Source organism: Camelus dromedarius, chromosome 7, assembly GCF_036321535.1.
Source record: "Camelus dromedarius isolate mCamDro1 chromosome 7, mCamDro1.pat, whole genome shotgun sequence".
NCBI classification, from domain to species: Eukaryota; Metazoa; Chordata; class Mammalia; order Artiodactyla; family Camelidae; genus Camelus; species Camelus dromedarius.
Window position 1 is genome coordinate 48230607 of NC_087442.1, and position 144179 is coordinate 48374785.

General features: G+C 34.9%; 1 protein-coding gene, 1 non-coding gene and 1 pseudogene across 2 annotated transcripts; 2 read left to right on the forward strand and 1 right to left on the reverse strand.

The window, feature by feature from the left end:
• Window positions 1–14213: 14213 nt before the first annotated feature.
• Window positions 14214–96055, reverse strand: ITGB8 (integrin subunit beta 8). Its single transcript, XM_010984668.3, has 14 exons — window positions 94652–96055; window positions 63685–63770; window positions 57939–58110; window positions 50182–50428; window positions 48669–48834; window positions 47782–47940; window positions 36098–36193; window positions 32400–32489; window positions 29752–29886; window positions 26716–27121; window positions 24113–24338; window positions 22923–23026; window positions 19789–19952; window positions 14214–19693 (listed from the first exon to the last, which is right to left on the reverse strand). Exons 1-14 carry the CDS (start codon window positions 94776–94778, stop codon window positions 19571–19573), a joined length of 2301 nt encoding a protein of 766 aa, XP_010982970.1. The 5' UTR covers window positions 94779–96055; the 3' UTR covers window positions 14214–19570.
• Window positions 87313–87945, forward strand: LOC135321687 (large ribosomal subunit protein eL31-like; annotated as a pseudogene).
• Window positions 90323–90395, forward strand: TRNAS-GGA (transfer RNA serine (anticodon GGA)). Its single transcript has one exon. It is a non-coding gene; the product is annotated as a tRNA-Ser (tRNA).
• Window positions 96056–144179: the final 48124 nt, after the last annotated feature.

Sequence of the window (144179 nt, forward strand, 5' to 3'; positions counted from 1 at the left end):
TCTGCAGACTGTTATTAAGGCCAAAGCTGCAAATGTCCAAAAGCATTGGTGGCAAAATACTTTCATGAAAATAGGTGCCAGTTTCATCACAGGAAATCATGACAGCGCCAAAAACTGCACTGTTCAGAGCTCCCATATGGTTTTAATTCTAAAAGCTGGCTTTAATCAAGGTGCTTTTCATTTTTAATTTTTATGAAAAAAAGCAGTTTGCCATGTTTTAAATGGGCTTTCTATTAAAAGATTATGACAAAATATTCAACATGATTTTACAAATTAAAGATTATATTTCACAATAGTTTGATAATGAAACTGGTTGTCTAAACCTATGCAAAATATTGCTGAATTGATGTTAATAATGTGCTTGCGTGAACATATATTTTAGTATTTGCCCATTGAGTAGCACTTTTCCATGAGTGGAAGGAAGCTGAGTATGTGTTTCTGGCAAAGGGACTACAAAGTAATAGAGATTTCAACACAAGAAAGAATAGGTAAACATAAGTATACATCTAAAGTCAGAGATGCCAAACAGGTTTTATCTTTGCATCTCCTACAAACATTAACACAGTGTTTCATACAAGGTACTGCTGAGCATTTATTGAATAAATAAATGTAACATTTTATCTTTTTTATACATATTTTTACAAGTGATTTTAAGAGAAACAGATTATCTTTGCAGTTCCACAAAAAAAAAAAAAAAAAGAACACAGTCTTCCAGAATTGTTCCAAGACCAGTAAGAGTAGGAGGATTATCTATGAGCATAACATGACTGGAATCTCCCCAGAACTAGAAATTCCCTGTATTATTAGGAGAAATACTAGGCAAAAAAAAAAATACCAATTGTGATACTCAAATATTGTGCTATCCTACTCTCCTCCACTGACTCTAATCTCCATCCCCTCACCCCTAGCAATTTCTCCCTCTTCTTAATACTACTTCTTGCTAATAAAAAATATATTGAAAGAGGGCTCACATCCAAATGATTGGCCCATGAAGAGAGAACCTAGATAACTGGAGAAAGCCTCCTCATGGAGGAGGTAGAATTAAAATAGATCTTGAAGAGAGACAGGGATCCAGATAGGTGATGGAAAAAGAGAATTGTGGGTCAGAGGATGAATATCAATCACTCAAGAGAGTGAGGTACCACAGTTTAGGGTTTGTGATTGTATCTTGTACAAAATATGGTTGAAAATATAGAGTAAAGTTATATTGTGCAGGGTCTTCACAAGAAGCTTAGTTAGTTTGAAAGAACTCTTAGCAAATAAAGAACAAAAGGGAATTTCCTCAAATTGATAAAGAGCATAAATATAAAAGCCCACAGCTAGTAATGTGCTTAATGGTGAAAGACCAAATGCCTTCACCCAAGAGTTAGAATATAAAATGTCTGCTCTCATTATTCCTATCCAGTATTGTACTGGAGGTCCTAGCCAGTGCTTTAGGGTAAGATAAAGAAATAAAAGCCATACATATTGGAAAGAAAGAAATAATATTATCTTTATTTATAAGTGACATGTTTGTCTAAATAGAAAGTTTAAAAAGACTACAAATTGCTACAAAAACTAATGAGTGTAACAAAGTCATAGGATATAAGGTCAATACACAACAATCAATTACATTTTTCTATATTGACAATGGAAAATTAAAATAGAAATTAATAACAAATATCATTAAAATTGAATTAAAATTGAAAATATATATGGATAAATACAACAAAATGTATCTAAGATTTGTTTGTTGAAAGCTATGAATCATTGAGAAAAATCAAAGAACATCTAAATAAGTGGAGAGCTATATCTTGTTCATAGTCTAGAGGAATCAATATTGTTAAGATTTCAGTTCTCCCCATATTGATCTATATATTTAATAGAGTCCTAATTAAAACCTCTGCAGGCTTTTTAATAGAAACTGAAAAATGTGTATTTTAAAACATGTACAAAAAAGCAAAGTACCTAGAAAAGCCAAATAACTTTTTGACAAGGAAAAAACAAAGTTGGAGAATGCAGAATGTCTGATTTCAAGATTTATACTCTAAAGCTAGAGTAATAAAGCCAATGAAATATTGGTATAAGGATAGACAGATCAATGGAATAGAATAACATGTAGAAATAAATCAATGGAATATAATAGCATCTAGAAACACATATATACAGTTGATTTTGGACTGTGCAAAATATACAGTTGATTATGGACTGTACAAAGGATCAGTCCTTCTATACCCCATGTTGTTTGAATCAACTGTAGTCAATTGATTGTTTTTTAACAAAGGTGCCAAGTTTATTTAATGGGGAAAGAATAGTCTTTCTAATAAATGTTGCTGGAAAAATTAGACTTTGAAAAAAAAAACTCACACTGTATTTTTTATAAACTTAAAAATGAATTTTCTATCTAAAAGTAAACCTAAATTTATAAAACTTCCAGAAAGAAACATAAGAAAAAAGCCTTTTGACCTTTCGTTAGTCTGGGATTTCTTAGATATGACACCAGAAGTATGAACCACAAAAGAAAAAGTAGACTAAGTGGACTTCATCAACATATAAAATTTCTTCTCTTGAAAGATTCTGTTAAGAAAATGAAAAAAGAAAGCCACAAGGTGAGAGAAAACATTTGAAGAACACCTATCTTATAAAGAATTTATACTGAAAGTATATAGAGAAAACTTTTAACTCAATAACAAGAAGACAACCCATTTAAAAAAAATTAGATTGAAGGTTTGAACATACATTTTACCAAAGAAAAGACATAAATGTTGTGCTAGTTATCTATTATGGCATAACAATTTACTAAATAACTTGGTTGCTTAAAATAATGATAAAAATTTATCTCACAGGTTTTGTAGGTCAGCAAATCAGGAGCAGTTTAACTGGGGTTCTGGTTTTATTGAAGTGGTAACCAAGATGTTGACTAAGGTTGCAGTCATCTCAGCCTTACCTGGGGTTTAATGGTCTGCTTTCAAAATGGCTCACTCACTTGGCTGGCAAGTTCATGCTGGCTGTTATCAGGAGGCCTGAGTTTTTCACAGTGTGAATATCTATAGAGGGTTTTGTTTTTTATTTTCATTGAAGTATAGTTGATGATGTGTTCATTTCTGATATACAGCACAGTGATTGAGTCACACACACGTACACACAAATACATACTCTTTTTCATTACAGATTATTATAAGATATTGAATAAAGTTTCCTGTGCTATACCGTAAGATTTAGTTGTTTATTTTATGTATAGTCGTTTGTATCTCCTAATTTATCCCTCCCCACGCCTTTCCCCTTTGGTAACCATAAATTTGTTTTCTATGTCTGTGAGTCTGTTTCTGTTTGTAAATAAGTTCATTTGTCTTATTTTTTTTAGATTCCACATATATGTGGTAGCCTTTCCCTGTCTGACTTACTTCAGTTAGTATGATAATCTGTAGGTCCATCCGTGTTGCTGCAAATGGCATTATTTTATCCTCTTTTGTGGCTGAATATTATTCCATTTTACATGTATAACACAATTTCTTTATCCAGTCATCTGTCGATGGACATTTAGGTTGCTTCCATGTCTTGGCTATTGTAAATAGTGCTATTATAGACATTGGGGTGCATGTATCTTTTCAAATTGGAGTTTTCTCTGGATATATGCCCAGGAGTGGGATTGCTGGATCATATGGTAACTCTGTTTTTAGTTTTTTTTTTTTTTTAAGGAATCTCTATACTGTTCTCCATATGAGTGCACCAAATTAAATTCCCACCAACAGTGTAGGAGGGTTCCCTTTTCTGCATACCCTCTCTAGCATTTATCATTTGTGGACTTTTTAATGATGCCATTCTGACTGGTGTGTGGTGATATCTCATCGCAGTTTTGATTTGCATTTCTCTCATAATTAGTGATATTAAGTATCTTTTCATGTGCCTAATGGCCATCTGTATGTCTTCAATGGAGAAATGTCTGTTTAGGTCTTCTGCCCATTTTTGGATTGGGTTGTTTGTTTTTGTTATTGAGTTGTATGAGCTGTTTGTATATTCTGGAAGTTAAGCTCTTGTTAGTTGCATCATTTGCAAATATTTTCTTCCATTCCATAGATTGTCTTTTCATTTTGTTTATGGTTTCCTTTGCTGTGCAAAAGCTTATAAGTTTAATTAGGTCCCATTTGTTTATTTTTGCTTTTATTTCTATTGCCTTGGTAGAATGACTTAGGAAAATATCGTGATGATTTATATCAGGGAATGTTTTGCCTATGTTCTCTTATAGAAGGTTTATGATGTCTCATCTTATGTTTAACTCTTTAAGCCATTTTGAGTTTAGTTTTGTGTATGGTGTGAGGGAGTGTTCTAACTTCATTGATTTACATGTGGCTGTCTAGCTTTCCCAGCACCACTTGCCAAAGAGACTGTCTTTTCTTTACTGTATATTCTTGCCTTCTTTGTTGAAGATTAATTGACCATATGTGTGTGGGTTTATTTCAGGGCTCACTAGTGTGTTCCACTGATCCACATATCTGTTTTTGTGCAAATACCGTGCTGTTTTGACTACTGTAGCATTGTAGTATTGTCTGAAGTCTGAGAGGGTTATTCCTCCAGCTTCATTCTTTTTCTTCACTGTTGCTTTGGTAATCCTGGATCTTTTGTGATTCCATATTAATTTTAGGATTCTTTGTCCTAGTTCTGTGAAAAATGTCCTAGATAATTTGATAGGAATCCCGTTAAATCTGTAGATTGCTTTGGGTACTGTGGCCATTTTAACAATATTAATTCTTCTGATCCAAGAGCATGGGATATCTTTTCATTTCTTTACATCATCTTTAATTTCATTAATCAATGTTTTATAGTTCTCTGCATATAAATCTTTCACCTCCTTTGTCAGATTCATTCCTAAATATTTTTTTAATGTGATTTTAAAAGGGATTTTAAAAAGCTTTCCTTTTCTGATATTTCTTGTTAATGTAAAGAAACAACATATTTCTGTATATTAATCTTGTCACCTGCTACCTTGCTAAATTTGTTTATCAGCTCTAGTAATTTTTGTGTGCAGTTTTTTGGCTTTCCTACATATAATTTCATGTCATTTCCATATAATAACAATTTAACCTTTTCCCTTCCAATTTGGATCCCTTTTATTTCTTTTTCTTGTCTGATTGCTATGGCTAGGACTTCCAATACTATGTTGAATAAAAGTGGTGAGAGTGAGCATTCTTGTCTTGTTCCAGATACTAGTGGAAAGGCTTTCAGCTTTTCACTATTGAGTATTATGTTGGGTGTGGGTTTGTTATAAATAGCTTCTATTATGTTGAGATGTGTTGCCTCTATACCCACTTTGGTAAGACTTTATCAGGAATGGATGTTGAAATTTATCAGATGCTTTTTCTGCATTTGTTGAGATGTTCATGTGATTTTTGTCCTTTCTTTTGTTGATGTGATGTATCACACTGATTGATTTTTGCATGTTTAACCATCCTTGTGACTCTGGGATGAATCCAACTTGATCATAGCATATGATCTTTTTTTATGTGTTTTTGAATTCAGTTTGCTAGTATTTTGTTGAGAATTTTCCCATCTATATTCATCAAAGATATTGGCCTATAATTTTCTTTTCTAGTAGTGTCTTTGTCTGGTTTTGGTATCAAGGTAATGGTGGCTTTATAGAATGAGTTTGAGAGTGTTCTCTTCTTTTCAGTCTTTTGGAAGAGTTTGAGAAAGATCAGTGTAAGTTCTTCTTTGTATGTTTGGTAGAATTCTCCAGTGAAGCCATCCAGTCTTGGACTTTCATTTGCAGGGAGATTTTTTTTTTTTTTTTTTTGGTTTGTTTGTTGTTTTTGTTTTTACAGATTCTGTTTCACTTCTAGTAATCAATCTGTTCAAATTATCTGTTTTTTTCTTAGTTCAGTTTTGGTGGACTACATGTTTCTAGAACCTTGTCCATTTCTTGTAGGTTGTCCAGTTTGTTGGCATGTAATTGTGTATAGTATTCTCTTACACTTTTTTTGTGTTTCTGTGGTATCAGTTGTAGTTCCTCCTCTTTCATTTCTTATTTTGATTATTTGGATTCTCTCTCTTTTCTTCTTGGTGAGCTTAGCCAGAAGTTTGTTGATTTAGTTTATACTTTCAAAAGACCAGATCTTGGTTTTATTGATTTTTTTCTATTTTTTATCTCTATTTTACTTTTTTCCTCCTTGATCCTTTTTTTTTTTTTTTCTTCCCTTTTCTTCTGCTGACTTCAAGTTTTATTTGCTCCTTTTTTTCTAATTCTTTTAGGTGGTAGGTTAGATTGTTTATTTGAGATTTTTCTTGTTTTTTTGAGGAAGGTCTATATCACTATGAACTTCCCTATTAGGACTACTTTTACTACATCCTGTAGATTTTGTGTGGTTGTGTTTTCATTGTCATTTGTCTCAAGGTACTTTTTAATTTCTTCTCTGATTTCAACATTGACCCATTGGTTTTTTTTAGTAGCATGTTCTTTAGTTTCCATGTGATAATTTTTTTCCCGTTTCTGTTTCTGTGGTTGATTTCTTGTTTCATGCCACTGTGGTCAGAAAAGATGCTTGATTTATAGGATTTTTTGAATGTTGTCATTACATGGCAGCTGGCTTACTTCAAAATGAGTAATCCAAGAGCAGTCAAGGAGGAAGCAACGAAGAACTTTCATGACTTTGCTTCAGAAATCACACAGTATCATTTTCATGATGTCCTATTACAGCCCTATCAAATTTGGAAGGAAAGTACATAGATATGTGAATACCAATATCTTGGGATCATCTAGGGGGGTATCTCAGATGCTGGCTACTACAAATAGTACAGAAATACATGAAAAGAAGTTTCACATCTTTAGTCATTAGGGATGTACAAATTAAAACCAGAAAGATAGAGCAGTATAGACCTACTAAAATGACTTTTAAAAATCTGACACTACAAAGTCCTAACATGGATATACTTCCAGTCCAACTGGAATACTTTTCTGTTGCAGTTAAGAATGTAAAGAATGTAAAATGGTACAGCCACTTTGCAAAACAGATTGTTAGTTTCATACACTAACCATTTGACCTAACAATTTTACTCCCAGGTCTTTAAACAAGAGAAACAAAACATATGACTGCATTAAGAGCTTTATGAGAATGCTTTTAGAAGCTTTACTCAGAATCATTAAAAACTTGAAATAATCCAAATTCTCATTAATCAATGATTGGATCATCAAATTGTGGGACATTCTCATACAGTAGAATCTTACAATTCATCAATATGTATTATTTATACATGCCAGCATGATTGAATCTCAAAAGCACTATGCTAAGTGAAAGAAGCCATACACAAAAAGCTATATATGGTATAATTCCATTCATATGACATCTGGAAAAAGGAGACTATAGGGACAGAAATCAGATTAGTGGTTGCCAGGGGCTTGGGATAGGAAGAGGGAATTGACTGACTATGAAGGGGTGTTGGAAACATCTGGATATGATTCTGTATCTTGTTTGTGATAGTGGTTATACAACAATATACATGCATTTATCAAGATCTGTTTGAAAGGGGGGAATTTTTCTTTATGAAACATTATACTATGATAAATCTGATTTTTAGAAAAGCAAATGTAATTTAGTTAAGTATTATGCTAGCTTCCATACTTGAGTATTGCTATGAGAAAATTGGGTTTTGGTAAATATCAGGTGAATGTCTATTCTGAGGGAAATTACAAGTTAAGAAAGCTGTTTGGTTATGGTAAGTGAAACCAGTGATTGCATGGAAGGGGGAGTGTGTTAGTTTCCCCAGAGGAACAGAACCAATAGGATGGGTGGATGGATGGATGGACGGATGGGTAGGTAGGTAGATAGATAGATAGATAGATAGATAGATAGATAGATAGATATGTAGGTAGATAAATTTAAAGGAATTGGCTTATGTAATTGTGGAGGCATGGTAAATCCAAAATCTGTTGGGAGAAGCTAGCAGACAGGAGACTCAGGTAAGGTTTGCAATTTGCGACCAAATGCAGTCTGCTGGAGAACCAGGAAGAGCTGATGTTGCTCCAAAGGCAGTTTGCTAGAGAATTCCCTTTTGCTTGAAGGAGGTCAGCCTTTTGCTGGATTCAGTGATAGAACAAACTGATTCAGTTTCAATTTCAACTGATTGGATAAGGCCTATCTTCCTTATGGAGAACTCAAAGTCCACTGATTTAAATGTAAATCTCACTCCAAAACCCGTTTACAGAAATATCCAAAATACTGCTTGAACCAGGTATCTAGATACTATGTCCCGGTGAAGTTGACACATAAAATTAACCATCATTGATTCACTGGAAAGGGGCATAAAGAAGCTTCTGAACTGACAGAAATGTTCTGTAGTGGTTACATAGATGTGTACATTTATCAAAACTCATCAAGTTTTAAACTTAAGATTTGTACATTATATTGCATGTAAATTTAATGTAGGGAAAAAAATCCAAAGACACCATGGGCAGCTGTGTCATGACTGATGTGATATCTCAGTCACATAGAGTAAATGTATGTGAGTATGTGTATGAGAATGAGTGCATGTGTGTTTGTATGTGTGTATATGTGTAAGGGCTGGTAGATAAATGATGGAGATTTTTCCTGCTGTGACTTTTTCCTGTATCATTTGTCTCTCATTTATTCTTGAACCACCCACACGCATCATAAAAACCCACCAATGCCTTCACTCACCATTATTTTAAAAAATTCATTTACTTTCTCCCCATATCTTTGGAAGCACATGGGTTTCTTCTTCTATTCTGCTCTCGTCTTCAAATGATTACTGACTAATTAGGCCATTAGCTACGTATTACTAGAAGAGAGAGTTGAAATATATGCTTATTCTTACTAAATGACCAAAGAACTATAACAAAACTTAAATTGCATATTTATATTTTATTAATAAATGAAATTTAAAAGCTGACAAAAATACTTACCATTCTAGTCATACAATTTTGACTCAAAAAATTCTGCATTTTTTTTTTTTTTACCCAAATAGGCTCAATGTCATCAGAGGACAAAGTAATGAAATCTTGAAGCTTAATAGTTGGCCTTTTCACAATTTATCCAAGAGCAAAGGAGAGCACTGTGATCATTTTAAATATTAAAAAACATTCTATATTTCTATTTCTGTGAAAAATAATAACCTTAGTCAAACCAAAGGAAATAAGGAAATTTCCAAGTGAAAAGTAACCAGTATTTGCAAAATCAATCTGTAGATTAAGGTGAATATTATTATGTGCAAAGTAATCTCATACATTTTAAATGCAGTAAAATAAACTCTAATTTTTTAAACATAATAAATAGTATTTTGCAATGTAACATGCGAATGTTTTCAATACATGTATTTTGTTTTTCTCAGATTCTCTGGTCAGGAGAGAAGGAATTGTAAATTACATCTAAAATCATTGTTGAGAAGAGTCTAATAGTATTGTTTTGATTTTGAAAGGAAAGAACATGGCACTTACTTATTCTGTTTCCAATTATACTCTAACCTGTAGAGTGGGAATAGACTCTTAGAATTAGGATAGACATACCTAGTACTAGCCATTTATCCTCTGTAGTTTTCCTGGAAGGAGATAAAACTCAGGCCATAGCTTAAGTGTTATCAGCGCTAATCTATGACAAAGCTACTTAAAAAATTTTTTTATTGAAGTATAGTCAGTTAACAATGTTGTATCAACTTCTGGTGTACAGCACTATATTTCAGTCATATAGGAACATACATATATTCATTTTCATATTCTCTTTCACCATAAATTAATACAAGATATTGAATATAGTTCCCTGTTTTCTATGTCTGTGGATCTGTTTCTGTTTTGTAAATAAGTTCATTTGTCTTTTTTTTTTTAGATTCCACATATGAGTGATATCATATGGTATTTTTCTTTCTCTTTCTGGCTGACTTCATGTAGAATGACATTCTCCAGGTCCATCCACGTTGCTGTAAATGGCATTATTTTATTATTTTTTAAGGCTAAGTAGTATTCCATTGTGTAAATATACCACAACTTCTTTATCCAGTCATCTGCAATGGACGTTTAGGTTGTTTCTATATCTTGGCTATTTTTTTGAATTAAGGTTCCTCTGGATATATGCCCAGGAGTGGGATTGCTGGATCATATGGTAAGTCTGGCATGAACCAGGATCAGACTTCTCTCTCAGGTGTAGGGAATACTTTTCAAAGCTCCTAAGGGTTCCCTTGAAGCCACACTAAGCTGAAAGTTAGAGGGAATATCCCCTTCTTATCCTCATAGAGAGTTGAAGTGGGGACTCAAAGCAGGGATCTCTCAAAAATTATTTATGACAATCTCCTTTCCTTCCTATTTTTGTCCTCTCTTTATATCCTCCATAGCTTGAGGAATCCAGAGTCCCAGAACGGGTATTTATTACCATTTCTTATTCTTTCGGTCTGCCTGACCCTTACATACACATATGTATATATTTACTTTCCTATTTTCTATTCATTGACACTGTATGGCTTATTTTCCCTTTCCCAAGTTCACACTAAAGCAAAAATACTACCAAAATAAGCTTACAATTTAGTGAATTAGAGACAAATTTGAACACATGCCTGTAGAGCTACTTTTTTTTTTTCAAAGTGAGGTAAAACTGGATCTGGGACAAGAGATAAAAGGGTGAGTTAAATCTTTTTCTTAGAGAAAAGAGTAAACAAATGTCATTTCTCAAAGTAAGAGGGTGCAGAAGGATTTTCTACTCTAGTGAGGAGGGAGTAGAATGAAAGGGATGCTGTGCCTGGCTATCTTTGGTGTGCCTGTCCCAGTTGTATTCCCTGAAGACAACCAACACACCTGGATACTTGCAAGTGTTTCTGAACAGAGGGGAGGGGGAAGAGTTTTTTACTGTGGTGGCCATGAGAATATGAGAAGATTTAGTCCTCTGACCAACATGGAACTCCACAGACCATGTTAGGAATTTCTCTATTAATTAGGGCAGTGGTAGAGATCCTCCACTATTTCAAATACACACACAAATTACATGCATTTAGCTTTGAAGATAAGCTCTATTTCTAAGAATAGAGAGTGTTACTGTGACAGAAAGAAGAGAACTGCCTATAGATAATAAAAATATTTACTGTGGGCCTCTACATACACTGGATATGTGAGGCCTGTTATAAAAAGCAACTGAAGTCAATATTACTTTGATTTTAACTATAACGAGTTACAGACAAATTTTGAGCAATCTTTTCACAGGGAGATGTCTGAGAGGCTCAGAGAAAACAGACCACTGACTCACTCAACACTTAATAAATAAATTTTTGCACTGAGTAGTGAGTATCAGGTACTGGCCTACATGCACCAGTAAGCATAATCTATAACTTTTGGTTTCCTGATGTTAATTTTCACTCTTTATGGAAATGGTTCTCAAACTTTGTCAGACATCAGAATTATTTACAGAGCTTGTTAAAACAGATAGCTGGGGCCCATGATCAGAGTTTCTAACTCAGAAGATTTGGGGTAGAGATCAAAAATCTGCTTCTCTAACAAACTTTCGTGTGACACTGAAGCTGCTGGTCTGGGAACTACTTGTTAAAAATCATAGATTTAGATTATCCTTGATTTAATAGGAGAAATTATTAAAAAATGTATTTTTAATGGTAAATTAAGATTTTCTTAAGTAGTAATTATCTCTCATGACTTTAATGATGGTTAGAATATATTTTGTAGTCATAACAATGGAAAAACAGCACAAAGTATGACAAAGCTCAATTAAGGAAGTATTTTCCTCTCACCACTATAGAGAGAGGTTTTTTAGACCTTTTAACAATTCACTGGAAGAAGTCTAAACAGCGCTGGGCCCTAAGTACTAAATAATGCACCAGTGCATATTAAATGCTAAAATATTGCCAAATTGAAAGCCAAGGTGCCAGTTGTTTTTCTTGTGCAGCCCACCACTGCTTCTAATTATGTTCAAAATATTCATATATAAATAACTAGGTTAAAAGGAGATACTGCTTATCTTGCAGTTAGGCTTATTTTGGTAACGTTGGAAGCATGACCATTGACATGGTTTAAAGATTCATAGCTTTAGTTTTGTCTGGCCAAATATTTTGACGAAGTTATAATTTAGTCTAAAAGTCATGGACTGGCAAGAACAATGTGGTTTGTGAGACCAGACTGAGAGTTTTATCCAATTTGGATAGACATCTGTAGTGACTTTCAGAGTTGGCATTAGAATTCTCTTCAACTAAATTCTTTCCTTAGCACCTGTATCTAGCCAGTCCCCAAATTCTCTCAAAATTTCCTTGTAGCAGTAGCTCTCATTCCCTCTCTTTGTACTTTTGTTTAAATCTTTACTTCTTCGTGAAAATTCTCCAAGCTCATATCACTGATTTCTTTGTCTTAATTTGAAATACTCCCATATTGTACCTTAGACCAATCCAAACCTTCCCAACATAAACATTTCTCTCTACATTGGTGCCTTCTCCTCTGCCACTATAAATATGCAAATCTCTCCCATTCAAAAACAGTTTATTTAACCAATGTCCTGTTGAATACTGAAGTTGTTAACCAGTGTTTTGTATTTGGAATAGTATCTTGCTCATTCTTTTTCTCAATGAACACAAGAGCCATGATTGTGGCACATTCTTGGATGGGATAATATCCGCCTATTAAAACAATAGTTTAAATCTTGACATGGAAAAATGTTTGACATGTTTTTGAAGAAAAAAAAAGTCTTTATACCATAATACTTACAGCGTATTTCTTTCTTAGTTACAAATAACACACACACACATACATATATATAAAATTCATGGCAATGGTCAACTCTGGGTGATTAGATTGGAGTAATATTTATTTTAATTTTAATATCTAAGTATTTTGGATATTTTACATCAAATATATGTTATCTGCTTTTATTTATAAAACTTATTTACAGCAAATAAGTTATAAATTTCATAGAAAAATTAAATGAAAATATGCCTACATATGAAAAAATTGCTGTTAGGAAGTTGGATTTTTAATTTTTTTTCTGCTTTTGTACATTTCAATTTTTTATACTAGTACTATATAAAATTTAAATATTTTATTAAATAGTATTTATGAGGATTAAATATTTAATATTATTAAATAGTATTTACATTTAATATTACAGAGTTGGTAAAATGAATGTTTAATTAAAATTATATTTAGTTTATGTTAGTATGTATATGCGAAACCATTTATAATTCTAATAATGCCACTTTTTTGTGTAAAAACTTCAGGGCTTGCTCCTTCCTGGTAACCACAGTTCAAACTTCTTAGCCTAGAAAGCAAGCTTTCCATAGACTAGGACCTGTAGGTTATTGCTTTTCCTTAGCCAATGGTGCATCTCAACAAGATTTCAATGCTCTTGGTTGGAATTCCCATTCTTTCCTATTGTGCCATTTCCCTACCTCTCCTTGACCTTGCTTTTCTACATGTTTATACTCAGCTTTCCTCAAAGTCTTAGGCCAAATGCTATCCTCCATGGACCTGTTCCAGTCTAATTACAGCATCTGAGTGTGCTTAACATTTTGGTTTTAATTTTTAAGTTCCCTTTAAGGTCTGTGGGAACAAACAGTATTTGTAACAAAATCAGTATTCTGAGTCTGAAAGACTGTACCCCAAACCCAACTGGGATGAATTATCAAAAATAAAGGCCTTGTGAGACCTTAGAATAGAATAGCTTCCATCCAATCTTTCCAGTGAAACCCTTCTATGTATAGGTATGCTACGTATACTCTTTCCTTCAAACTATTTAAAATCCTTAAGGACAAAGAATATGTCTACGTGTCTTATTTAACTTTCAGTGTGTCTCCCCATCTGTTTTACTTTCTCCCCTAGATTAAATAAAGGAAAATCACAAAACAAGGGTAGTCCATAAATTTTACTTGTTTAAATATGTCTCTGGAGAATGTACAGTTGAAGATTATGAACATGTTATGTTCATATCAAGGTAAATGTAGAAGTCTTTGGTAGAAAAATCCTGATTTATCTTTTAGCTAATTTTTCAGGTCTTTGTAATTAGGATATTCCTTCCACTTTCATCATTGGGCAGGTATGGAAGGGGAAATAGAGCAATTAGAATGGCCTCAAATCTTTATCATTGGCTCTACAATTTTCCAGAAGTAGTAGCTTTCTGGAATTATGTAATGTCTTCTACCAGTGACAATGTAAAGATTTTATTACACTTCCTAGTGTGACGATGTGCTATTGTCTGGCAGTGCTGAGGATCATGTAGCACACAATGATAAATAAAGAAGCATTCTGTACATTCTGAGATCTTCATATTTTTTATTTTAAACCAAAAATTTCATACTAGTTAAAACCTACTTTTAAACAGAATGATGTATTAATTAAATGTCTTGTCATAACTGTTATAAGCTCTGTTAGAAAAATAAACATCTCACAACAAACTACAGTGTCAGCTGTTTAATAAATACATAAACCAATGTTAGTAGTCAATCAGAATTATATGAACAGTTTCATAGTATATTATGTGAAATTACCATATTCCCCAATCTTCTGTGTCATTTAAGGCAATTTAAATTTATGTATAATTCAAAGTCAGAAATAATAATAAACTTATTTAATGAGAATTTGTTTCTTTCTTAGAAGTATTTTATATTCAAATATTTTAACTTAAAAATACACTCTATATTAAAATTCGTTTTTTACAAAGGCAGGACTTGTTAAACGAAACACACAGGTTGTATTACTGATAATTTAAAAACATTTCTAATTTTCTTGCAGAGGTTTAAAAAACTTTAGTGAAGTAGCTCATAAATGTAGAATAGTTTTAAAGTTAAATATACACAAAATGAATTTCTACATTAATATGTGCAAATTAATTTTCTTATAATTTAGAATTAAAATATTTTATATTCAATATTCTTAATAAAGTCTATGTGCCAGACTTGTCATTATGTGGAATTCTTATTAAAATCACATTTATCTGTGGTAGAGTATAAGTGTTCCTTACACAGATCACACATTTTACATCCTTGATGACTGCAGTCTTTTTTTTTTTTTTTTTTTTTGAATTGTTGGGTTAGATGATTTTAACTGAAGTAGGTTATGGAGATTAGAAACCTGATTAATAGAGTTAGCTTAACAAGATAAATTCTATGCAGGAAAGTAATCCAGGTAGATAAAAGAGTAGTGTTATTACTCTCAGGTATTTCATCAACAGCTGCCCAGATAGTTGAACAATTGTTTCGTATAAGTAAAATAATTTAACTATGCAGTTTTATGACAGTCATTACATAGACTTGAAGGTGATTTTATCTGAGCCAAAGAAAAAAACAAAGGAACAAATGATAAAGAATAATAAAAATGTAGGAGGACGTGAAGGGAAAGTTTTCCTGCAGCACTGATTGGTTGTATCATATTTTTCTCTTGTCATTAATATAAGACATACAAGATGCTGCAAAATCTAAATCTAATTATGATGGTTTTATGTAATATTTTTCCAGTTAATTCTGTTGAAAAGTGAGATGATCATATGAAAGTATGCTTTAGAAAGGAATACAAAGAATAAAAATTTGTTAATAGAACTGGAAGAAATTTACTCATTGTCAATTAAGTTAGGATTTGCTGAAATTGTTCCCACTAGCATAAAGTATAAATAGGAGGCTGGAAGCGCTTTTATAACCTAAAGGTCTGCAAGCTCTGAGCTCTTAATCAGATAGTAAGGCTCCATGTTGAGTTGTGTGTTTTCCAGGTGTACTGAAAACTGACTTCACATGTTATATCATAAGTGGGTTCTCAAATATTTATGAGAAATGAAATGTCCCTATACCCATGAACATTTAGTGCAAGATACATTAGTGTAATATTTATTTAAGCACAACTACGAACATGGCATCTCAGATGCCAACAATTGCAAGATAGATGACAATTTCAGAAATGTTAAATTAAAAAAGTGGATGTCTTAGAATCAATGAATAGGAACATGTATAATTAGCTGCCCATAATAAATTTGTCATTGAGAAATTATAAGAGAAAAGGGAAACAATCTGAAAGAATGCTGGTTTTATATTTCTTTGAAAATATATCTTAGTTTGCATCACATGAAATGGAGTTTTTAAGGTCAATATAAATAAGGACAGTTGTAAGTTAAATGTTAAGAGTAAATGAAACAGAATACAATATGCACATGATTGAACTCCCAAGTGTCTATATTTCACTTGATACATTTATCAAAATATATAGATCTCAAATCCCTTAAAACTGAAAGAGCTAGAACAGTTGTGAAAATTAAAAATTCTTAGTTTTTAATGGGTATGTCTTTGTTCAGTGTATACATTCAAATCAGTTTTAAAATCAGTAAGAGATGTTTGGAAATACAGAACTTCATTATATCATTATAGTCAGTTATTTTTCACAATTAGACTTTTAGGGCATCCTCTTAGGAAAAGTGAGTGGAAAAAACAGGAGTAGGGAAAGGAAAGAAAAGCCCCTGCATCTAACTTACTATACCAGTACCAGAAGGAATAGAATTCTATGGAGAAAAAAATTTTGTAGTCAGTGAAAATCATATTTCAGTGTCTTACGGATGCTTGTTGTCATACATAAGAATATCTTCAGTGGAGATTAAGTACATAAAAATACTTGGAATTTATTCTTTAGTAAAGTGTTGCATCTGATGCATCTACTAATTTTAATTTTTGAGTGTTGAAAAATTTACCTCCAAAGAAATATTTTAACCTTAGATTTTTAAAATCTTTATAAACCAAAGCTAAATTGAACACTAAGACATAAAGTTTTAGTGAATCTTTGAGTGTTGCAGAGAATATTTATGACTTCAGAACTATTAATATAATTTCAGAAAAGATATCAAATGCTTATAAATCCATGTATACTGCAGTGTAAAGATATCTCCAGAGAAGTAAAATGTGTAAAGTTATATTGTAGTGTATGTATGGCACACTTCTAAATCATTACATAATACTCCAGGGCACAGAAATGCTGTTGTACCAAAAGTGTTGTTCAAGTTCTTAACTTTGTTAACCATTTAAAGTTTCATTACTTGCGTTTCATATCAATGAATCTTAAAAGGCTCCTGTGGTCATATTAGTTGAAAATAGGCTCTATTTACATAAATTATTTAATCTAAGAATACCCTGTTTTCCCTTACCTTTTAATTAATTCTAACTAGTCAAAAATTAATTCTCTTCTCACAAGGAAAATATCAATTATTCAAGTAAATATAAGCTCTAATATCTTTAAGAATTAGATCTTTAAGTAAAAAGAGAAAGCACAAGACATCACATGCATGACTACAATCATCATCTAGTATTGAACTGCCTGTCAGGAAGTTTGTCCCTTCCTATAATAAGAGCCCTGGTCCATTATAAATTAGTGCAAACTAGTGAGAGTGTCAAAATATAATCCCTTTATTTTAAGCATTTCATTTTATTGTGCTCTTTTGGATAATTCAGCCCACATGAAAGTTTATAAACATCATAATGTTCATTTTTTAAAATTTCAACATTTTAATGAATAGATGTTTTCCACTTTTTCCTTTTTAGGGTGCTGTCAGTTATCCATTTATTTTCTTTTTTTATAAAAGGATGGTACTTGTGACAGGCAGTCTGCAAAATACAATTTTTACATTATCCTTGGTGATCAAAGGTATTTTATAAAAGTCAGTCACAGTACTGAATTATGTCAATGCCCCCAGTCTCTCATTTGGGGAAGGAAATGTATTTCAGCCTAGCATCATAATTGCTTGGCTGCAGGGGACGGCTCATGGAGCTGCTGTTTGTTGGCTCCATATATTTTTAAAAATCCTTTTTAGGATAGAATATAGAGTGGGTTTAGTCTTTATCAAAATGCAAATATCTGGCACTTCGATTAACTCAAGTGCTGGAAGACAGCAAATCTGGGAAGTTAATTATAAAAAACATTTTAAATAAATTCCTTTGTTGCTATAGGCAAAACTCTGCACTGCACATGGGACTGTTGGACTTATAGCCAACAAAATCAGACTAAATAAGTCTATAAGGATATGGTGATTGTGAAGAAGTTCCCATTGGGGAAGACAAATTCTCATAGCCTCTGTATCAAGCTCTCAGGGTGAGCACCGAGCACTGTACAACTTGAGGGGGCACTGTTCACACAGGTATGGTGTGAATGGCTTTCCCTCTAGTTAGGTCATGCTTCGGTCTCTTAGAAGATCATTAGCAGAAAGACTGAAAGGCAGTCATGGACAATTCTGTTTGAATTACTTTTTTCTGCTTTGCTTCGAAGTTTTCTCATGCCCATGTAGTTAAGACACATTTAAAAATACCTGCCAATTGAATATTTTAAAGATTCAAGAGGTAGTATGACATTGTTCAGTGAACACTGGCCTGGCAATAAGAAAATAGTTCTCTTCGAAGGCTGCCACTTAGTCACTTGGGGGTTTTTGATAAATCATTTAAACTTTCCAAGCCTCAGTTCCAAGATTGACTAAAAAGGTGTATTAGCTTATTTCTAAGATATTGTCTATCCTCCCCAATTGTATACTTTTAGAATTCTGATGAGTGGGGTTGAGATGATTAGGGAAAGGATGTCCTTAGACTTCATCAAAGGGCAAAATAATATATCTTAACATAGCTTTTAATTTGAAAAATGCTGCTATCTACCTTGAGTAAGTATTGGAGAAAACTCATTCAGAAGTGTGGCAGTTTGCTTGAGGAAGAGTTTCTACATACCTTGTGAATGTCAACCTGATAATTAGACTAATGAAATGGTGAAGTAATCCACCCAGTTTATCAGGTAAGAAGACATAAAACTCCACATCTGCAAACAACGAAGCTGTTCCAATTTTGATGTTACTTAACAGTGTTCCTTTTTAATATTCAGCTTCTTAAACCAGTATTCTAATAAAGTGACATTGTATTATTAGTTTTTTTTATGGCAGTAGTAACTTAGCACTTATTAATCCAGTCATCTATGACATATATAAACTTATTCTATAAGAAAGAGAATGGAACTATAGTGACAAAGAGGAAAGAATGTTCGAATTAGTATCGATCTTAGAAAAGAAGAAAACATAATAACACATGCATAAAACTACAGTTTCAAAAGCAGTATCCCTCAAGATTAAGGTTTTATCTGTTCATCTCTTGAATGAGTAAAACACGAACTATTTATTCATCTAACTGTTCTTGTCTATTCACTGCCAATTGTTGAAGTGTTTGACAGCATTAGTATAACTGCCTTATTATTTTTGCTATCTGCATGTTTGGTGCAAGGATTACTATACCCTTGTAGTGACTCAACGTCAAAGCTATCTCACAGAATTGTCTCTCTGGGAAGTGTAGGAATGGTGGGTACCTGTAAAGTGTAATCAGTGCTCTTCAGATGATCTACATTCTATGCTGATCTAAATAAGTTATATATTACAGTAAAGTGCTACAATGACACTAGTATCAAACAGTAGTAAGACATTTTTCTCTGAAAAATTCAGCAGCAATATAAGTCACATGATGATGAGGATGCTTGTCAGTATTCATTCGTGTGACAACCAACAACTGGCATGACCTAGAAAATTTGTCTCCTCCTGTGACTTCTAAAATTACAATTTTTAGGAGCAATTATTAAAAATCCAGTTTTCTATAAAGTACTTTTTAAAAAATCTTTTTAGTAGTTGCACCTGAAAGTTTCATGTGCATTTAATTTGCTGATATCCATTTTTATTTCTTCAGGTTTCTCACGTCGGTAGGTTACTGCTCTTGTGCAAACACTTTGCAGAATCAGCTTGTCCTTGATGGAGAAGAAATATTGCCATTAATTAAGAAGCTAATTATTGAAAGTAAACAATAATAAACTGATAGTAATTCTTTTTAGAATTCACTGACCTTTTTTGAGGCTGATACCCTGTAATCTGCTGAAGACTTAATTTTATTACTATTCCATTGGAGTATCACCTGTCTAATGATAAGGACTTTAAGCAACCCAATCAAGAATGTAATTATGAAGATGATGAAAAATATTCTTAGATAGCTTGGGCTAGAGAAACATTCTGTAATGAAACAAACAAAGAAATGGGTTAAAAAAACAGAATGAGTAATTCAGAAGATTCTAGCAAGTAAACAACGCTCACCATCTAAACAGAATCAGAGATATTTGCAAATCTACACTTTCAAAACAGAGGACTGCCATGATTCAAAAAGTAAACTCTCTAATTTTTATTACATATTTATTATTAAAATATCTTCAACAGAAAATTCTCCTCAGAAGAATAGCCACAGTTAAGGTATTCAAAAAGATTATTTCTTTGCAGCTTGATTCTTTAATTGTTATTTAGTAGAATATGTCCAAATCCCTTAAATAAATATAATTTTATCCATAACAGAGAAAGGGACAGTTTTTTTTCGTGTGTACTCTTAATCACAAAGGGAGAATAGGATTTAAAAATTACTTAACAGCTCCGTTCCTTAGCATATATTTGTCTTATGCTTACTCTTCATTTGTTGCACATCAGTAATGGAAAATAAACATCTGCAGAACCTAAAGCCAGTACTATTGTAATAGATGGATAAATATTTCCTTTGAAACTGCAGTGTAAGTTTTCATTATTATTACACATACCTTCTCTAGGAAATGGGCGTGTCCAATTTGGGACAATACCCAAATCTCTTTTCTCAACTTTTGTTAATTAATTTTTCACTTGTCTGTTAATCAAATCTACCCTCTTTTGCTTCTAAAAATTCCACTGTGTGTTTTTTCAAGAACAAATAAATACTATCTGAAAAAGGGAATGCTGTGTTAAGAGCAGGGGCATGCTAGGTCTCTGTTTTAGCACTAGATCTTTGGCAAACTCTAGTTGGAAAGTCTACAGGCTCTGTGGCTGCCAGAGGTATTACCCTAATCTAAGAGGAACATGGTTGCACAATACACTAGTATTCCACAGAACTCACCCGCTGCCCCAGACTCACAAAATTATCCCTTGGTCTAAAGAAACATGTGTTTTCCACCCACTCTCCAGGCTTTGGGGATTTCACCTAAATGTCTTAAGGTCTCCTTGAGAAGAACCTTTTGGAGGGGCCCTGCCAAGGCTTAGAAGAATGATCACCCAATCATGAGTGGATTTGTGTCTGAATTCCCAGGGATGACCAAATGTACTCCTGAATAAGTCAAGAACTCAGTAACAAGGGTAAGGGCTTTTCTCCATGTGGGAAGACTTAGGGCCCAGTTTTCTCTTGGTCATAATAATAAGTATGGTTCCTTGAAAGAAAGGGTGAAGAGAGACTGGATGACTACTCACTGAACTAGAAGCACCACATGCAAGTACAAGTCTCCCTTTGTTACAGGCCTCACACATGGAGAGAATCCAAGATGCTCTATTCAGAGGTGGTGCCCCAGGTTTGTAACATGCATGCCTTTCATCCTGACGGATTGTCATTTCTCTTGATTAACTTGGAACTACTTAATCAGCAAAGGGGTCGCGTGTCTTGATCTCATACTGGCTTCTCTCCTAGTAGGAGCTTAGCCAGAAAGACCAAAAGGACACCCTTTAAGTGTGATCAAGTAGATAGATAATAGATGTGGCTAACAAATGCCGTTTCCCTCTCCTTGCACAACTGTGAGTGGGAGGGAAGCCCCCTAGCTACTAATACAAATATTTCTAAATGAGTTATGATGGAGGACATTTTCAGGGCTCAAATCTGCTTGCATTTTTAAATGTCATTTTGGAGAGCCAAACATTTAACCCTGGCTATGGCTCTTTTTTTAGTTTAGGTCAAGAAAGGGCTTTTCCTAAGGAGCTTTAAGGGAATACTTTTTGTGACCGCACTTCAGTCCGAGTAGGTTTGTTTACTTAACATAATAAATGACATGTTGACAATAAAGGCTCTATTTATTAGAAAAGGCTCTTGGCTTTCTGGTGTGATTGCTGCAGCCCCAGCTGGCAGCACATGGGCTCTTTTCAAAGCCAAATTCATTATGGGCTAAGATTAGTGTAGATGCAAGCGATGAGGGAAACAAAACTCTAGAGAAAGATTATTTTTCTGTGCAATCTCTCTACAACCTGGAATTATTCTTATTGGTTGGAGGGGAGATTAGAAATAATAGTAGCAGTATGTTCTCAGTCAAGACGCAATTTCAAGCTTTATTTCTAATGCATATGTAATACCTTCTACCTGAACAAAACAGGGTGCTGATTTTGGGGTTCTGAAGAACTTTTGTCTTTGAACACAGCTTTCACATGTTTCTCCCACTCATGTATCATCTTTTAATTTAAAATTATTTTCATGTTCACTGGCTTATTTAATCTCATACAACTCTTGATGCCAGTATTATTATCTTCATTTTACAGATAAGGAAACTGAGGCTCAGGGAAATTTTGTAAGAGGGCTGATATTTCTTAGCTACTAGGGTCAAGTGAATGTTTTAAGCCAAGGTTCTCAAACTGCAAGTTCCATACCCTTTCCATTGTGCCACCTTTATAATCATTCACCCCTAAATTATATTTATTATCAGAATGAAAAGTACCAGGAAGGAATGGCCCTTTTGAACTGAAGTACTTTGCAGAAGCAGATCATTGCTACTTAGAATTTTTTGGCTTGACCTGAAACATGAAAGTAAATATTGGTTTGACATGAGGAAGGTATAACTGGAAGCAAATTTGGGTTATAGAGGATAATTATGGCTTCATAGACTTGTCTCTATGGATCTATGTCTCTAACGGTGAAATGGACTCTACATAGAAAACTATTCTTGACTCACTGAGGCCTCTCTAGAAAATCTGTTAGGATACTTTCATGGAGGTACACAGCTTGGGAATTTAGCTGGGAAGTTGAGATGGGAGAGCTGGCAATTTTGCCAAACGATGGCAAATATACTCAGGTGGTTTTATAGAGTGCCATTTCTGAGAGATTGAAAACATTTAAGCAGTGAGTTTTTCTTTAGGATAGTTGATTATGGGCCCTCTTGAGGAACATGATTCTCTACAGATACTCTTCAGTGCTTTGGTTATTAAACTTTTGTTTACCTGGTGTTTGGTCCACATAATGTTCCTTGAGAGCACATGAGGTTTTACACCGATCAAATATAGCTTGAGACAGATTGTGAGGGTGAAGGCATTGCACACAATTCCTGTAAGGACAAACAGAAGTGAAAACATTTAATTTTTAAAAAGATTGTAGCCTGTAATATTTTTTACAAGAAATAAAATAACAAAATGGGGTATTACTTTAGGAAGGCAGACTTTTAAAACTGGGAAGGAAAGCTATGACATTTATTTGTAATCTTGCTGAATTTAATACCATGGCAAAGTTGCATTCTAACTAAATTATTTTAATAATGTATAAAATCAAAATAATGATTTTTCTGTATTGAGAAGGATATCTGTAGGAAATGAATGATATTCTGACTTCAAAAATAACTAGCACAGATGTTTTAGAAGATAAATATTGTGATACTAGTAGAAAAATTTAGCGATGAATATAAAGTTCAAATTTTGACTGGGTTCATTCAAAATACCTCCATTGTTGTTCCAAGTGAGTTACATAACCAACTATGCATAATTTTTAAAATTTTACTTGAGCTACCAATCTGAGAAAGTGAATGTCTTAAAAATTTGAATAAAATAAATTGGAAGGCAAAGTGATATTTAGAGTAGTGGTCTTTGAGCAGGACTTAAATTATTATTGGAAAATTAATTCTTAGCATAAAACAATAATGCCATCCTCACTTATATCCATCACTTCTTTCTAGAATGGTTCATAGCCACCACTTTTTATCTTTAAAAGAATAAAAAAAAAAAATAACAACAGTTGACGTTTATCCTATGATTACTATACACCAAATATAAAGGTTTAGGGTTTTTTTTTTTTGCATGAACATCTAATTTAATTACTTTACAGAATTATAGCAAGGTATTATTATTATTATTATCCTTATATTCAATATCATGAAACTGAGGCACAGAGAATTTAAAAAATTTGCCCTAGATCAAACAGCTAATAAATAGTAAGCTGAGCAGCAGGCAGCACCTAAACCATCACATTGTATATCATAAACTTACAGGAGGTTATATGTCAAGTATATCTCATTAAAGCTGGGGGAAAAACCCAATAAACTTATTTATAAATGCTGAATGTTACTCTTTAAAAAAAAACCTATTTCAAAAAAGCTAAGGTTATAATGGTTATTATATGTTTGGAATCAGAAAACACATACCAGTTTTCATTGCAGGCTGTGTGACATGTGGGACAGTGTTCACAGAAGCGGCCAATACTTCTGGGATCGGTGCACTCACATCTGCCACATACACATGTGCCTCTTCCACTACACACTTGGCCCTTTGGATTGACACAGTACTGGGCGGATGCTGATGGACACTGGCACCGATCCCCTTCCCAGCCCCTGAAGCACTGGCATTTACCTGCTTCACAATCTCCATGCCCTGCAAACAAAGACACTCCAAGACCTAAGTTATTGAGGTCACTGACTTTGTGAAGCATTTCCAAACATGAATTCCCCTTCCATCTCCATGGAAACATACTGACAGTCAAGTGAATGGAAACAGCATCATTTTCCATTTGTCTGACATAAACAATGCCAGGAGTTAGGAGTGTCTATTTTCAAAGCTGTTCTATTGTAGATAATCTCCTGATATTAATCTGTTGTGCTGACAATTGTGAATTCTGCCCTGCTGCAGCTACTGCCAACTACTTGAAGGTCACTATACAGTCAGTTTTACATTAAAAACAAACAAATATAAAGAAGCTACAGAAGCTGAAGTAATGTTGATTGTCTGATTTGAAATTTGAAAAACAGGAGTGTTTGATGAATAGCTTCCATAATTTACTCTTAGTCGCTCGTTATTGCTGCAGGCCTGGGATAACTTTGAAGGTCCATGGGGCATATCTTTCTAGTGTTTCAGTTCTGCTAGTGCGATGTTTAAAGATAAGGTCTTTGTGGAAGTTGGAGTAATCCTTTCACATTTTTGGGTCATTGTTTAGCAGGTTAGTATTAAAAGCATGTATTCAAGTATGCTGTGAGCTATTATTAGGTGGTAAATGAGAGAAAACAAAAGAGAAAGCAAAGTGGTACGTGTATGCATGTTGGAGTTGAGGAAGAATAGTGGTTATCTGTAGTTAAATGGATTTTATCCTGCAGGAAGTATGGAAAATTTAATATGCTAATGTGAACTAGAAATATTCAACAGAGGATACATTTTACAGGGTTATATAATGTTTTTCAAGTTTATTTGGCCACAGACTTTTCTTCTCTTCCTTCTTCGCTTCCAGGTTTCCTCCCTCTTTCTCTTTATTGTGGCGCACCTCAAAGGGTAACTGTTCCATGGCATCTACTGTTGGATCAGCTCAGTTTGCTAAGTGTAAAACTAATGAACTCCAGATGAAACAAATGCTTGCCAGACTTGGTTCCCCATATATGGGCTGTACACCTAATCCTAGCCAGCAGACCTGTGAACATGTGTTTTGATTCTCAAAGGAGACTAGCAAAGAAAATGGTTGTCAGTCAACAGTTTGCACTTACATCCTATATACAAATAATTCAAATCAGATTCTCAACTCCCTGTGAGTCAGTAGTATCATAGTCACATAGAAAGAGCAGTACATTGATTTTTGATATTTTACTATAAACAGACTGAGAATCTCAATGTATTTGAAACTTCTTTGACAGCTGTAGGAAATGATAATCTCAGAATTCTTTCTCTTCCCTGTCCCAAACAGGATTAATACTAATAATTAGATGACATTTGAAGGTTTGTTCTAAAATCATCTATAATCCATTCTATCCAGGATACCAGGTACAGCTGAATAAACATTTGGAATATAAAATATTATGTCTATTTAATATAATAAAAAGGAAATTTGCCACCACATATTTGTGGTGTAGGCCAAAATTTTAATTTACACAAGTGTAAAAATTTATTTTTTATAGGCTTGTACAAACTTTCCATATACTTATGACAATGAAATACTGCATTTCATCAGTGATTTAATTAATATTTGTTTACCAAAACACAAACATTAAAAAGATGTTTTAACAATAAGTGGATTTAGCGTACTGACAGAAAAATTAATTCATTGAACATTTTTTGTACTAATTTTCAAATGTTGCATCTATTTTCTAGAATATACCCTCTAGGTGGCAGTAAACTGAATTAGCCAACAAGTGCTTTTGATATTTTTATTTTAAATTATTTCATTTTTAAATTTAGTCTGTGTGTAGCCTCGAGGACTAATCTAAATTTCTTATGAAACCAGTATTTTCTTGAAGAATACTGTCCTTTGAAAATGCTGTTGCTGGTGCTGTTTCAAAAATAAACTGCAGGAGTTTAAACTACTACAGATTTACAGTGCTGTCTCTAATAATGCATTAAGAATTTTACAATGAATGAAAAGTAAATTTTTATCACTCACTATCCCCTGAGCAAGATGGAGGGAGTGACCACTTATTAGAATGACTCATCCTTCTAGAAGAATACCCAGATAATAGAAAATCTGTCAGACGTTATCAGTAATTTCCTTTTCTGGTGTATGTCTTTACAAGGTCAAGGCATACTTGAAAAATAACAGTTTTTGGTTTTAATTTTTAAGTATGTCCTGTACAAAATAATTTAAAATGTAAGTATCAGAATCATGTGCTACAAATCTGTGGCTATGCCCTAATTTCACAGACTTTGAAAGTTTAAATATTAAATTCAGATTGAGGGTTGGTAATTATAAAGATGTTATTTAAATATATTTTAACATATATGCTAGTTCAGTATGTAACTATATAAATAACTGTATGTACGTATTTATACTCACCAGCACACAGATTTCCATGGTGATATGGACAAGAAAAGTCATCCTTTTCACAGTATTTTCCATATACTTTTCCAAGCTTAATTTTGTGACATAAACATTTCCCACAAATACAAACTCCTCTTCCACTGCAAACAGGTTGATCCTTGTGTGACTTGCAACTTTCAGAAGGAAATTGATCTTCATCAAAATGACAGTTATTCTCATCACATTGGAAACACTTGCCATCTAGAAAAGTTTCTTCTACACACTTTCTTTTAGGTCCTCTGCTGTCATCACACTGGCAGCTGCAGTTTCTGTGTATATGAAGTTTAGTGGTTTCATTGAAACCAATAGGTTTGATTATTGCATAGCTTTTTCCTCCTGTGACATTGCATTTTTCCATTGTAACTGTTACATTGAAAAGAACCTAAATTTGGGTAGGGGGGAGAAAATATGTTTGTGTCTTGATTATTTTTATTACCAATATTATATCTGTTAATGATACTTTGAATTAATAATATACATATTTTAGAAATTAGTATTTACTGATTCTACATGCACTGTCATACATAGACATAACATCCCTTTTTAATTTCATTTATTTATTAATTAGTAAACTGGAGGCAAGACTGTGACTTGCCTATATTGTACCAATAAATAGACATGGGTTCAAGCCTATTTGAAATGTCTACTCTACTTCTGATCATTAATTTTATGTCCTCAATTGATTTCTTAGCAAATCTGAGAGATAACAGACCATTTTTCTGGACTGAGTCCTTACAATATGGAGCTACTGAAAATATTTGGTACTATAGATAGATCAGATAAAGTCATGGGCTCTACTGCTTTAAAGCCCTGAGATAAAAAGTTGTTCAAATGAACAATTTTTCTTTTATTTCTGTTTTTTAGGGGCTCAGGCAAAGTATCAGAGTTAAATTTTAGTTTTTACATGTTAGTGGAGGAAAACATGGGCTTTCCCTGATGTTACTCAAGGGAAAAAGATTTAGGACTCCTACTTTTAGATCTTAATACAAAGTCATACATTTGTCTCAGTGGAAGGTGTTATCCACAACTGAGGATCTGGCCTAGCAGAAATTGGTTTCCCTCACGAAACTACAGAATTTTTTTCTCCTGCCAAATTTTTCTGTTTTCTCTATTTTTTCTTTCTGTACAACACAATTGGCTTAATGTGCTATTTATATTTGTTAACTACCTTATGATCTTCAGGTACTTTGGCAAATAAGATTATATTTTTTCATGTTAGACTGCAGTGTATTACAATTAAAAATATTTTGTGCTAGACTTTTTGGTTGGTATGGACATAAATTAAATAGGAGGTATGGATATATATATATATATATGAATATATATATTACGTATATATGAACAGATATATAGTGAGACCTCTCTCTGTATATATCTATATATATATCTATATGTACCTATGATAGATATAGATATATAGGAATATATAGATATCCACCCCAACCAAAAAGCCTAGCACAAATACACACACACACACAGACACACACACATAGTGATATGAAAGATCTAAATTTAGGCTTATATATATATCCATTCAGAATTAGAATTAATCTCATAATATTAAAAGCAGTACACTTAGTGTGAGACTTGAAATTTTTTTTTAATGTTAAAGATTAACAAATATGTAGGATAATGTGGTCATTGCCAATATTAATAATAGAGCAAGACTTGGAGTTTATGTAATTAAGAGGTCATATGACTCTTTCTGAAAGTCATACTGTTTATACTACTTGGTTGAAAGTGAGAGGAAAAAGGTATGTAGAAAAAGGAAAGGAAAAAGAAAAGTTAAGAAATAAGGAAAATCATTCTGCCAAAACTGATTTTGAAAGAAAGAATTACTTCCAAGAGGGTAACCCTTTCTCAGAAAGTAACATAGCACTATGTTTTGCTTGCACAAAGTTTTCTCTGTATTCAATGGAAATCAAATATTTATTTTGTAAACTCATATATAACGTCTTTTGAACAAAATTCAAGGAGTGACTATGACTATGCAGGAGCCTACAGAATTAGAAACTAATTAATTTCAAATATACAGCTTGTTAGAGCGACTATACTACCTACAGATTCTGAACTTCCCATGAGAGAAAACTATACTCTAACTAAAGAGAAAGGAAGATTCTCTTTAGTCAGTCTTAGAATCTTAGGATTTCTCACCTCTTTCAATAGTTCTTTCTTGTTTTTCTATAGCATGATAGTAAAATAATTAATAGCATCATAGAACCTTGGAGATGGATGGAAGAGGGATTAGAAATTTTCTAGTTAAAGCTATTCATTTAAAAATGAGGCAACTGATGCCTCAAGAGATAAATGACTCACTGAAAATCATTTCATCTTATAAGAATTTCCTTTAAAAGCATATTTCTGTGTGTTTACTCTCTATTGCGCCAATCTTGGGAGAAACTCTATCTCCCCTGGTCCTATTTCCTGATGCTGCTGTAATCTGGGTCTCCCTTTTCCACATTTCATCCATTTTTATTTAAATGATAACACATCTTTATTGTTCTTAACAGATTTCCCTACTTCCTCCTATATCATTATATTGGGACAATACAAGTATATTGGGACAATCACAAAGTGAAAGATATTGTAATTCTTAGCCTTTTTCAACAATTCCATCACTCCCATTCTTTTCTGTAGCTTATTCCCTTCAACTTAACAGTTACTCTGAGAATTTTCAGATTTAAAACAAAAAATTATTATCATCCTCATACATATAGACACTTATTTGAGGAGATGTGCTTTCCTATACTGGCTGTGACACCCTAAGTGTAAAGTTATCATCATTAAATATTTAATATGATACTTATTTTAACTACAGAATTTGAGAGAACAGTCAATGGAGTTACAAGTAGGAACTTTAGGAATAGACAATAAAAGTTACTTTGAAGTGTAAATCAGATTCTTGAGGTCAGTAGTAAGTAAAGTTTTTCAGAACGGTTTGATTTTTTTCTGTGAGAAAACATGCCAAACAACTTAGTTTACTTTAAATGGGAAAAATGTACACTCACGTACTTCATCATTGCTTGTCACATTTCCACATCCGTCTGTGCCTGGCTTTTTGGTCCCATCTGGACAGATGGCAGTAATGTTAAAATAGACACCTTTTACCTGGTTTTCCACCTGAACTCTCACTTCTGAAATGAGTTTCTGCAGAGACGACATTTTTAATTGTATACTATAGCAGTTTCAAATGTAAGCAACTAAACAGTCAAGTTTATCATATCAGCCTGGATTTTATTTTTAACTAAATCAAGGAGTCTGTCTCTCTAATAAAAGGATGAATAAAAACAATGTTACCACATCATGACCCAATTACATTTGAAATATATAAAAATATTGAAGGATTAGATTATCTGCATTTAAATTGCTCTATTTTCCACATATTTCCTTGGCTGCATTTTGATCACAGTGATATTTCTCACTCAGCTTGTTACAAAACTAATCATTTTTAATCCAATAATATTTATATTTTATGATAAAATTTAACTAAAACATTGAGAATACATATATCATCATGGAGAATAAATATTGATAGTTTAAATCTGGAACTTTCTTCTGACATTTACAGATGTTAAAGTAACATTTCAGTTTCAAACACTTTGGACTATCATGAAAGCTAAAATACCTTATTGATACAGAATTGAAAGGTCAATTTTTGTGTTGCCGTTTCTATACTGCAGGTATAATGAATACCTGTCAGAGATAGCCCTATAAATTCTCCACAAATGGCCTAGTTTTTTTGCCAAGTGCCTGGGTCTTGCTTCTGTCAATTAAATTTGTTCCAAATCCTTAATACTGAAGTAGGGCCCCTTACTGGGCAGAAGATCATTCACTCATTTATACAATCATTGAAAAAACATCGATGTAATGCCTGTTATATATCAAGCATTCACTAATTTCTTCCAATCTCTGAATTTCAGAAGTTCTAGCTACATTAAATATATTCTGTAGATCTGTGTATATTTCATCACATAAAACTAAGAGTCTACCACATGCAGAAATCTTTAACTTATACTTGTAAACAAAAGGAAAGGGGAAAGGTGAAGTATATACCTAAAGAAAGGGAATGAATAGCAGGGTATGAAGAAAAAAATTCCCATGGCTTTTAATTATTTACTTGACTAATTTTTCCTCTTCAACTGTATAATCAGTAAAGAGATGTGTGCTTACTGATAAATAATTGATCATGGAATTATGGTAGTAAATCTTTAGAATGAGATAATTCCTCAAATAATTAAATTTTATTTGAATTAGGTAAGACTATATCAGTTTCATTTTTTATCTACCAAAGAATTCATACATTATAACAACTTTAATAATTTCAACAAAAAAATAGAAACTTCTAATGGCATACAAATGGTGTTGATATGGTGATGGTTTAACCGATCAGAAGGAAATGCCTAATATAATGAGTGTTCTTTTTCTCCTTCTGAAGTTAATGCTTCTCTTAAAACCTTCAGCTAGTTACACCAGTGCTTTTCAAGCAGGATATGAAAACAAATATCTAAAATTTTACCCAATTTTGAGATTTAGAAATTAAGCTCCAGACACAATCTTAAACTTCCCTTTTATTATCCAGCAGTACAGAGGCAGAATTTATTTTTTATGATGTATAATTCTTTTTTTATTCATTATAGTTTATTTTTTATTTCTTCATTTCAGCTAAATTACTGTTACTATAGTCTTGATTTTTATATAGTTTTAATTCTAATGGCAGTGCTAATGTAAAGGATAAAAAATAAAATGCAATGACATTCACCATGTACTAAGTTTGTATATAATTTTATAAAAGTCTTAAAAAGGAAATACAAAAAACTACAGGTTAGAAGAAAATATTTATATTCTATTTTCAATGAATTGTGAATGGTTTCTGTTGGACAAAATGACAAAATGAAATTTCAGAAGAATTTTGAAAGTACAGACATACAAAATAACAGCATCCCAACTTAAGGAGATTAATTAGCCAGAGTTTTTATAGATTTTGCTAGTATTTTAAATTGTTTAAGGTTAATCAGGACTGTAATTTAGATAAGTCATCACATACCTATCTTAGTAAAATAAAGAACATGAAACTAAAAGCTGCTATTACCCTTTCCATGGGTGCAGTTTGATGTACAGGAGTTTGTCGACTTATATTCCTTATTTGGGGTAATAAATGGGTTCATACTATGAAAACTAGGGTGACTTCTAATACTGTAAGCTCCTTTCTTATTTTGATTATCCTTGTGAACAAATTATGGATGGGAATGAACTGTGCACGTTTGATTTTCGTTGATAAGAAGGAATGATAAGTCCTAAGTTGGTTTTTTTTTTGTGACAGTGAGAAATGGTGAAATTTCTTGATAACAAATTATCTCTATAGCTATGATTTGGTGAGTCACTGAACATTCGATGAGGAAGGAAATTTAGATACCCTCTAGCTCAACCTGAGTTAGTAAACTGTGTCAGTGAAACACTATTGAGGCACGCAAAGCTGAAATGACTTCCCCAAGTTTTCATAACGAGTTAGTGGTAGAGCAAGGGCTAAACTTTTGTTCCTAATTCCAAATCTAATGTTCTTTCCATCACTCCTCTCAAGATGATAGGGCACTATTTTGTACCTTACAACAGAAATTGGGGTTAAATTTTATTTCAAAAAAGTGTGTACAATAGATACATACCTGATAGGCTTCTACTACCAAATTATTGAGGTTTGCAGCCTTTGATTCTATTTCACCAGCAATGGTGCCAGGCAAGAGGGGTAGAAGATCCTAGAAAACATATCAGTAACATTCACTGAATGACAGTAGCACATAGTAGTTTAGCAATCAACAAATATTAAGAATTCTTATAGTTATCAATAGAGATGAATCATTACATGAATTAAAAAATATAAGACACTGAAAAATATAAGCAACTAAGTAGGGCAGCCAGAAAATATATACCTGAAATGGTAATGTGTAATTATATGTGCATGAGTGTGTGTACATGCACAAGTTAATACTGACCTAAAAACCCAATCAAAATATAGACCAGCATTTCCCAAAGTATCTTCCATGGAACATAGTCCCAAGAGATTTTAAAATGAAAAGGGTTCTCAGGGAAAATAATTTTGATAAGTTCTGCATGTGGTTTCTTCCACATAGAGACTCAAAATACACATCCCTATGATTCAGAAATAATTTAGAATTATTAAATACAGCATTTCCTAACATTTAATTAATTACAAAACTCTTTTCTCATGATATATATGCATCATATTTCTCATATATATATGTATAAGTATTTTGCAGGACTACTTTTATATGGAATGACTTTTAGGACATGTTTTCCAAGACAGGAGAAAAAAATCATAGTCACAAATAGAAGCTTCATAGAGCTGGTGTTCTTGATGGATGGTACATAATAATAATGGAGTAGACTCTAGGTATTACTAGTGAGAAAATGAGAATCAGCAAATGCTTGAAGATTTGCTTAAGTTGTGGATGAAGTAAGAGCAGAGAAGAAACCAGTCTTACTAGAATGAAGATGCACAGTTATACGGAATCAGATTATGAAAAGTCTTGAAATCGATTTATATACTCATTTTTACCATTCACAAGTGTCATTAAGTTCCAGCTGTATGCCACTAAGCCACTACTTAGATACTAACAGTTTGGTATCTCAGGTAATAGGGAAAATGTATCACTTAAAGATTTTTAAAATCCATTCATATAACCTTTATTGAGTACTTATTATATACCCCTTTGGAAATGCTAAATTACTAGGCCACATAGTTTCCATCCTTAAAGATCTTACAGGCATATAAATGACAATTTCAAAAACCAATGTACATCAGCCATAAAAAAGAATGAAATAATGCCATTTGCAGCAACATGGATATACTTAGAGATTATCATATTAAGTGAAGTAAGCCAGACGGAGAAAGACAAATACTACATGATATCATTTATATGTGAAATCTAAAAAAAAAAATACAAATTTTATTTACAAAACTGAAATAAACTTATGGACATAGAAAACAAACTATGGTTACCAAAGGGGAAAGTGGGTGATGGATAAATTAGGAGTTTAGGATTAACAGATAACAGATATCTACTTTATAAAATATATAACAGATAATAGGTATCTGCTGTCTACGTATAGTAGATAAACTACTATATATAAAATATATAAACAATATGGACCTACTGTATAGCACAGGAAAGTATATTCAATTTCTTATAATAAGCTATAACGGAAAAGAATCTGAAAATATATGTATATATATGTAAAAATAAAGAGAAGCAAAGCAAGAGTGAAAATGTAAAGAAAAAAAAACATCAAGTGATAGACATATGCACAGACCTTAATGAGGGGGATACTGAGCAGGTATTTGAAGGCTGGAGTAAACTGTCACAGACTGCTTCCTGGAGGAGGTGATTCATGAGCTGTGTCTTAAAAGATGAGTAAGAGTTAGCTAAGTAATGAGGGAGATGGGCTTCCAGGTGGGGAATGTAGATAGTAAGAACAAAGGCACAAAGGAAAGAAAGAGCCTAGTGAATGTTTGTACACAGAAGGATTAGAAGTATGACTGGAGAGACAAGTTTAAGGCACAGAATAGTGAGGGGGATGAAACCGAACCAGGACCAGCTAACTTCATATGCCATGTTAAAGACTTGATCCTCTAGATCAGAGGGAAACACTGGAACATTATACTCTAAGGAGTACCATGGTCACACTTGTGATTTAGATAGCTCACTCTGCAGCCAGGTGGAAAATGGATTTGGGAGATGGGTTAGGAGGCTGTTACAACTCAGACCAAGGTGATTGATAAAAGTATCTCTGAGCAGCCAAAGTGGTTGACTGCAAGGGCACACACAGGACTCTTAGCAGAACCTGTCAGGGCTTTAGAGCCTGTTAATTCTTACTTTGCACATAAATCAATTAATAATAAACCTGGTTATATGGTTTAACAGTCACTGGAAATTTTCTTAAGCAAGTAGGGAGAAACTGCTACAGTCAGTATCACAATCAAGAAATAATAAATATCAGAGAAAAAGGAGGCAAGAGCAATGAAAAAACTGCACAATAATTTGAAATTCAGTTTGAAATTTAAGCCTAGAGATTAAGAACACAGGATTTAGGCTGTTAGGAAAGTCTGGGCAAGTATACAACCTCCCTAAATGTATTTCCTTAATCTTTAAAATGGGCATATTAGTGACATTGCCCTCATTATTATGAGTTGTTAAGAGTATTAAATAGTTAATATTAATGAACTCAGTGCCTGACAATGGTCGGTACTCGATAAGTGGAATCTGTTACTGTTGTTAATAAAATGATCTGGGCATTTAATTTGGGTCAGAGCCTTTCTTTTATGGATACTAACAGTTGTGACCTTAAAAAGGGGTTCTAAATTTGGGAAAACAGCAAATTGCATTTTCACTATAGATTTCTAAGGGAAGAAATGGTATGATTAAAGTAGCACTTTCAGGTGATAAATGTGGTAGTCAAGTATTAGAGAAAATGGTGGAAGGAACACCAGCTTTGTGGCAAATGCAAATGGGTTCAAGTATTTGTTGAAGCTGAGAGAAAATGTGGTTTCTCTGAAGTATTAGGTAAAGGACATTGAGAGCAGAAGAAAGAAGCAAAGACAGTAAAGGAGATGAAGAAGATATAGTGAACAGACATGTGCAGTGAAAATCAGGGTATCATAGCATTGTGGAAATGAAGAAAAGAGAATTTTCTGGAAGAAAGAACCTAAAAAACTGTGAAAAGAAAGCTGTAGCAGGGTTACAGAAGTTCTGTGTTGGGAGTGAGAGAAGGAATCCCATGGGGATAGTGACATAGGTGCCAAATGTCTGTTCTGCTTGTGGGACTCATCTACCCTAAAAAATATTGGACAGAACCACGATTATTCTTATGTAGAAATGCTTTGACTTGGTCAGTCAATTTCATGGCTTCTCTTATTCCTATACTAGATGATCTAGACCAAATCTAGGTATGTTGGTGCTATTGAAAATTGGCTGATATTCCCCAACCTAATCTATTATAAAGAAATGCTCATGGACCAGATTAAGCAGGACTCTAGACATGGATGGTATATTTGGAGTGTCAACTACTTTTTACTTGATAAAAGTCTCCTCCATTATTGTCATAGTGAGTACAATACCAAGTATCAGTGCCCACACTTGGTTCTAGGTGTTACAAACATAGGATTTATACTTATTTATACTTAAATGCTAACTTAAGGCACTGTAGTATGTATTCGTTAATACACTATTAAATTTAGATTGTACCAAGTATAACTCCAGAATGCTTACTTGTGGTTCTAAGAAGTATTCTAATTTTAAATAGAAATGCAAACATCTTAATTTTTATATTATGGAAATTAACATACCTTATACCAATGAAACTGTTTTCCTTGAACTGCAAAGATGACATTAATGTTGTTGTCTATTAACTTTTCTGAAAGTTGGCCTAGTGAGGGATGTTCCTGTAACAGATAATGAAATAATGAAGGGAGTGAAATTTAGTAACTCAATCCCACACACATCCAAACATCTATTATGAGGAAAGCTGTATGACCAACATGAAAATGTATTGTGTTGGGAAGGATTATGATTCTACTAGAGGCATTTAAATTCTTTTAAAATATAAGATCAACAGTCCCATTACCATCACATCAAAAGGAATAAAACCCCTGAAATAAACTTATGATATCACTTATATTGGGAATCTAAAAAAAATGAGATGAATTAACTTATTTACAAAACAGAAATAGACTCACAGACATCAAAAACAAATTTATGGCTGCCAAAGGGGAAAGGAAGGGAGATAAATTGGGAATTCAGAATTAATGGATACACACTACTATATATATAAAATAGATAAACAATAAGGACCTATTTATTGTGAAATAATTTTAAACTTACAGAAAAATGATGAAAATAATCTTTTATTTTTATAGTAAGTATACGGTACTGAAAAAGAAAGCAATTTTTAAGAATACCTGTGTTACACCCAAATGTTCATAGCAGAACTATTTACAACAGTCAAGACATGGAAGCAACTTAAATGTCCATCAACAGATGATTGGATAAAGAAGATGTGGTATATACATATACAATTGAATACTCATAAAAAAGAATGAAGTAATGCCATTTACAGCAACATGGATGGACCTAGAGATTCTCATACTAAGTGAAATAAATCAGACAGAGAAAGACAAATATCATGGTATCACTTATATGTAGAATCTAAAAGAAATGATACAAATGAACTTACATACAAAACAGGAGACTCACAAACACAGAAAAGAAATTTATTGTTACAAAGGGGAAAGTAGGGAGGAGGGATAAATTAGGAGTTTGGGGCTACCAGATACAAACTACTATGTATAAAACAGATAAACAATAAGGTCCTAATGTATAGCATAGGGAAGTATGTTCAATATCTTGTAATAATCTATAATGGAAAAGAATCTGAAAAAGAATATACATATATATAGGTGAATCACTTTACACCTGAAACTTTGTAAATCAACTATACTTCAATAAAGAAATAAGATCAACATCAACATATAAGGATATTTTAAAGACAAAATCTCCATAAAAACATAGAACACAGAAAAATGATGAGTGTTGAATTCAACATAGTACAGAGTGTTCAGCACCTCTTTAGATTAAAATTGGACTCTAAGTGATGCAATTGAAAGATAATTTAATATTCAAAACTGGACACATTAATGACAATCACATTCTGAGGTGAAAGTCAGTAACAAGTATTTAAATGCAAATATGTGCATATATATACACATATATATATTTATATACACATACATGTATTTGATATATAACATGGTATAGTACAAACTCTTTAAAAGCAGAAACACCTGTATTCAAATCCCTGGTTGTCAGTTTATGATAAAAATTGTATCTTAGGTCTATCCTCTATAACATGTGAATAGTGTCTACTTTGCATGATTGCTGGCAAGAAAAAAAGATAACCATAGTACATGAAATATTTAGTGCAATTTCTTGTATGTACTCAAAACTAATAGCAGTTATTATAATTTTTATTTTCAACAGCTTATACAAGGTGCAGGTTACTGATCTCTTAACCTGTTATTATTGTATTTAACTTTTTGTCATTCACATATATATTGACATTATAAATATGTCTCACATTGATAAATAAAACATGTAGAGCTAACTGTGACATTCTTTGTGGTCGTGAGAAAGCAAGAGATGAGCAGGAGAAGGGGAGTGAAATTTAGTAAATATGAGAATTCTTACAAATATGGAAATTTCTATATAAAGTTATATTGTTAGACATAGTGCTTGATATTTTTTCTTTCTATAAATAGTCTTCTAGAAATTAAAGTGAATTCAAATAGCAACTTCATAACTAGGTATTCTAGACAGACAATGTCAAACTTTACCTGCAGTAGTCCCCAGTTTTTGTTGGTGCCTAGTTGCATCAGCCAGGGATCATGTGACTGAACCTATTAGTATCATTTGATTCAAATTCAAGTTAATCTGTAGCTTTTATTCTCCCTCTCACTCTCCAGTTCCAGTTGTGTTTTATTTAAAGGAAAATTTTGCTTAAGCCATCTTGGTCAACATTTCTGTATTTTGGCATCTATGTGAACTCAGTGAAAAAGCTAATTTTACTACTTTCACTTATAGTGTAAATTCTGTGATCCACACATTAAACTTACATACATAAAGTTTAATATGATACAAGATACAGCCTTGTGCTTAAAACTACTGTCACTAACGTGAGTAACTGCTGTAATCCGAATATCTGTGTCCCCCTTCCCAAATTCATATATTGAAATGTTAATCCCAAGGTGATGGTATTAGGAGGTGGGCCTTTGGGAGATGATTAGGTCATGAAGGTGGAGCCCTCATGAATGGGATTAGTGCCATTGTAAAAGAGAGACAGTGGTGAAAGCACCCTTGCTCCTTCTGCCATGTGAGGTTATAACTAGAAGGTGTTTTCTATGAACTGTAAGGTAGGCTCTCACAAGGTCCCGAATCTGCCAGTGCCTTGATATTGAATTTCCCAACATCCAGAATTGTGAGGAATAAATTTCTGTTATTTATAAGCCGTACAGTTTACAGTGTTTTGGTATAGTAGCCCAAAAGGACTAAGATAATAATCATAACAAACATCCTTTTATTTCTATATAATCTATAATTGCTTTGTTGGAAATAAGTCAACTTTTCATGAACTACATTTAAATGTGACATGATACCAATTTATGAAGAGGTTTAAAAAGTATTACCACGTGGATTTGTATAAGAAAAATTCTGCACAGAGCAATTCTTAAGAATATAATTTTAAAGTAATAGAAAAACAGTCCCCAAATTATAAGTTCTGTCAGATAAATTCTTGTTCCTCATTCCTAATAATATGTATACTCTTAAAAAAGATTTATGACAGTTTGCATAATGCTAGTAAATTAAAGAGAACAAGTAAAGGAAGGTATATCTAGCTGCATTGGGAATATTTTTTTAATGGCAACAACTACTTTTCAAATATTTTTACTTAGACAAAAAAAATCAGTTTGCCAAGCATTCCCCTTTCTTAATTTTTTAAAATATTTTTTATTGATTTATAATCATTTTACAATGTTTTGTCAAATTCCAGTGTAGAGCACAATTTTTCAGTTATACATGACCCCCTTATTAATTTTTAAAACCATTCATATATTAAGGAAAATTTAATCCATATGTTTTTAACCAGCTTATACTTAACTCATAAAATCAGTATTAAAGAACACTGCAAAATGTAAGCAGCTTTTGGAGCCTTCTTAATCTCTTTCCCCCTTTCAAGGACAGGGAGCCACGTTGACCAAAAGCACACAAAATTTAAGCCTAGAAAGTTTTAGTTTGCCCAGAACATCATTAGAAAGGTCAGTTGGATTTTTAAGCTTAAAAGAACACATTTTTTTTAACCCTAGAAAGAAATGTTTTTAAAGAGAATTCCAAGTACCTTGAGGCAGATTTGTTAAAATTACAAATGTTTAACAGATGTTTAAATAAACCACTGTTGACAGGAGTGCTATGGATTAATGACCATTGTTGCAACCCCTTCCCCTTTCCTCCATGGAGCATAGTATCTTTTTAAGTATTTTATCTTTTATGTCTTGTATTTCACTAGCAGGAACACCCCCTGTCAGCCAGCTGTCCTGTTCTGGTGATGTCACTGCTCCTCATCTCTAACTCCCTCTCTGTCTAACCCATCACATGTTGTTGCTCTAAACTCTGAAAATAATTAATAGAGATAACAAGCGTTTCAGGGGCAAAAGCAAGAAGGGAGAGCAATGTGCCAAGACAGCTGCTAAGTAATTAAGAGCAAAAGGATTCCTTTCACATTTTCCTTCTTCACTAACACCATCACTGTGATTTGTGGGAAATAACTTATAAATGTCACAATAGAAGAGGGAGTAAGAAAGATTCAATGGGAATAGTTTCAGTTAAAGAGATAAGTGTGTAGAAATATATGAATTTTAATAATGTGCATATTTAGTGACAAAAATAAATGTTTAAGATTCGCCATAAAAGTGAGATTCATAATAAAAGTTCTTAGAAGATAATATAGAATTTGTAGTATTGCATATCATAAAAATATACAAAAAAACTCCAAGTTTCTTGGTTAAATAAAGTACTCAATTATCTGGATTACTTTTTAGAGGACAGAGACAACATGAAAGCATTATGATAGCACAGATTTATTTAGATATTAAGACTTTATGTGTTGTCAGTCCCCATGTATTCCATAGCCTATTTTCTATCTAGATGGCTGCATAGTAATAATCACATAGACTCAAATTTCTCATCAGTGGCACTATTAACATTTTGAGCCATGTATTGCATATTGCGGGTGTAGGGGTGTCCTATGCATTGTAGGATACTTAGCAACATCTCCCTGGCCTCTGCCTTTCAGATGCCAGTATCTCCCTCCTCCCTTAGTATTAATAACCAAAATGTCTCTGGACATTTTGTAATGTCCCAGATCTGAGGGGCAAAATTGCTCCAGTTGAGAACTATACCAAGAGCAGAGGATCTGGAAACAGACCACCTGGGGCTTCAACTCCTGGTTCTGCAGTTACCAGCTGTGTAATACTGGGCTGCGGTCTTAATCTTTCTGTGACCAAGTTTCTTTATGTGTAAAATAGGTATAAATACGAGTTATCTACCTCTCAGAGTTATGGTTAATAGTGTAAAGACTTTCACTTAACATTTTGTAATTATTAAGCCCAGATTAATGGTAAGTTGGGGCTCATGTGCTGATGTCACATTGCTTGTCATATACCTAGGCACTACTACATAGGCCTGTTTCCTAATCTCCATTTTCTCATTTATAAAATGGAGGTAATAGCAATATCTACACTTCACTAAGACATTGGGAGGTGCTCACTAAATATAAAGGGACAAATACCATGGGGCTGCTTAATAAAGCACAACTTTCAATAAAAGACTGCTATTAATAAAACATATTTGGAGGCCATTTCTAAAGGCAAGATGTTGGGCTCTTGGATATGCTTTGTTTGACTTGCCTCATATATTTACTTTTTGCACCTGCTCCTGAAGTGTCTGAATCTGTGACTCCTGCCAAACATGGTTATCCATTGATATCTTGATATCCTCATTACTGAATGAGGGGCATGGACTAATAATTTCTGTAAGCTTTTCAATAAGAGTGGTTATAAAAAGTTTTTGGCTTAAATATGATTTAACCAAAACATATAGTTTAATTGGAACATTCTATTTCATAAGTATTTTCATCAAATTTTGGTTTTCTTGTATCACTTTGGAAAACCATTATTTTTTTCTCATTTTTAGGGACTTTATAAAAGCAGAGTGGGGCTACTCTGAGTCTGGCCCAGGTAATTCTGTGGGGAACTTTTGCTTTCAATTTTGATGGAAAAAATAAATTAAATATTGTTTGCAGAAATAATTTCCTGGTTATTTTTTGGCAAGCATTCAAATTACGTTTACTCTAAGGTTATTATTAAGGTCATTATTCTTCTCATGGCATTTACAATTTAGGACAGATAGATCATAGAGCAGTAAGCTCTTGGAAAATTGTGTATTTCTAGGAATTTATCTATTTCTTCTAGGTTGTCCAATTTGTTGCCATTAGCTGTTTGTAGTATTCTCTCATGATTACTTTTCTGTGATAATTGTAGTAACTTCTCTTTCATTTCTTATTTTGTATATTTGGGCACTTTTTTTTTTTTTCTCTTAATGAGTCTTGGTAAAAGCTTGTCAATTTTGTTTAGCTTTTCAAAAAAACAGCTCTTGGTTTTATTCATCTTTTCTTTTTTTTTTTTTTTTTTGAATCTATTTTGTTTCCAATCTGATCTTTATTTTTTCCTTCCTTCTGCTGACTTTGGGGTTTTTTTTTTTTCCCTTCTTTTTCTAATTCCTTTAGATGGTAGGTTAGGCTGTTTATTTGAGGTTTTTCTTGTTTCTTGAGGTAGGCCTGTATTGCTATAAACTTCCCTCTTAGGATTGCTTTTGGTGAATCTCATAGATTTTGGAGTGTTGTATTTCTGTTTTCATTTATCACAAAATATTTTCTGATTTCCTCTTTGATTTCTTCATTGATCATTCAGTTTTTAGTAGAATATTGTTTAGTCTCCATATGTTTGTTCTTTTCCCATTTTTCTTTCTGTAATTGATTTTTAGTTTCATGCAGATGGGGTCAGAAAAGATGCCTGATAAAATTTCTGTCTTCTTAAAGTTGTTAAGACTTGTTTTGTTTACTAGCATGTGATCCACCTTGGAGAGCATTCCATGTGCATTTGAAAAGAATGGACATTCTGCTGTCTTTGGATGGAATGTCCTGTAGATATCTACTAAGTCCAAGTGGTCTAATTATTCATTTAAGGCTACTGTTTATTGATTTTCTGCATGGATGATCTCTCTGTTGAGGTAACTGGGGTGTTAAAGTGCCCTACTATTATTGTTTTACTGTCAATTTCTCCCTTTATTTCTGTTAATATTTGCTTTACATTTATAAAGCTCCTATATTGGGCTGTATTGGGTGTGTATATGTTAACGAGTATAACATCATCCTTTAGTATTGATTCTTTTATCATTATATAATGCCTTTTTTGTCTTTTGCTACAGACTTTATTTTAAAGTATACTTTGATATGAGTACTGCTGCCTCAGCTTTCTTTTTGTTTCCATTTGCATGGAATATTTTTTTCCATCCCCTTATTTTCAGTCTGTGTATCTTTAGCTGTCGAGTAAGTGTCTTCTAAGAAGCTTGTACATGGGTCTTGTTTTTCATACAATTAGCCACCCAATGTCATTTGATTGGAGCATTTAGTCCTTTGACATTTAAAGTGATTATTGGTGGGTATATGCTTACTGCCATTTTGCTACTTGTTTTCTGGTTGTTTTTGTAGTTCTTCTCTGTTTTGTCTTATACTTTTAGTCTATTCCCTTGTAGTTTCATGATTTTCTTTTGTGTTATGTTTGTGTTCCTTTCTCTCTAATTTTTGTGTTTGTAGTTTTTTGATTTGTAGTTACCATGGAGTTCATATATGTTGACTTATAACTATAGTCATTTAAGTTCAAATACATTTAAGAGATCTACATTTTTTACTTTCCCCTCCACATTTTGTGTTTTTGAAGTCATATTTTATATCTTCACATCTATCCCTTAAATATTTGTTGTAGTGTTAGTCGATTTTATGATTTTTGTCTTTTAACGTTTGTACTTGCTTGTTTAAGTGGTTGATCCACTGTCTTTACTATGTATCTTCCTTTACCAGTGAGTGGCATTTTCCCCTTCCTATAATTCATTTTTTGTCAGAGCCATTTTTTTTTCACTTAAAAAACACCCTTTAATATTTCTTGTAAGTTCAGTTTAGTATTGATTAACTCTTAGTTTTTGCTTGTCTGAGAAGCTCTCTATCCTTCAATTCCAAATGATCAACTTACTGTATAGAGTATACTAAGTTGTAGGGTTTTTTTTTTTCTTTCAACACTTTTAAGTATATTATGCCACTCCCTTCTGGCCTACAAAGTCAGCTGTAAAATCAGCTGATAGTCTTATGGGCAATCCTTTGTATTTGAATCTTTGTTTTTCTGTTGCTGCCTTTCAAATTCTCTTTACCTTTAAAAGTTGTAATAATATTTTTAAAAAAGAAAAAATAACTGGCCATGGACTTAAAGCTTTTGGGGTACATTTTGTCTAGGTCACATTTCCTTTACTTTCCTGATTGTGTAAGTTCATTAAACCCAAAGGTGCTAACACTCTAAATTGATCTTGTTTCTTTAATTAATTTTGAAAAGTTGAATTTTTATGCAATGTTAAGCAGAGAAAAACAAAGTAAGAATCAGGAAATAAGGTGAAAATTTTTATTATATGCTTTAGTTTAGCCATATTAGAATTACTGTTACTATTCTTATAATTTCAACTGAGTAATTTCCAGGAGACTAAATAAGTAAAGGAATTCTGAGTAGTTAAATGATAGGAAAGGTGAAGAATCACTGACCATAATATGATGAGGCACACACACACAAAAAGGCTCAGTAGAGAAAGAAACACCAAACCTAAATTACTAAATACAGTTAGAAGTATGTTTGCATCTCTCTATCAGGCCTAAGAATCATGGTAACATTAAAAAATCCCATTAATAAGTGTTCATTCCTGTGTGCCTCTTCCAAATACTTGCTCCTTGACTCCCTTTCATTGTTATTGGAGACGTTGGTGTTATTCTTGGCCTCTGCCAAGGGTGGGGTGAATGGACGACTCTAAATAAGGTTGGGAATCACCCTGGAGGAGGTGGGTAGGGAGACAAGATGAAATTCTAGATCTTCAGTATTAATAACCTGTCTGCTACACCATTAACAATTTTTATACTAATATCTACCATTTTAGAAAGAATTCCTTATTTTAAACTGTCATTTATTACTGGTAAATTATAAAACTACATTTCTACTTGAGTTTTTCATTCTGGCATTTGGAAAAAAAGCAGTAGAAAATGTAATTTATTTAATATGATTACATTATTTGCCAATGGCCATATATAAAATATAACAATGTTTAAGTAGAAACTGTTTAAAATTGTATCTTGTTTTATAATTTATGTAAGCCAAATTATCTGCTTTATTTCTTTTATAAGTAAGACTGTAACCAGGTTAGAGCACGTTACACCAAGAACTTCATTGCTCTAATTCTTCTAGTTTTCCCTTGAGACACTGGAGCAAAGTGGCTAAGAATACAGATTTTAATATAAGGTTGAACTAGATTGAGCCATTTATTAACTTTTTAGCTGTCTGTCCTCAGTCACCTTTCTTCATTTCTTCTTACCCCAGTTTTTCTGTTTATGAAAGAAACATAATTATGACTACCTTACCTAGTTGTAAAGATAAATTTCATACTGTATACAGTGTAATGTTTGCAGTATACTGATAGTGTATGTAGCAAAAGTGGTTTCAGTTAATAAAAACTCAAAACATTGGTAGTTATTATTCTGGAGTTCACATTGACCCTCATTAAATAGCTATGTGAACAATCAGTAGAACTCTGGTCCATGTAAATTAGACATGTGATAGATCTTTTATCAGTTTTTTTCTTTTATAAATGAAAGCTCTAGAATCTTGGACTAAGAAGCTCACATACCATTCAGCACTACTGGTATTGGCTGCTGGAGATAAAGCCAGGAAGCTAAGTGTTTGCTTATGTAACTTATACCTTTAAAATTCTTCTCCAGTGGCTGAATAGCAAAGAATGGAAGTCGTTTAAAATGAGCAGGTAAATATGCTAAGAGTCAAGCTCAGGGTACTTTGGATGTAGGAGGTTTCGGAGCAGTAGCACATCTTGTATATATAAATGCATAGTTAAGGGATCAATCAGAATGTTTCAGCTTTTTTTGTTTTTAGGGTAGTGTCCCTAGAAATGTGGGGAACAAGACTTCTCAGGAAAAGGATCCTTTAAAACACAGATCTAGCATGAATGAGATAAAAGTATTCTTCTAAGGTATTAACAACACACTGCTCCTTGGTTTACTCAGTACATATCAGTGACATGTGGGAAGTTCATTCTTTTAAGTAGGTAAAACAGTGTTCAAAAAGGCAAATAAAGTTCTTGATGGTTTGTCTAAATTCCTGATGTCATAAGAGCCCAAACACTGGGTAAAATTCCACCAGAATTATAATTTATATTTCTATAAGGCTATATATATGGCATGGCATATGTCTAAAAATATGAAAACATTTCTTTTCCTTAAGGAATCCTTCCTAGGTGAGCAACAGCACTCTAAAATACAGTTATGGAGAGAGGACTTCAGTGGCTTGGCAAAACTTCAGAAGAAGAATGCAATGCAATTTGAGAATAATGTGATTATTATTTTTCCCTTAAAAAAATAAGCTTCTCCTTGTCTCACAATAGAATAGTTCCTCATGTCTTCTCCACTCCCAGTAAATGAATTAGAATTCTATCCCGGATTAAAAGAGATTAAATGGAAAGAAGGAAAGATAAGAAATGACTAAATTAAAGTGGATGGGTCTACCAGAGGGAAATGTGGCTGAGTAGAAGAGAATTAGCAAAGGGAAAGACACTAATAGAGTAACTCCAAATCCTAAATTTTACATTCAAACTCTAGTTACCTTTTACGATCTTTAAATTTTGATTCTGCTTTCAAGAATCTAAACCAACCGAGGATTGAATTTGTTTTATGTGGTAATACAGTTGCTTCTCTAGACTTTCAAAAAGTCTGGTAGGGTGTTCCAGATTAACTAAATTAAACTATTTAAATTTCACTTATGGACTCACACACAATTTAGCATAATTTATATGCTTCTAATACTGCATTTCCCAAACTGTGCATGAGGTGCCTTAGAGCACCACAGTATACTCACCAGGATGCCTTGAAATATCTTGAATTTTTAAGGGAAACACAGTGATACTCAGCATTTGTCAGGTACCCATGAACTACTAGCTGAAGACAGTTCATAGCTTTAAGATTACATTTGGCTCTGTTCCTTTAGACAACATCTTATCTTTTCAAAGTGGGGCACTAAGAAAATCATGTGGAACAGGAAATGAGGGTGGATATGTCCAACCTGATTCCAAGGCTTGGGAAATTCCCATTAGTAAATTATTTACTAAGAATAACACAAATATGCATACATATTTTTGATGATTCGTGTATATTTCTTTTAACTGGTTACTAAGTTCTTAGTACAGAAATAGTTATGTTATTTGGACCTAACTACTTAATAAACAGAACTGTCAGGTTTTTTATTTGTTTTGTATACATGCACCAGGGGAAAATATTACTGAGACACTAGCTACCAAGATCTAAGAAAGTTTGGAAGTTTTTGTTCTAACATTTGCATGCATGTATAACTAGGTGTCAATGCCACAAATAATTGATGTTTTATGCAGTTGATTTTCTACATGTAGAATAGCTAATGCTGGGTAGGATATGGTTCTAGGAGACTGTATTTAAATATATGATTCAGAGCTGACACTAACCCTCAGGAAGCTATCCAGATATGCACTGATTTAAAAAAAAAATAGGCCCTAAATATAAAGCTCAGAGGGAAGGGGCGAGGTATAAAATTCTAAAAGCTGGTCTTGTTTCAATCCATTTTTTTTCCTAGTCTCTATCTAGATACTACCTATTATACTGTGAGGATTCCTCAGGCCTAATACACTCTTTTTAACAATCCTTAATATGTTTTTCAATACTAACTGTGTAGAACTAGTTTAATTATATAAAGCAAATCTATATGTATGTGTTTTTTCCTTCTAAGTTCCTTTATTTGCATTGAAAGTAAGCTTTTCTATCATTAATTATACACTGCTTTACAGAATGTCAGAGAGTTAGCTAGCTACTAGATATCATCAAAGTATTTTAGTCTTATGTTTTATTGATCAGAATTTATAGATTCCATTGTTTTGTAACTTCTCTGTCATGGCTTATCCTGACTCCACATCATGCTCCTTTGGAGAATTTCTTGGTACAAGAATAGGTTAATTTCCAACTTAAATTTATACTATAACCAAAAGATTCATAACTACTAAGAGGCTATTGCTATGTTACCATGCTTGTTGATCTGACGTAGACGTTGTTTTTCAGATGACAGTTTCCATCATTTGGCACCACTATGCCTGCCAATTTGCTATCAAGAGCAAGATGAGATGTCTGATCTGTCATCACCAGCAGCAATCTTTTAGCTTCTTTTCGCCATCCAATATGACTCTTAAAATAAATACATAATTAGGTCTTTTACTATAACATAGATCTTTACTTTGGTCTTTATCTTAAGTAAACATTAAATTTGAGTTAACAAACATTGTCAGGCTAGAATGATATACATAAATTAATCTCTCTTTGATAAATAGCATTGAATTTTTTTTAACACCCTTATTGTGGGATGGTTCCTGTACACTAAACTACACATATTTCATATGTACAATTTGATGAATTTTGATAGATGTGTACACCAATGAAACCACCACCACAATCAAGATAGCTAACAAATATTAACTTTCATTTTTGTATACTTTTTTACCGTAGCCTTTTGACCACACTAACTCCTGCCTAGAGATGTCTGCTATTCTCCCAGAGGAAGAATAAGCCAGGTTTCCAAAGTGCAGAGTGCCCAACATGATGTGAGCAGGACAACAAGCTATTTCTGGTTCTTCCTTGGAGAGTGGTGAGTAAAAAGAGCAGTCCTTTTGGAAAGGATTTTCCAAGGGCTTAGATTATTCTTTCCCTTTTATCTTTTCCTATTTATAACCTTCGTCCAATTTAGCCCCTCTGTCCTGAACACATACCAAAATGAGTAACACTGGTGACGAATAAGAGATAGGAGAAGAATGTATTCTTCTATGCTCTGTTTTCACTCCATAAATCAAGGAGAAAAATGCTAAATTCTTGGGGAATTTTGCATCTGAGCAGACACTCAATCATGTGAAACTTCTTACCTCACAGACAGCTGCCTGAAGCATGGCATCAAAACCTCCTTCAGGTGTATCTATATTTCCAGAGATCTTCTGTCTGTGAACTGCTTTTTCAAACTCAGTGATGTTCTCCGTCAAAGACAGCACATGGATATATCCATGAGGAGGCATACAGTCTAAGTTGTAGTCACTATATGGATAAAGAAGAAATGCAAATTTCCTTCAAAGATCCAAAACAGTACCAACAGTAAAATTGTGTGATTGATCTGAGAAAGGAATACATTTTTTTGCCAAGGAAATTTTATTAGAGAAAATCTGTATTTTATAAAATCAGAGAAAAGCTCAATATTGGTGAATATTTCTTTGCAGTTAGGATTATAACAGCTTGTTGTTCAAAACATAAAGGAGATTAAACATGTTTCTTTAGTATGGGACACTTAGAGCTTTTATTCTGTTGATATGCACTATTAGTTTTTAAGAGGAGGTAAGAATTTGCAATGATTTCCTATTACATTTGTCCATGGAGCAGCTGAAAAAGTTTTTGGGAAATGTTTTTAGGAATTTTGTTAAAATATTATACTATTGTTAGATATTTTAAGATATTGTGCTCATATTTAAAGCGATGCTTGGTGTGGAATTATTGATGAAAAATCAAAATTCATTAAAATTATTTTGAGAGTTCCAAAAGTGAGGATCATTCCTCAGGTTAATCTGCATTCAGGGAGCAGATGCATGAAGCTCCACGTGGAGATATATCAGTCTTATTCCACTATAGCAGGTTACAGAGTTGTTTCAGTAAATTAGAGTGTATACTGTAGAGTAATCTGGGTAATTTATGCCAGTAGGAAAGAAGATGTTAAAATGAAATGTTTTATTAAGAAAGAACTGAACACATATTTCTCTCCAAAAATTCAACTGCTAATTAGAGTATTGTGTGAGAAATTTGTATTTTAAAGTCAGTTTTCCTTTCATAGTAGGGCATATGCTATTTAGAATCAGCCTTCCAAGATGATAAGAAAAAGGACTCTTTCTAGCAGACATTTCTAATCTTTTGATCTACCTATCTTCTATGTGCTAGCTGAGCTTTCTTTGAAATTGCATCATAAGCAACATAATTATAAACACATTCACAAAACAGTAATGGAAAGATAGATGCAATACCAGCAGAATAAGTGCTTTAAATTTGATAAACCTTAATTCAACAAATTTGGAGCAATCAAAAAGAGAAGTACAGAATTTTCAAAGAGGTATTTATATACAGGGTAGCTTGATTATTGGAGGTTTATCTAAAATTACCAATATGATTTGTGCTTTTTGTAATAAAAATTAAGTGAATGATATTTGAAAAAAATATAAAGTAAAAAGCCCCCTTTTAATCTTAAAAGTTTTCAGATACTACCTCTCTAAATATTTTCATTTCTCATTTAATTAAAACAAAAATATGAAATTTAGTAAGTCCTTGATAAAAAAAAGAAAATGTGATTTTATAAGAAAAAGCTTGTTTAGCATTATGAAATCCACATCAAACATTAGATACCTGCATTGATTATGAATTCTTTCTGGATGAATACTAATGTATGGTGAAACAGTTTTATCAACATATGAGCCAAATCCAAGGCGGAAGTCACGGGAGAAAAATGCCATTTTTCTAGATAAATCATTTCCAACCGAATTTAATTTCTCAATATTATTGTGCATCGATGCTGAGACATCAACCAGATAATAAAGATCCACAGGATATTTCTTCAGAGGATGGATTTTCAACATAAAATTAGCTGCAGCTCCTAGTTCAAAGAAAAGCAAATATCATTTAGCATTTATTTTAAACATCTCAGGAAAGCTATCAATAAATCAGTCACATTTTAGATATAGAACAATTATTACAACTTTGTGCATAATGAATGAAATTAGGAATATTCTGGAATAATTTGAAGGCAATTTGAAAACCATACCAATTTATTAGTCTCCCCCTTTTACAATGTATTTCTCATAATTCTATAGGACAGACAGAGATAATAGCAAATAGACCAGCTCAATATAAAGGTAATAGGGAATATATTTATCACCAAATGAAGCTGTATTTCTAGTGCCTAGAAAAGCATAGTACAAAACAGCAAGCAGCATTCTATTGTAAGAGAGAGTAGGTGGCTGTGTTTGTTTGAAGGTGACATTTAGATTTGAAGACAACTAGAAAGATTCCTTAAGAAAAATTAACTCATTGGATGCAGGTGTAAACTCTTTCTTTTGAGTGAAATATATTTACATATGAGATGTGAAAACTCTGGTACTGAGAAGTGCACGAAGTTACTCAAAATTATTACTACCTCATCGTGAATCATTTGATAAGATTCTTCCCAACAGTTAGTTGTGCGAAGGAATGAGACAGTGGTCTAAAGAATGGTAACTAGCGGTGCCACATTGAGGACCCAGGCAATGTAGGGGTCGACATCTGTCCAATGTATGATGGGTGCTTGATAAACATGTTGAAGAGGGTTCACAAAGGCAAAGAAACTGGGTAAGAAGAGAGGGTCACCATAAGGAGAATTGTTGGAGCCTCCAAAAGACAACTGTCTTTGCAATATAGTTTTATTTAGTTCTCTGTCCATTATCATTTTATACAAGGATTTGTTTGTATCCCTGTATACAGGATATGGCACCCTACAGAGTTAGTAGTTCTCAATTTAAATTTTAAAATATATGGTGAAAAGTTATCAATTTAAATACAGGCAATTTGAGAATTTTACTTTTTTAAACAATAAAGCAAATGCTTTGTAAGTCATTAATTATTTCTTCATGGGGAATATTTTGAGTGGAAAAAATTTTAATAAATACCAATTCGTACTCATAATTGGTAGCCTAATCTACTTATTAAAGGAATCCTATAACTTATCAAATCATATTTTTAGTCTTAATGTGCTTTAAAATATCAATATTTTCTTTTAAATTATTTCACAAGTCAGATGTTTTTCAGCCAGATTATGGAATATATTCAAAATGGTATTTTTTTGGTTTATGATAATAATTATGGGGAAAATGGGCTATTTACTTATTCCTAATTTGCCTTTACACGCAAGAAACTTCTTTTCTATAACACTCTTAGTTTTTCAACCCAGGAGTTTGGGAGGAGAAATTGGGCATGTATAGTCCAGCCCGGTCAACTCTTTCACTCCTTTTTTAAGGAGCTGGGCTGCCTCTAGAGAGCATATATTCAGCTCTGCTTTCTAGATATCTGCCCATGTGGAAGTATCCTGCAGTTTGGGTAGAGAAATTTAATTCAGGAGAGTGATAGAATCTGATAGACAAGGCTGAATCAATGAGAAATAGAAATGGAGCATATTGGGGGATGTGGTTTATGTGGAAGAGCTTGAATTTTAATGCATGGGTCAGCATTTATTTATTTATTCATTTACTTATTTATTTACAAATTGTATAGTTGTTTTTAACTGTTGACTTGGACGTATAGCTGAGGGCCTTAGACACTGGCCACCTGATATTTTCATCTTGATGGATCATTGCAGTTTATGATGGCTCTGTCTAAAGATGAATGGCTGTCTGTTTTTTTGTAGAGTTATTGAAAAATGTACAAGATATTCAGCATATTATGTGAGTTGTTATATTGTTGGCTGGTTGTTGCAGGCAACAGGTAGAGTCTATATAACAACAAAAGCACAGTCCTTGGAGGCCTAAGCTATTCAACGAGTTCCAACCAAATGCTTGCCATACTGGGGCCTTCAGCACATATCAGCTGCTTATAGCCTAGTAAGCAAATCCTAGTCTCACTGGCCTCAGCAAAGAAGAGGGCTGTTAGGAAGCCTTGCCAAATAGTCAGTGTTAGAGTGTGCAGGCTGCTGTAGCTTGATTTTGGATTACATTGTTGCTGGCGCTAGCCCACGTACCCAACATTAGCACAAGTACCTGGGTCAGTAGAAGACCTCAGCATGGGCTGATGATGCCTCAGTAAAACTAGTTTTCACTGAAGGAGAAAAGAGAATCTTTCTATACACAGGCCTTTTGGTCATTGCTGGAGAGAACAATAATCATTACTTTTAAACTACAAGGCACTTGATTTTCCTGTAAGATTCTAGCTTTAGGTAGTCAGTTCAAGGCGGGCAATCCTACATACTGACCCCAATCCCCACTCTGCTTTGCTTGTTAGGGAGGAAACTGAAGAGGCCAAGTGTGAATTACCACATTTTGCCTATGAGCTTGGAACAATTCCCACAATAAGCTCTCAAGTTGGCTTTGTATTGGATATATATGTGTGTGTGTATGTGTGTGTGTATATATATATATATATATATATATATATATATATATATATATATGAGAAACTCTGTTTTGGAAAACAGTAGAAATACCTTTACCTTTTCATGGGAACATGGATACTGTTTACCAAGGTCAAACCCCATTCAGTTCATACTGAGGAGCCACCAACACTGGGCTCAAAGGGAAAATGACATTAAAAAAGGTTTTGAATATATTGAATGAGAAAGAAACACATCTAAAAATAAGACATTGTGGCTGTCACCATTGTGATATTATTAATGTCAGTAGCAATATCTTAAATGCTACTCTGAGAGAGGAGCTATGTGAGGGTGTATTCTTTTCCTGGGTAAAAGCTACTAAGTGAAGTGATCTATATAAAATATTTACCATAGTATTTGGTGTAAATATATAGACATTAGTAACTATTACCATTACTATCACTAGATTCTAAGCAACATTATGGTAAGAACGCTTTTTTCATCTCTGATGCCTCTGGGTTTGGTACATGCATAGCCACTTGTAAATGCTCTTTTAACTATATTTGAAGCATATTTTGATATAGCATTTCAAAAGGGCCACATAGTTATCACAGTAAGAAGCTGGTATCTATAACTTCTTTCCCATAGTATAGGGAGAGCTTAAATAGTTTCTCTCCTTAAGATGAAAAGAGTATCATCTGATCCCAAAATATTTATGCCACTGCTTATGTTACCTGTAGGGAAGCTTCATCCTCATATTTTGAGATTCTAATGACTCAAATCCTATTTCCCCTTAATTAACTTCAAAGGCAAGAAAAGAGTTTGTGACATAGAATAAGAAAGAGGACTTGGAAGAAAGTTGAGACCTACTTAGCTCTATTGCCAATATTGGTTTGAATAGACCAAAGAACTAAAGTTGTTAGAATGAGTTTTAAATCACTCAAATAACTGTGTGAGCATCTCTGAAGAACTGGCTGAAACAAGCATGACTGGATATTAAGGAAAAATAACTAAAAATATTCTGCATAGGATGAAACTGAAAAACCGTAAGAAAATATGGAGAACTGTAGCAGGAAGAAACAGCTGCCAATTTCTGTTCATTATACTTTGGCAGGGAAAGGAGAAGGCCCAAGAATGAGACTGGTTTGATACAGTAAAGTACAGACTCCAGCACATTTCTGAATTTCTGTGAGGGTGAAATGGAGGATATGTTCTGGGTGTTGAGGGGGAAAATGCATGATTCTATACTTTTACTTTTTTTAAAGTTTTGAATTTCAGAAGAATACCTGAAAAATCTTAGATTTTAAATTAAGCTATACTGAATTAAAGAACTTATTACAGTATTAAAATGAACCAAGTTGAAACATTTTCTTGAATTAGTGATGTATAGATTATACTAATCCTTGCCATATGCACTGTATTACTTCTGAAGTAGAAATCAAGAATTCTCTTCTTTCCCCTACCTTCCCAAAGATTTCATTTCAGTGTTTTTAGGTAACATCAACTAGGATCATTAGACTATTTCTGTTATTAATTTTCCGTAAGATTGATAGGTAAAAATAAGGAAAAAAGACATAGTTTAAGAAGTAAAAAGTGAAGGAAAATGTCATTTGAAATTCTCATTTGAAATGTTCAATTTATATATTATATATACGTTTTTATATAGTCCTACTAACATTCTTTTAATAATTTAGTCAGTATATGATGTAATAGAAATGTCCATAAAATTAAAAAAAAATTCTTAATAGATACGACATGGAAGGTCATGAATTTTTATCAGATAAGAAAAAAGTATATCTATAAATAAATCTAATAAATCAAAATCGGAGGAAGGGTAGTAGCTCAGTGGTAGAGCACATGCTTAGCATACATGAGGTCCTGGGTTCAATCCCCAGTACCTCCATTAAAACATAAAAAATAAAAACAAAAAAATAAAAAGACCTAGTTAAAAAAAAAAAGCATACAAACACTAGAGAGCCTCTTAGACAGAATACAGCATTCAGAACTGAATTGAAGCCCAAGTTCAAATCAAGTCTTACCTTTAGCTACTAGATCACTTTACTTTCAAATTCTATCACCTTCCTATTTCTCTTTAAATTAAAAAAAAGGAAACAAATCAGTATTAGGGAATAAACGTATCTTACACTTAGATATTATGTCAAACCCTCAACTCTTACAGGTGTCAGGGTGGAAAGGACTTTTATATCATAAGGAATTTCTCATAATTCTACAGGGCAGACAGAGGTAATAGCAAATAGACCATAGGATCCTACATATTTTTTAGAAAGTTTGTCTCTAGACAGTTTACATTTTGGGCTGCTGCTTTGAAATGATTGCTTTTTAAGTTAATTTTATTACTACACAGGAAATTAATTGATTTTTCAATATTTTAAAAACATCCTGCTTTGGCTTTTTATTTTTAATTTTAATAGTTTTACTTGATTTGCTTGTATTTTCCAGGTAGACATATAATGATAATTATGCTTTATCTTTTCAAACTGTTTACAACTCATATTTGGTTTCCTTGCCTAATTGTCTTAATGTAAAACTTTTCAGAAGGATTTTAATATATAAGGAAGTATTCCTCAATTTTGGTTTGGGCAGGAACGGACACTAAATTTTATTGTATGATTTCAGGATCTATTGAAATAACAATATATATTTTTCTTCTTTTGGCAAATTGAGATGATAAAAATACATTAATTTTAAAATAATCAGCTACCCTTGATTTTCTAGGTTAAATCCAGTTGTATGGTGACATTGTTCTTATTATCATATGCAGTTTAATTTGACTTCTTAAAATGTTATTAGGGATTTGATACTAGAGTTATGAAAACTGTATAAAAATTAGTAGCTTTTAGGCTTTCTCTAAACCATGGAAGAGTTTATGTCACATAGGGATAATGTGTTCCTTGAATGTTTGGGTGAATATGAAATCATTTCTTCCCATGACAACATTTAGACCTATTGTTTTTAGGGCTAAAACAATAGGTTTTTCTTAACTTTTTATATCTTTATTAGGTTAGGGTCTCCCTCTTCTTGATACAATTTTAGTCATGTATATTTTCCTAGGAAATTAGGAAAATTTTTACATTTTACCATAGATTTTTGTGTGTAATATTTTCTTAAAGTCTTTTTTTCCCAATATTTGTTTCTCTGGTTATAGTCTATACAATTAGGTCATTTGCTTTTTGTCCTCTTAAATAGCTTTGCCTACAATTTATCTATTTTATTGGGCTTTACAAAGAATTAGCTCTTAGATTTATGTGTTCATTTTACTTTTACATTTCTATTCTGAATTTCACTAATTTTGTTTTTTCTGAACTTATGAATTCCTTCCTCTTGTTTTCCTTACATTTATCTTGTTTGTTGTGGATGCTTAATTAATTTTTGTTCATTCTTCTGTAATAATAAAAGCATTTAAAGTTTCCTGAGAGTAACTTCAGACACATCCCATATATTTTTATGTGTGTTGTTATTATTATTGTTATTATTAAATAGTCTATGACTAGAGTTTTGATTTGTCCTTGGAGATATAACTTATTTAGGAGAAGCTTTTCTTAGTTTCTCTATTAATATTTGTTTATCCTCTTGTATTCATTTCAAATTTTATTGGAGTATTCATAGATCTTGTCCTGTAAAAATTTCACTTTTTGGAATTCAGTTTTCCTGTCTAAAATATGATTAATTTCTAAACTTTGAAAATATTTTATATATTAAGTGCTGTGGACTGAATTTTGTCCCCAGCCAAATTTACATGTTAAAGCTCTAAGTCACAATGTGATGGTGTTTGGAGATGGGGTCTTTGGGAAATAATGAGGTCATTAGGATAGGGTTTTCATGATGGGATCAGTGCCCTTTTAAGTAGAGACAACAGAGAGCTCCTTGTCTGTCTGTCTCTCTGTCACTCTCTCTCTGTCCTCAGAAACCGAATCTGCCAGTACCTTGATCTCAGACTCCCTATCCTCTAGAACTGTGAGAAAATAAATTTCTGTTGTTTAAGCAACCTAGTATATGATATTTTGTTATGGCAGCAATAGAAGGTAGAAAGCATCATAATCTTACCAACTTAATTACTTTCATTTTTGTATAGCCAACTGTTTCTGATATATGTCCATACTGGGCTTTATAATTGTTTGATATGATGAAGAGTAGTTTTAATTGGAAGCTGGGAGTATGCCTAGGGCCAAGAAAGAAATAGACTTTTTTTTTTTTTTTTGATAATTCAAGAGACAGCTCAGCTTTGGAATAGGGAGGTCAATATGTTGATAATGGTTATTCAGATATTTAATAACAAGACCACCCAAATGAAATAATGAAGGCTTGAAAGCAATTGCATACTGCTTAAAACTGAATGCTTCTGAGTGATGCATGTCTTTGTACCTGAGCTTATTTTGCCATATGTAATTTGTACACTGGGATTCTCTGGTACTGCGGAAAATGAATAATTTCCAGTGGCCTACTACATGTGCCAAACTGTGGAATACAATATGTGGAAGGACAAATACAAGAGAAGTGTAGGAGGAAAAGAATGTGTTAATCTCAAGGGCCATCACAATACAGCTCAAGTTAATTATGATAGTTAGGAATTGTAGTTTTGTGTTTAAAAGTTTGTCATAAAGGCTCTAAGACTTAGCTATATTCACATCTCTTACTAATTAATTAGTCAACTAATAAATTCAGCAAACATTTATGGAGTGCTTACTACATGCCAGCCTTCTGCTAGACGTTGGAGAAACAAAATGGAATAAAACATGTTCTCTCTTCCAGAGCTGGCAGTGGCATAGGAACACAATTATAGTACAATGTGATCAACTCTAGAAACACATAATTATAATATCATGTGGTCAGATTTGCAAAGTGTCTGAGGCCACACAGCTAACTAGCTATAAGCACAAGAAAGACTACAATTCTCATTTCTTGATCCTGAGTCCACTGTTATATCTACTATAAAAATATACCCTGGCACAAAATGTTAAATATGAGCAAATAAAACTAAATATAATTTCAAATTAAGAATCATCATAAATCTATTTGAAAATAACCATACCTGGACGCAGCTGGATCAGCACTTCTCCTGGTGTCACCTGGGTATTAATTTCATTTTCACTTGGTATTACATGCACAGATGGATATTCTATCAAATCAATCGAGCAGCCTTTGTTTATTAAATTGGAAAGAATATCACAGCGTTCATTCCTTGATCCACCTGAAATGAAATCCTATTTAAAAGAAGAAAAATCACTGATGTTTTAGTGTATATCATCTCAATTATAACCAAAGAAAACCACTTAACAAATATTGCAAAGAAGCCATCTTCTAATATTGCACAAATTATACAACTATTCAAAATAGCTTCATGTTTCCAATAAGAGTACTGGCAAATTTGTCTTAAATAAAGCTTTACTTTCTGAATCTTATTTTAAAATAATAAAATTAATATTAAAAAGGAAATTTGAACCAAGTGCTTTAAATATTATTAACTATTCACTGTTACATTATACCAACTTAATTCTTTCTAAATATTTTACTTTGGAAAGATTGCTCCAAAAGAAAATTTAGCCAAAATAGACCATTCAGTGGTTCCAAATGTAAGCTTCAGTTCTCAAACAACCCCACTGGTATGTTTACTATATACTGTTATGTTTGGAATATGAGAGCAAGTTCTCAAAAGTCATATGCCTAATTAGGTAATGAAAGTTTAAAAAAGAATGAATTAAAAATCTGTTTTTCTTAGACTATAACATCTCCCAGCTTCTTATACACACAACAGCCTGTAAGTAATTCAGAAAACCAAGGAAGATACTCATAGAGAGACTGGAAGATATAAAATTGCAGCTCAAATTCTCCTGATTTCACAACTGAATATGAAACTTTCATTACCATTCAGCATTGGTTAGTTGATGGTTATCAGTAGTCATCCAATAAACTTAGAATCAATGGAGCAAGCTTAAAATTTAATTTATCCTGACTGAGAAAAATTTGATATTTTTATTTTTCATGTAAACATTCAAGTTTTTTTCCCCCTAAGAACAGGAAATACATTGAAAAGTATAGATATATAGTTTATTATCTGTAATGTTGGCCTGAATTGTTTGGGATATTTGCTTACACATTAGCCAGATATTTGCTCAGTGATCTTTCTGGCAGTGGCTATTTTGATCTGGCATTCAACCATTCCCCTTTTAGTTCAGCTGATTCAAAGAATTGCATTTCCAATCAATTAATCATTCAATCAAGGAATATTGATTGAATACTTACTCAGGGACAGCAGTTTGTTGGGTGCTGAGGAGGATACAGAATGGAATAAGACAGGGTCCCTATCATCTAAGGGTCAACAGACCATCAGTAAATTCAGTCATTAAATGAGTAAACTAATTATCATAGGTATTAAATTTAGGGAAAGCACAGAATGTCATAGGGTTATGGAGAAAGATTATCAAATTTAATATTAGTTGAATATGAGATCACTAATTAAGAACAGTGAGATCCCTGGCACTGGTGAGTAATTAGATGGGATGCTGGTAGGCAATGTAAAAACATTCATACAAGAATTCTAATTTAATTCTTCTCTCAATTTAGAACAAGGATTGGAAAACTGGGGACAGTGGAACAGATATGACCCATGACTTGTTTTTGTGTGGCTTGGGTGCTAAAAAATACTTCTTACATTTTTAAATGCTGTAAAACAAAAAGGAAAAGAAGAATGTACAACAGACAGTATGTGACACAAAAATTTTTACTATGTAACCCTCTACAGTACTAATCCTGAATTAGTGTGCTTCAAACTTGTAATATAAATATAATTAAAAGACAAAAGAGAGTATGTTCTTTTTAATCAAGCTCTCCAGATGTCATTTAGTGAATGACTTCATGGGAACAGAAAAATTTAGTTTGCTTTGTTGATGACCATACACCTAGATTTTAGCCTGATATTTAAAATGTTCCAAGCCTTAATTTCTTGTATCTGAATTCATGCTATCTATTGATTAAACTTAGAGGTGCTGAATGTGAGATTTAGGTTTTAAACAACTTGGAAGCCCTCAGAGAAAGGTGGCATACACTGCTATCACACATGTCATTCTTCTTCAGAAAGCTTCAGGCTAAATGAGGGGATCCCATCTGTCCCAGAACCTGGGGAATACTGAGGGCACATAAGGCTTAGTATATGTATGCTCATTCATGCCTCCCATGACAGGCCACAATCCAAGGACCACATGAGTTTTACAGTAGTAAAAACCCCAGGATTTCAAATCAGGAAATAAAATACAAATAATTCTGATTTTTCTTTTCAGGCAGGAATTTTGTGATTTGTATATACAGAATGGAAAAGAAGGGAGTGTGGTTAATTCACTGCAGCCATACATTCAGCTATGCCATTTGACCTTTAAATGTCAAATTGTTTTGCTGAAATAGGCAAGAAAATTCTCAATTGTTTTTGCAATGTCTGAATCAGCATGGCTGTTTTTATTCCACTGTAAAAACTAAGTTAGAAAAACACTTCCAACTTGATAATTAGGTTTAAAATGGGAAGAAAAGACTGTGGCATCAAAATAAAGAATGGAATGTTGCCCCTACCCACTGTGGCCTACTTCCCACTTTGTGTAAAAGAAAATAATTTGAAACCACACCCTTTTAATTTTGGTGTTTTGTGTAATTTTAATTTTTTTGAATTCTCATATTTTACTCTTTCTACAAGAAATACTCAAGCAAAGTCATACTCCAACTGTCTGCATCCAAAACCATTTTGAAAATAAAAAGCCCAGGTTGAAGTTACCCTGTTTGGCTTTTCATCAGTTGTTACTTTTATCCATTTCATGTAATAATCTGGATGTAATTAGGAAAAGGTTTTTCTCCTGTCTGAGTCTTTCTGACTTCGAAGCATGGCAATCTGCACAGAAATGAAAGAATTCTATCATCTTCCTTTTGACAATGTATGCCCTTCGTATTGTATTTTAGTTTAATTATGCTTCAAGGCTTCCCTCCAAACTTTTGCCTATGCAGTCACAACCTGTATCTGACATATCAGACAGGAGAGAATGAGAAGTCTTCAAAACATGTCAAGTCTTTCACATATATTAAAAGGAACATGAGGCATTAAACTAGGTAATATTGATACAATTCTGTCTATCCTAAATATTTTCCATTAAACTAGGTAATATTGATACAATTCTGTCTATCCTAAGTATTTTCCAGTTACTTTTATGTAGCTTGGAGAGAAAAGAGAATGGCAGATTAACATGATACACAAAAATGCAGACAAATTGATGATGCCTTGTGTAAATTTTCTAGTGATCTGTTACTTTTGACCAGCCTTGAAAATTATACAAACCAGGCTTAATTTGTTAATGTTTAGTCTTCTAATCATGAATAGAAAAAAACTGCAGCTTCCTTTCTTGTCACTTTGCCCTTGCTGGCTGAGAAATAAAACTATCATTTGTATATGTGCCTAAATGGTGAACAGTCTTTCAAAATTAACCATTGCATTCTTCCCTTGGATGATGTCAGGTCAGCATGTAGGGAGTGGACAGCTCCTTCTGTTAATGATATGGCCAGTGACTGAGTATCAACACTAGTTGTTTTTCCTGATGCTGTGTTCTTAACACAGGCAATTTTCTTCATTTCCTAAGCCTGAATGAATTGCTCCAGAGTCTCACTGAATTTCTTACAATAACTACTCCCATTTCTTAAGCAAATGCTTCCCACATACAGTTTTATTTAATTTTTACAGTAGTGTGTCATAGCTACAGTTACTATTTCCATTTTAGAGTTAGGGAAAAGTGAGGTTCAGTTTAACATTTCCAAGTTTATGTAGTTAGAAACCAATGGAACTGGAATTTGAATCCAAGATGCTTTCATTTCACAGCCTGCTTTTTCAACACACAAAGCAGACCACCCTGCACTACATAGAAAAATTTTGGGGGGACCTGAACAGCCAAATCATTTCTTGATGTTTTCTGAGATCCCCTTCTGAGGACTGGACCAATGGACACCTCTGGCAACCACTCCACCTTCCCTGTTGGCTTACATCCTTCTGTTTGACCACCCATTCTTCTGAATACTCAGAATCCCTCCTCTGTGGCAGGACTGACATTGCTACCCGCCATAACTGTGACTTCACACTTTTCATGCCAGCAGACTTGTAAGATAGAGATGGGTGCTCTCTGGAATCTGACGTTGTATATGGCTGGCATGTTACATTTAGCTGACAACCGGGTTTCTGAACTACCTTTTGAAAATTCTTCTGAACTATACTCACTAAACTACTCAGCAACTGAGATCAAGTCGGCACAAAATTTCACAACTCTAACAGTCTTCCTCAGTGATGTTAAAAATCTAAAATGGAGTACTGGGTGAGGGTCAGGAAATATCAAGCCATGAAACATTCCTGACAGAGGAAAAACCTGGATGTAAACTCAAAACTCAAGGTTAAATAGATGAAGAAAAGGAAGTTCAGAGAATAGAGTGAGTTCTGCCTGGTCATTTGGCCAAGAAGTGATGAAGAAGCGATGAAATTCATCCCAGAAACTCTGGAATTGTCCTCTCTATGACATTGCCTGGATCCATGGGTTTTTGTGAAGCCCTGCCTACCTCTGAGTGGCATCTGATTTTCTGACTGGTAAAGCCCAGAGTATATCCAGGAAGCCTTCAGGCTGTCAATAGGAGAGACACTAACTTTCAGATATGGCTACTCTCCCTGAACCTCTCCCCTGACTCTTTACTGACTTGCTGCATAGAAGAAAGTAATGTCCACCATCCTTTATTGTTTTTCAGATTTCTTTTTCCTCCTAGGGGAAGCCTAAGGGCAAGAAGTAACAGGAGAGGTTGGAAAGATGATGGTAGGTGCAGCTTTTCAGCTAAATCAGAAGATACAAAAGCTAAAGATTTCTTTCCATGTCAAGCAAAAGGCCATTAAACATCTATTTGTTCCAATTCCAAGGAACTACATAAATAATTGTAAAATTACTTAGGAAATCTCATGAAAGAAACCCCAAATTAGCAGATGGCTTCCTCATTGAAACTTATTATATAAGGTAGTTCTGGTTGAAGACTATGAACAAAAGAAAAAGCTCAAAACAACTTTAGAGCCAAAAAAGAAGGAATGTATTGTTTTACTAAAAAGTTTTGTTATTGAGATATGTTACTCTTATTAGAATATTAAAACACTAGTTTTGAAGAATAAACATTTTCTGAATTTTTCTCCATTCCAAAGAATTTAAATGTGCATCATATTGCAGGGTCACATGTCAGAAGAAAAGCCTCCCATTTTCCATAAGTAACCAGTGAATTGATGTACAGTGTTATGAAATGGAGTAAATCACTTATCTCCAAGTATTTCAAATAAAAACAAATGAAATGGACCAATAAATTAGCTTGCTTTTCTTTAATAAACAAGTACAAAATGATGATCCAACTTCGATATATAACTTAATGCCCCAAGCTGCAGCAAGAATTTCACACAAAGCCTACTGACCTATCAAAAATTACTATCCGTGTTTGCCAGTTCTCTCTATAGAACAGATGGAAAACATAAAATGGTTTGCACTTCATTTCAAAATTACCATAATTTTCCTAATAAAAAGGTTATACTTTATTTTATATTCAGCCAGATACTCTGCTTCCAAGCATAAAACCAAATAAAATTTTCCTGATGCTCAGCAGTATCTTTCTTTTTCCTGATGCATCTTCAAGGCACAGAATATTAGGGTAGTGAAATCATGCTAGAAAGAATTCTGGTCAACTGTGAGGGGAAAAGAAAAGAACAAGAAAGGAAAGAGAGAAAGAAAAAGGCACACCTCTTGAGCACACCATCCACATTCCGGACCCAGCGCAAGGCACTTGGTGCAGGACACTGCATTCGAAGATGCACATCTATTGTCTTCTGTAATGGAGGATAAAATGAGGCATTACGGTATACTCTCATATTGGGATGTATGTACAATTCTAGACCAAAATGTATTTTGAAAACTAAAATAAGCTGCCCAGTAGTTTCAAGTACATGATATCAAAAATATATAATTTCTTTGAGAAGAATTAACCTGATCACTGCAATTAATAGATACCATATCTCCTGGGTAGTTACTATTTGATGTTACAAGATTAGGGAAAAGGAGGGTGATAAAAATGTGATGTTAGTTAGGTTTGGGTGTTTGGTTTGAATTTTCCTAAAATGGTAGAGGACCCTCCAAATTTTCTAGTGTGCTGAAGTTTCACTGTATTTCATATTATCTGAACCAATGAGGTGTTTTTAGATCTAGAGTTTTTCCTGTAAAAATAATCATACAGAGATGTCAACTCCAACATGTGGCATCAGTGAATGCACTTTCTGAGAAACAATCTTGATGGACATATGGAATAATTAATTAATACAGAGTAATTAACCTTGTAATTCTGACTGCATTATATTGATTATTTTGGTCTGAAGCATATCAGAAACAAATAAAATGACGTGATTTGGTATTTTAGAAGTAAAGTGGTTAAAATGAATGAGTTGTTTTAGTTAATTTGATTTCTCTGAGTGGATCACTTTAAGGTCATGACCAATTCACTTTTCCAAAGATACCCCTACTTGGCTTGACATTTCAATAACGTAGTTGTACCTCAAAACTATTTACCTTTATCCTTCTAGCCACCGACTACTTACATCATGAAAAAGAGGCTTATCATTATAGATTTAAACACATAAAATAAATAAAGAGACATAAATTATTTTATTATGAGGTTTTAGTGAAACAATTACATGTTTCCCATATTCCATACTTTCCTATGAAATGTCCCAAGGACACTGGAAAACACAGCATTCTATCCAGCTCATTCACAGGCATGCAGCAAATAATGTAGACATCCTGGCTGTAAGTAGTTCACAGTCCAGGTGAGGTGAAAACTATATAAACAGACAATAAAATACAGTGTGATAAGCACAACAAGAGAGATACCACCAGTGCACTATGGGAAGAGCTTTTCACTCTGTTTAGAGGGAAGGGCAGAGGTCGTTTGGGGAAGAGGGCATGCTTAAGAGTGGCTTCCAGGAGGCAGTGATATCTAGTGTGTCTCTTTGCCATCTCATTTTGTTTCTTCCTATTTGTCTTTATCTCTTAAAAAATGTAATAGTCCTGAAAGAATACTGTGTATGTGCCCAGTCACACATGGACATGGTAGTCTGAAAGGAGATAAAGCCCACAAAATCTCTCACTGTCTCTATCTAATTGGTTTCTCTTTTTCTTCTCTTTCAGTTTGCCTCAATATTCTAGAAGACAGGGTTAAAACAGTTCTGACCTGGAAGTGACATGGGATAGGTGCTGGCAGTGAAGACAGAGAGGAACTATCGGGGAGTGGACATAGCAGAGAGATGCTAACCCTGGGTAGTAGTGAGCACTCTTCCTTGTATTTCCCCAGACACCAAAGAGTTAAGCTAAAAGCATTCTTCCCTAATACCTTGTTGTTTTATTATCTCCTCTCTGTATCCCCTTGTGCCTTTTGTCCTTGGCTTTATATCAACTTTTAAAATACATTATCCAGAACTTCTCCCCTGATCTAGATATACTGGCCTAGAATTTTCTTTACTGGCCTAGAATTCTAAGGACTAAAAATAACTAATGTTTGGGCTCCCTTTACTATTAGTGTGGTCACCAACTATGAAGATTCTGTAACCTAAAAACCTTCCATCTGGTTTAGCCTGCAAAACTGTAAAAACCTACTTATTCCTAAAGTATTCAGAAGAGGGAGTGACCTTTTTAGTTTTATTCCCATAAAGAAAACCAATTTAGGTCTAGAAATCAAGCACATTTGCAGACATAACTTGACCTTTATCAACTCTTAAGCTAGATCCAACTGGAACATGGAATTAAGTTTATTTCAGATCAGACTTGACCAAGCCTTTCATTGAATGGGTAGGACTTTTGCTTTGGCAGTTTATGATTGCAGTCTCCTGGAAGAAAAGCTGCAGATTCTATGACTCTGGTCTTTATTTTTAATGAGTCTGACTGTGTCTTAAGTTAACCCAGATTCAAGTTCAAATCAGGCTCTGACTTCTATCATGTAGTGAATAATGAATTTACAAGCAAAATACTGTTTTCTTTGAATTTTCTTTCCGATTGTTTTCTTTAGAAACTTCTAGTGCCAACCTCTGTTCTCAAACTTGAGACACAGAAGGATGATGACCAAGAGAGATAGAGACTTTGGTTCTATCAATATTTCCCAGGTTCCAAGGCTGACATTTCTGAGTCTACTTAACTACAGGAAAAATGATCCCGTAAATGGATATAGAGGAGGTGGGCTTTATGGTTCTGCAGAACTGGAGGAAGGCTATAAACTGAACTCTGTGGGAATAGGGTCAAATGTTACTGCTGGAGAGTGTCATGGTTAGATCTTACAGAAGACAAGCTAGATACACTTTGGTTAGCAGAATTTTGAGGATTTTCTTTTCAATTTATAAATATGCAAGTAAGTAAATACCCAACATGAAAATATCATACCATTTATAGGAATTCTTTATACTGAATGGTTGTTACTATGTGGCTTATTAGATTCTAAGGGTTAGGAATCTGTGTGTGTGCATATGTATCTCACTGGCCTCCAGGTCTACTCAGTCCATACCCATCCCTAATGCAGCAGCACAGGAAGGTGGTTTCCTCGTAGCCTTGAGTACTGACACCCCATTAGAGAGTATGTCTGAGTGGTTCTTCTTCCCTCTCTGTGTTAGCAGTAGCTAATTGTCCAGCTATTTGTCTAGTAATGTGGCATTAACTACCTTGTTCTTTATGTTCTAGCACTGTTTTTATTATGGATAGTTTTTTATGGATCCTAATTAAATTCTTAAACCAATGGAAGCAGAATGATAATATTTTAAACCACATATCCTCAGAACTCTCTTTTGTGCCCATTTGTTTTAGTCCTAAGTACATCACAAACCCCATGTCATTAAAAAGTGTGCCGCCATGACAGAAATCAGTAAATGATTTAATATCCTATTCTTAGTAAGTGTGTACATGCTGAATAATTCTATTCCTTGATCTGTGAGCATGAGTTTAAAAGTATTAACTTTTTCTCACTATGTTACACCTGGAGGTTACAGACATGATGAGGTAGCAAGTAGTTACTGGGAACAAAATTCCAAATTTCCACAGCACTGCTACTTAGCAGCTATGTGCCCTTAGGCTAGTTACCTAAATTCCCTGAGGCTCCGTTTCTTCGACTGTAACACAGGACTAACTATACCTATATCAAAATACTGATGTGAGATAAAATGAGCAAGTATTAGCATGCTAAAAATAGTGCTTAAGGGAATATTTGGCACTCAGTAATGGGACTATTGTAATGTTATTATAATTAATATTATAATAAGTTACATGTCTGTATATACAAAGATGTATATATGTATACATACATATGTGTATATATTTAGTTCCACCTTAAAAAAAGGAAGGCATTAGATGTAAATGTAATTGATTGTCTTTAAAACATTAAAGTCCCTTGTTTCATAAAGTTTTAAAAATATAGCTAATGCATGAAAATAACCATTAAGTTAAAAGATACTGCATTTATTTTATTTAATTAAAAATGATTCTCAAAGCCAAATTAGTCAAATATACACACATCAGTCCAATCTATTACAAATACAATTTGGCATCGCTACAATTGAATTTATGAAAATCTCTTAGAACACCTTCATTTTGTTCACATTTTACAAAGTAAACATTGACTTAATCTGAATAATTTTTGAATTATTTTCCAGAATTAAATGTTTATGATACATGTGAAATGACCTCTACAGCTGTCTGTTATGAAGTATATCAACCATCAACAGGAGAGAGCACACAAAAGTCAGAAAACTACATACTCATGATACATATTCTTTGTTTTAAGTGATGTGTTTATTAATATCATTTTTAGAATGTTTAATCTATAGAAGTGAAAGGAGGGAAAAAATGAACCAAAAAACCCCTAAAGAAGACAGTAGAAGTTTCAATGTTTAGATTGGGATCTTTAAGTCGAGTGATCAGATCAAGTGAAAGTTTTAGGAAACATTTCTAGTGTTTTTCTGATCTAAAGTCTGCACCACAAAATTTCAACAAAATTTAAAGGCTGTCTATAGTTATCTGGAAGAATGAACAATGAGAACTGCTAAAGATTATAGCCTTTGGTATTTGGAATCAATCATTTTAGATTCTCCTGTTACTCCTAGACAGAATGATTTGTGAAAAATGCAGAAATGCATTTTTTCCCAGACAGTATCCTCTTCCTAATTGCATTTACTATACAAATTAAATCAAACTTATATAATTATATAAAACTGCTTCCTTTTAAAAAAGCAACAAAGTAAACACTTTTATAATGGGTACATATTCTACTTTGATAACAGTCAAAACCAGGCAAGTTGAGCTAAGTTTGGAGTATAACCTCAGGATTTTCTTATTCTAGATGTATATCATAGTCATATAAATGTTACAGATATCTTCAAAATACATTACTTGATTATTGAAAGCTCTCTTGTACACAGAAATGTATGCTATCATTTGATATAAAAATTAAAACAAAGAAATAGATTAGTGCTCTAATCACTGGCAGTTATCTAGTTATTCCAAATTTTGATTGAGAAACTTTTTCCTAAAGGCCCCTAAAAATATAGGGAAGGAGGAGGAGGTGTTTTAGGGCTACTTCTTTGAAAATCAGGCACAGGAAACAGAACCAAAGTTACAGTTAAATTTTATTAAGGATTAAGTAAAGGAGCAAGGGAGAAAGGGTGAAAGCTCTTTACAAAAGATGGATTTGAGCTGGAAAGAGCTTAGAAATGTATTCCAAGGAAGTTAGTGTTTGAGGCAGTATCTCAAAATAGGGAGAGCAAGGAAATAACACAACTGTTGGTATTCTTCTTTTTCACCTAGTTTTTTCCTTGGAGTTCATATGTATAATACAAAACTGAATTCTTCATTTATTAGTGTTTTTCATTTGCTCTTTTAATTAGTATGCAGAATACATGAAACATAATTTTACTTTTGAAATAGAAAAAGAAGCAAACATAAAGTAATTATAATAACACATCTGTGGCAAAACTTCATCTAATAAAATAATTTTTATGCAACAAATACATATTTCAACTGTGCTTACCTAGAATTAGTTGAAAAATTCACTTTAATGTTTGTAGTTTGTTACTAAACTATAATTCAGAAAATACTACTCTCCAGCAGCAACACTCAGCCTAGGCTGGCAAATTTCTCTGCTCTACCTCTAACATACTGCTTAATTTCTTTCAGACTTGTGGCAAATAAGCATTCAGCCCATGTAAATGAAAATAAGTATCTTTATGGAGAAAACCATTTTGTCTAAATAATTTTGCCTCTACTTACACCTGAAGAAACATATACCTGTATTTATGTTTAGTGAAAAACAGCTTGGCTTCCTTTCTTTCTTGTCTCCCCTGTTAGCGGTTCCAGTGATTAGATCTGATAGTCTAAAGGTGTATTTGGAGGAAAGAGTGACAGTATAATAATGTTCAATTCTTAAATAGTTGGTCAGGAAAAAGAGTGGGGGAATTCTAAGAAAAAATAATTGTCTTAGGCCTCCAGAGGAAGAACCAGACATATAAATTCTTGACAAATTATTTATGAGAAGGGAAGTAAGGTAAGAAAGTCAGGACAGGGCAAGGCACTAAGCAAAAATGTTGGTGCAGTCCAAGTCAGGTCTCAGCCTGATCCCACCTAGAAATCAGAGCAAATTGACACCACAAAGTTATCCCACCTTGAGGCCAGGGTGTTCTGGCTTTTATACCCTTATAGCTGTCAGTCATCTGCAGCCTGGAGCGGGTAGGGTAGGGGCAGGATGGGTTAAAGTCCTAGGTATCTCTGAGCCATATGGCTCACTTTGGTGAAAGTCAGTTCTTCTGAGAAGGTGGCTGCTTCAGCCATTAACATGAGCCATTAACAGCCAGAATTCAGAGCATCTGGGGATGGTGTGCCAGCCCATAAAAGGATTCTGGGTGTGGCACCAGCAATATCTACTACATGATGTACCCCAGAGAGTGATAAATAATTAGAGTAGCAGGCAGAGATTACTATTTGCCTGCCTTTACTTTACTAACAGTATCCTAGGTTTGCTAAAGATAGCATTGAGAAGGACTGGAACACCACATAGTCCAGCTTCTCTTGTGTGGTCATATGACTAGTTCTGATGACTAGGCTGGGGAGGCAGAAGTTGATAAACATGGCTGCTGTCAGAGTTTCTGAAAAAGAGGGCTGATTCAGCTGCTAGGCCCCTTTTTGCCTTATGCTTGTCCTGCTTCTTTCTGCCTGGAAGATGAACATAATTTCTTGAATAGCAGCAATGATCTTCAGACTTGAGGTAACCTTTATCACGGAAACCTATAGTAAGGATGGCAAAAGTGAAGAGGCCTAGGCCGCTCTTTACTGTGGAGTTGCTGCCCTCTTTCTGGGTTGTTTTTCTGAACTGTTTCTGACTTAAGAGGAAAATTCAACCCAATCTTACTTACGCCACTGTTAAGGGCCTTCTTACTAGCAGATGAACACAATGCCTCAGATCATTTTTCACCTGAGTTTTGAAAGATAAATTAATAAGAGATGTTCATTGCAGCATTATTTACAATTGCCAAGATATGGAAGCAACCGGAGTGCCCATCAACAGATGAATGGATAAAGACATGGTGTTGTGGGGGTGGGGTGGGAGGGGTGTATGGAATTGGACTGTTACTCAGCCATAAAAAAGGATGAAATTTTGCCATTTGCAACAACGTGGATGGATTTGGGGGGTATTATGCTAAGTAAAATAAGTCAGATAGAGAAAGACATATACTGTATGATGTAACTTATATGTAGAATCTAAAAAATAAAACAAACTAGTGAATATAATAAGGAAACAGACTCACAGATATAAAGAAAAAACTAGTGGTTACCAGTAGGGAGAGGGAAGTAGGGGAAGGTTACGGGTAGGGGATTAAGAGGTACAAACTATTATGTATAAAATCAATGAGCTATGAAGACATATTGTACAACACAGGGAAAATAGCCAATATTTTACAATAACTATAAATAGAGTATAACCTTTAAAACTTGTGAATCACTATGTTGTACACCTGCAACTTATAATATTGTATATTAACTATATATATGAAAAAATTAAAAAAATCAATGAGTAAAACTTGAGCATGATTAATTTAAATGCTTTTTTATAAATGATAAGCATAACATTTCCTTATATGAAACAGACCATCCACCCTAAAGAGACTGTTTTTTTCATGTTTTGCTTTTCCTTGGAAAAATAAGACTACTAGACTATTAGTTCCTAGAAAACAGGTGCTTACACATACTGTCTTTCTGTCTTCAGTATCTGAGCCTAGCACCTGGTACACACTCAGTAACTGTGTGATGAATAATTGATATTCTAAGTTGAGTTTGATTTGTCAGTTTAATTTCTGAGGTCTTTATAGCTCCTGATTATTTGTATGTTTAAATAACCTTCATTTTCAAAACCTATTTATTTCAAAAGACAATATAATATGTTTACTTAATTATTCGTATCTAGATAAATTCATCTTGATATTTCCAAATGAAAAAACCAAACCTACTTATATTGACGGATTTCTTTTCCTTACATTTGGTCTTCTGATATTGTACAATTCTGCTGATTTATTTTAAAGGAAGGTTAATTCTTTCTAAAGAGCTCTGAATATATTATGGAATGTTACTGAATTGAAATAGCGCTTTTGAATGCTACTGTTAGCAGATGCAAAAACACCAAATTCACTTTTTTTTTTATTGCTCAGATCTAAATTAAATTCCAATTCAACAAACAGATTCTTTTCCTTGTTTAGGCTGAATAACTTCTTACTGAGCGGAACTTTCTTATAATGCGAGTATTATGAAATAGCACTAATATATTTTCTTCTCATTAACCAGGTTTATTAGGCTTTTATTATATATAATCCTTGTTTCAAGGACAAGTTTCAACCTCCCTTGTTACATAGCAAACAATTCATGTGAGTACTACAGGGTTTTATGCTAGCATAAAGATTTCTGGAGCACAAAAGGGGAAAATAAAATCACTTTCCATGCTGGGCAGGTTACGAAATGTTAGGGCAATGCTGCACATTCCATTAGTCTGCCCTGCCCTGTTTTGGGCAATCCCAACATGAGTCAGTATTGAAAGTGGGCTGTGATGGCATAAATCAAAACTCTAGTACATGGTGGAATTTATAAGAAGAACCGTTGAAAAGCCACTGATAATACCCATTTGTGTTGAAATGGGTCACCTCAAGAAGGCTGGTCTGAAGGGGTCATATCAGAAATGTTTGTTGTGACTCATTTATATACATTTTAATCAACTTTGCTTTGAAAGAGTTCTGATTGCAGGCTACTTTGGGTGGTTGTAAAATTTATGCTCTATACCAGACCACTTTTTAACTTGAAAGGGGGCACTATTAATTATACTGGTGAAACAGGTATAAACTGGATAAATCCTGAGGCCTAAATGCACAGTAGCTTGGTATGTAGAACACAAAATAAAACAAAACAATAAAAGGCAATCCATGCTGAGGTAACAGGAAATGTGAAAGGAGAAATAAAATGCCATGAGTTATTATTGATGAAGGAATTTCTTCACATTAAGGAAGACCTGTAGGTAAAATGCAGAAATCTGGTTGAAACTTGATTGTTTTTAAATTATATCTTCTTTGAAATGGGAAGGGGATGAGAGTATAATGATTATTTGTCATTTGCATTTAAAAATAACTTTGTAGTTCATATTATTTCCTAAACAGTGAAGTTGCTTTTGGTGGGCCAAGCAGGCTATTCAACATAAAACAAGAAAAATTCCTGATGAGGCTCAAATTCAGTTTTGCATTTGCTCCTTTACCTGAGCATATCAGTTTGTCTCTGACATTCAGTCACCTGGTGGGAATTTGTGACAATGTGTGGGAAACTTAGAAAGAAAGGTGAGTGGCAAACAAACAGCATCTCTTAGTATATAGCCTTCCTACTTCAGACTTGGAACTTGAAAAAGGATCAAAATCTCAAGATTCGGGGAGGGCTCCAGAGGCCCCTCTGAGGCAAATTCTGGTTAAAGCTGCATTTGTCTAACTTGGAAAAGCAATATTAGTCATGTGCTTTCTGTCTTGTTTTAACTGGAACTTTTCCATACATTCCAACTGTCCTGTTTATGAGGCACACTCCCTTTTTATAAAAGCCAAAATATTCACCGGTTTCCCCCTGTTACTCTAAATAATATTTTTAATCTAACACACTAGAGTTCCAGGGGCTCTTCCTATTTTCCTCTCCAACTCTTGGCAGGTATGGCTTTCCTTTCTTCCACCTAAAAAAAAAATCACAGTGCTATTCATGTCAAAACCTCAAATGCCATAGATAAGAAGGTAAAAAAATGCCCCAGGATAGTAGGAATACATTTTTTTTTCATTTTATCTTTTAAAACTGAAGTCACGTTGCAGGTGTGCTCTTGATTAGAGCAGCAAAGAAACACCCTATATTGTAAAGAATTTTATTCTAAGTAAGAAAATAAAACTCAAAGTGAATTTTAGTTCATTCAGTATTTGGTTTTCCTGTAATTACATTTCAAAGACCACTTATAGCTGACTCTGCCACTTCAAAATTTATATATACAATACGATAAAATTAGGGAAAAAATCAAATATTTATCAAGTGATTTTTCTGTTTTGGACACTGTACCAAGCACTGTGCATGTGTTATCTCACTGAAACTTTGTGAAAGTCCTGTGAGGAAAGCACTACTATGCCCATTTTAAAGATGAGGAACCAACTAAAACTTAGGCAAAGTTTCATCTCAAAGTCACGTAAGCTAGTAAGTACGGAGACCAAGTCTGAAACCAGTTCTAAGCTTTTTTTTTTTTTTTACAGAGCCTTTTCTCTTAAACATTGTCCTTTATGGAATAGAGAATAACATAAGGATAGTTATTCCAAAGTATGGTTTAAAACCTTTGCTAATTAATACTATTATTAGTTCTTAGGTGATGACTCAATAATAATTTCCATGAAGCTGAAAATAATTCTTTCATATTAGTAGTATGCCATTACTTTTCCTATCATCAGTCCCACCCCAGAGATGATCAGGATGCTAGATTCTCCCCAATAGGATTATTTTCTATCCTCAGTGCCAAAGACTTTCCTAAGGACTTCAGTGCCCTTTGCAAACTTCATTTATTTCTATATATAAGGAAGATTTTAATTTTAACACCAAAGCTCCAGGCTGAATGTCTTACCAAATGTCTGAATCAGATTAGTTGGCATTTTTTCATCATGGGGGAGAGCTTCTCCTTTTACAACTGTGTTTTCCCAACCTCTTGCCAAGGGACAGTTCTGGGCTGTATGCTAATTAGGCAAGAGCACTTGAAATGGTGTTTGCAGTTGTAGTTTCCATTTGTGAATTTCCAGTTCTACCCTGGAAGCCAAAACTGGAACAGGGTAGCAGGCAACTTGTTCTTCTCCTAACTGCCTATTCTCTGACCTTGGCTTCATAATTTAACTTTGCTGAGGTTTTGCCTTCTTGCTGATGAGGTAGGGAAAATGCCTCTCTCTGTGTGCTGTATTTTATCCACTGAGCTATAAAAACACTTTAAAAAGTAGAGCATGATTTAAAATGACATGATTGGTAGGGAACTTTTGCTTTATAGCATGTATGATTCTGTCAGTTTATTGGGACATTCTAGATACAGTTTAAAATGTGAAAGATATATTTTAAAAGATCATCCAAAACCCTGTATGTTAGATATATCAGTTACCCATCACTTGCCTGTAATGCAGAATTATGCATTGTTTATGTTTTAACATTATTTTATGTTTTAACAAGCAAACTTTTGCTGGGATGGAAGTGTTTATATGTTGTCTGTAGTGTTAATATCACAGGTCTATACATTTGTCAAAAATCCATCAATTGATACTTTAAATGATGTAAATTTTTAACAGTAAGGTCAATTTATTGATATAAATTTTATCAATAAAGTTTATTTCAAATTAGCATTGTAAATTAACTTAGATGCTGAGTATTATTTGTTAGATAAAGGACAGTCAGAGCATAGTGGAGAAATACAGTCCTTTCTTGAGAGCATATACAAAAACATTAAATTGCTTCATGTGTTTTTTAAAAAGTATACCAGTGGCACATTATATAAATCTTTTGACTTACAGATCAATTTGTGGTCAACTGAAGTCATTTATCCCTATACTATATTTACCTGGTTTATATAACTTCTATTCAGATCAAGGGGTAAGATATTTTAACACCCCTTCAAATGGATTCAGCTGTGGGAAGCTAAATTTTTTTTCTAATTCAAATATTATTTTTTATATTCTGCTTGGAAGTTTTTGCAAGACTTCAGCAGCATGAAAAATTGAAAGGAGTAGGTAATAATACCAAATGTAAGATTAAGTATCTTAGTAATTAGTACTATTATTAGCACTAATACTGATATAGTTCGAAGTACACTTTAATAATATCCCATTCTCCATAGTAAGATCTCTTCTATCTTCAAGCCAAAGATGATTCTAAATACTTCAACGTCTCTTACAAAGCTCATTTTACTTTTGGGCTCAGACAAAGGAATAGAGTGAGCCCCTTCATACCAGAACTAAGTCAGGCTTTCTCAGACCTATTCTCTTCCTTCCATAGAATCAAGAGCATGCCCCAGAACCTGCACCTTCCCCTTGCCACGCACAGCCTTGTCACCACTAGCTACCTTGAGTTCACAAAGACCTCACTTACCCCTGTTTACATCAGTACCTTCAAGTAGTCTTAAAACTCTCAAGTGCTCTTCATTTTCTCTAAGGATTCTAAACTCTGTACCTTGATGGCTTCATGAACTAACATGACTTTGTCTCACCTGCTTGCACATGACCACAGATTAGTACCTGCAGTTCCAAACTCTCACCCAAATTTCTGTCTTGAATTTTCAACAATCTTCTGGACATCCCACATAGATTCCTACTGGAACTTCAAAAGCTGCAAATATCAAATAAAAATCATCTTCCCATCAACCAGGTGCTCTTCCTGACTTGGCTGACCTATTTCTGTTAATTACATTATTTTCCTAGTTATTCTGCTTCAAATCTTTGTGGTCAACCTTGTCTCCTCCCTCTACCATCATCTCAACAATCTGTGAGTGACCAGGACTTTCTGCTTTTACCTCAGGATCTTTAGCATTCATTTCTCCCTTAGTGGATTTCACCCTAGTTTAGACCCTCATTATTTATCATTTGCTTTATTGTAACAACTTTTTCACAGTCTTTTTCTTTGGGCATCTCCCACTGAAATTCATTGTACATTTGTTCCTCAGTACTGTAGAGGATTGGTACCAGGACCCCCACATACCAAAATCCAAGGATGCTCAAGTCCCTTATATAAAATGGCACAGTATTTCCATATGGCCTACACCCATCCTCCCACATACTTTAAATCATCTGTAAATTACTTATGACACTTAATACAATGTTAAGGCCATGCAAATATTTGTAAATACAATGGAAATATTATGGAAATGATTGCCAGTGTGTGGCAAATAAAAGTTTTGTTTTTGGAGCTTAATGGAATTATTTTCCCCAAATATTTTCAGTGTGCGGTTGGTTGAATCCAGGGATGTGAAACCCCTGGTTACTGAGGGTTGACTGTATATATTATTGCCTACTGTATTAAACAGTCAAATAAAAAGCCCTCGATGATTTCCCACCACCTGGATAGTAAAGTTCAAACAAACCCACCTTTATCTAGCTCACTCTCTCACTTTTCCCCTAATATCCTATGTCATGGTCAATATGTATGCCTCCTCTCTCTGCCTGCAGCATCATCCTGGGCATTGCCCTATTTCAGTCCTTCCAGTCCTTCAGCATGCAGTTTTGACACATCTCACTTTCACATCTCTGCCATCAGTTCTTTCCTGCTCTTTTCAGGTGTAGCTGATCTCTCTTCAAATTCTTATAGAATTTGCATTGCTATCCTTACATTCTGCATTGAATTATTGTTATTTGTATGTATGCTATTTAGTTATTTGTGTTTTATTTGTTTATTTAGTTAGTTGTACATTATGCAACAGTGTGTATAATTTACATATTACACATATGTAAATATATTTAGCAAGAAACAAATTCCTCCAGGGAGGAGATGATGTTAGGTAGTTTAGAAAATCTTTACTAAACTCTTTTACTTCCAAAGCACTGTTGGTTTGTACCACCTTCAGGTATAATCTTCAGGTAATGTGTTTCTCAAGATAGTCAGCTACATCTGGGGTCAAGGGTACCCCAAGGCATCCCAAAAAAGTGCATCTTCTACTTGGAAGGAGATTGAATAGAGTGAGCCCCTTCACACCAGAACTAAGTCAGGCTTTCTCAGACCTTTTTCTCTTCCTTCCATAGAATCAAGAGCATGCCCCAGAAGCTGCACCTTTCCCTTTCCACTCACAGCCTCGTCACCACTAGCTACCTTGAGTTCACAAAGACTAACCTGACTTATCCCTGTTTACATCAGTACCTTCAAGTAGTCTTAAAACTCTCAAGTGCCCTTCATTTTCTCTAAGGATTCTAATTCCTATCAGGTTCTACACAGTTTATCTTGTATACCATCTGCACTCTTTTATAACTCCAGAAACCCCCTTTTTGTGCTCTCCAAAATTCATAGTCCATTTTTAGAAGAATTCCCTGTATATCAGTTTCTCCTATTTCTTCTTGCCCTTACAAAACCTTGATCTGCCCTTGAGGATGCAGCTTCCCTTGCTGACCTCACAAGTAATGGCTGTGTCTCCCATAACCCTCATGACACTGGACCTGGAGGCAGATAGCTGCCCTCCTTAGTTCTCATTGCCATTTCCAGGGCATTCTCCCTTTCTCATCCCTAACCTCTCCCAGCTTTGAAACTCTTAAGTTAGGTTATATCATTCAGAACCCTGAATTACTACAGGCATTTACTGACCCCATGGTGATGCCTTCTCATTTCTAGACAGTTTTGACTCATTCCTTCTTATCATGTCTCCAACACTACTCCTATTTCAATACTTGGCAATTTCAGTATGTATGCAGAATATCTTTGCAAAACCTAGATGTCCCACTTCCTTGTTTTCTTCTCCAGTTATTTGTCCTCCATTCTGATTTAGCTACTTTCCATGGTCACAGCTTTAGACCTTGTAATTACTAGTAACTGCAACCCCTCTACAATCCCAATATTTCCCATATCACCCTTTCTGACCACCACCTACTGTCTTTCAGTCTCACTCACTCCTTCTAGGATCCAGACACCAGCAATCTGCCACCTTCAGTCCTTTCCTCTATTTCACATCTCTTATATCCCTTAATATTCTTCCTTTCTTCGATCCCCTCCTCCAATTATCCACAAGGCTAACTTTCCCACTGCCTTCAAGACTTTGCTCAAACATCACTTTTCTTAATGAGGTTTAGCCTATCTAATCCATTTAAAATGGCAACTCCCACCCACCCCCCTAATCTGCTCTACTATATTTCATAGCACTTATCACTTTCTAACATACTATATAGTTACTTATAACCATGCTTACTATTTATTTTGTTTCCTTTTCTCCCAAAATATAAGACTTATGAGGATAAGGATTTTTGTCCTTTTGTTTCCTAATGTTTTTTACACACCTCCAACTATGCTTTCCACACAGTCATTGTTGAAAAAACATCTAAGTGATAGCACTTATTGGATCTCAGTTTAAATTATAGAGTATATTAAATTATAATGTATGTTTAAGTGTCTATTCCTTTAAAATGATACATAATTGAGGCAGATGCTATCTTGTTCATATTTCCCTCCAGGTTTAGGGACCTGACCAATTTCTAATGGGAGGAGGCAGACCATAGACAAAATAAATAGAATGTCTGGCATGCTAGAAAGTGCTGTATGTCTAGCACTTTCTGTAGAGAAAAATAAACTCAGATGGGAGTAAGGAGTGTTAGAGGGGAAGGTGTGAGCACTGCTTATGCCCCAGCTAGACGTATACTCCTTTCAGGTTCAATCTCTACACTTCAGCTAAAGACCCCCAAGCTGCCTTTTTAAATATAAAATCAAGTATGATTATTTTTGAATGGTAAATAGGAGCTGCTTCCTCGCCATGACTGAGGCTCTTGAGTGCCTCTCTACCGTGTCAGACTCATTTTGTAGATCTACTTAGTGTGCAGAGATAGGTCAGTTTATGTACCCCTTCTGGCCTGGAAGGCTCTGCTGTATTCCCAGGTAAATGACAACCAGACTCCAAACTCTGTTCCACAATTTCTGCGCCCTCACATACATGTGTAATTGTAGTCATTGATTCCTGACCTCCTCAACAACCCTAAACACCCGGATTTCCACCACACTTCACCTTTGCACACCAACAGTTGAGAAAGGGGATGAATGAAAGGCCTTTCCCCAAGTATGGCATGGGTATACAAGTTATTGGTAATGTCCTCTCAGATTCTAGAATTTCCTGTCAGTCTCCCAGTTTCATGTGGTATCTACTGTGATCTTTTAGATGGGGAGGGGGTCACTATATATCTGGGTAACATCCAACAGCTTGCCTTGTATAACCAACTAATTTGGACTATCCTAGGCCACTTATCATACACTGTCCTCAAGGCCTTAGAAAGGTGAGTTTGTGCTATTAAGGGTAAAGTTCTTGGGAACTCACATCCTCTATCCTCGTAGGAAATTCATAGATAGTAGTCCCCTGTGCTGGAGAGATGGGCTTCCAAAGTTTAGGAAATTTTATGTTTCATGAGATTGTCTGGGTGTTTTAGTTCCCTGCTTGTCAATAAGTGCCCCCTAGCAAATGTCCTAAGGTGGATTAACCAGTTAGTAGGTCCTTTGCCATTATGGTAGCTCCACAGAACTCCAGGGCCAATTCTGGAGTACTCTGGCACTTGAATTCTTTAACATAGAGCCAGGAGCATCTACAGCATGACTTCATTGTATTGTGCTTTGCTTTACTGCACTTTGTAGATACTGTGTTTTTTATAAACAGAAGGTTTGTGATAACCCTGCTTTAAGCAAGTCTACTGGTGCCATTTTTCCATCAGCATTTGCTCCACTTCATATCTCTGTGCAACATTTTGGTAATTCTCACAATATTTCACACTTTTTAATTATTATTATATTTGTTATGGTGATCTGTGATAAGTGATCTTTGATATTATTGTAATTGTTTTGAGGCACATGAACCATGCCCATACAAGATGGCAAACTTAATTGGTAAATACTATGTTCCAGCTGCTCTACCGACCTGCTGTTCCCTTGTCTCTCTCCCTCTCCTCAGGGTCCCTATTCCTCAAGACACAACAATATTGGAATTAGGCCAATTAATAACTGTACAGTTACCTCTAAACATTCAAGTGAAAGGAGGAGTCCCATGTCTCTCACTTTAAATCAAAAACTAAATCTGATTAAACTTAGTGAGAAAGGCATGTTGAAAGCCAAGACAGGCTGAAAGCTAGGCCTCTTGCATTAAACAGTTAGTCAAGTTGTGAATGCAAAGGAAATATTCTTGAAGGAAATTAGAAATACTACTCCAGTGAACACACAAATGACAGGAAAGTGAAACAGCCTTACTGCTGATACAAAGAAAGTTTTAGTGGTATAAAGTTTTGGTGGTTTAGAAGACTGAATCAGCCACAACATTCTCTTAAGCCAAAGCCCAATCCAGAATAAGGTCCTAACTCTCTTCAGTTCTATATGAAGGCTGCAAGAGGTGAGGACGCTGTGGAAGAAAGGTGGGAAGCTAGCAGAGGTTGGTTCATGAGGTTTAAGGAAAGAAACTGTCTCTGTAAAATAAAAGTGCAAGGTGAAGCAGCAAGAACTGATATAGAAGTTACAAGTTATCCAGAAGATCTAGCTAAGATAACTAATATAGGTGTCTACACCAAGCAGCAGATTTTTATTGTAGACAAAGCAGCCTTAAATTGGAAGAAGATGTCATCTAGGACTTTCATAATTAGAGAGGAAAAGTCAATGCCTGGCTCCAGAGCTTCACAGGAGAGGCTGCCTCTCTTTGGGGGCTAATGCAGCTAGTAACTTTAAATTGAAGCCAGTGCTCATTTGCCATTCTGAAAATCCGAGGACCCTTAAGAATTACACTAAATCAACTCTGCTTGTGTTCTATAAGTGGAGTAATAAAGCCTGGATGAAAGCATATCTGTTTATGACACATTTTACTGACTACTTTAAGACCACTGTTGAGAATTACTGCTTAGAAAAAAAGATTTCTTTCAAAATATTACTTCTCCTTGACAATGCACTTGGTCATCCAAGGACTCTGATGGAAATGGACAATAAGATTAATTTGTCATGCTTGTTAACACAGCAGCCCAGAGATGGAGTAATTTCAACTTTCAAGTTTCATTATTTAAGAAATACTTTGCATAAGGCTATTGCTGCTGTAGTTGGTAATTCCTCTGAAGAGTTTGGGTAAATTCAAAACCTAATATTGATATTTTGACCTGTTCCCATGAATCACAAATGTTCCTAATGTCATTGAAAGGATTCGCCATCCTAAATGACATTAAGAACATTTGTGATTCATGGGAAGAAGTCAAAATATCAATGTTAACAGGAGTTTGGAAGAAGTTGATTCCAACTCTCATGAATCACTTTGAGGGGTTCAAGACTTTAGTGGAGGAAGTAACTGCAGATGTGGTAGAAATAGGAAGGAACTAAAATTAGATGTGGAGCCTGAAGATATGACTGAATTGCAACAATCTCATAAGAAAACTTTAACAGATGAAGAGTTGCTTCTTATGGATCAGCAAAGGAAGGGGCTTCTTGAGATAGATTCTACTCCTGGTGAAGATGTTGTGAAGATTGTTGAAATAGCAACAAAGGAATCAGAATATTACATAAACTTAGGTGATTAAAGCAGTGGCCGGTTTTAAGAAGATTGATTTCAATTTTGAAAGTAGTTCTACTATGGGTAGATGCTGTCAAGCAGCATTGCATACTACAGAGAAACTGTGAAAGGAAGAGTCAGTTGATGCAGCAAATTTCATTGTTGTCTTATTTTAAGAGATTGCCAGAGCCACCCTTACCTTCAGCAACAACCACCCTGATTGGTCAGCAGACATCAACATTGAGGCAAGAACCTCCACCAGGAAAAAGATTATGACTTACTGAAGGCTCAGCTGATGGTTAACATTTTTCAGCAATAAAGTATTTCAAGTTAAGGCATATACATTTTTTTAGATATGATGCTTTTGCACACATAATAATCTACAGTATGGTGTAAACATAACTTTTATATGCACTCAGAAACCAAAAAATTCATGTGACTCTCTTTATTGCAGTATTTGCTTTATTGCAATGGTCTAGAATCCAACCCAAAATACCTCCAACGTATACCTGTATGTAATTTAGTGAAAGGGCCAAGAAAAACCCAGTTCTATATATGGGCTTTCTTGTTTTTAAAAAAAATTAAACCCAAAAGAATTAATAAGTGCTCAATGTAGGAGGAAAAAAAAATGCCATCTGGGCAGTAGTTGAGAAGTCTATCCTGTGGGGAAGTAGGGTGTAACATCCAGTTATAGGTCTGACCGATCAAACATTTCTGCACTACCAAGTAATTCAGTCAGAAGCAGTACTTATCTTTTTTAGACTTCAAAGTCAAACACAAATTTGTCCAAAAATCCCTGATATCTGACTTTTGATGATGTCCATTAATCAATTTCTACCCCAACAAATCTATATCACCAGATAATCTAGCCTGCAACTCTGTTCTCAGAGAGCAGTGGTCTCTGGCATCAATGCTATGCTGACCTCCAAGTAGTGAAGGGTCTGCCCTGAACATGTGTATTAACACCATGTGCACCCTAACAGGGGGCTCTAGGACTTATTCTTCAGCTGTGCCATGCTGCCTTCATTGGGGTACAGCTACATGTTCAGGATGCCCCTCCCCTTCTAACACCCTGTCTTAGTCTCATCAGATATTACCGAGCATCGTGTGGCCTTGGAGTCTTTTAGAAGCATCAAACATGCTGTATCCTCTGAACTAAAGACTGGTACTAACAACATTTAGTCCTTGTGTTTCCATTACCAACCTCAGGGGTTAGGCACTGTGATTATATACACTAGCTCTCATCAGGAGTTCTGGTTCTAGATGGTTGTGGATGAAAACATTCATCAAAAGGGACATTTTAAAACAAAATTCAGAATACCTGAAACTAACTCACTTCTTGAGTGTCTTTTAAAGTGTTAATCATCTTCCAGATAAATTCTCTTGGAACATGAGCCTTATGTATCGTTTTTAGAGGTTTTCTTTTGAAATTATGGTTCACTTGTGTTCAATTCACCATAAAAATCCAAACCAAATGTACAAGAAAACAATAAAGCAATACATACCTCAGGAGGCGTGCCTAAGAAAGAGACCAGCTAGGTCATTCTTTTGCCAATAATACAGTTCTACAGTGAGTTCTTTGTTTCCAACTAGAACAACCAGTTCTACAGCAATTACTGTACACCCCAGAACTTTCCTGCATTCTTTATTCTACTGTGGTCAATGAACACCTTACATCATTAGGTACAGCAAGCCTGGCCTCGTAGCCCAACTTGAGCAGGCAGCTAGAAAAAACATTCTGTAGTCTGGCACTCCTTAAGGTACTTCCTTACCATCCTGAAGAATTTGGAATTTTCCTTTTAATTACTGTCTTTGTTCAAATTCATAATTTTCTAAAGTGCCTTTGGAGTGGTCATCCCTCATTCCATAAAGATGAAGTTTTCCATCCAGCTCTTCTCTCTACCCAGTACCTGTAACAGTTACTAGGGAATTATGCTGAATGTATGGCCCCTACTGAAATTAGAAAAAATGCTTGTGCCTTGGAAAATGTTTGTGGTTCAATTCCAAGGATAGGACCCTAGTACCATATATATATTTGGAAAAACAGTACCTTGACTGTGGCTGTATTTTACTATAGGCATATCTTGAAATATCAACTCTATCTATCCTAAAAGGAAGCTGGGTCCAAAACATCAAAACATTCCCGACCAAAAGCCACTGCACACCTCACATACCTAATGAGAAATATTTGGCACATTTCTTCAGAGCTGACATATTTCTAGTCTTCCATTCTCCTGTCTTCATTACCAGACTTTCTCTCCACTTCCTAACTCAGTCTCTCCCACGGACTTTAGCTTGAACTAGTCTTTGGCTGCTCACTCTGTACTACCTGGGGACTGTGATTTTTCGGGCAATTCTCTAGAATAATCAAACTGTACCAATACTGATCTAGAAAGGAAACAGACTCTATTTTTGACAAATGTAACAGTATTTGTTGATTAGAACAAAACAATAACAAAAACACCTGGAAAAGAGAGTAAAACATCTTCAACATAACTATGGTAAAGAGAGTTGGTTCCTTGAGAAGGTCAGCATGAAAGGCCACTTTTTAAGACTTTATATGTGACTTTAAAATAAGAACATCTAGTACTTTGAATAACAGCACTCAAAAGAATCTTTTAGAATCATCTTGAGTATATATCTAATAAGACTACTATAATTTAACACTGCAGTTTTAATTTAATGAGCTTTTTCTTATTTCCTAAACTAATTTTATTTGGGAATTTTAAAAAATAAGTCAGATAAGAAATTTTAATATATCTATTTAATATTAGTAGTTTCCTAGCAAGAATCAATGCCAGTACTTTTGTTGGAAGATAGGACTGCTTTAATTAAATTATAAAATCCCAATGGAATTTGACTTCATTATATTTTTCTTTGATACATAAACTATACTAATTTACTTACTGTAAAAACATAAATGGGGTCACATTAAGACTTATTTTTAAATTGAAATTAGTCCTTTTATTCCATGAAGGCAGTATGGCACTGTTTTCCTACACATTCATTCACTTATAGATATTAAATATATGCCAGCTGAATAATTCAACCAGATTTGGCTAATTCATGTCAGGAAAATGTCCTTTTCTGTGACGTGTTTTAAATTAACAGAGGGCAAAACTAAATTTAAAATATGCATACACTAGATTCTTACTGTGACACTATTTGCAAGAAAATAGAATTCAGTGTATTTCACTGAAATAGAATTCAGTGTCTTTACCAAAAGACGTTTAATTACTGACAAAAGCACCTTGAAACAAAGTAGTTCTTTTTAGGCAATGATCTATGGTGCTTATAGTGTCTGTCACCCTCCTCCCAGTAATATTTAATGTAGTAGACAAGTCTTCCCCTAACTTTTTTAGGGCCAAAAGCAAGAGTACAAATGGAGGGAGGCATAACAGGGTTAAATATTTAACAATTACAACCCAGGATAAGAAACTATTAAGTAAAATAAGTTCTGTTTTTCTACCTTGATAAATACAGATTGAAAATGCCCTAGAAGGCTAGGTCTGAATTGAGAATATCAGACTCTTGAGATTTCTGGTTGGGAACTTGGCAGTGTGTTTTGTTCCTCCAGCTCTTGCTTGATCTGCTCCTCTTCTCTCTCACTTCTAGCTTTATTCTGCACTACAAATAGCCCATCACTTATCTGCATACACACTCCAGCCTACATGTCCAAGCTCTGTTTACTTCCCCTCTCCTAGGGTTTGGCATATGGGAAGCTCAGTCTAAAAAATGTAGTTTGGGTCTGTTTGGGCAGAGAATTCTAGACATGCTCTAGAAAGGAATTGAAGACTCTGGATAGGTATGCCCCATGGATTTCCTTGCCTGTGGAGAAGGCCAGAGAAGGGCCCTCCAAGGCTCAGGATAGGGACTCCTCTGACACCTGAAAGATAGTCTATAATGACGGCTAAAAGTGCAGGGTCAAACCCATGCAGGTCTGAATTCTGGTTCTAAAACTTATTAGCTAAGAGATCTTGAAGAAGTTATTCAATGTCTCTCTAACTAGTTTGCTTACCTGTAAAATGGGAATTATCAGAATGCATACTTCAAAGGGTTGTGGGCATTAAAAGATATATTTTCATACCATATGTATAGGAGCATGTCTGGCATACCGAAAATACTTAACAAATGTTAACTATTGTTACTCTTCTAACTCCAGAACAGTGCTTGACACAAAGCTATATATAGGTGCTTTAAGAAAATCTGAATGACTAATGATTAAATAAATTAGAATCATTTGTCTTTTCATTACCTTTGTTAGTATTTGGTTAAAATGACTACAAATTTTAGTTTGTATAATCTAAATAGAAATCAGTTTTAAAATACACATTGAAAATAAAGGATCAGGATTACTTTTCATACTTAATTAGAATAATGAAAATAATTATTAACACAGAAATTTGAAAGCAAAACAAATTTGTAAAAAGTAGGTTAAAAATACTAAGTCTCTATTTTGATCTTTGCTAAAGATTCACCTATCAAGTCAAGAAACTGCTTTTTTGGAGTGGACTGGGACTGCAGAAACAAACATTTTTATGGTGTTAAAATTTTTATAGTAGAACTCACTTTTAGAAGAAAACTGTATTTCTTAAAATTCAAATTCTTGTGAAGATTAGAGCTGAGTAGGGCTTATTTGCTTAGTAGCCTAGTTTAAAGCTGATCACTATTGTCCTCATTTCATTCACTAAGTCATTTACTCCAGATAATTTATTAGTACCTACTGCATGCCAGGCATTGAAAATGCAGAATCAACAGGCACAATTTCTCCTCTCAAGGAGGTCACAGATTGATGTGGAGACAAGACATGAACAAGGAGCCATAGTGTTGGGCATGGGATGCTGTAGAAGGGAGTCACATACCATGGACAGGAGCTTGAAGACAGTGGGAGCCATGGAAGATTCTGAGTAGGGAAGTAAAATATGGACAAACATTTGAAATAATGGAGACTAGTTAGGAAGCTTATAGAACTTGCCAAAAGATTTGGCTCATGGAATGAATACTTCAGGCTTTCTCTACTCTAATAGCATTGTATTAATAGGAGGGGATTAAGCTTGAGAAAACATTATAGACAAAGAGTTCATGCTAAAAAAACAAAAATCTCCATTTTTTTCTTTAGTCATTTCACCTATAATCACTCATTTATCATCTTGTCACCCTTTATTATCTTTCAACTCTTTTATTCCTAGGCATAAGTGATATAGCCTTTTATAGCAAAGGGGAAAATTCCTATTACTGTTAACAGCTTAGAAATCCTAACATATGTTTTTTCCTCTCTTTTTCCAGAAGGAGCTAAACTGTAGGAAAGATTGTGAAATGTCTTAAAAGTGTGCCATTGAAAGAAAAAATTTAAGAAATTTAATGTCATCTTATTAGAATGGCCTGCTCTGACTATCCTGTATATAATGGTAGTCTGTCCAGTCCTTCTCAGGTCAATTCCCTCACTCTGCTTTATATTTTCTTCTTTTTATCATATATAACAGAGATATACACACACATATGTATGATATATATTATATATGATAAATTGTATATCATGTATAACACATCATGCACATATACACATGTACATACATGTATTTGTCCTCTTCAATTAGAACGTAAGCATTATGAAAGCAGGGACTCTGTTTTGATCTCTGCTGTAATCTTAGTGCTTAACAGAGCTTTTGATGTCTCTGTATTGAACTCTGCCTGAAGAGTCACAATTCCTTGCATTCTTTGGATGGCTCCCACAGAGAAAAGTGATGAGAAGAGGAGCCATTCAGCCATCAGTGAGTTGGATACCAGTATTTACCTGTGTATACATGCAGTATTCTTTAAAAGAAGCAGGACCCTCAGGCACTCAATGAGATCTGGAAATCTGCCATGAAGGAGATGGGAACTGCAGATGTGTATGTTGACACCAAGCTTAACAAAACTGTCTGGGCCAAAGGAATAAGGAATCTCCTATACTGTATCCATATGTGGTTGTCTAGAAAACCAGGGTGAAGATTCACTAAATAAGCTCTATATGTTTGTTACCTATGTATCTGTCATCACTTTCAAAAATCTATAGACAGTATAGATGTGAATTAATTGCTAATTGTCAGATATTTATAAAACTGAACACATACACACACAAACACTAAAAACTTCTGCCTGAAGAAAGCATAACAGTAGATGCCTTGAGCCTGGCATTTACTGGAAATGCCATGCTCTAAATGACCAATACTGGTAGACTATTGACTATAGCTAATCACTGCAAATATTTAACAGCTGAAGGGATATCAACTTTATAAAAATGTATGGAGAAAAAAATAATATGAACATACTAAACTATATAGAGTGTCAAGCTATATAATAGAGTGGCTCCAAGGAAACAGGAATGTGATGAGCCCTATGTTGATCAATAATGTGACACCTAGTACCATGGTTTTTTCCCTTGGAACACTTTTGACTGAACTGGTTACCAGCTACTTATTAGGTCAGTCTCTTTCTCTTTTCCTTTCTCTTTCACAACCACAAGTCATACACATATATAACACATTGGAAATCCTGTGGGAAGTAGAGGTTCATTACAGGTTACTCCCATAAAGACACGTGTCTTCTCTGCCTTTCTTACTCCCATGTAGAAAACAACCATAGTAAGGTGTATTTAAGGTTGAGCTGAGAGTATATGGGGGCTTCCACGAGGTATGCTTTGACCATGCCCCAATTCACGAATCTTTATCCTTCTCTCTGCAGTTACTTTGTGAGGGCAACAGTGTTACAGGGCAGAGCCCGGGAATCTCCAGGGAAGGAGGCCCAAACTCTGTTCTTAGTTTCTGTGTTCTCACATGCATGTGTACCTATGGCCATTGGTTCCTTGCCTCCTGGACAATCCTGAAACACTCAGATTTCTACCATGCTTCACCTTTGCACACCAACAATTGAGAAAGGGGATGAATGAAAGGCCTTTTTCCAAATATACTGTGGCCCTCCTTATGAAGGCCTTCTTTCATCTGACGGTCACACTTAATGTATAACTTAGAGCAACATCCAGAAACTTTTTGAATCAAATATGAGGCAACATAACAGAGTTCAAATCCCATCTCTTACATTTACTAGCTAGATGACCTTGAGTGAGTTAGTATGAGTTAGTATGAAGATTAAATTAATGTAGTATATTAGTGCGTGGCACCGAGTGAGAGCTACCCAGGTGTTTGTGAAATTACATTAGCATTACACTTTTCTTTCCACTACATATAAAAGTCACACTTACATGGCATCTTTAGGATACAATTAGAAAAGTTACTTCTTTAGAGATTAACAATTAGGCCACCTACTTAAGAAGTTCAGTATTTAATTGTTCAATTTAATAAAATACAATATGCAATAGGATGAGATTTTATTTTTTCTTATGGCTTCTTTTATAATAAATAGCTTACAGAAAATATTTCATGCATAACTGGAGAAGATAACATAGGGCCTCACAGTCCTTAATGCTGGCAACTAAACGTGTAAACTTGGGCTGCCACAGGGACTAGAGTTTTAAGGACCAAGAAGGGCTGAACATAAACAATACAGGGTTGGTTATGAATGTTGTCAGGTCATTCAGTGAACATATAAAAAGACTATTTCCTTATGTCAGTTTGGTAAGGTAAGATTCAATAATATTCACAGGTAACATAATTTTTATATTATTTACTCACTGAGACCTATCAAACCAGCAAAAAGACATTATTTAATTGACTGAGAATGCTATATAACAGGCATGCTTTGAGCATCTTTGTTTAATAAGTACAAACAAGAGAAGGACTGCATCACAAGGCAAACAGTTTATTACTTTTTAAGAAAACTGGATAGTTTCTACACATCAGGCCCTATTTATTAAAAGACAAAAGAACTTTAGATCAAAACTGTATCCTCTCACATCCATCAAGTGGTCATTAGAATGGCTTTGGGGGAGAAGAGTGGTGAACAAAGTGTAAAATTTAACATAAACTGTATCTGGATAAATCAAATTTAACGGGTGGGGCAGAAAAGGCCCTAAACTAAGCAACACAGGCCAGAATACCTCAAAAATTTTGTTTGTCCCAAGGAAGTTTCATTCAAAATTGAGTACAGAAAAACTGAAAAGACAATGTAGTGTTGCTATGTCATGATATTTCTCATGTCTCATAAAAATATCAAATTGGAATGAAAAGTGATAATTTATTTTGTAATTGTCTATATTAAATTCTATTCAAAAAATGTCTCTTTCTCTTCTAAACTATATCCTATGACTTCCCTGGTTTATTAAAATTATTAGCTAATTTTATTTTCAGTCCAATCAAGCCAGTGTGTATATTCAAGAATAAATAATATATCTTCAGACTTAAACATACATTTAAAAAATTATCAGCTGGTAAAATTATTCTGAGAATTTTTTCCACTTGGACAGTTTTCTTATTCTTTAGAGTCCTATAAATGTTTCTACCACTTGAAGATATCCTACATTTAAAAAGTTACAAGATTAATTCAACCTTTATCAAATCTGAATTAACAAAAAAATCACAGGAAAATCAGCTTATTAGGCAGTGGAGGTGGTGAACTGACTGTGGAATGTGAGACAAACAGAAATCAAGAGTGCTGTCGAGGGGAGGGTATAGCTCAGTGGTAGAGCGTGTGCTTGGAATGCACGAGGTCCTAGGTTCAATCCCCAGTACCTCTGTTAAAATGAATAATAAATAAACTTAATTACCACCCCCACCCCAAAAAAAAGAGTGCTGCTGAATTATTACCCTGAACTAATGGAAGACTGACATCCCTTTACTGAGATGAGGAAGACTGTGAAAGGGGCAAGCTTGAGGGAGAAAATTAGAAGTTTGGTTTTTAATGTGTTAGGGTTAACTTTGCCTTTAGACATGTAGCGGAGATGTTGACTAGGCAGTTTGCTAGACCCTCTGGAGATCAGATAAGAGGTCAGGACTGGAGGTGTCAGCATACAAATAATATTTAAGACCCAAGACCGGATCAGTTCACCTGAGACCCAGTATGTATCCGGAAGAGAAAGTCTGAGGGCTGAATTCTGGGCCACTCCTCTATTCGGAATTTGAGACATGGGGAAGAACCAACATCAGGAATGGAAAAGGAGCTTAAACCAAGAGAATGTGGGTCCTGGAAGCCAAGGATCACTCCCACTCTCAAAGGTGGGAGTGATCAACAGTGTCAACTCACTGACAGATGGTAGGTCAAGCAGAATGAAGACTATGAATTCACCATCAGATTTGACAATAGGAAGGTCACTGTGACCTTAACAGAGTGTTTAACTTCAAAGGTGATAAAGAAAGCCTGACTGCATTGGATTAAAAGAGAAGGTGAGGAGAATTGAAGACAGTAATATGGACAACTCTTTCAAGAATTTTTGCTATAAAAGAGAATAAGAAATAGAAGATGAGAGATATTACAGCATGTATGGATATGCATATGCTATAAATGATCTAGTAGAGAGGAGAAAATAATGATTCAAGAGACAGGGAGAACAACCCTTAAAACTGAAACTCAAACGAGGTATACCTGCTGTGATTCCACTGAAATAAAGTAACATTTGTCTGTATTTTTTCTTTCTCACATACATGCATACTTAAAAAAAATACTTTAATGGAACCATAATAGAACGACTGAAAAGTAAATGCTTGAAACCATCTTTGTCTTTACTTGCCTCCTTCACTTCCGCATTCCTCCCTTTAAAGATAGTGAACATTCTTGTGGCCCTAAATTTCAGCTTAAAAAGTTCATGCTGTGGGGATTAATGACAATGTGTTTCTCCTTCAGTAGTATTTTGATTTACTGAAATATTTTAAGATGAAATGATACAAGATATTTGCTTTGTAATAGTCTCAGTGAGGGAAGGAGAAGAAATAGCTGGGAGAAGACATGAAAGAAGTTGGTCTTGAGTTGAGGGTTGATGAAGCTGGATGATGGGTGTATGGTAATTCCTTATACCGTTCTTTCTTCTTCTGTATGTGTTTGAAAATGTCCATAATATCAAGTTAAAAATTAGAAGAAACAGTGTGAACACCATGCTTAATCCAAAGAAATCCTTAAATGATAAAATTTCTGATAATTTCGTAACAGGTGAAGGAATTACTTGGGGGCAAAGGAATTTTTCTGGCATTTTTCAAATCATATCAACTACTTTGCTTTCATATACAGCACATACATAGCCTTTTCACGTACAGCACAAGCCTTTTTTTTTTATCAGAAAGTACATCAGTTGCTTTATGATATAATTAATTTGGATGCTTATTGTGCAAAAATAATTTGGAAAACTAGATTTTTAAAAATGAAGCATTGGTTCTCTTAAATATCCTTTCACTTTAAAGGTGAGCATAAAGAATTCTGAAAACACTTATGCTATGAAATATGTTCTGAGGTAAAGTAATACTACACTTACAAAACAATGCTAATCTGGTTATGTAAAAGAATAAATAGTTGATTATGCAGAGGAGGTGAAATTTCATTGCAACAGTTATCAGTTTTTAAAAAGAAACGGTAATTTCTGAAATTTGTCACTCTGATATTGCTATATAAAATTTTAGGTTAAAAAGATTTTTAATGTTTTAAAACTAGCAAATGTAGAAACAGCAGTGTTGCTACATTAACTCTTCAAATATTAACCACTAGGTGTTCTTTAGTGTTTTCCAGTTACTCATTAACCATTTTATAGTGTTGTTGTTTCTCTGATTGTCGGTAATTTCCAGCAAGGAAAGTTGAAAAACAAACTCCAATAATTTTTTTCTAGGTAAGAATAATGTTCAGATCTTTAAAATAATATCCCCCTTGTTCACTATATATTTGTTATTAAAAGTCCACTATGAATCTGGGACCTGTAAATTCTACTTCAGAAATTAAAACCAAAATTACGTTGTTGTACAGTTTATGGTTTCTTTTGTATGGCTTTATTGCCCTCAGCATTTCCTTGGTGTAAACTACTGAGCAAGGGAACAAGATTTCCTTTGTAACTGATATCTAAATTTCTTTTCTGCTGCAAGTATCTAATTTGTACTATGAAGACATATAATTTGAGACTTGTAGCTATATCACAAAAGTGCAGCAGTTTACTCTGATCTCTAATTTTCTGAGTTGTACTGGCTATAATTTAAATGTTTTGCATGTTTTTTAACTGCAGTGCAAACCAGTATACATCAGAAATCTTTGTATATTGACAGAGACTGGGAAAAGGATGCCTTGTTCTGATTTCAGATGAGCATTCCCTTTTCACAACTGCAGGTGCAAGGGAGCCCATTCATAATATTTGCTTCAAATCAGTTACAGTCACTGGATGGAAATACAATGCTATTACATGAGAACTTGACTAATCTTTACAAACACAATGAATATTATTTAAAAAACATATCAGTATTGTTAGCAAATTCTATAGGCAGGACTTTTTCCTTTGCCTATGTACTGGGGACAGAATATACTCTGTGGACACAAATTTTGGTCATTTTACTAGTGTATATGTTTGTGTATTTACTAAATCTAGAAAAAATACTTTGTCATTTTATTAACGCAGGATGGAATTATGCTCCGTGGAAAATTTGCAACAAATATATGTTTCACTTAAGAGGTCATTGATAATGCTACTATTTCCTTTGCTTTTAGTTTCGCTTATTTTAAAATCAATTTATTTAAAAGTCAAAAAGTAACCACAAGATAAAAATTAACTCTAATTGCTCTCATTTCATGTGGCTCAGAAAATCTCCTTTGTAACAAATATTAGACAAATATATATGTGATCAATAAGTGAAGCTAGCGTGTTTCCATTACAAACCCTTATTCATAAGGTTATAACTTGGTTTTAATTAGCTTCAGGCAGAAACTTGTCTCATCAATTCAAAGCACAGGAGAACATTTTAGTCTACAAAACAGTTAACTCTCATTCAACAGGAGAGGTCAGAGAAAGGCTCTAATAGAATTTAAGGGCTCAATGACCAAACACAGATAAAGTAAAATTTTTCTCAAAAAGTATGGCAATAATTATTGCATTGGTAAAAATAAACATTTGGCCTATGTTTAATACCAGTAAGAACTCTTCCTAAATTCATGATCATTACTTTTACTTACTGTATGTCTTACCATTTGTTAACAATCCAGTACTGCCACCTTAACATTTGCATATAATTCAGAAGTGCCAGAACATCTTTTCATACACTATTTAACTTGAGCTTTTCTTTGTGATTTATAAAATTAAGACAATATATTTTCTAAAGAAGTATCATCTCCAAATCAGGTAGTTCTGACAAAAGTGGCTTGCCTGGAATAAAAGCTATGAATCCTGGTCTAGGGTTCGTCTCAAGGTCTCTGTCTCAAGGATTGATCTGACTGAGGGATCGATTAGCTAGAAATTGGTTTTTTTGAGCTGAAAAAACAGTGACTTAAAAGCAAGACTATTCTTCATGTGTTTAATTCATTCAGGCTGAGCACTGTGATAGAAGAAATTTGCAAGCTGGCATCCTCTTCTTTTATGGACTCAAAAACAGAAGACTCACTCTCATACCAATTTATCCTCAGCCTTAAATCAAATGCAAGCTAGTGGTTAGTGGGCCCTCATACTAGAAATATGAGGAGCATCTTCAAGGATACCTTCAAGGAGGATGCCCTCAAGGATGGAGTAGAACCCCTAAATAGACTTCTGTAAATATGACCCACCACCCTTCCAAACTTCCATTCTATTACTGCCTCCCTCAGAAACACACAGTGTCTCCTCATATAGTTATTGCTGTCACTCTAGGGCGGAAATGCTTGACACCTGGCCTCCTTCAGGCCGCCTGCGATGGAGGACACTGCCACACACCCGCCCTTCTGAAGTTCTTAGGGCAGATGAAGGCTGTCATCGAGCCACTTACCTGGCTAGGATGCTCTTCGTGACAGCACAAGACCTTTGAGGAAGAGAAGAAAACAAAAGAAAACAAAACAACTTACCACTTTGGCCCAGTCCAAGAACAACTGAAAACATCCAGGCCGCCCGGAGGAATGGGGCAGGACCTGGCCTGCAGTTTTGCAGGCAGACAAATGTGGCAGTAAAAAAAGCCAGGGCCGAGCGGCGCATAATGCAAAGCAGCCCGCACTGCACCGCGCCCGCCGCCTAGCTGCTAACCGTATGCGCGATCGCGCCTCCCGGGCGCTTAGTGCCAAGTGTCGCTAGGACGTTTCCAGCAGGCCCGACAGGCGGACCCTGCGGCTCAAAGCAAACGGTGCAGGTATGCCGGCCAGGGCACCTCTCGGCATCTCAGGGCCCCCGCGGCCCTCCCAGCTCGGCACCGCGGGTCCCGCGATCTCCGTGAAAAACACCTCCTCTAAAGGCAAATGACCCGGGGCGGCGACGCGAGCAAAGGCTCCGCAGCCGGCTCTGGGACAAAAAAAAGAGCTTTTGTCTCTCTTCAGCCGATGGGGCTTCTGCTGCATAAATCAGCTTAGCGAAGAGCCAAACACAATCAAACCCAAACAAAGCCTGAAGCTGGGGGGAAAAACCAGCCTAATGTACATTCACTGGGTGATGCTGCATCTGTGGGAGGGGACGCCAGCGAGGCCGAAGGGGAAAAAAATCGATGGCGCATCAGTCAGCTCGAGCTTCTTCCACAGGTGGGCAGGGAGGCCAACTTCACTTAGTTGCAGTCTTGCAGCCTCCTCAGCTGAGCGGCGGGCAAAGTCGAAGCGGCAGAGTCCTGGCTGGCGAGGGAGGAAGTTTGAGGTGCCATCCGCCGGGGGAGGTGGCCCCGGAGCGCCCTAGAAGCCTCCGCCGGGGCCCGCAGACACAGAGCGGGGCATCGCAGCTCGTTTGCCCTGGAGTGGATTGCAGGGCAGCGAGCTCAGGAGAGGAGGTTCCGCGGGGGTGCAGGAGCCTGGCTTCACCGGGCGGGAGCTTCGTGCTCTCCCCTTTTTGGCCCCAGTGTGCGGCTCAGGCGTCCCACCATCCAGAGCCCGGACAGCTGGCGCGCTATAGGGTGCACCCCGGAGACGATGCAAAAGAGGAGAGGCTGGTGAGGGGCGGGGGAGAAGTGGTTCTGCCCCAGCCCCCTGCTTGTAGAGGGGTGGGGGGTACTCCCAAAGTGCGGGTAGCTAGGCGCGTTCGGGCTGCGAGTTGCTAGGAAACCGCCCCACGCTACAGAGCTGCTTGCCCTGGCCGCCCGCAGGCGCGGCGGCGGCTCCGGCGCAGCAACAAGCTTGGAGCAGCGTGGGCGGGACATTTGTGAGGCATGAAGTCACCGCGGCCCACACTCGCTCTTTGTTTTGCTCACTCCAGCTCTTTTTCTCTCCTTTGGTTCTGATAGTTAACATTCCCATGAACTCCTGATGCGTAGCGGCGCATCAGGAATCGCACACCCTGTTCTCCTTCCTCCTCCTCCCCGAACCCTGTACCCCCGCAACGCTCTCCTGGCGGGCAGAGACTCGCTCAGCACGGGTGGCAGCTGCGCGCAAACCCCAGGCTCAGACCCTGACGCTGTGCGCTGCTTTGTTAGGAGGTACTCACTGCCCTGCAGCTTCCACAAAGTGGAATCCCTGGGCCTCTCCCCGCCCCCAACACCCTCTATTCCGCTGGCGCGCCCTGCCCACTTCACTTACAGAGTCAGGAGTGAGGAGCTCACCCTCACCCTGTGCCCCTCCCCAATACCATCCGGCATCTCCCCAACCCTTGGAGAGTTGGGCCGGTCCGCAGGGGCAATTGCAGCGAAATTTCTCGAGGCTCCTTCTCCACTCGGAGCCTCAGCTCTGAGCTGGACAGCCCAGCTCTTCCCAGCGTCTGGTGGTGCCTCTAGGCTTTGCTAGTCACAGTGGGTTTTTTGACCTTAAGCGTCACCTTCCAAATAAACGAAACAAAGAAGTTACAGAAGGCGGCGAAGCAGGAGAGAGAGGCTGAGGAGAGGAGGTGGGAGGACATTTCTGCCTGCTTGCAGCTCAGAAATTTAGGTACAAGCCGGGAGCGTGTGTTATGTCGGGAGAACCGCGCGTCTCCTAGGGTCGCGTTACTACTACGCTAGGCCAAGGGAGGGAACCCAGTCCCCCAGAATGAAAACAAGGCGCTGTTTCCAACCGAAACACAGAATGATGGTTCTCTTTTTCCTCTAGGGGCAGGAGGGGTTCCCCTTCGTAAAGTCTGACCTCTCATTTTTCCACTAGAAGCCTGCCTGATCTCTTCACTGCCTCTTAGAGGCATCAGAGCATTCCAGCCAGGTCAAGGTGAAATATGCGGGAGTTTCCTTCCTTCCTTCTTATTTGTTTAATAGTTTCCATCTCCATATTTGGAGTAAAAAAACAAGTAGGAGGCTTTCTCGCTCTTTTTTTTCTTTCTTTCTTTCTTTTTATTTTCTAATTGTTAACTGAGTGAATGGAAAGTACCTGGTTAATAAACCACGGCATTAGAAACTCCCCTTTTTCAGGTGTGGACTGCACATTGAGGCCCACAGAATTAGCTAAGCAAACCAGGAACCCAGCTGGAAAATTACAAGTGCCCTGGATTTACAAAGCAGGTCCTTTTGAGAAACCAGATGAATGATCCAAACCTGAAAAACTGGTATTTGTAAATGTAATTCCACTACTGGCAATGTACTCTAAGTAGTTAGAATAAAGTCCAGCTCAGCTTTGTTTTTTAATTTTCTTTCCTTAGTTTCAAGTTTGAACAGCTGTAGTTTTGCTTTTGATGGTCTTAAAGGTAGGGCCTGAAAACTAGCTGGAATGGGGATGAGGGTTTGAAAATTTGAACACAAAAGGAACATAGTCAAGCTCTGATTAGTGGCTCTTCAGTGGGGCAGCATGTGTATTTTCCAGAGATTATTTCACAGTCCTAAGGAATGCAGCCACCCTTGAGACAGTGCAGTGATACAATAAAGAAAAAAGATCAATCCATAATCCCTAAAAGGATGTGTGTGTAAGTGCACTCTACATTGTTAAGTAACTATCACATCAAGTTTTGACATATTTTCAACTCTAACATGATGTTGGAAATGTAAAATAAAAATACAATATTAGATAAATATAAATTATACAAATAATAATGGATGTAACTTTTTGACATTGATATTTCACAAACTGATGCACATATTTTTAAACTCTATATTGTTAGATGTTAATATAGTCTGTATACTAAGCCAAAACAACTATGTAGCATGAGGAATAAAATAAGGCTTGTAAATCTGTAAGCTTATAAATTTTGAAGCCCTTTGGAAAGAAAGGATTCTGTGTTGTGTTATATGAAGCCTATGCAAATAGATGTCAGGATGCCAATTTTACAAAGATACTGAAGAATAAACATAGCTCCATTTATCATCACTTCCTAGTTGTAAAGAGGTTGTAATTCTGGTTCTCAAATAAAATAAGACAGCTTATCCCACTATGAGAGTGTGATCCTTTCAAGTTGTTTACTAACATTTGGGGCTATAAAGATAAAAGTGAATTCTCCTGAATCTTTCAAATGATCTGTAAAGTTTTCTTACAGTAAATATAACTAGTGGCCCAGGAACAAAAAGTTTTCTTGTTTCCAATAAATATCATTGGTCACCACAACTCATCCTTTTGCCTCTGAGAAAATGTACAGGATATTGTGAAGAAGTATAGTATTGTTCTCTTCTTATATTAACTGAAGAATTCTAACAGAAAAAAAAAGTCCCAGAAGTTGGTGACTTGATTAATTTTTGTTTCTATCCTGTTCTGTTGACTTGCTTTGAAATTTCTGACAGCTAATTTTTAATCATTTTTGGTAATGAGAGAAAGTGAAATTCACAGGTAGTCTAAAAATAACATTTTAGCTGTTCATTTCTGGCTTCCTATCAGATCTTTTAGTTGGTAATAAGTCATAAATTATGTGACTTAAGTGTCTTCCCTATTCCTTTAACCTTGATTTCTCACTAACTCAGTTTATGGTGAGAAATGAATAAGCTATAGACATAGATAGCAGGAGTGAGCAAGACGTCTGAGAGACTGCTCCTTTTAGTGTGTGTTCAGTCTTTAACTAGATTTTGTCCAAATTATTGACCTCATGGTTACAGCTAAAACTATATTCACATTTTAATATTATATATTTCTGAAGTCAGAATCAGAGATATTCAAGCTTTTATTCAGAGGTTTTAAGCAGATGTTCACAAGATGTCTATGAACTTGCTTCATCTGTAACTCTTAGGAGATGATGAATGGTTGAGCCAGTGGGATGTATTATTGTGACTGACTTCTAGCTCCTTCTAATGATAAAGAGCGTAAGCCATGAGAAGGGTTTTTTCACTGAAATATTGCAGAAATCACTGTTGCTCATACTGTGTACTGAAGACTGCCTACAACATAATCACCCATGAGTGATTCCTTATCTTTCTTCCAGGAGATTCTGAATTCATAGATCTGGTGTGATGCCCAGCAATATATATTATTACACATTTCTCAAATAGTTCTTTATGCACTGAAATTTAAGAACCCCTACCATAATGGATTAATAGGCCTTATGCATGCTTATTGACAAACTCCATTCTCAGGTGCAAAGTCAGAGAAGAATGAACTGCTGGAGCCAATGTCTCTTTCCAGGGTATTCTACAGATGGTTAACTCTGAGATGTTAATGTTTTTGGAAATAAGACTTCCATTATTAAGTTTGGGAAATGCTGGGTTAAAGTTAAGTTAAATCCTTTGCTGGAAAATTTTTCAGGAACTTAAATAGGCCAACATGCAATTGTAGTCTTCAAAGGAAGAATATTTATTCAGGGAACATCTCACAGACTAATTTTGCATAATAACTGCTGAACTAATACTATGTTACAAATGTGGAAACTAAAAACCAACTTGGTGAAGAAACTGACCTAATTTCTTCAAGAGAATTATTGAGCAGCTATGAATCAGAGCTCTGATTCTTCACCACCTCATATCAGTGATGACTTTTGGATTCAAATAACAGAGTCGTTCTGTAAGTGCCATAAGTAAAAAAGGAAATTATTGGAGAAACTTGGGAGTTCACAGAATCAGCAGGAGGCTGAGAGACCAGGATTAAACAAGGCCAGAAACCAAGGAAGGCATAAGCAGTAGCAGTAAGTGTCCAAAAAACAAGAATGCTTTCATCTTTGGACTACTTGCTCAGGTTTCAGCATTCTAGTTGAGGGTATCTAATTTTCAGAACTTTAGTCACATGCCAGTCCCCTGGCCTTCTGGGAATGGAGAGGGAGAAGGAAGAACTCTTGCTTTTGACATCCTTAGTGAAAAATATAGTACTATTTCCCAAAAAGATGACACAAAACTATCTTGAGTTGATGAAGGGAGCCCTATAAAGTGACAAATGCTCAATACTCAAGTATCCTGAATTCCACAGGGTACTGCTTTGCATTATAGTTGTATATTGAGTAATGATGCAGCTTTAATTTAGCTACCCTGCCCACTAACCACTGCTTTGTTTGGCAGTATTAGTTATTTGCATGGGTGCTTTTGAATGAAACATTGTATCTGTGCACAGTCAAATCCTAGCTTTTTGTTATCCTTCTATAGCATGCAACAAATTTATGCTTATTTAACCTTTAACTCATTATCAGGATGATTAGGAGATGTGATGATATATGAATTAATTTCTTAGCTTTGTGAAATTCTTTATTGACAAAGTTTGTAGGAGACACTATTGTTGACATTCTCGCCTCCCTCCAAGTACACCACTTCATTCCACCCAGCCAGAAGTGCTGGGAGATGAACACTTCTGGACACCATCTCAACTAGGGACTGACCTGATGAAAAGTGAGGTATAAACACCCCAGCTCCTTTGCTCCTTGTATGGAATAACTTTAGGGCTTGTATTCCACACTAGTGCTTCTCAAACTATTTTTGGACCACTTTTTCGTTCTCAATACATCGTGGATTGGTACTTTTAGAAAATGAATTATTAGAAAAAAAGATGTCACAAAAATGTCAAGTTGTTATAAAAGTTTCTAAGTACTTGCTTTTACTTTTTATATGCTCTTTATCCTGGATGGGTCTCAAACAGTTTAAGGACTGTTACTATCGCACAATATATTTTAAGTAATACTGAGCACCATTTCCCTAGGTTCTCTGTAGGAGTAAGCTGCAGTTGCCCACAGGAATAACTGTATTCAAACATCCTTTGTTTGCTACCTTTCCCTCCTTCTTTTTCCCACTGCTCCATGGTATTTCCTTGTTTCAGAGTCCTCTTCTGGAGGAACCTAAATTAAAACAAGTAATAAATGAGCCTGGAAACTACTCTCTGGTGTTCTCCATGTGTGAATTTGAATTTTATTCTTGTCTAGCTATAAGGCAACCCACAGAATAAAAAGCACAAGTTCTTTGGAATCTGAAAAAAAGAAAAAACTAAGTTTGAATCTGCTACTCAGTAGTTGTAGAATCACTGGCAAGTTATTTAACTTCCCTGAAACTGAGTTTATTCATTTATGCAGTGATGAAGTTAAAATAACTACCAAAATTGCAAATTAAAGCAAGAAGATACTATTACATTTCTATTAGAATGGCCAAAATCTAAAACACTGACAACACCAGTGAGGATGTGGAGCAACAGAAACCCTCATTCACTTCTGGTGAGAAGACAAAATGGTACAGCCACTTTGGAAGATTTTGGTGATTTCTTACAAAATTAAACACACTCTTACCATATAACCCATCACTTGCACTCTTTTGTATTTACCAAAAGAAGTTGAAAACTTATGTCCACACAAAAACCTGCACATAGGATGTTTATTGCAACTTTACTTATAATTGCCAAAACTTGGAAGCAACCAAGGTATTTTTCAGGAGGTGAATGGGTAAATACATGGTTGTACATCCAGACAATGAAATATTCTTCAGCACTAAAAAGAAATGAGCTATTAAGCCATGAAAAGACTGGGAGACAACTTAAATGCATGTTGCTAAGTAAACAAAGCCAGTGTGAAAAGGCTACATACTGTATGATTCCAACCGTACAACATTCTGGAAAAGGCAAAAGTAAGGAGACAGGACAAAGATGGTTACCAGGGGAAGAGGAGAGGGAAGGATAAATCAGTGGAGCACAGGAGATTTTAGAGCCGTGAAACTACTCTGTATTATACTGCAATGGTGGATACATGTCATTGTCCATTTGTCAAAATCCATAGAATGTACACCACTAAGCGTGAACTCTAATCTAAACTAAGGACTTTGGGTGATGATACGTCTGTGTAGATTCATCCATTGTTACAAGTGTACTGCTGTAATATGGGATGTTGATAGTGGGGGAAGTGATGTATGGGAGGGTAAGGAGTAAAAGGGAGCTCTTTGTACTTTCCATTCAGTTTTGCTGGGAACCTAAAACTACTCTAACAAGAAAAGTCTATAAAGCACACACATGCGCCAAAAACAAAAACAAAAATAAAACAAAACAAAAGCCAAACAAACTACCAAATAGGGTTATTGTGAGAATTAAAGGAAAATGAAACATGTCAGAATTCACCATATATTATCCTAAGGGTTTTGCCATGGTAAATTTAGGTTACTTTAATTTCAAAAATGTGAAAAAAAATTGAAAATACATAAATACTTATTTCAAGCCTTGCATATTGTCATAAAAATAACATCAAATATCTTTGGTTTTGCTGAATACATAACTTTCCTTTTCTGGTAACTATACAATTCTTTACCCAAATTAATAGATGTAGTGAGCATGTCTTTATTTAGAAGCCTGTAATCCTAGCATTCTTTATGACAGTCTAGTTTTATGTCTCCTTAATCAAACAAAATTGTTCCACAATCTTTTCAGCCTGAAGTCATCGTGTGCAGTTTGGCATGTAACTATATGAAAGCTTTCCGTATTTGTAAATGACAGGGACAACATCCTTAAGACTGCCTTTTATTTAAAATTTAACGTGTTAAAACTTAGATGTAGTCAGGAGGGGAAATGAGTATGTAGTATGTTTTAAATGTTGTTGCTTTATTGCTCAGTACTCCAAATGTATAGCAGTGTTAAGGGCCCACAGCTGGTTCTCCCAAATAAAGGTATCAACAGACATTATAAAGACAACATTTCACCATTGACATAGTTCATCTGTTGAGCCACAGTGGTATGTGGACTGATTTGCACATCATTACACAGCTAAAGGCCTTTCTGAACTTCAGTAATTCAGAGTGAACCCAAGACTAAAATTTTCTCTCTCAGCATTTTCTCATGATCACATTGCCTCTGGAGAATGAAGTCACTACAAAATTTAAATTATTCTAATCAAATTCACATGGCATTTTTATACTTGGAATGTTTCCACTCTCAGCCCCCTTCTCCAGTTTCAAAATTACTTCATGTTTCACCTTGAAGAATGTGACCTTTTAACACAGTGAGGAAATTCTTTGTAAATTAGGCACAGGATATTCAATTTAAACATTCATTTAATAAATATGTAAATATTTATTGAACATTTACTACATGTAAAGTGATAGGTCCTATGGAAAATACAGGGATCAATAAAACCCAGTCCCTTTTCTCAAAGATACTATAATCTGATTTGGAAATAATATGTAATAATTTTTAAAAAGATGATTGGGTTAGTAAATAGAATAGCTCAGTAATAAACTCTCAGATCAATGATAACTTAATATAGCACAAGATATGCTTTGAATATCAATGGAGAGGGAATGCAAAATTTGATAAATAGTGTTGGGACAATTGTGAGCTATTTGGAAAAAAACTAACATTAATTTAGAGACTTATTTTTTTAGTTTTTTTAACTTCTGTGACTAAGTCTTTTTCTCTTTTTTTTTTCAATTGAGTATAGTGATTTACAATATTACATTAGTTTCAGGTGTACAACATAGTGATTCAGTATTATTATAGATTATACTTCATTTAAAGTTACTATAAAATAATGGCCATATTTCTATGTACTGTATAATATATACTGCTACTTATCTATTTTATACTAGAAACTTACTTTATACCGAAATATATTCAAGATGGACTGAAGAGCTTAGGGTATATATATATATATTTTTTTTTTCTGATACTAGTAATAAAAGTTCTTTCTAAATGTAAAAATAATGTATCCAATCTGAAAAAAACAAATCAACAAATTTGATGATGATTTCTTTAAAACTTAAGTGTTTAAAAATATTTCAAAAAGGGTAAAAATTCATACCAGAGAATATGTTCATACAAATGTATAAGAAAATATTTAGTCTACAATAGATATATATGCAAAAAGCACCAGCATATGATTCAAGGATGGGAAATACAAATGGTTAAAAACATGTGGGAAAAGTTCAGCATCATCAATTATCCAAAAAAATACTAATTAAAAAATTGAGATGCCATTTTTACCCATTAAACAATCAAGGAATTTTTAGATAAAAATACTTAATGTCAACAATAGAGGGTTGAAATCAGAACTCATTAATGGTGAATTGGCTCAAACTTTCTTGCAATCAGTTGACAACATGTAATAAAATCTTTAAAATATCTAAAATACTAATCTTATATCAGGAAAATTAATCCTCTAAAGATTCAGAAATATAAAACAGCTGTTTATGAAGATGCACATTTCAGTATAATATACCATCACAACAACAACAAAAAATGCAAATAATATTTTCAGTCACTAGAACCCTTTTCAAAGCTAACATAGCAGAGATTTTCATGTTTTCAGGTGTGCCCTAGGTATCTCTGTTCTCTCTTAGAGATGTATGCTGCCCATCTTTCATTAACAAATTGTATTACTCCCACCTTAGTGAAGTGTCTGCAGTCTTTTCCTTCCTGCTATGTGCCTTTATTGCTGCCTTAGTTCAGACTTTTCTCATCCTTCACTTGAACTCCTAGCCATCTCATCCCCAGAGTGCTATGAGACTTTTCCTTCTGAAATACAAATCTAAATCCTTTTCTTAAACCCATCTATGGTTCATCTTATGCCATTCCCAACCTCTTTCTAGGCCATGAAAGAGACCCTTAGCATCAGCTATGAAATCTTGAATATTCTGGTCCCAAATCATATTCTAGGTACCACTTGCAGTGACATCTCCCCTCTTTCTAACTCTACCTACATGTTCTACAGAACAGAATACTAATTTTTCTACAAGCACTTTTACTTATTTTTCTTATTTATCCTCAGCTGGACATGTTTCTCCCCTTTTCCTTCTTTGTTCTACTTTGTTGTCAAAAATCATTTCTAATGTCACATCTACGTCTTTCTGGATTCCTCTACAATGTCTTTCACTTTCAAGTAATCTTTAAAGGAAGTTTTTTATTAAAAGAGTAATGTGTTTTTATTATAGAAAATGTGAAGAATATATTGCATTTTCATGGTAAATTTCATTTGCCTTTTTTTATGTAGCTTTGTTCATACTGGATTTACCATTTTTGTTGTTACTATATACTCTTAATCAATATCTTTCTATGTTTTATATTATTCCCAAGTGAGTTTGTTGTTCAGTTTACTTCAATATGCTCCTTGATTCCACTGGATTCTTGGCAGTGAAACAGATGGTGTACTCAAAATGGGTAATTTGAGGAGAATTTGCTAATAATGGGACTATTTACAAATATGTGATAGTGCTGTATACTTGTGTTGGAAACAGTGGGGAGATAAAATCGCTATCTTTAGGCTTCAGAGGGCAAAAGAAGGGTGCATTACTGAACCCCAGAGATACTGTGTCTAGATATTACCTGACATGTTCTGTCACATTTGTTCAAGAGTCACAGCCAGCCTGAGGTCATCTGCAGGGAAGGGACAGGAAGAATAAGCTGCCTACCCCTACTTCATTCTACCCCTACGTTATTCTTTTCCCTTTCTCTCATTTCTGATCAAGATACGGTATTGGCAAAGCCCATCCTGAAGCTGGAGGGTAATAGAGCCATAGGAGAGTCCATAAAGGCTAGCCCCGTAGGGCAGAGAGCAAAGTGGAGCAGAAAGCTGGTGGGGCCAACAAAAGACACCTGGCTTAGTCCTGAAAGATATAATGTGAGTTGTTTATAGTTTTTGGCCACTTCACTAATAAACACATTTGTATAAATTTTCTTTCAAATTCTTAAGTATTTAAGATTCCTTCCTTAGTTAATTTCCAAGGTGAGGTAACTGGGTCAAAGGTTAGATACATTCTCAAGGCTTCTGATACTTCCAGACAAATAGCTTTCCTTTTTCAAAAAAACCCAGAAAAATAAGAATTAAATGATGAGAAGCTTTGTCCAGTTAAGATCCGAGTCCTAGGAAAAGATTGTGTCTTCGGAAATGGCATCTTAAGGCAGGCTCCCAGCAGGAAATAGAAAGCAGAGTTACACTGGGTAATTGAAACCTGCAGAGCAGGTTTTAAGGAAGGGAACAAGTGGTAGTCCCCTGGGACTTGTAACAGTGGGAAGCCTTTAGCACCCTTGTCTTAAAGGGTCAAGAAGAGGCAATATTTCAAGGAACACACACACACAAAGGGCATGACTGAGCTGTATAAAGAGGGTCTCCAGATGGAGAGGAGGGAGCTAATCAGTGAAACTAGCAGGGAAAAAGTAGGGCAAATAAATGCCCTGATGTCAGTTTCTTCCTATCCTCCAAACTCCCTCCAGTGCCCTAGATGTGCCAAACATAGTGGAAGCCAGAGATGAAGTAACTCTTTCATGCAACCTACACTGACCAGCTTCCTGGGACACGAAGAGGGTAGAGAAGGAAACTGGATGGGTGAATAGAAAATAACCAACATACTTGGCTATAAAGGAGGTCAAATAGCCAAGGGAAAGGAGATTGGCTTTATTAAGATAGCCATAATCTCTCTTGGCAAGATTAGAAAAAGAAACATGAAAATTGCTCCTCAGTCTAAATTTTACATCTTTGCCTAATCATTAAGCTTTTGTATTGCTGCTAGCTGAGGTCCTTTTCCTCTCAAATATACCTGTAATTATTTGCTTGAATTTCCTGGATCTTCCTCACTGTGAAACACAACTTTCAGAATCAAATACGAACACCTGTTTTGTTTGGCCCTCTAACTATCTACCTGTAGAGTGGTTTTAAAAATTATTAATTTTTTGCCAAATATTTGAAAAACAAGAAATTTTATGAAATCCTATTTTCAACTTCTCTTAAACAATCAGAATATTGGGCACAGGTAGGCCTACAGTTCTGCAAGGCAACGAGCTGGAACTGCATTTTTGCTGCCACCTAAGGAGCTCAAGCTCTCCAGTTTGCCACAGTCCTCACCACTCCCTGTTGTATTTTGAGTGTCAGTTACCATTTTTCACTGCAATCATGTTGCCGCTTTTTATATACCCAGGCTGGGTTTGCTCATATATGTTACATACCCAAGTCCTGTAGACATTTAAGCTTGTGATTCCTGCGGTAGCGGCTCATGGACAAAGGGGCCAGTGCCCAACCTCCAATTCTTTGTTTCCTTAGGATCAACTGATCATTTAACATAAATGTAGTGGGAACTACGTTATGGTCAATGGAATGTAGCATAAGTAAAAATACTCAATCTTTTCATAATTCCTTTTACCAGATAGTGATTACCTGTTACCTATTCTGAATCCTGGCCCTCACCACTTTCCGTTGTGCCTCTTCTATCTGTGTTTTTTTGTTGTTGTTGTTTGTTTTTGTTTTTCTTTTGGCCTGCAGGAAGTAATTTAGAATTATAACAACTTCTCTCCTGTTGAAACAGATTTACTTTTATAAAAATAGGTCCTATCCAATTGGTTTTAGGTCCTAAAACTAAATAATAATATGGCCTCCATCATGGACACTAAAGACAGTATTACAGACATGCTCAAGTGAAGATGTACATATATCTGGGCAACATCAGGTTTTGTTATTTACATAAAGTTTCAGCAAGACATTAGGCCTCAGACCTTTAAGAAACTATTTATAAATACTCTTCTGAATATTAGAAAGTTTAAAAGATAACAAGAGTTTGAAGAACGTAAAGGTTCATTTTACCCAGATAACTGACAACATATCTCTAGAGAAGGGAGAGATGTAACAACTGGAGGCATGATTGTCATTTGACTTTCTTTTAGAAGGATGTCAGAGCTTGAAAAATCATTCCAAAAACCTTACTGTGTCTTGGTTTTCTCTTATCTATTTTTGGCCCTAGGACAGAAGATTCGAGGACATACTGGAATACACAGGCATTTATGTTTTGAAGAAGGTGAAAAATAATTTTTGCTAACCAGGAACCAGATTCTTAAGACTAAGCAAGATTCCAAGAGATAAAGTTCTTGGTAGGGCATATTAGATTAAGTGAGTGGTTAAAGCCTTTGAGCATAACACAAGAAGTTCTCTCAAGGCTTAGTCATCCTGGGATGACCTGGAACAACTCAGTAAATGGATAAGGAAGATTAGAGGTGGTACCAGGGTTGGGATGAGGTCAGTGTGGGACCCAAGTCTAGGTGTGAGTGAAAAGTTTACAGATGGAAATTAAAAATAGGAGTTTTAATAAAATTAATAAGATCTGAGGATCTAATGTAAAACATGGTGACTATAGTTGCTAATACTGCGTTGTATAATTGAAATTGGCTTAAAGAGTAGAACTTAAATTTCCTCATCAAAAACAGAGATAAATATGTGAAGTTATTGATGTATTAATTAACTAGGTGGGGGGAATCTTTTCACAATGTATACCTATATCAAATCACTACCATGTATACTTTAAATATCTTATTATTTTGTATGTCAGTTATACCTCAATAAAGCTGAAATTTTTAAAAGAGTTTTATCTATATACATTTGTCTTAGGACTTTATCCCTAGCGTTTTATACTGAGCTAAGTCATTAGTAAACTAATTTATATCCTTATTCTAGTAGTAATTCAAGAAACTTACAGAACTCTGTTATATACCCATCTTTCTCCTAGGTGCTAGGATACAATAGTGAAAAGGCATAATTTTTATGTTCAAGGACTTCATGTTATACTGAGAAAGGCAGTAATTTAAAAAATAACCATAATACAGGATTATATGAGCATAATAGCCATATGTTTGGAACATGGTGGGTAGTATAGGGATGTGCAGAATTTACTCCATCTGGGAATCAAGAAGGACTTCATGGGGAGAGACTTGGGCAGGGTTTTGAAGAATGAATAAGGAATATATACTGGGGTAATGAAAAGAGAGGAACAGAATGTGCAAGGGTCCAAAGATAGTAGGTTTTATAGTGGATTCCAGTTTGACTATGGAAGGACATAGCCAATGATGAGACTAGAGAGTGTAGAAATAGATCATGGAGGACCCTGTTGGTTGGCCAAGGAGCTTAGACTTTCTCCAGCAGATAAGATGGCACCATTGAGAAGTTCTGAGCAGGCAGATGATTTGGTTAGAAAGGTGTTTTGGATACATCACTCTTGTGTTAGTGTGGAGAGTAAATTTGAGAGGATGAGTTTGGAGCAGGCTTAGGTGAGAGGTAAAAATGACCTGGGGCAAGAAATATTTGATGATAAAAGATTCAAGAGATAATTAGGAAGGATATATTTAGTGATTACTTAAGGCATATAAGAGGAAAAATAATATATATGGAGGAAGAGAATTTAGAAATGACCTGCAGGAATTTCAGATGGAAATATTCAGAAGGCAGTTGCAAATATAGGTTTGAAGATTAAAAGAGAAGTATGAATGGTTATTTCAGATTTGGGATTAAAAATACATAAAGACATGGCATTCCATGGAGGAATATATTGAATTATAAAATATGACCAAGAAGAAGGATCTGGGAAACATATCAATTGATGACTGAGGCAAGATTGTCAGAGAGGCAAGCAAACAAGAATAGTAGAGACTCATTGATGGAAACCAAGAGAGCTGAAACATTTCTAAAAGGAATGAATGATTAGAAGGTCAAATACTGCAGGAGAGTCAATTATCATAAGGGCTTCAAATTCCATACTGGATCTTTCCCCAGGATGTTACTGTTGTTATTAGGGACAGCATCCCCATTAGAAGCCAAACTACAGTACATGAGAAAGTTAAGAGACCTCTTCTGAGATGCTCAGATGAGAAGAGGATGGAAGAGTTCAGAGGGTAACCTGACTAAGTGAGAACTCTACACTTCTCAGAGAATCTTTCTATATGATACTGTATTTAATATTTGTATGTCATAGAAACTTTTGTTTGGTATCACAACTTAAGTCATATCTATAGGACAGTTTACCTGTCATCAGCTTACCTGGAGGAGGAATTGACCTTTCTGATTTCAATCTAAGAGGAAATAAGTCATATGTATAACACTTAATGGGGAAATTCAAACACCCCAGTGTTTCAGAACATACTCAACTTGATGCTGTTAAGAAATGAATCTATGGAGACCGACTTTGCACTACATTAGTTAAAATAACAGACAAAATTAAAAAAAAAAAGTATTCACATAGATTGGACACTGTAATATGGGAAAATAGGTCCATACCTACTTTCTTGGAAACTCAGAGGTAGAAGAACCTGGCACTATAGATAATTGTTGAATTGAACCTTAGAATTCAATTTCAGAATTTAACTAAGGCTTTTTTTTTATAATACAAAGAAAAAATGAATACTAAAGAGATAAAGTATCTTAATCTAAGTTGCTCAACTAATTAGTGATGGAGTCAGTGTTAGTTAGATTTGACAGTTATATTTGATTCTTATTCATGAAGTGCATCTATGTGCCAGGGACTACGCTGAGCACTTTCTATTCACTTTAACTTTTAATCTTCGAAAGCAATTATGACCTCAGTACTGTTGTTATTACCATTTTGCTGAAGAGGAAACTAAGTCACACAAGATAAAATAACATGCCCAAGATCACTGGGCACAATAAATGGTGGAGTTAGGATTCAAACCTAAGCAATATGCCTTAAAATTAATGCTTTTAATCATTACCATCTTCCAACAGATTTAGGCACACACACTGTACAATTAGCACGAGATAGGTACACACAGGAAACTATTAGAGACATTCAGGCTTCTCCTTTATAGATAGGGATCCTACATAGGACATTAAAGATTCTTTCTGGCTTTGGCTTTAATGGGAAAGAATCAAAAGACAGAAAAGTTTCAACGTGATAATTATTGAGAAATTTAATTTATCAAATTGGTGTTTTCCTTTAACAAATACATTTTGAAAAGGAAAACATAGTCTTGAATTTTTTTCTTTTTACTGCAAATGTAATGTAATAATAACATGTTCAGAATAGCTTATTGTCATGATGAAATAACACATTTTTGCCAAGGTAATTATTATAATAATAGCTTATTTCACATTTTTTCCTTCTCCACCCAACTCATTTTTTTAAATGAGCAAACTTTCATCTGCTTAGCATCTGAGGCAGATGGCAATTCATTTGCATTACTAGTTGTTTTTTTTGGTGGGGTGGAGAAAGGTAAGTCCTATTTAGGAGATGAATCTAAGCATAATATCCTATCAACAACTTAGTTGTCATCTTAAACTATATGAATTGTATAAATTATTTGATTTAGCTTGACATTCTAATGGTAAAATTCTAAGAATATTGACTGATGTTTTTATACCTACTTTAGGCTACTAATGGAAAATCTAGTAAATAGAGCTGGTTTTATTGGTGGAGTGGTACATAGCAGAGTGATCCTATTATAACTGAATTGATTGTTTGGTGTTTACTGAATGGTGCTTCTTTTTGACTTAACATGCATTTACTAAGCCTTAGGGTTTGCTTCAGTCCCAAAGAAGTGCAGAAGAATGAAGTAAGAGGCTGGCACAGGTCCTTTTCTTGCCAGAACATGGCAGGCTAAGTGCAGGAGAGCACGTAGGTTAAAGGTTCTCAGTAGGGATGCCAAAAGAATCACCTATAGGAATTTTCCAATTTTACTCTTTAGGCTTCACCAATACTTCCCAAGTTAGGACTCACAATCTCCAGTGCAGGGATTCTCATGTTTAGCTACATCTTAGAATCAGCTCAAGTGCTTTAAAAAAAAAAAAACTACTGGCATCAAGTATTTTCTTAATCAAAATCTCTAGAGTTGGGAATTGCAGTGGTATTTTAATACAGTTGGTATTACAAAAGAAAAAATAAAAATTTCACAAATTATTCTAATTTGTAGCCAGTAACCACCACAGCTCACTTGTGTAAGTTGAAAATCCTCACAAATAATCCTGATATTCCAACTTTAGTGCCCCATCCCCCTTTTCCTCAACTCCTGGTTGAGAACTCCAGACCTGTATGATGAGGAGAATCATGGGTGAGAGTGGAGTACCTCACTGTTGGATCAGATCTAGGTTCAAGGTTCTCAATCTCTGCACTATTTAGGGTCGATAATTCTTTGTTTTGTTGGGGGGAGGGGCTTGCTGTCCATTGTAGGCTGTTTACCAGCATCCTTAGCTTTTACTCACTAGATGACAATTGCATTTCCTCTCCAGTTGTGACAACAATTAAGTGTGTCTGGACATTGCAAAACCTCTCCTGGTTGAGAACCACAGATCTAGGCAATAAACTAAAAGCAAAGCCTAGCAAGTGGGTCTGGGGGGGGAGGTGGGAATCTGGCTGGATAGACTTAGAAATCCTTAAATGAAGATTTATTTGGAACTTTTCATTTCATCTGAAAAAGCCATAGAAGTATTTCAAATTTGTTCTGGTTAACTATTGCTATATAAAAAAAACTACTGTAAAACTTAATGGCTTAGAATAGTGACAACATTAATTTTATTCACAAATCTGAAATTTGGCCATGGCTAGGTGAGAGACTACTGGGGTGGCCAGAAAGCTGGGGGCTAGGATTATCTAAAATCTCACTCAGGTGTCTGGTGGTTGATGGCTGGCTGTCAATGGAGACTTCGGTGGGAAGGCCATCTACATGTGGCCTTTCCATGTGGCTGCTTGGCTTTCTCACCACAGGGTGACTGGATTCCAAGTGAAAGTATCCCAAGAGAATTAAGCAGAAGCTCTATTGCATTTTATGAATTAGTCTTGGGAGTCATGTAGTATCATTTCCACTGTAGCCAAATGTCTGCCCAGATTCAAGGAGAGGGAACATAAACCTATATTTTTGTGGAGAGATGTCAATGTCATCCTATAGGAAGGGCATATAGGATGGTATGCATTGGTGTAGTCATCTTTGGAAAATGCAAACTGCTACAAAGTTGAAAAGGCAGATTGTTTAGGATTGCTTACCTGGAGTCTATGACAATGCTATGTAAAGATTGTTCTGTGAACCACTTATATCAATAAGCTGGGGAATTCTTGTTTCAAATGCCAGTGTTTTGGACCTCTCTCTCAAGGACACTCATTTGTCAGATCAGCTCTAGGCATTTGGTATCCAGTTGTTCAAGAAGTCCTCAAAATAATTCTTATGCATGTTAAGAATGCTCTTTGTTTATACAGAGACTTTAATCATTTATACATTTCCATTACACATTTACACATTTTCTTCCCTCATACAAGGTAGTGATACAGAGAGAGCTTTGGAAAATGTAGTTATTCAGAAGAGCTGCTTCAAACGTGTCTTTGGGTTTGTAGTATGCACAGGTTACTTGTCAAAAGACACTTTGAAAGTAGTATTGCTGATTTGATTTTGTGAACATTTGATTTGTTTTAGTTTCCATGCATGTCAAAGTGAAAAGAAGAAAGAGATAACATTATAGTCCAAGACAAGAACTTTGGGATTTTGGGGGATCTAGTTTTATGGTCAAATTTTATATGCTTTTATATTACATTTAAAATTATATTTTAGGTATCAAATGAAAAACCAACATTTATAATGATGTAATTGATGTGTCATAAGAAAGGATCCTTTGCAGAAACTTAAAATGATAACGTATATGGTAATGTGAATTCCATTTTCAAGGAGCATCGTGAAAACTCTGGGAAATAAAATAGTAGTCTAGGAACATTTCCTTGATTTGAATTTTGCTAATTAAGCAACATCAGTGACCTAAAATGTACTTAAAAAAAAGTACATGTGTGTTAAAAAAGCCTGTATGCAATCAAAATAGAATATAAAAATTCATACTTTACCTGAAGTCTACATACTGCTAACTTGCATGAAAATCTGATAGCCCAGCTTACAGCAAAAGAGAAATATGTTAGAGTGGGTCAGAAGTGGATGGCTACAGTTTGGTATAATGAGGACTAGGAGCAAGTGAGGCAACAATAACACAAAATTTAATCATTTCAAAGCAGAGTAGTTTTCAGTTTCTCAGAGTAGGGGAAACCCACTTTTATATCTCATTATTTTTAGAACTGCCACCATAATACAGAGGTATAGCAACTATTTTTCATCCTGGTGAGCCTGAGTTTTTCAAAGGCTTAACTTATTTTAAATATATTCTGTTTAAGAAATCAGGGAAATATTTAACAACTTTCAAAAATATTCTAAGTAGTTAAAATTAAATAAGCTTTACTGCTTTCAGGAGACAAACTTCCATTATACATAAAATTATTTTCTGTAGATTGCTTCATTTGCAGAAAAGGCTAGATAATAAGTGTATATTGACATGCAAATAAGTTATCCTATTAAGGTTTTGTAAAATTTTATTTAATCTTCTTTTTTACTTCTTATTATGGAATACTTTTTAAAAGTTATTTATTTATTTTTATTTTTGAGGGGGGGTAATTAGGCTTATTTATTTATTTTTAGAGGAGGTTCTGGGGATTAAACGCAGGACCTTGTGTCTGCTAACCATGAACCACTTGAGCTAAAGCCTCCCCTAAGATATTTTATTTATTTATTTATTTATTTATTTATTTATTTATTTATTTATTTATTTATTTACTAAATTAAAAGCTTACATATGGCACAAAATCTAACTTAAAAGTCTAAATCTAACATGGAGAACTATCAACATTTGAATTATATTCATATTAGCAAATGCTAACAAGCTGGGAAGGATCGGCAGAACCAAGGGGTCCTCTGACCTACCACCAAGTCCTATTGAATCTAGCTCCAAAACTTATCTCAAATATGTTTATTTCTCTTGCCTCCACTTCCACCACCCTTGTTCATGTCACCATCATCTCTACCACCTGTACTTCTGTAATAACCTTTTAACTGTTTCCCTTTTCTCTTGGCTGCCTGCAATCCCTTTTCCATGTAGCCATCTGATCACGCTATGTCCTTCTCTAATCTGTTACTGTGGCTTTCCATTCTATTTCAAATAAAGCTCAGTGTCCTTACCCTGGCTGTCAAGCTCCAGTATGATTGGGTTTCTTCTTAGTTCTCCAATCTCATCTCCCAAAACTCCCCTTTGCTCCTGCTCTATATCCCTTGGCCCTCTCTTAGGATTTTGGTCTTTGCATAATCAGTTTCCTCAGCCTCTTTCTCTAAGTTCTTGGCAGAGCTGGATCCTTATTCTTCAGGTTTCAGTTGAAACATTGCCTCCTTCATGAGGCTTTTCCTGATTAACCTAATATAGGTCTGTCTCCTCTCAACATTATCCTCTATCACAGTACAGTGTGTTAAGTTCCTTTGTAGTTTGTATCATAACATTTTTTCTTTCTTTCTTTATTTTCCATTTCCCTCACAAGCCCCTGAGGGCAAAGACCAATCTGTTTTACTGAATACTGACAATGGTGAATGCCTGACACATAGCAGATGCCTAATAAGTATCTTTTCAATTAATGAATAGTGGTTTATAAATGTGTCAAGGGCTAAATAGATAGATTCCATTAATGATAAGTGCACATGCCAGTAAAACATGTCTACAAGTTTAAGAATAATTTGGGTAATTCATATATGCTCTATCCGTATGGATTTTGAAATGAGAAGTTTGTGAAGTTCATAACTAACTTTTCACGATGATATCATATTGCACTGATTTTAATCTCCAAACATGACTTTTTCAGAATCCAAGTAGAAAGTTGGAGATATTTGACTTGACTCAGTCAGATGTAATTTCAGAGGAGAATCAACGGAGTGAAAATAGGATATGGAGCAGGGACTTATTAATTCTGATACTCACTTACCCTCAAGCATAATCAAGAGATTACACCTGTTATTTATGTTCTGTGTGGACTTTGAAGAGTTTTATGATATACATTACATTCAGCAAAGGTTCAATAAGCATGAGTTTAATTGTATTTACCTTGGAAAGCTGGAAATGAGAAACATTTTTCTTTGTTCAGGCTTCTCCTAGATTTACTCTCTGGCATCCAATTAATGATAATTCTAATGCAGATTATGACAAAAGAGAAGCCAGTTCCTTATAACATCAGTAATTTATGCATGCTTCTTGAAGCCAGAAACCATGACTTAAATATATATATTTTTATTTTTAAGATAGGCCTAGGGGTGGGAGTGATACATAATAAGGATACACTATTTCTTGAATGAGTGGAAAATTTCAAACCACTCAGAGAAACTAGTTTGAATTGACTCTGTGTACCAAATAGATTGAGGAGTGGGCATAACCATACAGGATGCTGATGCAAGTATATATAAGTGAAAAAAAACCTGGAATGTCTCTTTATCCTATACTTATGTAAAAACAAGTAATGATACAAGCAACAATTTTATTATAACAGGAATGCACAGTAGGTCTTATGTAAAATAAAACAAGAAAGAAACCTTTAGGTGGCGGCCAAGAGCTATGATTATGAATTCCATAGTCTGGTTTTATGAGAATTTATTATCTTGTTTGAAAGTGGTCATGTTAAACAGGCTATTTAAACCACAAAAATTCAGTACAAAGCAAATACAAGAAACAACATTAAGCCTGGAAGGAAATGAATTTGAACATTAATATCATCAATCAATCAAATCTTAATTTTGATTAAACAATGGGTACTTAGATTATGAATATTAGTTTGGAAACCATATCTGGGAAGATAATTATATTGGTATTGAGTCATGGAATTAATTACTCCTCTTGGCAGTTAAATAATTGTTTTAATCTGGAAAGAAATAATTTTTAAACAAAATAGTAGCATTTTAAAAACTCAGAGAGTATAATAAAGATATCAGAACTGTCCAGATGCTAATTGTGCAACTGGAAACTCCACTCGAAGTTGACACAAGCCTCCAGAAAAGAAAGGTCAATGATCTAATTCATTCTTGCAACATCTGCCAGAAGCTATGGCTTATTGGAGCACTAATACGTTCTTTTTCTCTTCTTTTGTTGCTCTTTCTAATGAAGAGCTGACCAAATCTATCATATACCTCTTTCAGTTCTAGAAAAAAAGGGAAGTAATTAAATTTTTTAAAAAGGCATCATGATTTTGTGGTTGTATAACTAGTTTGTCCTCTCTGCTTGTTCTTTTCATCAGTATGCAATAATCTACTAGAAGAAACAGTTTTAAGCATCACTGTTAGAGATTGCTTTATAGTAATTTTTATTTAAAAGTATTTCCATTAATGATTAGTTCTGTTAGCATTTAGATTCATTACATACAATTTTGACAATGTTTTTGGCACTATGGACTAAATTTGGATATTTGCTTCCATTTGATCAGGACCTCACTGATGCAGTGTCTCTAGTTCAATTCTTGTCAACCTCAGTAGCATACATTTAACATCTAACACCCAGGATTATGGAGGAGAGAAAACAAATAAAAGACAAACTCAGTACACATGGAGTTGACAAGCTTTCTAGATGCAGTAAGAGGACAGAAACAAATTACAAGCAAAATCCACATATTATTTTTGAGTAATAAAAAAGAAGAGAAGGATAAATATGCAGTGATACTAATCAAGATAAAGATAACAAAAGATGAAAGTAAACTGATGGTTTCCCAGTACATTATTGGGAAAGTAAACATTTTAATTCTTAAGAAACCCTGTTTCAATTACTTATTGTTAATATTCCAAAATTATACTATAGTAATAAAGGTACAACAATAGCATTGAACAGTTTCTTTTCTAGTTATTCTACACTATGTTAGTCACTGGAGATGGGTGATATCCCCTCTCAAAAAAACCATTTAGTATGTTGCTGGATTACATAGCAAGCTGCACAAGGAGAATTACTCAGAAATTATTTCAGTCGTCTAGCAGTTTGCAATGTAAAATTGTCTAGTAGTAAAATTGGGCTTTACATAGCAAGCTGCACAAGGAGAATTACTCAGAAATTATTTCAGTCGTCTAGCAGTTTGCAATGTAAAATTGTCTAGTAGTAAAATTGGGCTAAAAATCTAGAAAGTTGAACCTATGAGATTTATGTGGTAGAAATATTTCTATGTCACCATGAATGTCTTTAAAATGATATTCCTGAAGCTAGGAATCAGAGAGTTGGCTCTAACCCTGACTCGGATGGTGGAAATGGTGATAAAATTGCTGTCAGGATACTTCATTTCTCTGGAACTATCTTTCTTCTATGTAACATGAAAGAGCAGAACTAGCTGATCTCTAAGTTTCCTGTTAACTCTAAAATGTTATATTTCAGAATTTTTAGAGAATAAAAACCAGACATAATTCAACATCATCAAAGGAGAGAATTTTGTTCATCTGATGAGTAAAAGCATGGCATAGTTCAATGAGAACTGCAAAAGGAATCCAACTGCATATAGGGCCCCATACATAGGTCAAGAATGACCATTGTGCAGTACTCAACTTGCAAGACTGTATATGTTGGCTCTATAATTGTATCGATAATAAGGGAAAGAAGGTGTGGAAAATTCCTTTGTACTAAAATTTTTGTTAGAATAGAAAAACATTTGTTTTAGTTTCCAAGTCATGGTCTCTTTTCAGAACCTGGGGTCTTTAAGCAAGATAAAAAATTTAAATGAAAAAGCAGTACACTGAAGGAAACAGAAAGGGCAGATATCCTAACAACTGTGAATGAAAATGATTAAGCAAGGTGTTGAGTGCTGTAAAACCAGTAGATATCATGCAGCTTGAATATTTTCTCATGGATTTAAAAGACTGAAAATTTGTCAGTGAATGAATGTGACTTTTAGGTGCTTAAAATGTAATCTACATTAAAATTTAATTTCAAATATGACAAAACATAAAGAATCTGCCACTATGCTAACGGAATTTTATATATACACACCCACACACAATTTATACATATGTGTGGCCATAAATAATTTAGCTATTGGGATATATATCTCATTAGTTCAAAGCAATGCATTTAAACCTGAATAACCATTTATCTTTGCATGCAATTCACTATTGAATACTTCTGGAAATTAGGTGAAAGTCTATAAAAGAAAGATGAACACTCAACTCCCAAAATTATAAAAAAAACACACACAACTCAAAGTATATGCCAATTTGATGATAGGGAATCAGCAAAAAGCTCTGTAGTCAATAAATTTTTATTATTCTATCTGCCATATGGAATAAACTATATAACACCATACAAAAATAAGTAAGAGTAAAACCTTTGTGCTTTAGTTCCTTCTAACTATTGCTTCAAAAGCTACAATTAATCCTGGGCCACATCTTTGTGCTGCTGTTTGTCAGTTGACCACATAATTTACAAAAGTTATTTTGTCTTGAGTGGCAGCAACTCAGCACACTGGACTTGCTGATTCCAGAGTCTTGCTTTTCTCTACTTGTTTAGCGTGAATAATGGCTACTTTAGACAAATATCGAAGATGATAAATCTCAATGATTCTTTTTACTGTGAACCTACAGGGAGGACAAAGAGACTGTTTAACAAAAAGGGCAGTCTACTCTTTAAGATGCTATTTGCTAAAGCTAATTTTTCTTCTCCCTTTTATTATAATAAAGACAAACTTTAAATTGCTCCAATCGTAATCTTTTGCACAAAGTCAGTGGGACTGGAATTCAAACAATCAGGAAAAAATAATACATGAAAGGAGAAAGAAAAAGCATTCATCCAGAAACAATACATGTTAATAAAAAAAGAATAAAATTCACAAATTTCTAGGAGAAGAGGGGGAGAGAGCAAAGAGAGGAAGAAAAGATGGTAAGAACAAAAATAAAGGAAGGGAAGGAGACTAAATATAAAGATAATACAAAAAAAGCTAAAGGTTGAAGAGGGAAGAAAGTAAGAAACAAGAGTGAAGCCAGGAAAAAAGGGACAAAAATGTCAAGTAGGAACAGCAGAACAGAATGGGGAAAAATGAGGTCAAGGCTTAAGAGTATAAAAAGAACAAAAAAGGTTGGAGGATGGCAAACAAAGAAGTGAGATACAAATGGAGAGAGTGCAGTGTCTGGATCATAAAGTTGGGTCGGGGGAAGTAAGCAGACAAGAGAGTGGGAGATCACAGAGCAAAGAGCCACCAGAGCCAGTGATTTTGCTTTGTCTTTAATAAGTGAAGTTTATACCACTTGGATGGAGCTTGCAAGTGAGTGTGAATTATTTTACTGGTATCATTTATCATTCAAAGCCCTGCTATAATAATGTTAGGAATTTGGCATAGTACTGTGAGCCTTAACTAAGGCCAGCACCTTCCCTTCATATTTAACCAGAGCAGCCAAATTTCCATCCACTTGCAGTTTGCATGCTCTGGTCAAATGGCATAAACTGGCATTAGGTTGGCTGGGAGAATTCTGGACATTAAAATAAGGAAGAGTGAAAAAATATCTGTGTTTATTAAAAGATAATCTTATGTTCATTCGCTCACAGTCTGATTAATAGTGTATGGGTTGGGTTGTTTTTCTGTTGTTTCCCAAATCAAGTTGACTTAAATTTAGGCAGTTTCATGAAAATTCCAAAAATCCTTGAAACATGTTAATACAAATTGCCGCTATGAGGACCAAACAGCTAAAATAAAACAAACCATTCAATCACTATTTTAAAAGACTGCTTTTGGGGTAAAAAAGTCTATTTAAAGTTGGTAATAAAGACACCAAGAATTATCTGTTCAGCAGGTCAAAAGAGATCAAAAGTAGTTTCCTAACTTTGAGCTAGAACTTGAAACTTAGCTGTATTTTCTGCTTTTGTGTCTTTTCGTTTTGCTCCTTAATAGCCTCTGAGCAAACTGTCTATCCTGTGAAGGTTTATATTTTCAAGTTCAACTCTGTTTAGGTGTTCATTTTTGTTTCTCTATGGGAACAAACATGTTACCATGGAAACTGGGTAGCACAAAATATAGATATTACAGAAAGCTTTGTAGGAAAAATCAAGCTCCTAACACAGAGTTAACTACTTAATACAAGTACTCCTAACACAAAGTTAACTACTTAATGCAATTACTTCTAATACCTTACATATCATGGCATCTCAAAAAGAGTAACTTCATCCTATGGCTTATCAAATTTTGGAACAATGAAACAAAAGGAAATTATACTGTTTTCTCATCAGAAAAGATATAAAGATTTATTTTTCATTAAAAAAAATAGAAACCACCAAACAAGATTAATTGTAATGATTATTTGCATTGAATAAAAAAGATGTCTTCAAAGATTTCCTTTATATGATAAGTGGTCTTTGCACTCTGACATTGTCTTATCCCAGACCACACCCACTGTGAAGTGTACTAGACCTCAGATCATGGAAAGAGCAGTAAGCAGGAAAAAGGGGTCTGGGATCAAGGGTCTAAAGTGAGTGAGTGACCAGCATTCCCTATCAAAATATCTGAGATTAGGAAAATTGGGTTTGTGGGCCAGAATTGATTTATAAGGAGTTGGAATATGGTGGGAGAAGATACAGCAACAGAAATTTCTGGCAGTGCTGGTGTTGTAGCTCTAGGCAAAGGAAGGAAAGAGCTTATTCACTTGGAATCAGAGCTCCAGTCATTGTCTGTGGAAGGGATGCGAAGTATAAGGCCAGATTCTAGTCAGGGGCAGAGCCCTTGTTAAACCAGCAGTGGTTTCGCTTAGGACGTGGGTTACAGTCGCAGGAGCGGATGATGTCTGCAAGGAAAGGCATTCGATAATGAGGGTTGGGCATGAATGCATAGGACATTCCACATACACTCTGGATTCTGGGCCCAGGGATGCATGTTTAATTTCAGGCTTCATTTAATGATTGTGGATAGAACTCTTAATATAGGCTGGTTGCATTAGGATTGACTCAGAGAATGGGAGGGGTAGAGACTGAAACAACGAAGTTTTAGGCAACTAGGTGTTGCCGATACAGTGGTTGAAAACAAGAAGACACTTGATGTGTTCAGAATCAACCCACAATAAGAATTCTGCATTTATGGTTTAATGCTAGTACAATTATATATAGGAAGAAGTATTTGCAATTCATTGGCAAAAGAAGGTCACTCACACAGGCCCTACATTTAGTTTCATGTTTTCAGCGGTATGCTATCCCAGCAATTATTTCATATTACTTTTAAATAAGCAAAATGTCTGATGTGACACCAACCTGTTTAATAAAAGTAGCAAAATAAACTTCAGTAAAAGAGGTAACTTTCTAAAAATGTGTCTGGGTGCCATCTCCTTACCTTGTATTTTTTTCAGAATCCTACAGTGGCTATTTGGCAGAGAGCTACTGCAGGGAACCAATTTCAGCTGCACTTTGGTTCATGAAGTCTGAGATCAATAGACTGGCAACTCTTCAGCTTTCTGAAATAATGTGGTCATGCTGTGTGTGCCTCATTGTACTTCTGGGTTATGGTTCACTTAATTTCATGGAATAAAATAGGCTTATGTAAAGTAGCATTTTAACCTATAAGTTAGTAGCAAATAAAACAAAAAATGAATTTTGAAGTAAAAACCCAATGTCTCCCATTACTTATGTGTAAATTCCCCATACCACAGTTTTAGACATCCTCTTACTAATATAAAACAAAAGATATAAAAAGTAGTAGGCAATTGTTATTTTAATAGGAAGTGGACACCCAAAAGAGGAAGATGTGAGGTTAAAGGAAACATTGGAATTAAAAATGATACTGACAAAGCTAAGAAAGGAGGAAAATGAGCTGATAAAAATTTTTAAATTATTTTTAAACTGTGAAACATAATACAATGTGTGATGTCCCTCTTATGATTTGTAAGTTGAGACAAAAAACAAAACAGTATGTTAGATCCTTTCCACATGGCCCTGTTCATAGTAGTCAGATAACAACCCCCCCCCTTTCTGTGTATGCAGTTATTTAAAGTTAAATATTTCTCTCAAGAAAATACCACCTCAGTGGTGGATGGGTATCTATGTGACAAAATATTGTATAGTTATTTCAATACATGATACATATATAGTACAAAATCTATCTGAAAAAATAGTATTTAATCATTTCCCTTTATTAACCTGTGAGCAAAAAAAAGTTTGCAAGCTTGACACAACATTGTAAAATGATTATAAATCAATAAAAAATGTTAAAAAACTTTGCAAGCAAAGTCTCAATGGAACTTTTCAGGGAATTAAAAAAAAAAAAGTGGGAAGGGAGAATTTGGTTCGTGTGAAATACATCTGAGTTTGCTAACTGGCATTTATCAAAATTAGGCTCCTGCTCCCTCACAGAGGCTGGGAGACAGAAACCCTATCCTCAGTTGTTGGCTAGAACAAATATTGAGTTCTCTTGGCAGTCCTGAGCTTTCCCAGGCAGGTATTTTAAGGGGACTAGGGTCATCCTAGGGATACAACCTAGAGCTGCTAGAAACTATACCAGCATTTATTCACATCTTCATAAGACAAGGTTGAAACTTAGTTGAGAAGAGGACTCAGAAGAACCTGGCTAGAGTTTGGCCAAGGAAGAATGTTTGTCAGTGCTAAGGGGAAAAGTCCCTCAAGACTTCACATCTGAAACCTCTTGAGTAAGGCATTAGTTTTCCCAGCAGAAAAAATGGGGAAATTAATGGGGACAAACATAGTCAGGGTATGTGGCTTGCGGGGTGGCAGGAAATTAGTTTGAAAGGTATTCAGGAGTGAGATCATACCAAGCTATTGAGTTTGGATTTTATCCCATAGTCTAGTGCTTCCCAAAGTGCAGGACTTGCCTACAGATGGCATTTTAATAGTACAAGGATGCTACATTAAGTCATAATTAAGTCATACAATGAAACAATAATTTCCTAATAATTTCCTTTTCAGTTGTCTTTTAATCCCACTAATTATTTTAAGAAGAAAATTTTAGATTGATACTAATCTGTGTCTTAAGTAGTATTTTCCAATCAGTCTTTTTGACAATGAGGGAGTGCATTTCTGCTAAAACTTATTGACATTGCTTTATTTTCATTGAATTTTTAAAAATAATTTCTTTTATAATAACTGATGGAAGTTTTCTGTTTTAATTAATACTATGAAGATTTCGTTTTAAACACATTTAAGTTAAAAAAAATGCTGAGTCCATTAGAAGGCAAATATTAGGTACAGCAGCAGAAGGAAGAATGAAGATGACTCCCTTGCTTTTCAGTTGCTCAAATTAGGGATGGTGGTGTTGTGAACTGAGATAGAAGGTAAAGAAAAATAGCCAGAGCCAAAGAAAGGAAAATAAAACAAAGAATAAGAAATGCCTTGCCAGTGTTTATTGGATGTCCAACAAAGTTTATTTAGACCTATTATCTTCTAAGATCCCATTGCTTTAAGATCAGACTCAACAGACCTTTACATTCTCTACTATACAGAATAAAAGCAAGCCATGAAAACAGCCTTATTTGCAAAACCTGCCTTCTCACTGCTTTGTTTCACCTACAGTCATGCTCAGGTTACTTTTCATTTTGCCAAGCATTAACTCTAGATTATGTCCTTGGTTTCTAGTATACTTTGGTCTTGGCCTTAAATGTCAGGATTTTCTTTCGTCTTTATTTTACTGCTTTCACTTTTGGGTGTTTCTGAATACTATATCCAGCCAAATTTTGGAACATTGTGTATCAGATCCTGGCACCAATGCCCCACCAGTGAAAGATTATCTTGTATACATACCCTCTGTCTCACAGGATGATCCCTCTCTCTTGTATAATACAGGCTTAGTAATACGACTTTGTAACATATGGCTTTTTGTGTATCATTCATTAAGGTATCTGAGGTCAAGAATGCCAAATCTTTCTTTATCTTTGGACATCAGCCAGTCATTTTCCTTTTTTGCAGTAGTTTAAAGCAAAATCTCCCTTTTGGACCAAGACCTCAAACATTTGTTTCTTCCTTTTGAAATAGATTTCTCTTCCTTTTGAATTTCTCTTTGAGGCATGCATCTGAAACTATTCTGTCTTGAGATGCTATGTTTTGTCATATCAAAAAATACATATTGTATATGGCTACCATCTCTTTAAGGATGGCTTTTCACTGCTGAATGGCTCTGGTGAAGTGTCTGCCTTTTAATTTCAATGGACACCTGCAAACTGAGTCTTAGAATAGCTGAGTCTTTAAATAAAAAATTAGCACAGTCATATTTTCAATTCATCACGTATTATTTGTAATCAGATGAATTACTTAATGGTTTCTCATTTTAAACATTTTTGGAAATTTTATTACATTTGGAGGTATAGTAATAGATGCACATTTTTAAAATAAGTAATGTTTTAAAATTTCATATGAAACTTACAGGTATAATTAAAACAAAGAATAGATGCTCCTTTCTGCTGATAATCTATTTATCTTTCAATTAAGGGCTTATTCTTACTGAAATTTTGACATAGGTACCCAAGAATTAAAGGCCTACAAACACAAGTACATACTTCCTATAACATATATAGACTTGTAAAAACACAAGTACATACTTCCTGTAATATATATAAAGAGATATTTTTGTCTTGACATTTTATGTTAACTTTAACACTTCCAGTTTTTAAAATAGGTGAGTCATTTCCTCTGTCTGGGGGATGACTGTGAGTGGTAAAAGTCTGGATAACTATGTTAAGGTCACAGACATTTGTTAGAGTGCAGGATCTAAGTTCAGTTTCAAATTTCATCTTGGCCTAAAATAAGGTCATGGTGTAATTAGGATAAATCAATGAAGGAATGACTGATTTAGCAGGTAAAATTTTAACTCCCTTATTACTGTCTCTGGTAGAAACATGTGATATCCCAAACCTTGGGTTTCTGAAATTCTCTCCCATGAGCCTGTAATAATCTTAAATTCCTACTAAGGCACATCCTATGCACTTAATTTTCAGTCAGTTTGCACACACAGGAACAAGAATTTAGGTTGAAGAGTGATGTCATACCTATTACAAAACAGATGTTAAAGAAAACTTACACATCTATTCCAATCTTTAGTTCGGCATTGTAGCAGAATAAATGTGAACTTCACCTGTCCTACTTAATAGCTGTTGTGACCTGGAGAAAGTTACTCAGTCTTTTTCAGCCTCAGAATTCTCATCTCATTTATTTGTTGTGAAGATGCAATTAAAAAGGATATTGAATGTGGTAATACTTGTAAAATGCCTCAGATGTCACCTAGCATAAAGTTTTGTTTTGTTTTTTTCCCCCAATTCCCTGTCTCATTCCCCATTCCTTCCTTGGAAGAGAGAGAAAATATTTTTCTTCTCAGTGTCATTCATTTCTTGATGGAAGATGATATGTTAAAAATCTATAAAGATGAATGATAGGTAATGATAGATAATGACAGATAATGGCAAAAACCAAACAGATTATTATCTGGGTAAAATATCAGGCCCCATTAGGCAAGATTGTCTTCTGCATTCGTGTGTATTACACACAAAATGAAATAGAGCAATTTTTATTTGCTTAGTAGATGGAGAACACAGTTTATTCGGAAAGTTCTTGATAAGGTAAATTTTTGATAAGATGAGGTTAGTTTTCCAGGTATGGTGTTGCCCTCACTAGGGGTTTAGGAATAATGTGTGTGATGTAGAGATAAGGTTGTTTGCATACAAGGGAGCAGTGGAAGACAAGGAATGAGAGGGATGAGAGTGGAAACAAAGCAGAGGCAACAGGAAAGAAAGCTGCTCTATGAATAATGTTGCTTTCCTCATGACCATGGAAGTTACTAGACTCACAGAATGCTTGTTGTGAGTGGATTTTTGTGGATTATCAGAAAGGTGATATGTCTAGATCCATGCCAGGGCAATAGGCTGCATGGATTTAGGAATGGAAGCAACAGGGAACTAAAAGTGTAAACTAAGAAGTTTACAGGTAGAGTAATAATCTTCATAGTGAGGATTTGGAGCATCAGACTCAAACTGATGGTTTGAATGAGACTCGTTTGGAGCTTTCTGTGTGAGGGTCTTAGATGACATTTGCTTTATACATGGCCACATGGCATTTCAGCCATCAATATAGAGAGAGTTATGGTTTACATTACTGCATATATGACACTCTGTGATGTAATGTTTGCACTAGAATTATTTTGAAATAGAAATGTTAAGTTTTTAAGTTTTTTTGTGGTAAATATTTTCTCCATATATAAAGCCAAATCTTTTAATAGAGGTCTAATTCTGAGGTATTCAATGGGTCAAACTGTATTCTTCTCTCATGACAATAGAGCTAGCAATGGAGATCCCACCTTGGTTGCTAGTTACCAACAGTTTAACAATATTTAGTCTTTGCTGTGTTCATTCATTCTATACACTGACAAAAATTTTTAAGACTTAACATGTACCTGTTAAGACAAGATAGTCAATGACCAACAAGGCTGTCAAATGGAAAGAAAAATATTGTAGTAGAATGAGAAAAAACTGTTGCAAAGGGTGACTTTTGGAAGAAGACATAGAAATGGTTGATTTTCAATGCCCTGGCTGCTGGTAAATGATTTGTTTATATATATATGTCTTTAAACATATTTGATTTTTAAAGGAATGTGAATTTTCATATAATATTTAAACCTATCAAAAGAATCTGTGAGAAGTGTTGGATTCTTCCTGGGAATCTTAACATATTTGCATGGCAAAGGTATAATTTTTATACTTAAGAATAATATAGAAAATGGCACATAACCTTCCTTTTCACTGCCACTGACCTAGCTCAGATGAGGAACTTCTGGGTTCCTGTGACAGTCTCATCTTTCTCTAATCTCTCTCTCCTTCAGTTTATTCTCTATGACTCTGTAAGTGATGCTTGTAAAGTCGTACAATCCATTGCTATTAGGATTAAAACAAAACTCTTAACAAGGCTCATTATTCATCAGTCTTCTTTGTTTATCCATACAAACATAATTGCAGTTCATCACATGTGTGCTATAGATACTGTTTCATCTTTGGACTTTTATTGAAGCCTTCTGAACTTTCTTCTCCATCTCTCCAACACTTGCTCCCTCACTCTTTATTTTCAGTCCCAGATCACAAGTCTCTTGCTTCAGAACATTTCCTCAAGCCCTCAAGCGAGTTAATAATAGTTACCCTTTATTGAGCACTGTAGAGAGACTGGAGATATCTTCACTGAGGAGGTGACATCTGAGTTGAGTCTTGAAGGACTGAAGGGTCAGGCTGCTGAAGAACAAAAGAAGCTTCAGGCAGGAGAAATGATCTCCATTACTATGAAGAGGAGGAATGAAGGGTTATCGAGAGTCAAAGGAACAGACAGTAGTTTGGTAGAGTACAGAATGTCAGAGCAAAGGAATGGGGAAGGTTGAGAACTAAGGATGTCAGATTGTGATGGGTGTAGAGTGATTTTAATGCCTAACCAAGAAGTTTTATCATATCACATAATCTATAGACCTTCACTGATAGAAATTTTAAGTTGCATCATGGGGCAACATGGTCAGTCATATCTTAGAAAGATTATTCTACCAGAAGTGGGGGGGGGGTTAAACAAAGAGACAGAGAATTGTAGTTGGGAGAGAAGTTTTTGATTAAGCACAAATGAATGAATTAGTACATTTGGAGAGAATGAGATGACAATGAAATAGTCTTTAAAGTGAAATAATCCTTGACAGTATAGAAAATTGTTATAAGAAAAGTCAGGTAATAAATCCTTGTAAGATCTTAAGAAGCTGTTTTTTCTTTAAATTTTGAGAGGAATTTATTGAAGGGAATATTAGATGATGACAGTGTATTGGTTGGGGTTGTAACTGGAAACAAAATTTCTCTCGAATGATTCAAATGAAGTGACATTGATGCAATGGTTCTTAACCTTGCCTGTATTGGAATCACTTGGGGAGCTTTAAAAAAGTAAACTGATGCCTGTATCCTGCCCTCAAAGGTTCTGCTTTAGTTGGTCTGGTTTGTGGCCTGGCCATTGGGATTTTAAAAATCTTCCCAGCTGATTCTAATGGGAAGCCTGAGTTGAGAGCCACTGCTTTAATGATAGGACTGATTTCAGAGGTGTGGGCAGTATTAAGAAATAAAAGGTGGTAAGACATCAGAGACTAGTAATGAGGAAGGGGACTGACATCATTACTACCCTTATAGCCAAGGACAAAGAAGACAATGGAAATAGATTTACTCAGTGAGAGCTGCACTTGTGAAGAAGGGGCCATTTTACCTGAGCTGTAGTTCTGGGAGGATACAGCTACTTCTATACACGAAGTGCTTAACAGGTGGTATTTGTCAGGGTTCTCCAGAGAAACAGAACCAATAGGCTCTCTCTGTCTCCCTCTACCCCTTTACAAACACACACACACACACACACATACACACACAGAGAGAGAGAGAGAGAAAGAGAGAGAGAGAGAGAGGTATTTTAAGAAATTGGCTCATGTGATTATGGAGTCCAGTAAGACCAATATCTGCAAGGTGGGTCTGTGGCCTGGAGACCCAGGAAGAGCCTATATTGCAGTTCAAGTCTGAAGAACCTCAGCTGGAAGAATCCCCTTTTATTTGGGGGAGCTCATTCCTTTCTTCTATTGAGGTCGGCAGTTGATTGGATGAAGCTCATCCACATGATGGAGGGCAATCTCCTTAACTCAAAGCCTATCAATTTAAATGTTAGTCTCGCCTAAAAACCCTCTCACAGAAACATCCAGAACAATGTTTGACCATGTATCTGGGCACTGTGGCACAGCCAAATTGATACATAAAATTAACCATCACACAGTGAAGGATTGGGGAGCTAGTCCAACTTCTTTTTCTTCCCTCTTTCCTTCCTCTGGCCGAATAGCCTTCCAGGAGGGAACTGTGTGGAGAAGAATGGAAAATAGATCTGAAGGGATGAATGCAAGATGTTCTGCACATACCACTAACTCTTTATCATAGACTTGACAATTAATATGGAAATGCCTTTTCTATTCTCACAATTTCAGTTTGATTAAATTGAGCAACATTATGACATTCTTGAATTTTTTTTAAACTATGATAATTACCTGGTCATTTCTAAAATTATTTTCTAATGACCTTTGTTGAAATAGTTTCTCTTGAGACTAGAATACCATAAGGAGGTTTGTGTCACAAGCACTGATGTTGTTTTTATTAACCAAGGAGTGCAGTATTGACATTGTCAGTTTAAAAAGAGATACTATCCTCTTAAATTTTATATTAGGTAATATGAGTATTTTCAGATTTTTAGAAAAATTTTATTACATATTATGTATTTTAGATAGTCAGAAAGAAAAGATGTCTGTATATAAAGGTATAAAGAAAATATTTGCTATACAGCCTGGATGGTGATTGTGATAATTCAGGTGAGAAATAATTAGATTCCAAGTAAGCAGTCATAGAAATGAGAAAGAGAGCTTTGAGTCCTGTGATATTTGATCTAGCCACCTCACCTGTTTTCGCTTGTGTGTTATGATGTACTCCATTAAGGAGTGGAGAAAGAGTATGTTGATATTAATGTATCTGTAGCTCATTGAAATGGAGATATTTGGGGGGAAAATAATTAGGAGCCACTAATATTTAAGAGGTATATAGAGAACTAAATGAGGAAATGCTCAGAGAAGTGAGAGAAAAACTAAAAGAGAGAGGAGTCAAGAAAACCAAACAAAGGATTTCAAAGATAATGTAGTTTCAATTGATTAGGAAGAAGATATTAACCTTAGTGTATACCACAAGGAAATATATACAAGATCTTGTGGTAGCTCACAGCAAAAAAAAATGTGACTATGAATATATATATGTTCATGTATAACTGAAAAATTGTTCTCTACACTGGAATTTGACACAACACTGTAAAATGACTATAACTCAATAAAATAATGTTAAAAAAAAAAAAAACCTTAGTGAGAACAGTTTCCACTGTTGGGACGGAGTAGCAGGCTGAAGAAAGAGTGTGAACTGAGGAACTAGAGCTAGTGAGGGCAGATCATGGCCATGAAAGAAAGAAGTAAATGAAGCAGGAGCTAGAGAGGATGAATGGAATTTCTTCCTTCCTTCTTTCTCTTTCTGTCTCTTCTTCTCTTTCTTTTCTTTTTTTTTTTTTGTTTTTTGTTTTTTGTTTTAATGAGACAAAAGAGCTAAGATAGTGGTTTGTACCCAGAGCTTAATATTTTAGGGGTGAGTTAATTTTAGAAGTTGACTAAACCCACAGTATGACTCTGGAATTACACTGTGGAAGTTGAATGGTGGTAAAGAGCTTTGGGATGGAGGAGGTCAGTGGAGTAGCTCAGATGTGGAATAGGATGCTGGATAGTTAAGGATGAAGACAGTGGGTCAAATGACAATATTATCTTTAAATGTAAGGGAAATCTCTGAGGATTAGATGAGAGCGGCAGATTCAGGTAAATGGATGTAAAGTCACACAGCATGAGCTTAACAGAAGAGGCTTCTTGAATGAAAATAAATGTGCAATAAACAGGTAGTGGCAGTTGAGAGCCAAGAGGATGCCAACCATGCCTCAGGGGCTGAGATGTTCATGTTGACATATGGGAGAATGTGTCCTACTAGAGAAGTCAGTATGAGAAGAATTGACCTCCCATTGAAGTTAGGTTTCTGTTTTTAAAAAACAGCATTCAGGGCATTCCCTGGGAGAAGTTAAGGATTTAAAGATATAGAGGATTTGGGTTTGCTTGCTTCTTTTTCAGAATGGAGGATTCCAAAGACCTGTGGAAGGATCTGGAATGAGAGCAGAACTGGAAGCATTCAGAGGGAAAGGAGGAGAAGGAAGATGGGACCGCAGGACTAATGACCTTTATCTATGGTTTCTAGGGTGGATAGGGAGGTAGGAAGTTGTGGGTTAGCCAGAAGTGATATAGACCTAATTAATGGAAATTTGATTTCTAATAGTTTTGGTAGTGGCATGGATCCAAGTTTCTGGGTATCTAATTTCATAGATATCCTGTTCCCTATTGGTAAATGAGAAGATTCAGCCTGCCAGGAAGCCGTGGTGATCATTAAAGCCTCCTGTTGCTTCTTAGCCTCTAGCATGTGTCAGACGGGTCCAGGCTTCAGGAAGAATGAATATTTACAGTTAGTGGCAGTCAGTATAGTAAGGATGACTAAATGTTGTGATTCCATTTTGCCCACTTATCCCTCAGCATGACCTAAGGGAATCTGAGAGATGCTTATGGGAAACCTGTGGTTGATCCGTGGGATTGTTGAGGAATACTTATTTCCAACTCTTTCCCCACAGGAGTTAGCAGAAATTCCCCAGTAGTCTCATAACACAGAGTTAGTTCCTTTCAGTTCTAAGAGGGAAGAAGTAGGGATTTTCCAGGGGAAAGTAGAATCCCCAGCCTCAGTCCCTCCATTGTTTATACTCATAAACAAAGAGACAAAATTCCTCAGGTCATAGCATGTATTTTCATACCTCACACTAGAACTTCACAGGGCATGTATTTTCACACTTCATACTCTGTCACCTCATAATCTATAATTGGGTATTATTATTTTATTGCAGTTTTCTGTATTCATTACATTCTTACCTACCATATAATGTTTTTTTAAACAGTTATGTGGATATTACCATTTAAAAAATACAACTCAGATAGCATTTACTTCTTGCTTTTTACTTCTTTTTTTCCCCCAATATCTAATTTAGGACTGTTAGAGCAAATACTCTGAATTCTACAGGCAATACTGCCAGGCAAAGAAAATTATTCCAGTCAATAGGCATTTGTGGAACCCACAGGAGAAGTACACTCCTATTGTTTTTGAGATGGAGCATAACTAAATAGGATAATACATAAGAAAGAATATGGAAAATGGAAATCATTGAAATTTTCCAATGTCAATTCTTCAACATATCTATTAGAGTTCCTTCTGGAACCACTGAAAAAAAGATTCAAAGTTGTACAAATGTATTAAGAAAACAGTAGGACAATGGTCCTAGCATCATATTTCATCTCTAACTTAGAAAGTATTTTTTGGAAATTATATTCTCATTTTAATGACTCATTTTATTCATTGCAAGTTCAGTGCTATTGATGACCCTTAAAAAGGCTTATGTGGACATGATAGGATTCTGGGAAGATAGTACAGTAGGAAGCATCAGGAATTCATCATCCTACACAAACAAGAGTCTCAAGGGTAGAATTTGGCTGATGTACCTATTTTGAAACTCTGGAGTCTAACGAAAGCCTTCTACGTCCAGGGGGAGGCTTGGACATTAAAATATGATTAATCTCAGTCAATTTCAGCACTTATGAGCTACTCATCTCTCATTCCCCAGCCCAATGGCAGGTAGCTATGCACATGTTTCTGAAGCAGCTTACATACAGATTGCAGGAGCCAAAGTGACAATAAGGACCCTGTCCTTCAGATATCAGATATCTGTGATCTGATTGCAGATAGCCATTTCTGATCATGAGGTTCAGACACAGAAAGTAGGCAGCTAGGTTTGTTGTACCTCCCCTTATTGTTGGAAGCCCGTCCACTTCCAGATGGAGTGAATTCAAGGATTTTAAAGGGTTGGCACTCCTCTGCCTCACACTTTATTTCCTATTTTTTCTTTTTCCCATTTTGTGAGCCAGACATTAAAGAATAGAAAATTCTAAAGTGACCATATAGATGGGGGAAGTGAGAAAGCCACCATGCATGCCCAGAGAAAGGTGCAGGTTCAGAAAAGATCTGGTAAGACCTTAAGTTTATATGTCACACTCATCTTTGGCACAGACACAGCCTACAACAATCAAAACAAAACAAAATACCCCAGCAAACCCTGGGGAAGGTGGAGAATGTAATTTCCAGAATTGTAGCATTGTTAGATTCTAATGTCCAATTTTCAAAATAAAATCACAAAGCATGCAAATAAACAGGAAAGTATGTCCCATTCAAATGTGAAAAATAAAATGAACCAACAGAAATTTTCACTAAAGATGACCTGATGGCAGATCTACTAGAAAAAATCTTTCAAACAGCTATCTTAAAAATGCTCAAAGAACTAAAGAAAATGTGGAGAAAATCAAGAAAATTATGTGTGAACAAAATGGAAATAAAAATAAAGAGATAGAAAATATATAAATAAACCAAAAAGAAATTCTGGAACTGCAAAGTATAACAACTGAAATAAAAAAAATCCCTAGAGAATCTCAAGGGCAGACTTAATCAGGCAGAGGAAAGAATCAGTGAACTTGAAGATAGAACAATTGCAATTATTGAGTATGAGGAACAGAAGAAAAGAGATTGTGGAAAAGTGAGCAGAGCCTAAAAGTGAACATCATCCTCCCAGTACCTCCATGTGCTCAGCAACCCTGCAGCTCTTAGAACCCTATATCAAGTGGATCAACATATGCACAATGAGAGTCCAGATGGAGAAGAGAGAGAAAAAAGAGTAGAGAGAACGTTTGAAGAAATAATGGCCAAAATTTTCCTAAATTTGATGAAATACATGAATATAAACATTCAAGAATCTCAGTAAACTCAAAGTAGGATGAACTCAAAGAAACTCATACTGAGACACATTATCATAAATCTGTTAAGAGACAGAGAATCTTGAAAGCAGTGAGAGATAAGTGACCCAGATACAGGAGATTCTCAGTAAAATCATCAGCTGATTTCTCATTAGAAACTTTGGAGGCCAGAAGGCAGTGGGTTGAATATTTAAAATGCTAGAAGAAAAAGTTGTCAACCAGAAATCCTATATCAGATAAAACTGTCCTTCAAAAGTGAGGGAAAAATTAAGACAGTTCCTGATAAACCAAAACTGAGGGAGTTTGTTACCACTAGACCTGCCCTGCAAGAAATGCTAAAGGGAGCCCTATAGGTTGAAATGAAATTATGCTAGACAGGAACTTGAAGTCATGTGAAGAGATAAAGATCACAGTAAAGGTAAGTGCATGAGCAATTATAAAAGCTAGTATTATTGTAACTGTAAGGGAAAAACACACTCCTCTTGTGTGTCTCCTTTATTCTCACTACTACTACCATACTCACATTTCTTCTGACACTAGATGTGTGGGTCTTCCACACATCAAGCAGTTCTCTGCAACAACAGCTATACTTTAACCCAATTCTGATGCTGTCTACCTGGAGATGGCATCAGATCCAACAGGCTAAGGACTCAGTCCCACAAGGCTGCTCCCCCAACTATAGCTGCCAATCACAAGTCCCAGGTTTTCACATATATTTCTGTCTGACTAGCTGTGAATCAGGATTCTAACAACCCCCTTCCTTGGGTTTGACAATTGCTAGAATGACTCAACAGAACTCAGATAAACTCTTACTTATGTTTACTGGTTTATTATAAAAGGATGTGGTTTATTACAAAAGGATATAGATGAACATCCAGACAGAAGAGATGCATATGGCAAGACATGAGGGAAAGGACTCAGAGCTTTCATGCCTTCACCAGACATGACACCCTCCCAGTACCTCCACGTGTTCAGCAATCCTGCAGCTCTAAAAACCCTATACTGTTAGGATTTTTAAGAAGGAGTAATTGATTATTAACTCCTGTCTCCTTCCTGGAGGATGGAGGGTAGTGGGGCAGGGAGAAGTTTCAAGCTTAAAATCATGGCTTGGTCTTTCTGGTGACCAGATCCTATTCAGGAGTCTACCAAGAGTTACCACAATAGAACAAAAGATGTTCCTATCACTCAGGAAATTACAAGGTCTTAGGAACTCTGTGTCAGAAACTGGGGTCAAATGCTAACTGTTAGAATAAAGATTCTTCTACCACCCTTATTTACAAGGTTTTAGAAGTTCTGTGTTAGGAACTGGAAACATATCTATATCTATATTGTCTATATCTATATCTATATCTGTATCTATATCTATATCTATATGTATCTCCTTTTATTTCACAGTAACTTTGGCTTGCAATTACACATTTTGGTTTCTATGTAATTTGGGAAAAAATGATAATTAGTTTATGATTTTGGACACACAATATATAAAGCTATAATTTTGTGACAACAACTGAAATGGGTGGGGCTGAAACTGTAAAGGAGTAGAGGTTTTGTATGTTATTGAAGTTAAGATGGTATAAATTAAAATTAAAGTGTTATCTAGGATGTTGAATGTAACTTCCATGGTGATGACAAAGAAAATAGATACTTTAAAAGAAATACACATAAAAGGAAATCAGAAGGGAATTAAAACATTTCACTGTAATAATTAATTAAATTCAAAATAAGATAGCAATACAAGAGATGAGAGACAAAAAAGCTATGACACATATAGACAACAAACAGCAAAATCACAGAATTAATTCCCTCCTTATAGTAATTACTTTAAATGTAAATATGTTAAACTCTCCAATCAAAAGACAGAGATTAGCAGAATGTATTTTTTAAAAATAACAACTGTATGCTGTCTATAACTCACTTTAGATACAAAGACACAAACATGTTGAAAGTGAAAGGATGGAAAAAACATCTATGAAAATAGTAACGAAAAGAGAACAGGGGTGGTATGCCAGTATCAGACAAAACAGACATTATATCAGAAAAGTTTACAAGAAACAAAGAAGGACAATGCATGTTAATGCAAGAGTCAATACAGCAAAAAGATACAGCAATTACAAACATTTACGTATCTAATAACAGACCATCAAAATATATGAAGCCAAAATTGACAAACAGTTCTAAATAATAGTTGGAGATTTCAATGCTCCATTCTAAATAATGGATATAACAACCAAAGTAAGAAAATAGAGGACTTAAACAACACAATAAACCAACCAGATCTAACAGACATGTAAAGAATATGCTACTCAACAACAGGATACACATGGAATATTTTCCATGCTAGATCACATATCAGGTAACCAACTGAGTCTCAACAGATTTTGGACACAGTGAAAGCATCACTAAGGGGGAAACTATAGCTATAAATGTTTATATTAAAATAGAATAAAGTTCTCATATCAACAATCCATCTTTACAACTTGAAGAACTAGAAAAAGAAGAATAAACTAAACTAAAGCTAAAGGAAGGAAAGAAGTAATGAAAATTAGAGAAGTTGAACCTTTACCTAACACCATACACAAAAATTTACTCAAAATGTATTATTAAAGACTTAAATTTAAGACATAAAATTATAAAATTCTTCTAAGAAAATATAGGGCAAAAGATTCATGATAGTGAATTTGGCAATTTTTAAAAAACTCAATATCAACAAAAAACATACAACCTGATTCAAAAATGGGCAAAGGACTTGAACATTTTCCCCAAGATGTATAAATGTTTGGTTAACATGTGACAAGATTTTCAACATCACTAATTATTAGGGAAATTCAAGTAAAAACTACAACGAGAAACCACCTCACACCCATTAGGATGACTATTATCAAAAAGACAGACAAACAAACAAAAAGCAGAAAAGTAACAAATATTGGCCAGGATATGGGGAAATTGGAATGTTTATGCACTGTAAGTGGGAATGTAAAATGGTACAGCCACTGTGGAAAACAGTATGATGATTCCTCAAAAAATAAAACATAGAATTACCATATGATTCAGCAATTCAATGTCTATGTATATATCCAAAATAATTGAAAACAGTCTTAAAGAGATATTTGTACACCCATTTTTATAGCAGCATTATTCATAACAGCTAAAACAGGGAGGCAACCCAGGAATCCATTGATGGATGAATGGATATGTAAGATGTGGTATATCCACACAACGGAATATTATTCAGCCTCAAAAATGAAGGCAATTCTGGTGCATGCCAGATGAATCCTGAGGACATTATGCTAAGTGAAATAATCCAATCACAAAAAGACAAATTCTGTATGATTCCACTTATGTGAGTAACTCAGAGTAGTCAAAATCATAGAAAAAGAAAGTAGAATGATGGTCACCAGGGGGTAGGGGGTGGGGCAAGTTATTGTTAATGTGTATAGAGTTTCAGTTTGTAAGATGAAAACAGTTTTAGAGATGAATGGTGGTGATGGTTGTACAATATGAATCACTTAGTAATACTGAACTGTATACAAAAGAATGATTAGTTCTGGGTTAGACTTACAGAGTTCTGAAGTCACTGACAATTGAGGCCATGGACTTGAATTAGGTCACTTAGAGAGAAGAGGCAGAGTGAGAGACCAGAGCAGGACCCAAAGTTTTCACAATCCCCCTAGGGTTAAAGAGTATTCTTTCCTCCAAGATAGGTTGCGAGACAGTGAGAATGGGTGTCTTTACTGGAAAGTTAGAGGTGTAGAGGGGGAAACTTGAAGGCATTCATATTTGATGGCTGTAGTTGTCTGTGAAATGGAAAGCAGATGTATTTGCTGAAAGATGAGAGTGAGGGTCATGATCCTGAGACAATGCTAAAGATTTGGGACAGTCCCCTAGAGAATGTAAAAGGGAGTTTACCAGGAACAAGACTAATAAAAATCAAAGGATTGAAGATGAAAACCGTTATTTATCTAAGTTATGATTTTCTGTCAAAAACTAATTTGAAAATGCAAGCACTTCAGCTGCACTAACAGAACACACTGGATCTGGAATGTGAAAAATTGTTTTTAGTAGCATACACAATGTAATTTTTATTTAAGTCATGTTGGTGTTTGTTTCTATCCAAGTCTGACCCACATATATGAAAAGTCAGCATATTTGCTCATCATGAGAAAACCATGGCAGAAATGGAAAACATGAGAGTAGAGGTTTGTTGGGCTGTATCTTGCAGGCCTACAAGGCCTGTACTCACCCAGCTCAAGACTGAAGAGCCTGGAGTCAGTGACATCTTACATTTTGGAAGCAAGGTCCTGGAGTGACACCCCATGGTGTACAGCAGAAGTGGGGCATGACAAGGTGGCAGTCTTCAGTCCTGGGGTCAGGGGGAAGTTAGCAGTTACAGGGGGAATTGACATCAAGTTGGCTCATCCGTTACCAGGGAAACCATTAGAAGGGTCAGCCATCAGAGGGGCTGCTCCTTTCATAAGCTATCGTAGTGGAGCTGTTCTGATCTAAAGCTAAAACAATCATTAGCTGGGGTGAGGCCAAGTATGTAGGAAGGGCAGTCATGTGAGTAGAGTACAGGTAAAGCAAGCACTGGTTGAGCAGGGGATGTACAGAGAGCAAGAGAACAGCCATCTTGAGTGGCCCAACCACACAATGTTGTATTGTGGAAAACAGTATGGAGATTCCTTAAAAGACTAGGAATAGACTTACCATATGACCCAGGAATCCCACTCCTGGGCATATATCCAGAATGAACCCTACTTCAGGATGATACCTGCACCCCAATGTTCATAGCAGCACTATTTACAATAGCCAAGACATGGAAACAGCCTAAATGTCCATCAACAGATGACTGGATAAAGAAGAGGTGGTATATTTATACAATGGAATACTACTCAGCCATAAAAACCGACAACATAACGCCATTTGCAGCAACATGGATGCTCCTGGAGAATGTCATTCTAAGTGAAGTAAGCCAGAAGGAGAAAGAAAAATACTGTATGAGATCGCTCATATGTGGAATCTAAAAAACAAACAAACAAACAAACAAATAAACAAAGCATAAATACAAAACAGAAATAGACTCACAGACATAGAATATAAACTTGTGGTTGCCAAGGGGGTGAAGGGTGGGAAGAGATAGACTGGGGTTTCAAAATTGTAGAATAGATAAACAAGATTATACTGTATAGCACAGGGAAATATATACAAGATCTTATGGTAGCTCACAGAGAAAAAAATGTGACAATGAATATACACATGTTCTTGTATAACTGAAAAATTGTTCTCTACACTGGAATTTGATACAACATTGTAAAATGATTATAAATCAATAAAAAATGTTAAAAAAAATGAAAAAGAATGTTAAAAAAAAGCAAAAAACAAACAAAACCAAAACAACAACAAAACCAGAAAAATCTATAATCCTGAAAAATAAAGTTAATTAAAATAAGTCAAATAATTTAGGGGCAAGCTCTATAGAATAGACAGACTTCACTTGAATTGAGGCTTCACTAATTGCTAGGTAAACTATGTCATTGCTCTTGTTCCTCCTTTTATCTATAAGATCAGAGTAAAAATAGTACCATCTTCACTGGGTTTGTGAGGACTATGCAATAATGCAAAGTGCTTGTTTTTTTTAAAACAATTCTTGACATACTAAAGAGTCAATAAATCTTACCTTTTTTTTTTTTTAAATTATACTTAATACCAGTTGTAAGGGAAAGTGAGATCAGAAATCTTTGTCCTCTAGTGGGAGGCTCATACAAATAATGTTTCTGTCATTCCTCCTTTGCTCCTAAGTGAGGACTTTTGTAAGATTATAGAGTGTCTCCTCTCTCCCAGGTACATGGAATATGACCAACAGCAAAAACCAGTATTTCCCTTTGGGCTAAATAAAGGGACTTTTGTTGTAAAGAAGAAGGAGGAAGGAAAGACTTCCTAGTCTGCATCCTTGAAGATAAGTCACAGTTCTTGCCTGGATTTCCAAGGGCAAAAAGTCTTGTGGTGAACCCATAATTTTACTCTATTAGAAATCAGGAGATCAATGAGTAGAGCTTTGGCTTTCTATAGGAGTAGGAGAACTGAGAATAAAAGGCAGTTTTGTAACTTCCCAAGTCCTGACTGAATAGAAGAAGGCAAATAATGAATCAGAAGGCACAAAAGTGAGGCTTTGTACCCTGAGAAATACACACAACATAACCTGACCTGAATAATGGTTGGAAAATTTCTTTTAAAATATCTTCTTTCCATCTTATTCCTCAGGGTCCTTAGAAATTTTCTCCTAAATCATAAACATCATTTATTTGTTTATTTTTATTTTATATTTTTCTACAATGAGCTAATGATGCATTCATGTTGATAGATCTCTGCAGATGGCATCTGCTGAGCCATATTACGAGACAACTAATACAAGATCCTTTTCTTGGATCATCATAGATCTCCCTCCCCATTCTGGAATGAAGCAACTGATACAATGTCAAAGTAAACACTGCTTCCTGTAAGAAAGCAGTGTGGAAAACCAGCAGGTGTATTAAGTATAGAGTTAGGAAGACTTCCTTGGACTCAACCATGTGGATTCAACCAAAAGTCACCTAGCCTCTTAAAGCTTCAGTTTACTCACAGTTAAAAGAGCAAAACAAAATCTAGCTCCTGCAGTTGTGAGGTTCAAGCGAGATAATGTGCTTATGAAAGCACATCATATCTGAAGGGCTATAAAATATGAAGTATTATTATAATAATATAATAATAATATTTATTAATATCTACCTTTAAGACAACTCTTGACTTTAAGAAACTATCCTAGGAAGAAAGTTTTCCTATAGTAAAAATATGAATGTCAAACTTAAACTTTCAAAAATACATAGGATGCTTTGTAGCCTAAATTTTATGGATGTAAGTTTGCAAAAATAACCAGCAACTTACAGATAAAAATGGCAAACTAAGAATCTGTGCTTACTTCTTCAGCTTTCTTACAGGCCATTGAAATGACAAAAAAGATATAAAGAAGGGAACAAATCTATAACCACTCTAGGACATAGTAAAGAGAGTCAACAGTCAAAAATTTCTGAAAATTAGAAAGGATTTGCATTTAGTAAGAAATTAGAGCACATACACAAATAAAACCATTCAGCCAGGAAAATACTGGTAAAGGAAAGTAAAGGTGAGTAATTTTTTCCCCCAGTGCATCCTAGAGAAATTCTAAGTTCATAGTCAACAAGAACAAGATGGTGTTTACTCTCAGGATCTCAAAATCCTGAGAGACCGGCATTATAAAAATAGTGATAATTTCCTGAGGATGTAGAAAGAAGGAGGGTCTTCTAGAAGCAGGTACTGAGGAAGACAAGAAAAGTATGTTCAAAATACTATGAAAGACTGAGAGGAAGTGGAAGACAATTGGCACAGAGTTTTTCAACTTTTACACTATTGAAATTTGAACATATTTTTGTTGTAGAGGACTGTCTTGTGCATTGTAGGATTTTTGTCAAACTCACTAAATGCCAGTAGCTCCTCTTTGCTCCAGCCAACTCTAACAACTAAAAATGTCCATAGACATTGCCTCCAGATTTAGATGTTAGATGCTTATTTATTCATCTAACATCTGTTAGATGTTGCTAGTTATTCATTATGATATAAGGATTTATAAGAAATATATACTTGGTCCAGATGAATAAAATGTATTTCTTATATGGTCTTTGTCTGTAATTCCTGGTTCGCAGCTCCCAAAACTCTTAGAATTTCCTTATGTTAACAGTGACTGAAGTGGATTTTATGTTAATGAGGTGACTTTTAGTAAGCACCTTAGGATTGAGGCTGGTTGCCCAAGAAGCCAACCTTGTGATTAGAGGGTTGAAACTTTCAGTCCCAGCCCCTGACATCAGGGGAAGGGAGAGGAGCTAGAATTTGAATCACTCACCAATAGCAGGTGAGTTAATCAGTCATGCCTATGTAATGAAAGTCTCCATAAAAACTCAAAAGTAGGGAGTTCCCATTTTGTGGAACGAGAACATTTCCATGTGTCACAGTGCTTGGCCTCAAGCTCCATAAGGACAGAGCCTCCTTTGTCTAAGACTTTCCCTGTGTATCTTTTCATCTGGTTGATGATTACTATCCTTTAATATCCTTTGTAATAAGTTGATAATGTAGTGATTAAATGAGTTTTCCTGAGTTCTGTGAGCTGTTCTAGCAAACTAATCCACCCAAGGAGGAGATCATAGGTACATCTGATTTATAGCCAATCAGTCAAAAGTCCAGGTAACAACCTGGGCTTGCAATTGGTGTCTAAAGTGGAGGGTGGTCTTGGACTGAGCCCTTTACTTGTGTAATCTTGATTCTATCTTTGGGTTGATAGTGTCAGAACTGAGCTGAATTCAAGAACACCTGGTTGGCATCCAAGAATTCCTTGTTGGTGTGGAGAGCACATGCACACACACACACACACAATAGCACACGAGTTGGGATTGGACCCAGGAATTTAATTTTTTAAACTTGATCATATTCTTGTTTTTTATTAAATATTTTATGATCCTTTTTTATCTTCATATTTTTCACTGAATGACTAGATTGATCAGTATTCAGCTATCACATATTTTTTCTACAGTTCTATGAGTTATTTGCCCAGTTGGCCTCTTACCTGAGGGAAGGGCTATAATGGGTACAATGTCAGTGAAGACAGAGTATAGCTTTGCAGACTTCTTCTAGGTATACAGGTAGGCATAAAGTAGACAGGCAGTCTTGAGGGTCCCACAATTTATTAAAAAAGGAAAAAAAGGAGTTTAATCTGAAGGTAGAGGGCTTCAATAAAAATCACTTGTAAGCAAAGTTTTTTCCTTTATAAAATAATTCCTCCTCATCCGTGGTGGACTTTCCCCATTCTTTTCAGGATTTCTATATCTGGCATGATACCCAACCCAACAGTCCTATCAGAAAAGAGTCTGCATTTTAATTTTAGACAGATTACACTGTCCTACAGGCAAGCAACTACTGCTTATAGCTCAGTATGATGGGGATGGGAAGATGTATTTCTTTTCCAGCTATCTAAGAAAGATGACTTTAATTAATTAGCTCACATATAAATATATAGCATAATTAGTTATAAACTAATGGATAATAATCCCTCAATTCACTCCTTATGCCTATGCTCATTCAATCTGAGATTGGAGTTTTTCTGGGCCTCCACTAGGGAGACAATTCTCACCTCAGTAGTTTGTTTTTTTTTTTTTCTATAGACTGAATTTCTCTCTTTTGGTTTCTTTACCAGTTTTATCTCATCTACTTTCTGTTTTACAGAGTTCCTTATGCTTTTACAAGGTGTTGGATGAATCCCATCTGCTCTCAGGGCTTAGACTCTACTATTTTCCTTCATTTCTAGTCTTCTAGTTATCTTCAAGTTCTCACCATTGTGGTTTTCTAGAAAATAGAAAGTACAAATAAATAAATCACCAAACCAGCAGCAGCTAAAGGAAAATAAAGTAGAAATAAATTTTTTTTTAAAAAGTCAAAGGAAGTACGTACCCGAATTCTAAGCCAAATAAATGCACCTGCAAAAATAGGAATCTTTAAACAAGACTTAAAATCAATCCCCCAAATCATTTATATCAAGGTAAAAGAGTCATCTCTTCAGTTTCTTTAGAAAAAGCACCAACTTGAACTACCAGGGAAGAAAGAAAAATACTTGAGTTATATTAGACTCCTGATTTCATCTAAGTTACAGTCGAAAATGAACTATATAGAGTCTATTATCTTCAGAGATTGTGACTTTTATCGGTAATTTTGTTTCCTCATCAGCAGTTTGATTGATAATAAACATATGTTGTTATTACTTACTGCATTCCAATGCTTTTATGTTACCCACATGCTTTCTTTTTTATTAATTCATTCATTACTATAGATAGAACTTAAGGGTAGACTAGGCAAATATTTGGTAAACATTTCTACAAATGAATTTTTGCAAATGAGGAAACAGATTCTTATATGTTACTATTCTAAGATATACATTTAGTAAATTATGGTAGACATGTTAATTATTTTCTTCCTACCCAAATCTCTAGTTGATTATATGTCTCTATCTTACTACAATCACAACTAAATGAACCCATAGGTTATCCAGATGTTTATGATCACCTGCAGTGACATACAGACTCTGAATAAACATCAAAGAGAGAAACTATCATTTATCTTTAAAGTTTGCAATCAAAGTATTGAGG

Coding starts and splice junctions, on each gene's coding strand:
- ITGB8 (XM_010984668.3), bottom strand. CDS start 94,778: ATGCGCCGCTCGGCCCTGGCTTTTTTTACTGCCACATTTGTCTGCCTG. Junction 63,771..94,651: donor TCTTGGACTGGGCCAAAGTG/GTAAGTTGTTTT, acceptor CCTCCATTACAG/AAGACAATAGATGTGCATCT. Junction 58,111..63,684: donor GTGGATGGTGTGCTCAAGAG/GTGTGCCTTTTT, acceptor TCTTTTAAATAG/GATTTCATTTCAGGTGGATC.